The 110,343-nt window shown below is 42.0% G+C and overlaps 5 protein-coding genes across 8 annotated transcripts; 3 read left to right on the top strand and 2 right to left on the bottom strand.

The window, feature by feature from the left end:
• The first annotated feature begins 2,046 nt into the window (after positions 1-2,046).
• Positions 2,047-8,358, top strand: LOC132579310 (A-kinase anchor protein 14-like). Its single transcript, XM_060249594.1, has 5 exons — positions 2,047-2,185; positions 2,266-2,363; positions 4,937-5,116; positions 5,597-5,649; positions 8,210-8,358. The coding sequence occupies exons 1-5, from the start codon at positions 2,059-2,061 to the stop codon at positions 8,292-8,294; spliced, it is 543 nt and encodes a 180-aa protein (XP_060105577.1). The 5' UTR covers positions 2,047-2,058; the 3' UTR covers positions 8,295-8,358.
• Positions 8,359-8,878: 520 nt separating this feature from the next.
• On the bottom strand, positions 8,879-19,845 carry LOC132579750 (NF-kappa-B-activating protein-like). Its single transcript, XM_060250385.1, has 9 exons — positions 19,017-19,845; positions 16,756-16,836; positions 16,382-16,458; positions 15,309-15,353; positions 12,621-12,669; positions 11,725-11,840; positions 11,203-11,278; positions 10,112-10,261; positions 8,879-9,916 (listed from the first exon to the last, which is right to left on the bottom strand). Exons 1-9 carry the CDS (start codon positions 19,346-19,348, stop codon positions 9,742-9,744), a joined length of 1,101 nt encoding a protein of 366 aa, XP_060106368.1. The 5' UTR covers positions 19,349-19,845; the 3' UTR covers positions 8,879-9,741.
• LOC132579749 (transcriptional regulator Kaiso-like) lies at positions 19,799-31,412 on the top strand. 2 transcript variants are annotated; one of them, XM_060250383.1, is made up of 2 exons: positions 19,799-19,938; positions 29,019-31,412. In XM_060250383.1, exons 1-2 carry the CDS (start codon positions 19,896-19,898, stop codon positions 31,046-31,048), a joined length of 2,073 nt encoding a protein of 690 aa, XP_060106366.1. In that variant the 5' UTR covers positions 19,799-19,895; the 3' UTR covers positions 31,049-31,412. The 2 variants fall into 2 exon arrangements, with proteins under 2 accessions (XP_060106366.1, XP_060106367.1); XM_060250384.1 differs by having other exon boundaries at positions 19,854-19,990.
• An 8,610-nt stretch (positions 31,413-40,022) lies between these two features.
• On the bottom strand, positions 40,023-72,284 carry LOC132579690 (transmembrane protein 255A-like). Of its 3 annotated transcripts, none has more exons than XM_060250227.1 (9): positions 72,211-72,284; positions 66,583-66,725; positions 60,643-60,705; positions 57,375-57,464; positions 52,876-52,938; positions 51,563-51,651; positions 50,558-50,720; positions 42,500-42,643; positions 40,023-40,348 (listed from the first exon to the last, which is right to left on the bottom strand). In XM_060250227.1, exons 1-9 carry the CDS (start codon positions 72,269-72,271, stop codon positions 40,190-40,192), a joined length of 975 nt encoding a protein of 324 aa, XP_060106210.1. In that variant the 5' UTR covers positions 72,272-72,284; the 3' UTR covers positions 40,023-40,189. The 3 variants fall into 3 exon arrangements, with proteins under 3 accessions (XP_060106210.1, XP_060106211.1, XP_060106212.1); XM_060250228.1 differs by having other exon boundaries at positions 50,558-50,717; XM_060250229.1 differs by lacking the exon at positions 66,583-66,725 and having other exon boundaries at positions 72,211-72,218.
• A 21,921-nt stretch (positions 72,285-94,205) lies between these two features.
• LOC132578974 (protein ATP1B4-like) lies at positions 94,206-108,395 on the top strand. The gene is made up of 7 exons (XM_060249128.1): positions 94,206-94,281; positions 98,488-98,616; positions 99,584-99,691; positions 102,224-102,420; positions 104,669-104,725; positions 106,701-106,793; positions 108,237-108,395. The coding sequence occupies exons 1-7, from the start codon at positions 94,206-94,208 to the stop codon at positions 108,393-108,395; spliced, it is 819 nt and encodes a 272-aa protein (XP_060105111.1).
• Positions 108,396-110,343: the final 1,948 nt, after the last annotated feature.

The raw sequence follows: 110,343 nt of genomic DNA, 5'->3' as shown, positions 1-110,343 counted from the left end.
AATTCCAGAATCTCTTCATGGAAACAAAAGTCTAAAAAAAAGTTTAAAAGTTCACGAGAGGCACTCGCTGCATTTCTCCTTCGTTTCCCACTTGAGAGTTCTGGCACCCTTTTCCCCAGAATAAATGCCCTGTTTCTATGACACCTACCTTCTTGTGTCAGGGGCTGTACGTTTTCATCACGAGCAGTTGTGGTGGAGCGTAAAGGTTGCCAGCTCTGGGGGGCTTGGGGGGGGGGGCGGATTTGAGCCTTGTGCGGGCTGCATGTTTGACACCCCTGCTCTAGCAGAAACAGCAAAGAATGCAGAACTAAGCAGAGCTGTATGTAGATGGGATTAACTTGCATAACACAGGTCATATCCAGCCAGCCTTTTTACTTCATCTCTTCTAATTACTCTCCTTACTATATCCCCCATCTCTTTCACCCAGTCAGGGCCCATAATCTCCAGTTTAGCCTGTCCCACCCTGGGTCTCTCTGTGTTCTTATATATGTATTATGTGCTTGCTTGCATGTAAAGTATGTTTCTCTTCCTATGCTACCAGTGCCTTGGGGAATCCTGGTAAAGACAGTCTCTGAACAAGTACAAAGGACAGAGCCTTCCAATTACTTGTCCCCCTTTGTGCATATGCGTATGAGCATAACAAATGATCTAAGATGTTGTGGGGAGGAGCTGAAACCCAGTCTGCTTTATTAAACAGGAAAATGCATGTAGTGCTGTAGTCACCTTTAGACTAGACAGACTACTGTAACTCTCTCTACACTGGCCTGCCTTTGAGAGTTTGACCTGGAATGCACTGCTTGCTGCATTTATCTTCATACCCAGATCGTGTTTAATGGTTATCATACCCAGATCGTGTTTAATGGTTATCATACCCAGATCATGTTTAAAAACAGCTATCCATCCAGTCTGTCTGGCAGATGAGCAAATGGCAAGTGGGAATCTGTGAGGTAGCCTTGAAATGGCTTTCCTCATTTCGACTTGGTCAGGGACAGACAGTGGGGGAGAGGGTGTCAGCTAGGTATCCCTTAATATGTGGGGTTCCTCAGGGAGCAATCATCTCCCTAATATTATTTAACATCTATAAACACCCTCTTGCCAAGCTGGTGCGTCATCAGTACGCTGATGACACCCAGCTATAACTGTTAATGGACAGCTGCCCAGATACCATCTCACATAATTTGGCGATGGGTTTGGAGTCTGTGGTGGGATGGTTAAAAAAGAGCTGACTGAATCCAACAAAGATGGAGGTTGTGTGGCTTCAGGGTTGGGGCACAGACTTCCCACTCTTGACGGGGCATCATTGACACCGGCACAAACCATCAGGAGTTTGGCCCTGGATAATTCCTTTTCCATGGAGGCCCAGGTCACAAATGTTGCCAGGCTGGTATTCTTCCATCTACACTAAGCCCAGCAATTAGTCCCTTTCTTGTTGTGCCCTGACCTAGCCACAGTAATTCATACAGCAGTCGCCGCCAGGCTAGACTGTTGTAACTTGCTGTATGCTGGCCTTCCTTTGAGAGTCTGATCCAGAATGTGGTGGTTTAAATCCTGATGGGAATATTACGGATGGCACATATTCATTCTGTGATGTACCAATTACACTGGCTTCCAGTGGAGTACTGAGTCAGGTTCAAGGTGCTGGCATTGACTTTTAAGGCTGTGAGTGGTCAGGGACCCATGTGCCTTCAGGACCGCATCCTCTGATATGTCCCCTGAAGAGCGTTATGCTCTGCTGAGAACGATGTGCTGGTGATCTCTGGCCCCAAAGACAGCCAGCTGTTCTTGACTAAATACATCCTTTTGGGGTGGATCCATCCTTTTTGGAGATCACAGGAGTCCCCCTCCTCCTTTTTGCACCAGTGAAAAACCTGGTTGGATCCAACCTCATGTATCAGGTAAAATTATTTAACTTTTCCTTGTGCAAAATCCTGTTGTTTATTACTGCAGGGTATGCAAGAACCTTGCCTATCACAAAGCACTTTCTTTCCCTGCTGCAGAACACCCTCATGATCCCATGCAATCTAATTAGTTTTATCTCTTTTTGGAAGGTTGTGAACAATGGCCTGGAAAAACACAGAAATTCCCTTTGACTCTCTCCCCGAGCTTGCATACATAGTTGTTGACGATGCAATCAGAAGCGCTGTGGAGGTTATTGCAGGACCAGAAGAACAACCAAAGGAGGCAGGTATTACTGGTTCTATCTTTGAAATTTCCAAAAGGGTGGGAAATCCATCTGTGCTGGGCACTAAGCTGTGCCTTCTTCAGTTGCAGGAGCCAAATACGAGGTGAGAAACATCAAGTGGCTGATGTGCAAGGACTTCACAACAGCAAAAGGGCTGCTGCAGATTGAGGCATACTTGAAAGTAAGGAGAAAGGCTGGTATTTATGAACTTCATTACCTTCAGACCCAGCCTTGCCGGATGTGTGAATCGAGGGTTGGAAGTTGGCTAGATGCAGGCCTGTAGCTAGTCGAGGTACCTACAAGTAGTTCCAAAAGACAAATTTAACTTCTGAAATGCTATCAAAGAATTTATATTGGCTTTATTAAGGTACATTTCTACTTACGTAAAAGTTACTTATTTACTGATGCTTTATGCTGATGACAGTAAGATTAAATACTTTTATTTTAGTCAAGAAACAAAACCCAGAAACATAACCTTGGCCAGGGTTGCCAGGTCCCCCTCAGCTACCGGCAGGGGATGGGGAGGGGATACAGTTGCGAGATCCAGGTTGGGAAACTCCTGGAGATTTGCAGATGCAGGCGGGGTAGGCCAGGGTCCTCAGTGGGATACAGTGCTGCAGAGTCCACCCTCCAAAGCTGCCATTTTCCCTAAGAGAAGTATCTTCCGTAGTCTGGAGATGAGCTGTAATTCCAAGGGATCCTCAGGTCACACCTGGGGGCTGGTAGCCCTAATTTATTGACCTAGAGTTATCTCCTGGTTGGGAAATTCCTGGAGATTTGGGGGTGGATCCTAGGAAGGGGAGGGACTTCAGCAGGATATAAATGCCATAGGGTCCATCCTCCAGAGCAACTGTTTTTCTCAAGGGAACCAACCTCTGTAGTCTGGAGATCAATTGAATTGAATTTATTTATAATGGTCATAGATCAGCAAACAATAAAAGTCCAATTGGAGATCAATTGTAATTCCAGGTGATCTCTAGCCCCATCTGGAGGCTGGTAGCTTCCAGTTGATAAATGTTTGGCTCCTTAGTCTAATCAAAGGTGTCATTGTTAACTGAGTAGAACAGCAGTATACAACTGATCGAAAATGATGTTATCTTGTAACAATGAAGGTAATTGTAACACAAGACTAAAAAAGAGAATCAGTGAAGGGGAAAGCAGGGTGGGTGAATGGGGCCACTGGCACCTTTCCTTCACAAGGAACCTTACTCCAAGGAATGAAGGCTCAGTCTCTTGCATTGGAGGAAGGCTTCTTACACTGGAAGGCTCTGCAGAACAGTATAACATAACCCATTGTGTTAAAAATCAGCAATAAATACATGGTTTATTATTTGAGAAACATGTGGTCTTTGGGTGTTCAGCAACACAACCTGCATTAGATGGCTGTTCGCAGGGCTTTTTATGAGCAGGAACACATAGGAACACAGTTCTATCTGGCTTGGCATCAGCAGGTGTGGCCTAATATACAAATGAATTCCTGCTGGGTGTCAAGCATGTGGGTTCAGTGACGAGTCGAAGTTGATACAAAGACTAGGTTATTGATAGACCGATACTTTGGTAACAGGTTATTGAGAGTAATGCCAAATACACATTGATACAATAATTTTAAACCCTACTTCAAAGGGATTCCAAGGGATGGGGTTGGGGGGTAGCATTCACACATAAACTATCATAAATGTCTACATTCCCATAGTGTTATCAGGACTGTGTCCTTGCTTTCTCCAGATGTCTCTCACTCCCTTACTGGAATGTATGGGAAGGTGCTGATTACTTGGTTTCAGTTCTCACTACTTCTAATTAATAGCCATAAAGCAAGAAGGGGAAAGGGAAAGAATAACAAGCTAAGAAAGTTGGATCCTCCATGATGTTTCACAGACCAGGTTAGGCAGGACCCTTACACCATCAATTATCAATGGGATTTCACCATGCTTGACACTGGGCTTTTTCTACAAAAAAAAAAAAAAGCCTTGGTTGTTTGTAATATCAAATTAACCTGTCATAACATTTTTGATTACTGTAGGTTAAGGGTCCAAACATTTATCATCTCGATGCATTTGGCTGCAACTCTTTGGTCAGAATACTAAAAAGTGAGAGCTGCCTGATTTCTTATTGAACTGTGTATAAACAAAAATGTGAGACTTCGTCCTGATTCTCACTTGGATTGCAAATCGGTGTCCGGGCTGTTCCACTTCAGACTTAGCATTCACTTGACTGACTACAATATCTTACTAATGGATAGAGAACTAACATGCCTATATGCAGGATTTCATTTTTTTAATGGAGAAGCATTAAATCACATGAGCTTCCCACTTGCATTCTGAATAGGTACAGCCCGGACATTGGTTTGGCACTTCAGGGACAATGAAATCTTAGCTCACAGTCAATGATCTCAAGAATATCTGTGTGGAAATTCCATGTAGACTTCCCTCTTCTTCTCCCTTGTCCCTTTTCCAGCCTGCAGCTAGGTGTGCTTTGTTGCACCAGATGCACAGAGTAATATCCTTGACCCAATGGTAGCCCCTGCCATACCTCATCTAAAAGAAAAGAATGGGACTGACACCCAAGGAACTGTCTAAGCATCACAGTTCCACTGCAAGGCCTGCTGATTTCAATGAGCCTTCGGCATGCCTGATCTCCTCTGGATTGTACCCTTGGTATTACAAATGGAGCTGTGCTATTGTATAATAAGAATTAGACTGTGAAGGTAAGGAACATGTACAAAGAACTTCAGAATGACTTGAAATTATTCTGCAGACATGGGAGCTTCATGAGAGCTGGCTACATTGGACAAACTATCTAGAAGATGAAGAACTGCAGTACAGTACTAGATATCATTATCGGGTACGCTGGAGCATCCCAACCCGTAGGAAGCCCATCCCCCGAGCAACTGCAAATGTTTATTTCATCATAGAAGTTTCCAAAATCAAACCAGATGTAAGAATTCTTATACTTCCAGCCTCTTATTTTCTGAATATACTCAGTACAAGCCTTCTTAGAGTGTCTTAGTGAAGATCTGTTTTGATCCTTAAACCGTTATTTGCAGTGATCTGATAACATCCATTTTCTTCTATAAATTTGTAAGCAACCAAGGCTTTTAACCATTGCATCTGTAATAGTAGCAACCCAAAAAGGTCTGAATTTGGGGGGATAAACTTGATACAAACTGAAGAAGGGGAGGTAAGGGCTGATTGCAAATATGGCTTGAATTCTCTACAACTCCTCTTTGTATATCAGAGCGTATTATGTACCAGGTCCTCTTATCTGAGAGCATGTGGTCATCACTTGCTTGAATGTGATTATCGATTGTCAGTTTCCATGAGGACTGGAAAACCTTGGATACCTGGGACTTCTTTCAGTAAAATGAAATCCTTAAGACCTCATTGTGTTAACCATCTACTTTTATACCTGTTGCAGACATTACCTGTTGAAGTATTCTTTGTAGTAGAGACCAACAGGTTCATACACAGGTAGATATTTTCCTGTAATTACTTAAGTACCAGATAATTTATACTTATGCTGTTCTCATGTATCTATCCATACTGGAAACTGCTTAATGTTTTGCTATTGATAAAGCCAGCTTATGTCAATAGATCCAACAGGTGCACAATTCCAACTAAGTAAATCCCATGGATTTGTAATCATACTTATCAGTGGGAGTTGAGATGGGTGGAAACCTCCCCCCCACCCCCAAAGTTCTAAACAGTTTCTGTTGGATCCATCCAAGCCTTTTCCTTCTATTCCTTTCCTTACTGCCATCCTAGTCCTTCATACTGTTTGTCAATGCAGGTTCTAAAATCTCCATCTAGCCTTTTGTGGGGCTAATCTTTTTCACCGGTGGAAAAGCTGGTTGGATCCAACTCTTTGATTTGCTGGAACCATATGTGTTTTATTTCAAAGAAATAACCATCTTTGCCTTTTAATGTTTACAGATGAACTTGCTGCTGCTAAGAGATACAACAACAGCAATCAGTCAAGACCTTAGCAATCCTTATTTGCAACTTTCATTTACTGATATAGTCTTCACCATTAAGTTCACAAATGAAAGCAGAATATTTTGTTTAGGCTTCATGAGTTTAAATAATTACAGAGGGTAACCCTATTACAGGGCATCCTAAGCAACTTTATATCCTTTGAAGTCCACTGCCTTCAAAGGACTTTGAAGGGTGTGTGGGGGAAATTATGTCTTTATTGCCTTTAATTTTATAGACACTTCTTGAAGTTTACCCAATCACAAGACTTACCAATTCTCACGTTTTTGTTCTCAGCAGCTAAATTCATGAGACTCAGACCCAGCTCACGGTATTCCTTAAACATATGATAGCTTGTATTCCTCTATGTACCCAAAATACAGTGGAGGGAAAAACAATTTCCAGTTCTCAGTTTATACAATTTATAAGCTATACCTTATTCTTATAAACTATACTTATACATTATACCTGCTAAATTCTAAGTCCTTTAAGCATTGCAGATTCTAAGTGCCCCAAAGCTTTTAGATTATCTTGAAAGAATTTCTAACAGAGATCTCTAAAGGAGAATTGGCTGGCACCCCAGAGAACAGTTCAGTTCTCTGACGTGGCAGCAAGAAATAGTGAAAAATTCAACCTTTATATACTATCTGGATGTGTGAACCCCTTACCATCAAAGACTTTTTTTAATATAAACATCTTGCTTATAAAATCATTATTCTGACATATCACTCAACAACTAGAGAACAGAAGCACTTAAGTGTAGGATAATTTCCATACCCTTTTGATGCCAATCTGGACTTCTGATGATGTCCAGAGAGAAAATCTTGATAAACCTTATTTCCCAGCTCTGGTAAACCTAAACAATTTTCATGCCAATGGTGCTCATTCCTGGCCCTCCCATCTCAATTACCTTAATCTACCTATAGTGTCCTAACTTCCACTTTCAAGAGAGCTGTTTCCTGCAAAGCATCCTGGGGCTTGTAGTCAGTGAATGTTTTGAGTGTTCCATATAGTAAACTGAGTGTTTCATAAAGGGCCAACTTAGAATTTTTCCGCCACAGGGTGTAACTATTTTACCTCCTTTCAAGTTAATTGACTTCAAACCACCATAAATATTTGTGAGTCAGAGCTCACTTCATCCAATGCATCACAGATCCATAGCAGCTATATTTATGCTAAGGTATTACAGATGGCTACTACCAATGTTCCCTCTAAGCTGCAGAATCTTGTGAGCAAAAATTCTACTTTGTGAGCTACTGGTATTAAAGTTGTGAGACAGTGGCATTAAAGTTGTGAGCTATTGCATAAATTATTGTACTCTGGGGCCATTTTTCCTAAGCTAAGACAAAAATGTGTGAGCTGGAGGCTAAAAATCTATGAGCTAGCTCATGATAACTCAGCTTAGAGGGAACACTGGTTACTACATGCATTTGACTGAGTGATCTCTGACACACTAATCTTGTGCTAGAATAAACTCTTAGCTTTTAAACTGCCACTGGATTCCTGAGTTTAAATGGCTCCCTCCAGAATTTGACCCAATGCCAACAAAATATGGCAATTGTCCCAACTTCTCAAACCAATAATTAAATACAACATTTAGGAAAACTTTGAAACTTTGAAATAGTCTGTACGTGTTGAGACCCACATGCTGCTTAATTCTGTGGAGAAATTGCCCCAAACTGAAACCTACACAAGTTACAGATAATTGCTGGGATATATGCAAGGAAAACATGGGCATGGAAAACTTACGTTTGTCAGATGCTGGTACTCACAAATGTTGCACATTGTTGGTTGTTAGCTGCTCAGCAGCTTTTGATGCCTTTCTGCAGCTTAAAAAGTGTAGCTTTAGTTCTTCTACCAGAGGAAAAACCTCTTGTAGGAAAGCTTCAAATACTGCAGAGCAGACTGATAAGATACAAGTGGCTGCTTCCTGACCTTCTATATCTGATTATATTTAGCACAGAAATTTTAAGAAATAGCAACCATTGTTTTCAATTGAATTAAGTTTTGTAATACAGTACTACTGTGCTCTTAAATTTCCCCATTTTGTCTTTTGTAGGCCAGGAGAGTGCAGATTTAAAGAAAAGTGGCTCAAAGATGTAATTGAAAGCAAAGTCACCCTGATGGAAACGGTCAACTTTTAGTTCTGTTACCCACTAAGAATTCTATTTTTCTCTGTGTTTTGACCAATAAAAGTTGTTTTTGTAATCAGCTTTCCATTTTTGACCTCTCCACATTCCTCTAAGTAGCTAATTCAGCTATCACATGGACACCAAAGCAGAGAGACACAAACAGTGTTGGTTCCTCAGAGGAAACATACATTCATCCACAATCCAACACCAAGATGCTTACCTTGCAGATTGTTCTAGGAAGGATGAATGCTCATGGTAACCTGTTTAATTCACAATTTGAGCCTACACAGGCAGAAGTAATCAAGCCCAGAATAAGAAGGAACCAGACTGAGTGTGTACATTACCAATGATAAAATCTTCTCTATGTGAAGCCACCTTGACATTCACTCCTCATTTAAAAACTGCTCACTATCCCCCATTCCAAAGTAAAAAACGAATTTTCCAATGACAACTAATACTTTCAATGTTCTTGAAAGGAGACAGTGACATTGTTTTTCTTCTGCTGGCAACATGCTAAAAAAAATTCAGACAGTCAGGGCTTCAATATGACATACCACATATTAAACAATATCACAACACAAAAATAACCAAGTGCATCCAAGTAAATGCTTTATTTAAAAATATACATATTTTGGGAAATAAACACTCAGTTTTGCAGAGAGGGAGCTATTTGGATCCCACCAGTCAAAGCCGCCCCCCTAATGTTACCAGATTGCAGTTCCTCCCTTTGGGTTGGAGAAACTCCTGAAGTTCCTCTGAATTTCAGAAACAGCTTAGTAAGCCGTATGGGAAACTTTCAGAATCAGTAGGGGCCCTACCCAAAAGTCCTGCCACATGGTATTCACCCGCACTGACCATGATTCAGATGACTATGAATCAAGAAACTGAATATCTAAAATAAAAACATTAGGTTTACCCTACCATGACCTACAGATTGCCACCCCTCCACCCAGCAAAACATTATTTACATGACAACATCAGGCGGTAAAATGTCTTCCTTCAAGCAGTTCTCATTTTGTAAAACTATACATCAGGATCTCAGTTTTATATATTATATATATAATAAGTCCAAAGTGAGGAAACCAAATCTACAGGAATCTATAAAATTAAGCCACTCTGCTTTATTAAAATTCAAGCACAACAAAAACCACTGGCATTTAAGAGAGGGCGCTCCTGTTAAGGGCACTGCTGTTTTATTGGGCTTACAGGATTGAAGACAATTTATTTGGATCATCTTTATTTGAGTCTCTGGTCCAATAAAAGATATCACCTCGATTTTCATTCTGTCACACACTAGGTCCAGTATTCTTTTAAGCAAGAATGTAAAAGACAGTACACAGGAATTGTTTCCCAAGATTTGAGGCAGCTTTACTGGACAACCTGTTTGCAAACCACCATAGCAGGTGAGTTTCACCAATGTCAGTTCAAGTCTGTTCTCTATCAGGAGGAAGCAAACAGTTTATTTGTCATCTTTGCCCTTTGTTTTTCTGTATACCATCTCCCGAAAGCTTGCTAAGATCTTGTTCTCTCTCTTCCGCCTCTCCTCCTGGTTGAAAGATGCTAGGGCTCTCTTCTCATCTGCGCTGTAGATCTGGTTCTCTTTACGGAGACGCACTGCTTCCATTCGCCGATGTCTTAGGATAAAAACAATACTCATCAAAATCCAACCAACATTCAACCTCACCTGCTATCCAACTAGCTATAGAGGACTTTCTTCTCTACAAGGCCACTTTTTATTTAAAAAGTATCCTGAGTTCCACCACCCCAATATGTTATAGCCAAGCATAGACTATTTTCTACAGTAAGACAGTCCTCATCGGAACACACACCTGCTGCCACTCATTACGTAGCCAGACTTTTCAAATGACGCAATTTCTTCACTGGTTAGTCCAATTTCACCTCTCCGAGGGATGCGCTTCCCAGCTTTTACATATTCTGCCATGGCAGCACCTTCACCAGGGAGCAAGGCATGTCCATAGCTTTAAAAGACAAAGAGAGAAAATGCCATCACAAATGTGGATACAGCTCCTTCCAAAAAACACTAAAGCAACCTACTGAATCTACATAGGGTCTATTTCCAACCAGGCAATCCAGCCCAGAACTATTTATACAAGGCAGGTATAAGCAAAGGTCACAAGGAACATGTATGGTTTTAAGGAAAAGGTTCCAGCACACACAGAAAGTGCTGTACAAAGAACCCCAAATCAGTGAGAGATATCTAAACTGGATCTCTTCTTTGATCTTCTGCTGCAACATTGGACTTTCCCCCATATCCCTGCCTTCTTAAGTGGACAGAGCAAAAGGCAACAGGCTTTCACCCGCCACTATCCAAATCTTTTGGCTCCTTTCTCCTACCCTACTTTCTCCATTTTGTATGCATCAAGGTAGGCAACACTAGCCATTGTATATTCCCTGCATCTGTGCTGTGGATTCTCTCTTGTACTCAAGACCCCTCTCATGTTTCTACAAGAGGTGAAAGCCTTCCAGTCCCAGCATAGGCCTTCTCAGTATAAACACTGGCCACAATATTACAGTGCAGAGCAGCTTTTAAAAGGCTGCACCACAGTGTTCTTTCCATTGCTAGTGGGTGGATCATGCTCTGATTGGCCAGTTGACTGTAACTTCAATTCATGTTGTCAACCCATGAAATGAACCATTCATGGATGACCCAGTGGCTATGAGAGCAAGCTGGGAAGTCCCCAGATCAAATTGCAGTTCAGTCAAACAAACTAACTAGCTGGCCCTATGGGAGCTGTAATTCTTTCCATCTCAGCTTTCATTTCTAATATGGGCGATTACATCAAATTAAGTTTGCCAAAATGATGTTATACTCAAGAGTACTACGTATTTGATGTATCACAGCTGGATTCATACTTTGAAATCTCAGATTTCGGCCATCCATGCAGGGGACAGCACTTACTTCAAAGGTCGGTCATCTTGAGAAGCATGACTAATGGGAGCTTCAGGTCCAATGAAATCCACACCATCTGTATTTTCTGCAGCACAGAGAAAAAAAAAAAAGAAGTGATCACAAAGCCTTCTGCATTCCATAAATCATTTATTTAAAGAAAACCTCTTTAAACAAAAAAGTACACTTTACTTCACAATATTTGCCACCTTGCAAACAGATCACTTCAAAGCTCATGTCTGTTTACAACCCTTCAGTTTAGTGGAGAAAACCAGGGCTTTTTTTTTAGCAGGAATGCACAGTTCTGGCTGGCTTGGCATCGGGGGTATGGCCTAATATGCAAATAAGTTCCTGCTGGACTTTTTCTACAAAAAGCCCTTTGTGGAACAATGGTGATGTCAGGGGGTGTGACCTAATATGCAAATGAGTTTCTGCTGGGTCTTTTCTATTAAAAAAAGCCCTGAAGAAAACTATCCCAAAGAAGAATGCCCACTGGAACAGGCTTTTCCCCAGGTATGAACAGCAACAACCTACTTGATCTCTCAATCCAGAGTTCATCTCCTTTCAGAGCTTCATCATCAGAATCTTCACTGCTTGAGTCACTGGAGTCTTTTCTGTTTTTCTTAGACTTCTTTTTTTTAGACTTTTTTCTGTTGAAAAGTGAGATGAGGTAGGTTTGCAATTCAAAAAAGGGATGAAAAAGTTACTAAGAACAAGACAAATGGTTTGGCCTGTCATCTCTGCAAAGCGATTAGCACAGCCAATCAGCAGGCTATAGGTAATAATCAAATCAGGAAGATTTTTATTGGAAGTCAACCGCTCCTAAGATTTGATGTTCTGTTATTCATGCACACAGAACACAGCATGTAGCAAAAGGAGAACCTGGACCATCCATCCTGAAACCTGCATAATACACTTTGCACTCCAACCTTTCTAAGTGCCTTAATTATAGTTCCCTTCCATACTCTTGTGCCATTCATTATAACAACTTGGACCAGAATATTGATGTAACTGGCAACAGTACGTATTGTACAATAGAAAAGGAGGAAAGAAACCAGGGCTTTTTTTGGAGCAGAAACTCCTTTGTATATTAGCATCTCCTCCTCCAAATCGATGTAGCCAATCCTCCTGGAGCTTACAGTAGGCCCTGTACTAAGAGCCCTGTAAGCTCTTAGAGGGCTGGCTACATCAGGGGTGTGTGACCTAATATGCAAAGTTCCTGCTACGAAAAAAGCCCTGAAAGAAACAACACAAAAAGGGATAGATGAGAGCAGAGTTTGGAAACAGATCTCCTGGTGACACAGAGATTTTTGCTTTTCTGACAAGCCAGTGAAGAAACAGCCACTGCTGATCCTGCTGCAACAGAGCAAGATGCAGACCCAAAAGAACAGAGATTGTAATACAAGATTTAAAAAAATGGTTGTACTTACTTTCTGTGCTTCTTTTTCTTCTTCTTGGCTTTCTTTTTTTCTTCCTCATCTGAAATGTCAATCACAAAAGAAGAATAAAGCAAAGGAAAAGGTATAAAATATTTCAGAGCAAGCAAGATGGAGAATTTCACCAACAGATGTCAATTATACACATGCTGGTCTGCTGATCAGTGAATTTCATCCTTAGAATCTCACAAACATGTCTACACGTGCAAAAAAAGCTCACTTAGATCATGTGCCCGGAATAAAATGAACAGTTTTCTAAGAGCATGCCTACGCTTAAAAAGCATACACTGAAACTGGTTTTTAAATGTCAAAGCTTCCATCCCCGTAATTCTGTAAGTTAGGAATCTCTGCCAGAGAATCTGCATGGGTCTCAAGAAACTGCTGTCCCCAGAGTCTCTTGAAAGCCACAGCCAAACATTTTCAGTGTAGATCAACGTTTACAGATCACTTGATCCTATCCATGTTTGCTCTAACATAAAAGTCCAAGTTTAATGAAACTAGGGTTTCAAACAGATGAGATGTTGGGAGACCTGTGAATGCTGCTAGCATGCATGCCTTTATAAAAAAAACAGGAGCAGGGGCTCCCAATTTGGACAGTGACCACTGCATGAAGAAAGGGAGCAGTTTATTTACAACAATTATAGCCCAACTTTTGGCCCAATAAGGGCTGCCACCAAGGTGGCAATTAAAAGCAGAGTATTATAAAACACATCATAAATCAATCAAAATCAAAAATTGCTGTTAGCCGCCCTGAGCCTGCCAAGGTGGGGGAGGGCGGGATATAAATGAAATTAATAAATAATAAATAAATAATAATAAATAAATAAAATGCAACAACATAGATGCAACAATTAAGAACTAGGTCAGGGGAAGGGCAGGGTCACTGAAGGAACAACAAACAACCAAAAAAGACTAAGCTTCCTCCCTAAATTTTCCCTACCTGAAACAGTCCTTGGGAGCTCCAGCACCATGTATCTTTGACTGACTCCCAAGTGTGTATGCTACTGCAGTACTACGCTATAGTATTTATGAGATCAAGACAATGGCTACAAAAATAATAAGATATTAACCAATATAGTACACCTCCAGCAGATCTTAGGGTCCACTGGAGCAATACTGGTATATTGTACAGTTAGAATACGATTTTCAGTTATACAAATCTCTTGACAGTGAAAAGGAGTGACTCTTCAAAACTCAAAAGCTTTTAAAACAAACTGTAGTTTTAGGGTTGGTTGTTATCAATATGAGGATGGTAGTCAGCTCTACCTATTCTTATCCAAATGTCTTACTGATGCAGAAGAGGTCCTGAAGCCTAGATGCTGTGATTAAGAGGCTGAGTGAATTAAATTGAAACTAAACCCTGAAAAGACAGATAATGTTCACTGAGAAGGCAGAGATCTCAAAGGACATTGCGTTCCCCACTTCTGATGGAGTTCAGGTGACAACTGCTAATTCAGTTAAGAACCTTGGAGTTATTTATACTGAATCCAACATTATTGTTGGGGAAGCGAGTTAATGCAACTGCAAAAAATGCTTTCTTCCAACTCAGCCTAGCTCATAAGATGGCTCCTTACCTTGATACAGTTGATATGGCCACCAGGACCCATTCCATAGTGAGACTAGACTACAGTAATGCACTGTACATTGGTCTGCCCTGAAAACCAACTTGGAAACTCCAGTTGGTGCGGAATAACATCGCTTGACTGTTATCAAGAGCTTGAGGAAGCATGCATATCACTTCCATTTAACAGTCATTCCATTGGCTGCCCATCAGGTATCAGCCTCAATTTAAATTATTCACTATCAACATACAAAGCACTTCAAGGGTTGGTCTCTCATATCTGTGGGACTGCATCTCCCCCATGCTCCACCATGACAGCTTTATAGACCTGTGCAGGGTCTTCTGCAGGTGCCAAAATGAACAATGGGTAAAATCAACAACTGCCCAAACATGTTTTCTCAATTGTGGCTCCCACCTTATAGAAGGGAGGCTCCCACTTTCCTGGCTTTCCACAAAACCATGCAAAACTCAATCATTCAAGAGGATTTTTTCTATGCAGGTAATAGGGCTACACTATACAAATTGTGGACAGATCCAGGTGGGCAGCTGTGTTGGTCTGAAGCAATAGAACAAAGCAGGAGTCCAGTAGCACCTTTAAGACCAACAAAGTTTGTTGTCTCAAAGGTGCTACTGTACAAAATGGTTCACAAAGATACTTGGATAAATGATTAGGAACTGTTGTCTATACCATTATGCATAACTTGCTCTAAGCAGAACCCCACTATCTGAATTTGCATCATTTAATGAGTCATGTTAATACTTCTGCTTTACTTCAGTTCATTTTTAGGTGGTTCCAGATTTCTACAATTCTAATCCTATTGCCTTGTTTACTGAGTGCCCCATCCTGTTGATTGTATCAACTGTGTAGTCCACTTGAGGCCCAGTGAGAAATGCAGATTATAAGTAACATAATAAAAGAAAAAGAAAAAGCTCTGATAAAAAGATTATAGGACCAGTTATTGCTCATGTAAATTGTGGATAAAGGGGAAAATATTATCCCATTCATGCATGCTTTTCAAAACAAAAACTCTTATCAAAGAGCAAATTATGAAAGATCCCCATATACAAGAGGCAAACCTCATACTAGAGGCAGACATTCCATATTATTAGTACACACATACGTGAAACAGCTTTTCTTTTCTTCTTTTTCTTTTTCCTCTTCTCCTCTGAAAGACATTTGAAAATAATATTTTACAATCAAGCCAAACAGTTCATTCTAATAATTCTACTCTTTGGGGTTGCCAGTTTGTGACTGAAAAACCAATTCTCTTGGATACAAGACATTGGTACTTTTCTGCTGATGCGAAAAGAGGGATCCCTCACTGATTCCTCTCAAAACGCTACGTAGCACATCATGGGGTCTGCATAGACAAAAGGAACAAGGGACGGGGAGTGTAGTAAGGAGGATATTCAAGATAAGACTGAGTGAAAAAGTTGGCTGGATCTGAGTGATTATTACTGCAGTGGATGCAGAAACTCACTCATACAGGATGAAAGTGGATTCTTCTTTTCTACAGATGGCAGTAGAGAACAGGTGATTTTTTTTTTACTTCATTTACATCTCACCTTTGTCCAAGATGGAGACCCAAAAGCAGTTTACATCATTCTCTTCCCCTCCAGTTTATCCTCTCAACAACCCTAGGAAGTAAGTTAACCTAAGAAGGTGTGACTGGTCTAAAGGTTACCCAGACACTTCCATGGCAGTGCAGGGATTTGAACCTGGGTCTCTCAGGCCCTAGTACAACACTCTAACTGCTACAACACCTTGGCAATGTTCCCTCTAAGCTGCAGAGTCTTGTGAGCAAAAATTCTACTTTGTGAGCTACTGGCATTAAAGTTGTGAGCTACTGCATCAATTAGTGTGCTGTGGGGTCATCCTTCCTGAGCTAAGACAAAAATGTGTGAGCTGGAGGCTAAAAATCTGTGAGCTAGCTCATGCTAACTCAGCTTAGAGGGAACACTGCACCCTGGCTGTCCTCTGAATGAACTTCTGGAGTACAAGGTTGGGAGATGCCATTCCTAAATAAAGTATCCAAAACTGTTAAGGCAACAGGAACTATCCTGGGTCAAGAACTGATGAACTTGTTTTAATAATTCTATTTGTAAAATCACAATGCTAAGAAGGTAAGGTTACTCAGTGCCTCACAAATATTACTGATGTCTTTTATAAAAATCTTTAATAAATTAAGAATACCTTCTGAACTGGAATCCGAAGAGCTGCTTTTTTTAGATACTCCATCTTCATCTTCTACTGGGGTATGTTCATCAGAACTAAGTTCAAAAACAGAACACAATCAGTTATTTGATTTGCACAGATAAAACGCAAGAGACACACAATCACTGCAAAAGCCATATAACGAAAATCAAACAAGTGCTTGAGAGTATTCTGATAAATAGATGAGTATGGTGGGTTCAAAACTGTAAGCATGTTTTTGATCAGGACTAGTATGAGAATTACATGTAAAAATGTAAGAGAACAAAAGCAGAATGTAAAATTATTTCACATTACTGTTATGGCAAAAGACTTCAAGAGAAAAGAAAACCAAGATTAAAATAAGCAGTATTTACTCTGGGTCTGGAACCTTTGGTGACAGTCCCCAAACTTCAGGTGCTCCAAGTTCACCTATTCTCTCTCTCTCATTTAACCTCCTGTAAAAGACACATCCATGTTAAAATCCAGAACACTGTATTAAGCATATAAGAACACAACATCAGCTTACAAATCACAGGCATGCAAAAATGATCTAAACATTTATTCTATAAAGCAAAACATAAGATGCATGTTTCCCACAGGAGTTCTATTTCTATTTATTGATAAAGAATGTTTTCATTTTAATTTTCATATATTCTTCTCAGTTGTCCTACAATCTGAACCCAAGCAACCATCAGTTAAGCCTCTGACATCACATTTAGGGCAGCTTGGTCCCAATACAGTCACCATTAATCCAATCCTGTGTGTGTCTACTGAGACACAAGTCCCACTGAATACAATAGAACTTACTTACAAATAAATGCACATAAAGCAGCAGCTAAAGATCAAAGCCAGTGTAAGCATGAGCTCAAAAGGTCAGCTTGTACAACACAGCCTAGACCTGCAACTCTTAGAACCCATGAAATAACTTTTTGCCTTTGAAGACAGTGCAAGGATAAGGAATTGGAGAGAGATTAGAATATTTATGACTTTGGCATAATGGGGAGAGGAGGCCAGTGTCAGCTTGAGTGCTTTTATATCTTTAAAGGTTTGCCAGGGGTACAGGTTGCCACTTCATTGTTACTTCATTTTCAAACTAAGTAAACACCACATAGAGATATAAGAAGATACTGCAGAAAACCTCTTATACTGGTCACAGAAAATAATACTATCTGATGTTCACAAACATAAAGCATAAAGTCTTGTATGATAAAATGGTATCACAAAATAACTGTATCCAGCAGCTGGTTTTGGGGGCTCCCTCCACTCAAATGAATTCAGTTTAAAATGAAGGACATTTAGTTTTATAAAGAAAGAACTTTTAAAGATCATTTTTGTGCTTTAAGAGAAGCCTGACCCAAAGAAAAAAACAGGGGAAGCATTTCCTAGCACTGGTTGATCATAGAGTAGTAGTTAGGCTAAACTTAAGTTTAAACCTCAGCCATGAAGCTCACTGGGTGAACTTGGGCCAGTTATTGTCTCAGTCAATACCCTCTCAGGAGTGATAAACTGATAAAATGCAGGAGGGAAGAACCAGTGGAAGATTGCAGGAGGTCATCAGCCCAGTCACTCTCAGTCAACACTAGTGTTCCCTCTAAGCTGAATTAGCATGAGCTAGCTCACATATTTTAAGCCTCCAGCTCACACATTTTTGTTTTAGCTCAGGAAGAATGACTCCAGAGCACACTAATTTATGCAGTAGTTCACAACTTCAATGCCAGTAGCTCACAAAGTAGAATTTTTGCTCACAAGACTCTGCAGCTTAGAGGGAACATTGGTCAACACCAACCCGCTTCACAAAGTTGTTGCCAGGATTTGGGGTGTATGACATGCACATACAGAGCCCACTGAAGGGATAGAATAAAAGTGGGAGGCAGGCCTTTAAGCAATGGATCTTTTCAGTGCCTAATAGCTCTGAAACAGAATATTTTAGGACTTAATTTATTTAGGGCTCACAGTCCAGCAACACTGGATCCTTCTTTACATGCTGTGTATTCTAGAAACTAAAATATTTGTTTGGAGTAATAAGTATAGTGAATTTTTCAAAGATTTCAGGTTTTCATGGCTGGTAACATCATTAGGGTTTGTAGAATCTTTTGGGCTCAAGTGCCGTGTTCTACTGGAGAAAGTTTTCCTTCCAGATGTTTCGTTCTCAGCTGCGGAGAACATCCTCAGTGGCGTTACAGCCGGAGCAGCAAGAAGGTCAGAGCGCCTGCTCCGGCTGCAATGCCACTGAGGATGTTCTCGGCAGCTGAGAACGAAACGTCTGGAAGGAAAACTTTCTCCAGTAGAACACGGCACTTGAGCCCAAAAGTTTCTACAAACCCTAATCATAGTGAATTTTTGTTTGAAAATTGTCTGTTTACATGCAATATACTTGTTAATGTATGTAACTTATTTTTCAACTTTTGATTTTCATCCTGTTTGACAAACTGTGCATGCACACAAAAACTCACATCCTGAATAAAACTCTGTTGGTCTTAAACGTGCTATTGGACTCTTAACTTTGTCACATTATTTTTGAACTGTTAGTTTGAATCTTGACCTCTGACCCTTCCCTCTTTCTAGGCTTGACCTCCCCGCCCCCCAGAACAACCTGTCCCTGGGAGCATCGGGAAAACGGGACTTCTCAACTCGCCTCTGTCGCAGCGATTCCTCCTGCTCCTTGCCATAATGCTCCGGACCGTGTCGGTGGCTAAAGTGGTGCGGAGGACCAAGACGCTGCCTGAAGCCGTTGCGCTCGCGGGACCGAGACCTCGAGCGGGACCTCCTGCTGCTCCGACTAGACCTCGGAGGGGAAGGGCTGACAGAGGCAGCAGCGCGCCCCCGCCGAGAGGACGGAGACGCCGCTGGGCTCCTCGAACGCGACACCGGAGCCATCGTTCGGCAATCCTCCTCCCGCTCTTGGAAGTCGTCAGACGCGCTACAACCAACTAGGCCACAGTTACTTCCGGATACGTACAGAATCATAACACCGTATGTTCTTGGGGCTTACGTCACTTCCGGTATATACTCCGTTATCACAGCTCCACTCCCGCCTCTTTAAAAAAACCCACTCTGTTGCCTTAGTGACAGAGGGACGGGTTAGAGCGGTTCGCATTGGAACGTTGCTTAAATGAGATTTAGAGATAAGTTTTTTTTTATTGTTCTATGAAAACGGACTAGGGAAAAGCCCTATTATCTATGGCGCCCTCCATGTGTGCACTGTCCTCATCTTTGCCCAGCAAATTAAATCAGGAATTGCTCCTATGGCTACGTCGACTATCTGACGGTTCTGCACGGAATGGAAACGCAAAGGAACGTGTATAGGAATTCTTTTCCCGCTCTCTCACTTCCTGTCTTCTTCCCAAATTCTTCCGGCCGTATGGATGCTCGGTTATATCATTGAGTTCCCCTTTAGTCCGTTTCTGCACTCGGGTGTATCACGTTATACTGCTCGTGTTGCAACAAAGCTACTCTGAATGGGGACCTAGATGCGGTTCCTTTGTGCTTGGATGAGCTGCAGCCCCTGGAGACGATGGAGCCTGGCGCCATGACCGAGGCGGGAGGCAAGACTCCAGGTAAGGGCATCCCACCCTTCCGCCCACTCAACTGGCACCGTTGCAAGGAGATGTATGTAACTAAGGAGCCCCACCAGTTGCTGAAAGCGGAAAGGAGGGAAGAGGTTTTTTCTCGCGGCTTCTTTGATTCGGTACCTTTGGATCAATGGGAAAGTCGGAAGGGCCTTGGCACGAGCTACTTGCCCTTGTCTCTTTTATAGAGCAAGGCTCCTGTGACTCCTGTTATCTTCTGTAGCGCTTGGAACGTTCTCTCTGCAGGGCTTCCTCGGATGTTGTGAGTGAGATATTTTGGAATAAAAACAGTTCTTTCAGTGCAAGGAGCATCTCTGCTAATGTTTTAACGCGTACAGCAAATAGCCGAAAATGCATCACGCGTTTACAAAGGAAGTTTTCTCACTAAATTACAAACAAAATTGCATCATTTCAGAGCTGAAAGCTTAATTTTTTTGGTGTGTCTGAGCCACACAAACACTTCAAGTGACAGTTCGTGATCTTTGGAGAGTTGAGCTTAAAGGTACCTGCGCTGTTTTGTAACCGTATGGAGATGTGGTGCTTGATTACTTGCGCTGTAATTGCTCAGCATTTATATAGTGTGTTACACAGTTCTGAGTGGTTCAGAAGTACATTTGCTTTTTGTAATCTTTGCAGCAGGCTTGTAAAGGGAGACTAGTGTTATTAGTGGCACAATGAAGATGAGAGTTTTAGGCTGAAAGTGAGAGAGAGAAGCTTGGCTATGGCCACCTATTAAATCACGACCAAGATAAGATTTGAACCGGGACCTCTTAGCTACCAGGTTGCTTGAACTCAGTTGATTTTATACCTAAGTTGTAAGCAATTTTTAAGAAGTATTTTACATTGGAAACCCTTCATTTCTATATAAAGAATGACCATGTGAGACATTTTGGCAAGTGTTAATTGCTCTGTCCTCAGTTTTGCACGAGATGAAGAATCATCACACAAGGGAACTGAGCACTACTTCATTTGAAACCAGTTTTGCAGGGCTAGTATTAGGCATGATGTAAGTACTGCCCTGTTTTCGGAACAACTAGTAGAGCTACTTGTTGTGGAGTCAGTAGATTGTGAAACAGTCTAACAAGCTGTACCACTACTTTTTCTCCCTTCAAAGCACCAGTGGAAAGGGTTACGGATAGAGAGGAATATTGGAAATGCTTGTCCAGACTAAGGAAGAGATCAGGCAAGCCCTTGCTCCCTCTCCATCCTAAAACTGGCAGTTCTTGTCTGTTACTACCTTTGCAATAGTTTACATAAGCAGCCTTAACCTCAAGGTCTCTAAGGGTGTAGAGCCAAGAATGAAAAACACCTTGGAGTACCTGGATGGTAATATGAAAGAGACTTGTGCTTGGAGACAAGAATTTTTTGACAAAGAGTAATAAAGTGAAAGGATGACAACACAGCTTCCATAAATAATGGAATTTTTCCTTACATAGCAAGAAGACATGGTACATTGCACCTACATGCTCAGAATTCTTGTATTGTTTGCTTAGGAATGGATCCACAAACTTCAGTAGTAGTCCTTGAGATGAGTTCCGCTGCATTGGTTCTAATTATAGCAAAACAAGGGACAGTAGAGACATCAAGTGAGTGGCACAAAATGGGTTTAGGTTGTATTAGATGTAATAAAGGGTCATTACCTCAGGTGGCATTTGGAGATTAGACATATTTTGGGATCTGTAAACAATAGTTATTAGGTGTTTGAATTTAAGATGTGTGATCTTTGTGACAATTTTTCTCATGAGCTGCTTTGGAGACTTGAACCAGTGTGCTATACAGACTGGAACGCTGGACTGGGGAGACCCCTGCTTGCCATAACTTACGGAGTGATCTTGGGCTATTCATTGTCAGCATAACCCACCTTACAGGGCTGTTGTGAAAACAAAATAGGCAGGTTACCTTACCAAAGTATGCAAAAGCTCTTGGGAACAAGAATCAGATAAAAATACATTCAATAATAAAATTCTGTTCAAGCAGCATTTAAATTATTAGGTACATGAATAGATCAATGATGAATCCCTTATGTTCAGAAGCAATGCGTCTGAACACCAGCTCAACTAATGAAAGGAAAAAGCAAGAGGCTTTTGCTTCCTTCTCCATTACGCATTTCTTGGTGGCATCTGGTTCTTCTTCTTGTGTTCCCAAACCTGAACACGCTAGAGAGTGAGTCCCATTAACCTTGGTTTCTGAGTAAGTGGGCTTGGCAATTCAATTTTTTTGGTTAACTGGTCAGTTGCTTGAAAGCCCATACTTGCTATGCCAGCATTTCAGTGATTGGTCTTTGATTCCATTTCTCCAGAGAACAGCACAAAGCACTTTCAGAATTCAGTAAAGAACTCAACGACTATGAATTCTCCAGGGCTGCTAGCAGAAAAGCTACATTTGCAAGCCAAGCAGTGAGTCATTTCAGATGAACAGGTCTTCTGAATAGGTGTTATCAAGCTGCTAAAGCCTAAATGTCAATAGGAGATTAAGCTGAATAGAGACTTCTGCTTCCTGAGTCATTATAGAGATGTGTTTTCAGTCAATCAACATCTTTTTGATGTGCTAAGGATGTGTTGATTGTAAGACCCTAATTTTGTTTATTTAAAGCTTTAATTAGGCACCTTTATCCCTTGTGGAACACAAGGCAGTTTACAATATAAATAAAACATTACTAAAGAACATACAACAAAAATAATTATTATAAGAACCCATAAAAAGTAAACAATTCTAAAAACTCCAATTAGGAGTAAAAAGTAAATCAGTAAAATGCCATAAAAAACAACAGCCTGCCTCCTAAGATCAGTAAAGAGGAGGCCAGGTCTTTTGTCTAAACTGGCCTATTTAAATCTAGTCTGCTGCACGGAAATTTCTTTTAGTGGCTTTCTGGGACAAGCATATTTGAGCAAGTTGCTTCACATCCCACCTACTTCAGAGTAGTCCTCTTAAAGGCTATTATAGCATTTTTACTCTGGTGTATGTTGCCAGCATAAATTTGCAAAGAGGTAAAGCGATTGTTTGTATTTACAAGTCGAAGGACCCTTTCCTGAGAATAAGCCCCTCAGAATAAAATAGGACTTGCTTAGATTTGGGGAGGCAACCCTTATTTAGAAAGTGCGGAACGTCGATTTATATAGCAAATAAAATGGAAGATTTTAAAATGTATTTTGGGAAATCTATATCCCGCCTTCCTATACTTCTTGAAACGAGCAGTGATTTAAAATTGTTGTCACGCAATCCTTTGGCGGTCGTTACAGATGCAATAAAGGCAAATGCATGCTTCTTGTCAAGAAAGCGTATATAAGCACGGCCGTATTACTTTATTTTTTTGGGGGGGGGGGGGGGGAAGAGAAAAACTAAAATAAAGCAGCACTAGACGTGAGCCGTGGACACACATGGCGCAAGGGCTTGCCTTGCTTTCCCAGGCGGGAGGCTCACCGGAAGCCCCGCTCGCTCGGATATTTCCGCGCATCTCCGGCTCTCCCGGCGTCTGGCGTTCTAGCATGGCGGAAGTTTCCGAAGCGCTCTTCGTGCGCTCGGGTTCGTTCTCGGAAAGCGCCGAGCAGCGGCGTCTTCTTACCTTCCCGCCGAGCGATTCCGAAGAGAGCCGAGCGCCGCCTGAGTCACTGCTGCCGAGCGCGGCGGCATCCGTCAACAGCGCTCTCTGGCGGCGGGTGGGTCGGCCGGCGGGCGAGGGGGGCGTTCGGCGAGAGCGAGGAGGTGAGCGGCCGGCCTCGTTGCGCGGCGGAAGGAGCGTGGCTGGCAGCTGGAGGTAACAGGCCCGTTTTGTCTTCCCGGTGTCATTCCACGCGGGGCCGCGGGACGGCATGGCTCATCTCGCCGGCAGGAAGCGTCGGCGCTAGGAGCCCGCCTCCTTTGTGCGGCCGGTGCCTATCCCCCCCCCCCCGCGCCTTCTTCAGAGGGGGGCTCGGCGGGCGTCGCGGAGTCCGCCCCACCCACCTCCCCGCCGTCAGCGGCTCTCGGGGGAGGCGGGGGAAGGGAGCGGCGCTCTTTGCCCGTTCTCCTCCCCCCCCCCCCCCCGCTCCGGAAAGATGCTCCCCCTTCTCCTTCCTGGCCCGGCCCAGCCACTTGCTGCAGGCAGACGGGGCTTGTCCCTACGCGCAGGTTGCCACCTTCCAGCTCTCCTGACACCCACCCCCGCCGCCGGGCCATCCCACGCACTTGTCACTGCTTCCAGCCCCACGTTTTCGTGGCGCTACGCTTTTCTCTCAAGTCCCTTCCCATGTGGCTGTCACTGCTTTGCTTCCCCAGTTTGGTGTAGTGGTTAAGCCAATACTGGTGTAGAGCCAGTTTGGTGTAGTGGTTAAGTGCGCAGACTCTTATCTGGGAGAACCGGGTTTGATTCCCCACTCCTCCACTTGCACCTGCTGGAATGGCCTTGGGTCAGCCATAGCTCTGGCAGAAGTTGTCCTTGAAAGGGCAGCTGCTGTGAGAGCCCTCTCCAGCCCCACCCACCTCACAGGGTGTCTGTTGTGGGGGAGGAAGGTAAAGGAGATTGTGAGCCGCTCTGAGACTCTTCGGAGTGGAGGGCGGGATATAAATCCAATATCATCATCATCATCTTCTCCTCCTCCTCCTCCTTCTTCTCCTCCTCCTCCTCTCCCCCCCCCCCCATCATTGCCAGTGTGGGTCTGGGAGACCCAGGCTGGGATCGCTATGCTGTCATGGAAGACTTAGAAGAAGAAGACTGCAGATTTATACCCCGCCCTTCTCTCTGAATCAGAGACTCAGAGCTGCTTACAACCTCCTATATCTTCTCCCCCCACAACAGACACCCTGTGAGGTGGGTGGGTCTGAGAGGGCTCTCACAGCAGCTGCCCTTTCATGGACAACTCCTGCGATAGCCATTCCAGCAGCTGCGTTCCAACTCCTGCAATAGCCATTCCAGCAGCTGCAAGTGGAGGAGTGGGGACTCAAACCCAGTTCTTCCAGGTAAGAGTCTGCACACGTAATCACTACACCAAACTTTGCTGGATGACCTTGAACCAGTCCCACACTCTTGGCCTAACTTACTTCACGGAGTTGTTGTGAGGATAGAAATTGAGAACATTGTTAGTCCCATTGGGGAGAGAGGCAGGGTATAAGTGAAGTACATAAATACATTGCTTCTCTCTCATTGAAGATCCATACGTATTGCTTCCCCCCACCACCAAACCCATTCTACTGTGGTCTATTACTTTTCTCTGTTTTAAGTGCTTTCTTGTCATGACCCTTCTTCTGTTCTTTCACTTGAGTAGGCAGCACTGCTTCTGAATGATGAAACTGAAGCACAGTCTGCCCTAAAAAGGCATGCAGTAGTGGTCAGTCAAGGGCTGGACCAACCTCTCCTTTGTTGCCTGTGTGGGACTGCACAAAACAGTAAGGTAGGGGGTTGTCAAGCACACACATGGTAGGTTGTAGGATACGGCTGGTGGGTAGAGCTGGGCTTGAGGGTTATGGAGTGCCTCCTAGGGACAACAAAGATTCCACCAGCTTAAGTCCTGCTTCATGGAGGCATCTCACTGCTGTTGGAAACAGGGTGTTGGCCTAGATGAAGCAGTTGTCTGATCCACTTTGTGCAAGTCCACCTGTTTGTTAATGACAGAAAAGCAGGGTCCATAGTGGTAACGGCAGTACTGTTCTTGTAAATGTCTGTTTTTAAAATAAAGTGACATTTCCCGAGCTGTAAGGTTATCTATCTCATAGTAATATTCATTCATTTGTGGAAATCTCATTTCCCACACTTCTCATTTTGTATATGCACTTGTACAGTTTAAAGCGATTTTCTTGCAGTTCCTGACCCATGTCACCAACATCTACTTACAATGCTTTCTGAATTAAAAGTTTTGTTTATTGTTCCTTGTGACAGTTCCTTTCACTTTTTATGTGTTTAAGAAACAAAATCAGATGCAGAATTGAATCTCTATCTGTGCCTCTTCTGGACATAGTGGGAGGAAGGTAGTCTGTAAAGTCAGTACTATAGTGGTACTTGTCAAAGGAATCATAACGTTTCCCACAGTTTTCTGCTTTTCTGTTCTCTTTTCGTGCAAAACCTGTTGTTCCAGTCAGAGAAAGAAATTACCTTGCATGGCAGTTCTCTGTGCTTAATTTCTAGGATTGCCAGCCAACTTGTTCTCTAGCTCAGCTGCCTTTAACAGCAGTCTGTTTTACAGAAATTCAGCAGGTAAAGTTTTTTTTCCTGATAAGTGGTAAAAACTTATTTTCCTAATTTTTTGTAAATCAGACTGCTGTTAAAGGTACTGGAGTGGGATAAAAAAGCAACCCGCTTCTCATGCTTCTCCATGTTCTTTTGAAAAAAGTATAAAACTACAGTTTTTATTTCTTTGGCCTAAAATACCAAGGTTCAACTTGAAACCAGCTCTACTCTGCAAGGTCTGATCTAATAAAGACTGTAAGGTATCCTGCACAAGTTGAAGATGAGAGGCTTTAACATCATAGCTGAAAGTTATTCTCTCTTTCTCTCAGACTTTAAAAAATTCTACATGATTAAGAAGATAACTGAAAAGGCTGTAAAAGCTTTTTGACAGTTTCGTCCAACTAAAATAAGAACATAACATAAGAGAAGTCATGTTGGATCAGGCCAATGGCCCATCCAGTCCAACACTCTGACAGTGGCCAATATGTGTGTGTGTGTGTGTATATATATATATACACACACACACATATACATACACACACACACACACATATATATATAAAATGCACTGCACAACTTTTGCATACGTTGTATTTTCCTTAAAAACGACTCTGGAAAAGGGAATCCACTGAGACCTTCTCTTTTTTAATCTTTTAAGACTTTCTGTTACCTGACCTTCTGTAGCCTGCTCTGATTTCTAGCAAAGGATGCCAATCTAAATGAAGATAGATGAGAATGAGAAATTTTGCAAAGAAATCTGTACATTTTCCTTTGAGACTTCATAATCTCTCTCCTTTTCCCTCTTTTACTCAGGCCATACCTAGCTAGAGTCCCCTCCTTTTTTGCCTGAAAAGTAAGTCCATACCTAACTCAGTAAAGAAAACCAGAGTCTTTGGTTTGCAATACCTGACCAAGGCGGTTAATGGCAGGGTTTTTTTGGAGGTCATTCATTCATTGGGTTGCCATAAGTTGTAGGCAGCTTGTGACCCATCACACACCCACCCACCCAACACAAACACAAGCAAACTGATCCAAAAACAAGCATTTGGTGGTTCCTTTAGCAGAATTGCATCCAGGAATGTGTCAAATCACACCTACACTGATTGATCAAGCAATCTTTTAAATCTGCAAAATCTACCAACTAAGCTTTTCCATTTTATTACAAGTATTTTTTTATTTCACATGATGCTTTAGTATTGCAATAAGAAATCACTCTTCTGTGGCTTTAAGAGTTGCATGGGTGCTAGAATTTCAATATGTTCAGTTTTTCCCCTTGCTGTGAGACAATTATGGGAAGCAGTACATTTGTGAAGGTCTGTCTTTGTATACTTTTAAAGGCACAGAACTTTGGTCCTTTCTTCAGATGGCAATCTTACTTATTATCACAAATGTGTGGGGTTTTTTTAGTTGAGTATCCCTGCATAAATGGCTCCTGTTGTATATCATTGGCAGCGTGTTCTTCCACATGTGCATATTAGAGAAGGCACTAAAATTGTGATGGATTTTACATCTCCCTTCTGTAAAGTCTTCCTCCAATGGAGAATGGCTTTTTCTGGTGGAATTAGTTTTCTTCCAGCAGCAGAAAAATTTCTCTGTTGGAGGAACTTTTTTTGTTTGTTTTTTGTTTAAAATGTTCATTTCTATTAGGATTCTCAACTTGTATAAACTGGGAAACTATCTTATTCTGAACCATCAAGTCCCAGACTTTTATCATACCACTGTGCCAAAGTTGGTATATTCTTAGTATTACATTATTGTGCCAATATTATTTTACCAGCTAGTAGGAGAAGGGTTAATAAATCCTTCCTGGACTGTGGGATGTTGAAAGTCGGCTGCAATCGGAACTATTGATAGAAGGGAGTTGAAGGGATCTGTTTTATCAGAAAGGAGTCCTAGAATCCAACCCATGGTAATTAAAAAAAAAATGGGTGAGGAGAGTAAGTATAAATGTATCATCAGGAGACTGGTAGAATATCTGCTTAATTAATGGCATTTGCACAGACTTGTATGCTCAGGCTCAAAAAATTATAACACGAAAGCTTACATTCTGAATAAAACTTTGTTGGTCTTAAAGGTGCTACTTTACTCCTGCATTGTTCTACTGCTTCAGACCAACACGGCTATCCACCTGGGTCTATCAACATTTTTGCAAGTTAGCTCTGGAGGAAGTTAAGTTTCATGGACAGTGTTTGGCTTCATATTCCCCCCCCCCCGCTCCTTCAAGTGTTCCCCCTCTCCTGCTACCTGTGTTTTTGTTAAGAAAAGGAGCTATTGAGATTAGATTGGTGTGATCAGAGATAGTCATTATTCACAGAGTTTAAGAGAGCAATCCTAAGCAGGTCTACTTTGAATTCTACTGCAGTGTATTCAGTGGGGCTTGCTCCCAGGAATGTGTCATTAGGATTGCAGTGTAAAACCCAGACTTTTTACCTCAGATATTAATGGGAGCATCCCTCCCTTCTGTAATGCTTCACTTGTTGGTTTGTTGTAAACTGTAAGTGCTGCTTTGTTATTCTAACAATGTGATTAAGATATTTTTCTCATTAAGGTGTATGTTGTTTGGGCTTATGAACCTTTTTTTGCAATATGGACACACTCATTTTAATTGAATTTATTTTCAAGTGTTAGGTAGGACTGCAGCCCTAAGCAGAAATAAATACCATTAAGATCTCTTTCAGTACTGAGGTGTTATAGATTTCTAAGCAAAATTAACCACATAATGAATTGGTATTGGTATTCCAATTTAGAATATTCCAATATTGGTTTAAGCCCAATAAGGAGCCATGTTGACTAGGTCTTTGTACATGTTGTGGCCTGCCTGGACTGTGCATGAGGATATTTTAAAATAAGGCACACTTATTCTGAATGTTCACGGACTGTTCTGTTGCAGAGAGATCTGACGCCTCTTCTCTTTATATTCTTGCTGTAGGAATGGAGACCAGAAAGCTAATTACCGCAACAGACAACCAGTACTCTGGTATGCTGTTAAAGGCTTTGGATGAGCAACGTAGCCTTGGAGTTTTTTGTGATGTTACAGTTATTGTGGAAGATCGGAAATTTCGAGCTCACAGAAATGTCCTTTCAGCATCAAGCGCTTATTTTCACCAGCTCTTCTCAGTTGCAGGACAAGTGGTGGAGTTGAACTTCATAAGAGCAGAGATTTTTGCAGAAATTCTCAACTACATCTACAGTTCCAGAATAGTCAGAGTAAGATCAGACTTGCTTGATGAATTAATCAAATCCGGGCAGTTGCTTGGAGTTAAATTTCTTGCTGAACTGGGTGCTCCTCTGCAGCAGGTGAGAAACATGGCAGGGGGTGTCATGCCTAACGCTTTGGAACAGCCCATTTTGGATGCAAATAGCCTTGAAGCCCAAAAGCCTCTGGGGCAGTTTGGGAGTCAAAACCTGATTGCTGGCCAACCTGTTATAACTGAATCATTTTCTTTGTATGGGGAGGACTGTGATACCACAAAGATTACTATTAGTGATTCTGATGATGATGATGTCATCTTCTGCGCAGAGCTTGTGCCTCCAAAGGATCGGTCTCAGGAGACCAAATCTGTCACACAGAACCAGCCTTCTCCCAACCCTACTGGGGGCTCCGACCAAACAAACTGTAACAGCGCTGGTTCTCCTCCTCCGCCATCTGTAGGGTCAGCTCCAAGACCCGACTTACCTACTGCTCAGCCAAATCTGATTGAAAACCACGTGTCTGCGGAACCGCATATCCCTTCCGCTCCAAAACCTGTGACTTCTAATGTCCTTATGTTAAACCAGTCACAGATCAGTACTTCACCAGATGTTGGTTCGTCACATGAAATCGAGGTCTCTCCTATACCTGAGGAGAATCAGCAGCCGTCTAACAACGATTCCTTAACTGACATGGAAACAAATGCCATTGACGAGGAGGAAGAGGATGATGAGGATGTGGAAGACGATGATGACATCCTTGGTTCATCCAGCCCAGGGTCTGCAAGCAGCAGCTCTTTGGTTCAGCAGCCCACTACCCCCAAACCTGCTGCAACGGAGACTACAGGAGTACAGAAGAAGCAAGTAAGTAATTTTCCACAAGAACCACCTGCCCCTGCCACAGAATTCAAAATGAAAATCTCAGATGTTCTTTCTGGAAGCAACAAAGATTCTGCAGCAAGCGTTGCCCCAAAACACATAGTGGAAGGCCAGAAGACCATAACTTTAGATACAGCTGCTGAAATAGAAGGCTTGTCTACTGGTTGCAAGGTTTATGCAAATATTGGTGAAGATACCTATGACATAGTCATTCCGGTGAAAGATGAGGCTGATGGAGAAGTCAGGCTTGACGATGTGCCCAGAACATCAGGGGATGATCCTGCAAATAGAAAGCGTCTAAAAGTGAAACACGACGACCACTATGAGCTCATAATGGATGGAAAGGTTTATTATATCTGCATCGTGTGTCGAAGATCCTACGTTTGTCTAACAAGTTTGCGTAGACATTTTAATGTTCATTCCTGGGAAAAGAAATATCCATGTCGCTATTGTGATAAGGTTTTCGCTCTTGCGGAATACCGCACCAAGCATGAAATACATCACACTGGAGAGCGAAGGTACCAGTGCTTGGCATGTGGCCAGTGTTTTATCAACTATCAGGTCATGGCTACACATCTAAGATCAGTCCATAGCCAGGACCCTTCTGGAGAGTCCAAGCTGTATCGTTTGCATCCTTGTAGGTCCTTGCAGATCAGAAATTACGCTTATATTTCAGGTGGTGCCAACAAAATACCAATGGTAAATGACAATAATCTTGCATATCCAGTTGTCCCCATAAAAGATGCCTCCCAAGAACCAACACCCACCCCTCCGGCAAAGCCAATGACCTGGGATGATATCTTTGTTCCGCAAGGAAACGAATCACTTTTTAAACAAAACCCATCTGATGGTAGTACTGAATTTGAGTTTGTAATACCAGAATCTTATTGAAATTATGTCTTGACAGAAACATTTCATAGGGAGGAGGGTAAAATTCATTTTGAACAGGCTGCTGTTTTAGAACATCTCATAGCAAATCAGTTTATTGTACCTAGTCAGCAAAAGATAGTATTTTAAAGCTAGAATACGTGTAAGCTTCAGGTAATGTTGCTGCAAAAAATGGTCAGAAAAAGAAAACTTACTTGAAGACAGTAAAAGGCATTTCCAGGGAAGTTAACTGTTAATATGCTTAGCTCATTATCATGGATAAAAATTTGCAAAGACATAGTTTGAAAAGTATCGATCCTTTACAAAAATGGGATCCTTCCCTAAGTACTTGCATAACAATGGGGATGTTTCTTGCCGCTTGAACCACTTATTATGTAATCCTTTCATATTAGCACTTTAATGCTGAAAATTGTTTCACTGTTAACACTTGAGACTACACATAGTCTCAATATAGATTTGGAAGTTTAGAATACTTTTTTCTTTGAATAGAAACAAATGCACTCTTTAGTGGTTGGTGCAGTGCTGTGAGGGTCCAGTAACCTTGCCCATAAATCACTTACCTTTTTTTTAAAGTGGCATTTTTGTTCTTCAGTTCCAAAACTACCATTTTATCTTCATGAAAATGCTCATGATGTAAGCTTGCACACTTGGAGATTGAAAATTCTCAGTGTATGGTAAACTCATCAAGTAATACTTGGACTTTATATATATCCCAGTGGCTGGACCATTGTATTGTCTCCTATAGTACTGAAGGGGCCCTGTCAATCAAAATGTCAAATGACACTGAAGAAAAGCAGTTTGCCATCTTTCCCCCCAAATGCTGAGGAATTATGTTGGCCTGCCTTTTTACTGCAAGTATGTTAATGGTTTAATTATGTTGCTGTTTTCCTGTTTTGGGAAAAGTCTTTGACAAATATAGTTTTATAGCTGATGGCTGCAGAAACTGAATCCCAAAGTTAAGCACTGCAAATGATGTTTCAGATCCTTATAGAATTTATTTTACAGTTTTGGTTAGTTTGAGGTGAGTTAAAGCTTTCACACTTAGGTGGGAGGGTTTTTTAAAAGAATTATCGCATCAGTTGGACTCCTTTGAAAAATCAAGGTATATGCTAACAGGTTCACATAGGACATAAGCATCCTCACCAATTGATCTTCCCCTTTTAGGTGCATTGGTAATAGCAAAAAAAAAAAAAAAAGGTCAACATGAGCAAGAAATGGTAGCACTGAGTGTCAATTGCTTACCAGTTAATTAGTCAACATTTTCCATTGAGCAGCAACTTGAATTTTTGTATATTTTATAATGTGAAAAAGCCCTTATAGAGGACTGAAAAGGTTGTGGTGGTGAATAGAATTAGGTTAGCAATCCGTGGGTTGCTGTTCAGTTTCTTCTTTCCTTCACGTAGGATTTCCTCCCTCCTTTTCACATTTTGAAAATAAACATTTTTTCATGTTCCAAGTAATCATTCCTTGACTTTCTTTTTCTTTCTTTCTAAAACTGCTTTTTTCTGGCCAAAAATGAAAATTTTGTTGTAAGTCACAAATGAGTCACAAGTAACAAGTATGATGAAAGGATGTCAGAAATCAGTGTTTGTAGTAATGAAAGAAAAGTAAATTTGTTTGTGTAAGGTGTAAAAATGCAGCTCCTCTGTTCTCTTGACAGATTGCACTTGTGTATGGGTGGCATTTTTTTATTTTTAAAGAAAAATCATTTTGAAAATTATGCTTTAAAATTGGCATTTTATGTTTAAATCATTGATCTGTGAAATTTTCTAAATTTGGTTAACAAGTTGAAGTGACGTCGTGTATGCTCCCAGATAAATGGAGCATATGAAAGTTTCTGTTTTGAAGCATCAACTGACGTTTATGACGTAAGACCTGTCTTAGGGAGACCAATATTACTTGCCCACAACAAATGAAAGTTCCCTACCACTCATTAGAAAAGGAGGTTGATGTATTATTTCGTGCATGTCAAATCTGAAGCTAGGCATGCTCTATTTCTAGAAAATACTGGTTATTGATAATACATACTGAGACTTCTTAAAAACCAGTGTCTGTTGAAGGTGTCCTTTCTATTAAAGGAAAACTGGAAAAATAGGGTTCAAAGCTGTGTGCTTTTGCTAGAAGATTCAACCTTGCATGCATCTCAGGTGCCGAAGCCTTTCCTAGGAAGCAGGTTTCAGTATGCAGAGTTAAGGATTCTTACCAAGTGTTTCTATATTTTTAATAATCTGTTGCTTCCAGTATTTATGGGGTTGAATTATGCTGGACCTTTTCCATACCTTACCTTTTAAGTGACACCATGTTGGTTTATACATTAACTGTCTGTCTTCTGTTTTTGTAGAATTGTTTTTTTAAGCTTTTGCTTCTTGTCTCATTGTTCACCCGTCTGTAAATATTAAGACAAATGGCTCTGGGAAGAAAACGTTTTACATAAACTGTAAAGCTAAAAATGCATATATACACAACTAATAAATACTCACTTGCAGCATTCAACAGAAATCCTATAGCAAATATAAGCCCAGGTTGATAATCGTTGTTGTATCTTGACATGCCAATTCCAAATGCGCTCTGCTTAGAAGTACACATTTGTTATTTCATTTGTTTCCAAATATGTTCTACTGCACTCTGAGTCATCTAGACTTTTGACTGTATCCACAATTTTGAATGGTGATCTACTTAAACAAAATTCCTGTGCATAGGGTAAAAAGGTTTAGCACAGCTTTGCTGTATGCTGGTTTACTGCGTGCAGGTTGGTCTGGAAGGAAGAGGCATTCAAAACTATGTTTTGCCTCTCCTGCAAATGAAGTAGTACAATTCAGAATTTCAGCACTTCAGTCTGCCTAAAGAGTTGAACACCTCTTAGCTCCAGGTAAATAATGCTCATGGGGGCAAAATACAAGTTTTTCTTTATGAGTTCTGCTAAAATAAGAATTTTATCACAGCATTCCAGTTCTGGAGGAAAATCAACAATGCTTATTTATTTCCTATCAAAGTATACATTTATTTAAAAAGATGCAAGAGAGGGCAGTGGGTTATTCCATAATGGTTTCTACTGAGCTATGCTGAAGCATTACTTTTTTAAAGAAACAAAACCAATACAGTACTGTAATGTATATAACTTGTACAGTCTTTTCCTTTACATGCCTTCTAGGAATTGTGTTTTGCTTTTTCATTAACTGATACTTGACCTTAGTTCTTAGAACTTTGTATGGTAAAAATAAAAGCTTTTAATTCTACCAAGGTGCAAAAAGTTTCTTCTTGAGCACAAGACATCTGTCGTTTGGGACTGCCTTTGAGTAGCTGGTGACTTTTCTGAAGGTTTTCTGTGAGAAGGCAGACTTGGGTTCTTGCAAGTGTACAAACCTTGTAGTTCTAAATTGAAAGGCAGAGTATTCGTTTATAGGTGGTGTTCCCTCTAAGTTGTGTATGTGAGTAGCCATTCATTAACAAAAGAAGCCCTGCTCAAGCAGCTTTCTGGAGCTACACAGGATTTTGCTCTGGCCATTGCCCATTTTAAGATTACAGTAGTTAAATTCTGGTCAGGATGTGAATTGTTCTGCTCAGTAGAAAAAAGATAATACTAGAGGAAACAAAGGCTTGTGGTCCAACAATAAAACCTTTCAAACTCATCTTTGTGTAGGGTGTTAATGTCTCATTCAGTTTGCCCTTGTATCTACACAGTGGCCCAACCATAGTGGGCAACTTGCTGCATGTAACAAGTGGTGAGCCCAGATTAGTAGTGCCTATCAAAAGACAGTCTCATCTTGTTCTGGGGGATTCAGATACTCACCTGCAACTGCTGCATGTGCAGTGGAGTTGCTGGTTAGAGACATGTTGATCCAGCTCAGTATACTTCTCTTCATTTTACTTGTTTACAAAGGTTTCTGAAGTTTCCTCTTTAGGGAGACTTTTCCATGGAGCTTTCCTGAGGAACTTCTGTAGCACAGGATCTTGTCTATGTAGTTCCCGTGGGCTACTGCCTGGGCCTGCTGAACTCCAGTTGTCCCATGTGAACTGAGAATGCACCATAGGGACACACTGAGACCCCCAGTATCCAACACCAAACTAGGAGCCCTTAAACTAACTGCACACCATATAGGAAATTAGGAAGGAAAACAAAGAATTGGCTGTACATGCATGACATGAAATTAATTAGATTTTCCTGATAATAGAATAGTCTTTGCTTCCTGATTCCCATATCCGTCCTTATCAGATCTGGAAAACCAGCAGCTAAATTTAATTCAACCCAAGACACTATGAACTAGGTAAATTTTTCCAGCACACAAGATACAGAGCATGGTGCTAACTTTTCTGTTGCTCTGCTTGTGGATGGGACTGAGGAGCCCTGTGGCATTTGAATGGCCAAGTCCTCTGGTGGCTTCCTTTTTCACCCAGTAGATAAGAACTTAAGAACCAGCAAACTGTTAAATCATTAAACTTATAAACAAAACTCTTACCACTTTTATTTTCATTTTATAAATTATCCCAAGGGTACATGACTCATGTTCTCATTACATTGTCACACAAAATGGATTTAAAGATGGAAACAGACAGAGCTCCTGTATTTACATTTGAATGCATACATTTTTGCAGAAAGCTGACAAAAGAAAATGCTAGTTTGAGCCCCCTTCCCTGTCCCTTTAAAAGCAACAAAGATGCTATTATTGCATCTGCAAACTACCATTAAAATGACCTTTTGCAAGTATGCTGTATACCTCAGTAATGCATTGCTATCCTTCCAACATTTCTACAAATTGCTTTTGTGATGACTCCTAAACACACAAGATGTTAACACTTTAATCAATTTTAGGAAGATGGGGAGGGGATAAAAGCCCAGGAAGGGCTATGGCTCAGCAGTTGAGCAAGTGTTTTGCATGCAGAAGGTTCCAGGTTCAATCCCTGGCCTATCCAGTCAAAGGGTCTTGGGTGACAAGGCAGCGAGGACTCTTCTCTACCTGAAACCTTGGAGACCTGTACCGCAAGTCAAAAATGATACTGAGTCAAATGGATTCTCTGTAAGGCAGCTTCCTATGATTATTTTCTGAAGCGGTGATACTCGTGGGGAAAGATGAAAGTGGTCCAGGCAGTCATTAAAATGTTTCCATAAAGCTCCATTGATGTGAATAACACAAAATTGAGTTGGAGGGAGTGTTGTGGTAAATTATACCCATTAAATAAATTTCTGAACAAAGGCTTTTTAAAATGCTTTTGCTGCACACAACAGTTTGGGGTCGTTTTCAGGGTAGCAATGCATGTGGCACAACTTTGGAGAGAAAAATCCAGGCTTGCGTGATGCCTTGGTGCACCTTGTCTCAACAGTCCATTCAGTTCTTTGCAGCTTCACAAGAAGGTTCACCTGCAATTTATGGCAAACTGACTTTTGCTCCCATGGAGGAGCACTTCTCTTTTTTTGGGGTGTGTGTGTGTTTGTGTGTGTGTGTGTACACATGTTTCAAAGTAAGTCATGGTGACTTCTGGTGACTGACCTCTAATGCGGGTATGGAGGATATTCAGAGAGGTGGCTGAATAAAGCCTGCCCTTGCCTCCTGACTTCTGGTACTCCCATCCAAGTACTTGCCAGGGTTGGCCCTGCTTAGCTTCCCAGATCTGATGAGAGATCAGGCTTGCCTGGGCCATCCAGGTCATGGCAAGGAGCATTTCTGCCTTGTTGGATGCAAACATGTTTACCTGTGCTGGATCGTACCCAGAAGCTGCAATGCTCATGCCAAAGACTGCACAAGTGAGGCTTCCTCTTCATTAGGGTTGGGGGATCCATAGTTTGCTCACACAGCAATCCATGAGTTCCAGAAACAAAGACTGGGCCCTCAAGTAGTTTGGTAAACATCTATGCACAACTCATTCACTCCCTTTCTTTTGCATCAACAGCACCAGAGGTCTCTAGCTGCAACCCAATCGCAAATTAAGTACCCTTAAGCTAACTAATGTGAATGAGTTTAGGGATGCTTAACTCTGGATTGTGCCACCCCCCCTCTCTTGAGAGTACAAGAGTCACTGGCTGGATGCATGATATAAACGTGACATTGGCAAAGGCAAGACATCTGCACAGAATTAACATTTCATTTTAAACTATTAAAATGCACAAGCAGTTGTGTATGCTTAGAAGGCATGCCAGCATAATAGCCACAAGGGCTACGGTTATCTGGCATGCCCATAGCTGCTTTGTACAGGTTGCGGCACACTTGGATGAGACTCTCAGAGCCCATGCTAAATCACATAGGAAAGCTGTTTGCCTCGCTAGTGTGGAATTTAAATCAAACCTCAGTTATTACTCAATACAAAACCTGCTTGTTAAGCCATGTATAAGGGGGTGGTGGGAAGAGACTGGTGTGAAAACAGTTTTAGTCACCATTCTGACAGCAAACCTAAGCTTCCTTATGGATACACATTTTGCAGACAAATGGGATTAAATACAGCAGTTCAAAGTGTCATGCTACTGTATGGATAAAGTTTCCCATGGGTTCTTTTATTCGTCCTCCCACCTCATTTCAAGCACTCAGGGAAAGATACATTTATGTTCCTTGTACCTCCCCCAAATCTTTGAAGTAGGTTAGTCTACAAGGTTTGTCCACAGGCAGCCAGCTCTGTGGGGATTTGGACCTAGGCCCATTTCCCTCCCCCTGCCCATCCAGCCCAATGGCAGTGTCTGATTTTGAAAGGGAAAGTCTCTTATTTTATACAAGGCTCGATCTAGGACATCAGCAAAGCCTTGTATCAAACCATTCCTGATTTTATGACCATGGAACTAAAAGCTGTCTGTGCATGAGCAGCAAAAAGATTTTTTTAAAACAAATTTTACAAACATCAATGAATCAGGAGCCAGCATCCTGTTAGTTAGATCATTAGTTCCTAAGTTGCCCTTAAAATCCAACTGGCTCTTGAAAGCCACCCCAGACACACACGGGGGCCAATGCTCCCTCTAAGCTGTGGAGTCTTGTGAGCAAAAATTCTATTTGTGAGTAGGGTGGCCAATCCCCAGGTGGGGGCAGGGGATCCCCTGGTTTGGAGGCCCTCCCCCCGCTTCAGGATCGTCAGAAAGAGGGGGGAGGGGAGGGAAATGTCTGCTGGGAACTCTATTATTCCCTATGGAGATTTGTTCCCATAGAAAATCATGGAGAATTGATCCGCGGGTATCTGGGGGGGGCTGTTTTTTGAGGTAGAGGCACCAAATTTTCAGTATAGCATCTAGTACTTCTCTCCAAAATACCCCCCAAGTTTCAAAAAGATTGGATCAGGGGATCCAATTCTATGAGCTCCAAAAGTAGGTGCCCCTATCCTTCATTATTTCCTATGGAAGGAAGGCATTGAAAAAGTGTGCCGTCCCTTTAAATATGATGGCCAGAACTCCCTTTGGAGCAATTATGCTTGTCACAGCCTTGATCTTGGCTCCACCCCTAATGTCTCCTGGCTCCCCAGATATTTCTTAAATTGGACTTGGCAACCCTATTTGTGAGCTATTGGCATTAAAGCTGTGAGCTACTGCTTAAAGTAGTTTGCTCTGGGGCCATTTTTCCTGAGCTAAGACAAAAATGGGTGAGCTGGAGGCTAAAAAACTGTGAGCTAGCTCACATTAACTCAGTTTAGAGGGAACACTGATGGGGGCTGCTTGCCGCTTCTCATAAGACGGTAGCCAAGTTTGCCATTTGTCCAGGTCTGCTTTTCTAGTGGTCTATTTCGATGTAATGAAGAAGAATCATGGGCTTCAATCCTAAACCTTCTTGGGAGGAACCCCCCATAGAATTAAATGGAACTTCTCAGTGAACTTGTTTAGAATTGATCCTATAGTGGACATCTGCCTAGGAACCAGAACTGACCATGGCTCTTCAGCATGTGTCCCTTCAAATATTTAGTAGAGGTGCGAATTGAAAGACATCAACTGCCAGAGAGCTATACTAACAGAGGACTCAATGGCATACAGTATAAAGCTGATCACATTCTGAAGAATGCACGCATGCGTTAAGGTTAGGTCAAGCTGCACGCTTCTGAAGACAATGGCACTCTGTTTTTGGAACCCTACTTCCTGAGAGACTCACAATAGGAAGGTGGCATTCATTTCAGACAAACAGTGGACAACTTCTGCATGCAGATCGAGGAACGATTTAATGCACATCATGTGCCACCTTCCACTGTGGTGCCTGGTATTTCTGATACTGTTGAAGGGGACATAATGTTTTTAGTGTAACACCTGTTAACCCTTTGACATACTGAAAAACCTACACAGGAAAATAAAGGTTACATAACATGCAGCATAAATACAATTTTATGCGCAAAGCAGCCTTTGTTTTCTCACTATGCTGTAATACTTGTCAGATTGCAGCCACACATGGTTGAATGTGGCAGGAGAACAATCACTTGTGACTGGATTGCCTTCTCCACCCAGAAAAATTCGACTGTGAGGGACGGCTATAGTGCAATGATGGTGCAATAGCCAATGGCATATGGATGCATCCTAGATGTCAGTATACAGCACTGTAGTGGCACGATAACAAAATTACACATTTGATTGCAGAAAATCAGGGAGATGCCTCTTACAGGCAGCCCCACCCTTCAGCAGCTCCCTTTCTAGGGCCCATTTTCAGTGCATACAACTAAGGCCACGTATATTGCAGAACATTCTTCTCTCACAGCAGTTCAGAGCACTTGTTTTACACAATGCTAGATTCTTTGGCTCTCCCTTTAACTGATGTGGCCTATTAACTTCTATTGTAAACTGGCAGGTGTTCTGCTTGCAGGCTTTGTACACCTTTTGGCAAAGAGGACAAAGGAAATCAAGAACACACTTCAGAAGCTCCTTTCCAAAATGCCAAGTACCTAAGGCAACTGTAGGTCCTTCTCTTCATTTTTTTCAAACCAAGTCCCCCAGACAGCATCTTCCTAAAGAGTCAAGAGCAGCCATTATCCACATTGTTAAAATAAAGGAATAAAAGCAGATGCCTGATTCAGGAGCTGTACTTTTTCAGTGCCATTAAATCGCATCCGTGTCTTTCCCAGGCACAGCCTACCAAGAGGAAGTGCCATCATGTCCCCGTTTTGTATTTCTATGTATGCAATGTAATGGTCTGTGCTCTCCCCTCCCCTGGTACAAAAAATTCACCACGAGTTCCAGTGGCAGAGCTCCTATTCCTTTCATGGTGTGTATGGAGGCGGCTTTTCGAAGGGTGGGAAATATGGCGGGGAATACCGAGGAGGCGCTGTGGGAGACCACACGTAGCTTGGAGATGGCGATAATGATGGTGGGTCATCTGAGAGGCCAGATGGTGTGGAGGCTGGGAATACACTGGAATGCTGCAAAGGATGAGAGAGAAAAGAAGGCTTGGCACAGAAGTAACAACCACCTTAGTTTGTTGTTCTGTTATACAATGTATACTGCAGATTAGGAAAAGTATGAATAGGTATTTTAAAAGGCTTGCAAAATTAACAGCAAGTTATAGAAGCAATAAAAGGTAAGAAGGATTTGTTTAAGTTGTGGATAGCTGGTTTGAGTGAGGTAAATAAAAGGGAGCACAGAATTTGGCAAATAACACGCAAGTTGATTATCAGACAGGAAAAAAGGTACTATGAGGAACATAATGCAAAAAACATAAAGAGTGACTATAAATACTTATTCATATCCTCTTGTAGATTTAAGACTGGTTGATTAACAGAAAACAGAGAGAGTATAAATGGGCAGTTTTTACAGTAGAAGGCGGTAGGCAATGAGGTACCACAGGGTATGCTGGGGATTATTATGCTGGGGATTATTAGGAAGGGATTTAAAACAAATCAGCCAGTATCATAATGTCCCTATATAAATTTATGGTGCAACTTCATTTGGAACACTGTGTTCTGGTCTCGTCATTATACCTCAAAAAAGAGATTACAGCATTGGAAAAGGTGTAGAAAAGGGAAAAGGTGCAGAAATAATCAAGGGTATGGAACGCCATCCCTATGAAGAAAGGTTAAAGAAGTTAGGGCTCTTCAGATTGGAGAAATGATGATTGAGGAGTGACATGGCAGAGATTTACAAAATTATGCATGGGTTGGAGGAGGTAGAGAAAGAAATACTTTTCTCCCTTTCTCACAAGGGTGACTCTCTCAGCACCACAGTCCCGATCTGAATCTGGCCCCTGTGGCACTTGGGAAATCACTTCCCAGGAGCTGCTGTCTAACTGACAATAATGAGAGTCAGTTTGGTGAAACCCAGGCCTGACTCATGGGAAAATGTCACACCTTGCTTGGCCCTGAGCTAAAAAACTGAAGTTCAGAATCCAGAATACCAGTTCCGCAACTGTTATTAATGTATACAAGTTTGAAAAGGCTCTGATTTTTTAAAAAAATATCTTGAGCAACATGAAGCTTCTTTATATCAGATCATTCTGGTCCCACCCCCCTTAATTTCTGTACCACACTGCAAGCCATGGCCTAGAGCCAACAGCAAGGTGATAGTTACAATGCCCAATTAAATCCTTCGGAACTGACTGATCTCAACAGTGTATCTCTGCTTAGGACTGGCCTCCCATGGCCTGTCATGACACCACCTCAATGGCCGGAGATCAAGTCCCACTGCAACTGGTTCTGCGTAGGCACCCTTGCTCTTGTCCCCGGATCTGGCAAGAGTGAGAGGGGAGCACAGCAACACACTAGGGGTCAGGTTTGGCCTTGAGGCAGCGAGTTGTTGACCTTCATGAAAACGTTCTGATAGTTTTGTGCAGCATGCCTTTTCCCTGGCAAAATATCAAAAGCACTCTACACATTACAGTATGCACACTGAGAGGGAACAGGCATAAATTCTCTGGTTGACACATGAGCACTGGCTCCCAAACATGGAGTTTATGCTTGTAGGCTCCCTTCCATGTGATCGGGAACATTTTTTCAGATGCACTCATGGGTTCTGTACTTAGAAACAGGCACTGACATATGGCAGGGGGTGGTGGGCAGCCATGCTGCATGTTGATTTAAATGCAGGCAGTGCTGTGTGAAGAGGGCTAAAGCCTACACAATAAGAGACGGCCTCTTCTCCACTAATTGCAGGCTGAAACTGGCATATATATATATATAAATGGGAGGGGAAAAACAAGAAAAAAGTCTTAAAATCCAGCAACCAAATAAGATTTTTAAAAAGAAAGAAAGGGGGGAGGAGATATATTTAAAGACGAAAGAACAACAGCAGAGGTGGCAAATCTACACGTAAGTTTTTATGAACAGTTTCCAAATATCTCAAAGTCAGTCCATGCACAACTGCAGTCTATACACATTCAAATATCGACAGATTGAAATCGAATAGGGATGTGGTTCAAGAAGAAGCACCAGCAAGGCAAAAGATGAAATTGTTTTTATTTCAGAATGGATGGATGACATAAACAACAAAAGCAAAGAAGTTATAACTGGGTGATATCTTCTTCCCATTTACTGGCATAAAAAAGAGAACCTTTTTTTGCACTGTTTGGTGTACTGTACCTGGAAGTCGTACGCTGAGTATGGTGGCAGATGTGGAGTGCTGTGATAATATGTATTATACGAAGTCACCTGGGGTCTTGAGTAATAGGATACTGTGGGCCGAGCATTTTCAACTGTACAGTTAAGAGCAGGAAGCGAGGGAGTCTGTGGAAAGAATGGATAATGGAAAATCCATTACCACATAGGTCCAGAGATATCCAAAGGCAAGAGGAAGCTGGGATATTACAAGAGATTGGAAAAAGAACAGAAAAGCTAATCCAATTTGCTTTGGACTTTATGGAATTCATTTATGGTTTTCAAAACAGGTCGAGTGTATTAACAACCAAATGGATGTTCTGTTCTTTGTTTTCTATTTGCTTCAGTCCCAAAGCATCCACCTGCCAAAGAACCCACAAATTATAAAAGGACTGATATATTAGACATACACTGGGCCCAATCCACTCTTGTGCAAGCTCCAAGAAAATGAATGGGAACCATTAACATAGCTTTCATTCATTTCAGTGAGACTTGTACAAGAGAACTCCCTGAAAGATTGGCATCAAACATTATGAGCCTTATGAGTAATGTTTATAGCTGTTTCGCCACATAAAACATATTAACTGATTCATGGTCTACCATTAAACTATCTGTCTGAGATTTTTTTTTTTAACTATTCATACCCAAATGCCAATATATCATTTTCTGAAATACTGAAGGGAGATGCTTACAACTGAATGCCCAAAAGGCTGTTACAAGGTGAAGGCTCCCATTAGTGTTTCCTTTGCATTATTTATTACAGCAACATGCCCAAACAGTCTCAAGAACAGACCACACAGTGATCAAGCAGACAAGGCATTGGAAATCCACAATCAGATCTCCTGTCTCTAAAAAAAATTCTATTGCAATTAGCTATGAGCATCCCAGGGCACAGGGCAAGGAGAAGGTAATGTTTTTTTCCTGAGGAAACCCAGCAGCTGCTATTTGCTATAAAAGTGAAATAATTACAGGCATGTGTTAAGTTTTCCCTAGAATGGCAACTGTAGCTCCAGGGAAGGGGGCATTTATGGTAAAAAAATGATGAAAGCAAAAAAGGTAAAAAAAACAAGCAAACCCTCCCCAGGTGCTGTGGTCCTGAACCAAATCTGGGTTAGCCATGGCTTGCTATGCACACAAATTTAAAGGGGTGGAACATTTGATCATGGCATTTAGCTTAGCTCTAAATGGGCCATGGCAGAAGCTCCAAGGCAACTCTCCCCACTTTTAAAGGATCTCAGCAGGTGTGAGGTAAAGCACCCTTGATTTCTCCCAAAGGGTTAATGAGAATACTAACACGCTCATTCTGTCTTGCAAGTGTTAGCAATTGGGCCTATCTACCTACATGGCTCTTATCATCTTCAAGGCCAGAGTTAGGAATGTGATAAATTGGATCTTAAGAACCTGTGGCCCGCTGGATGGGAGGGAGGAAGCAGGAGTGATGATGTAGTCTTTAGAGGATCCTAGTGAGAATGTATCCTGATTGGATTGTTACCATCACCTGACACCAGTTGGATCAAGCTTATAACTGAACAAAGAGTCTGACTGAAGGAGGGCTAACTTTGGGGATTTTTGGTGACTTGATGCCTGGACTATGATGGGCTTGCATAGCAGTGCATGGCTACATAGAGAATGCTTAAGGCCGCTGCCTCAACCTTTTGGGACTTTTAAAATTGTGCTATCTAATGCAAGGTATTTGATAGTAAAAGTTATCTTTTCTTGTTTTCTTTTGCTGCAAGATTTTAGAGTGCTGTGTTGCCTAGAAACAAAAAATGTTTCAGAAAATATTTAATAAACTTGGGGACTTCCGGGGTTGGAAAATGCTGAGCTGAATTGCTTCTCAGAAGGGGAGCAGGCTGGGGCTTCTGTTTGGGGTAGTGGAGGGCAATTTAATGTCTACTGCCTATTTTTCTCAGTCAGAGATCAGTCCAAGATATGCACAGGAAACTCTGAGGAGATTTACCTTGGCTAAAAGGGAGTCCCAAGGGGGGGGGGCTTCTTTGAGGCTTTGAGGGGTCTCTGGAGACGAGTTGCATATTCATCATCTGCAGAAGTTTCCAGAGTCATTTATTTGACATAAGCTCGACAGGATCCTAACCTTCTTTAAGACTGCTAAACATCTAAAGCTATACAAGACCGGTGTTGGATCTGGATAACTGCAGAAAAAGGTACTGATGACTATCTTCATTCTGGGACTATTTAAAGTTAAACAAAATGAAATCAGAAGGTGTGAAATAGAGATTCAGAAAGCTTGGAAGAACAAGGGGAGAAGGGGCGAAATTTGAATTTTGTAAATTTAAAGGACAGTGCTAAAAAGTGGAAAGGAATTTATTGTTTTGTCATCACGGATTTGCAGCTCTCATAGTCATCACAGGAAATACGTCAAACATCGTGAGATCTTTTTACTAGTGAAAACGGGACTTGGTGGTAAGAAAAGCAGGAAGTGTCGGATGAAAAAGGGAAATCATTGAAGCAGCTAGCCTACTTTAGGACTATAAAATCATAGAAAAACATCAGCGGCCATTGCTAGGAGGTCAAAATTTAAACAAAGTTTTAAAGCGTTCGGGACATTAAAAATTGATGAAGCTGGCAGTGGTGACAATTATAAGGTAAAGACTATTGGACATCATTGCTGATAATTATTTTAGAAGCCTATTGAAGGAAAATTTTTTTAAAGGAAAGCAGAAAGTCGCGACCGCCATTTTGGAAGAAATAAAAACTTCAAAAATTAATATCTGAGCCCAGGAGGCTCTGAGGACGGCGAAATTAGGCTTATTGAAAAGGGCAAGCCTTACTCTATCAAACCTGATAGTTTAAATTTAATTTGGAGAGGTCAACATTTTCTGTGGGTTTTTTTAAATGTCAGAGCATAAGTTAACCTGTGCAAGGACTGCCTCAATGGAGAAAATGCAAGAGCAATTAGAAGCAATGGAAGCCAGGATGATGAAAGGGGTGAGAGACATGATAACTGCTTCTAAAAAAGAAATTAGAAAAGACATTGAAGAGCTAAGGAAAGATATAGAAGATCTCAGAAATGAGACTGTGGTAACATCAAAGAAAGTGCAAGAGGTGGAAGAGAGAGTGAAAGTACATGATTCCACCTTGCTAAAAATGCAAGAAAAGGTGGCAATTCATGACTGCAAATTGATGGAAACCCAGATACGTCTGAGAGGAGTACCTGAGAATGAAGAGACTGATTTGAAAGGATATATAATAAGAATAATTGCAGAATTTTTGGAGGAAGAGCCTGAAGGAACTAGAAGCATGTATGACTATATGTATAGAGTGAACTCACTATATGCCAAGAAAAATAATCTACCAAGAGATGTGGTTATAATATATATGACAAAAGAAATGGTGGGAAAAATCTTGAATAAACATTTTGAAAAGACATTGATAGTGGGAGGCAGCAGAGTAAGAATTATGAAACAATTGCCAAGACAAGTGATAAATGACAGAAAAGCATACAAAAAATTGACAGAAAAACTATGTGACAATGAAATGAGGTATAGATGGATAATACCTGAAGGTCTGAGCTTTGAGCTGCAAGGAAAAAGGATTACAATTACAAGCACACAGGAACTGCGTAGTTTTTATGAAGAACATAAAGAATTTGCACCATGATGGATTACAAATTATTATCTTGGAATGTAAATGGACTAAATTCACCACAAAAAAGAAAGGCAACGTTTCATTGGATTAAAAAGCAAAATTGTAATATAGTTTGTTTACAAGAAGTGCATATCAAACAAAAGGATTACAAATTTTTATGGAATAAACAACTGGGACTAGAATTTTATTCATTGGCTGAACAGAAGAAAAGGGGAGTGATTTTCTATATTAAACAAGAATTGGAGCTGAAATTAGTGTTTAAAGATAAAGATGGAAGATTTGTAGCGGTAGAAATAATATTAAATGCAAAAAATCCGTTGTTATTGGGACTGTATGCACCAAATGGTGCAAAGGATGCTTTTTAAAAAGACATTATACAACAATTTGATGAACTGACTTATGACCAAGTTTTGATAATGGGGGACTTTAATGGAACAATTAAGAACACACTGGATAGATCTGGGGGTAAAAAAAAAAATAAGGAAGGAAAATTGCCAAAGTCTTTTTTTTAATTGGTCAAACAAGAAAATTTGGAGGATATATGGAGGAAATTTAATCCTGAAGTGCGGGACTATACCTTTTTTTCAGCAAGATATAAAACTTTTTCCAGAACTGACATGTTGTGGGGCACTAAAGACTTAGGCCTTATAACAAAGAAAATAGAGATTTTACCTAAAATTGGGGCTGACCATAACCCAATAATGTGAATTACAAAATTGTCTAAGAAGTTGAGAAGATGGAGATTGAATGAAGATTTACTACAGAAGAAATAGTGACATCTCTAGAAAATGAAACGAAAGCTTTCTTCCAAATAAACGATAAAGAGGATATAGAATTTCAGACGGTCTGGGATGCTTATAAAGCAGTAATGAGAGGAATATTGATTACACTGAATAACAAAGAAAAGAGGGCAAAAGAAAAACAGATGTTGGACATGCAAAATGAAATAAAGGAAAAAGAAGGGGAACTGAGAAAAAGGCCAAGGAAAAAGAAAATTATAAGGAAGATTACAATATTACAAATGCAAATGAGACATTTGTTAAATAAAGAACTGGAATGGAATCTGAAAAGATTGCAGCAGAAATCTTTCGAGGGAGCAAACAAACCCGGAAAATATTTGGCCTTGCAACTGAAGAAAAAGAGAGAAAGTAAAATTATTAATAAAATTGTGGTGGATGTAAGAGAGGTGGTAGATCAAGAAGGAATAAAAAGAGAATTCTTTAAGTATTATGCTAAGTTATTTAAAGGTGTTAAAATAAGGAAAGAAAAGATGGATGAGTACTTACAAAAGATAATAAAAGCACCTTAGCAGAAAATATGCGAAAAGTTTTGAACGATCGAATTGAAAAAATAGAAATTGAAGCAGCAATTAATGCAATGAAAAATGGAAAAGCACCTGGGCCAGATGGATATACAGCTAAAATTTTTAAAACCCTCAAAGAGGAGTTAATCCCAAAATTTCAGAAATTGATGAATATGATAAGAACAAAAGGGAAAATACCAAATACGTGGAAGGAAGTTGTTATTTCATTGATTCCAAAGGAAGATAGAGATGTTACGAACGTAAAAAATTATAGACCAATTTCATTATTAAATAATGACTATAAAATATATACAAGAATCTTGGCAGAACGGTTTAAACAATATTTGATAAATTTTATAAAGGAAGATCAAGCAGGGTTTCTTCCCAAAAGACAAATAAGAGACAATATCAGAACCGTAAATATTGTAGAATATTATGAAAGACATCCAGAAAAGGAAGTAGCATTATTCTTTGCGGACGCAGAGAAAGCATTTGACAATTTAAATTGGGATTTTATGTTTGCAGTAATGGAGAAAATGGAGCTGGGATAAAGCTTTATAAGAATGATAAAAGCAATATATACTGAACAACGTGCAAGGCTATGTATAAATGCTGATCTTACAGAAGACATGATAATTAGTAAAGGTACAAGACACGGTTGTCCACTTTCCCCACTGTTGTTTATAATGACTCTTGGAATATTACTGATGTAAATTCAAGAAGACAAAGAAATAGAAGTATTAAAAGTAAAAGGATTTACTTACAAATACAGAGCATTTGCAGATGATATAATGTTTATAAATGAAAACCCCATACAAGTCACACCTTTGTTGTTAGCCAAAATACAAGAATATGGGGAGTTGGCGGGACTTTGTATTAATAAAGAAAAATCAAAACTTCTATGTAAAAATATGCAAATAAATAAGCAACAAGAATTGCGGAGACTAACGGGCTGTGAAGTTACCTCCAAGGTAAAATATTTGGGTGTGGAGATAACAATGAAGAATATTGATTTGTTCAAAAATAATTATGAGAAGCTATGGCGTAAAATGGATGAAGATATGTTGAAGTGGAATAAACTTAATTTGTCACTGTTGGGTAGAATAGCCGCAATTAAAATGAATATTCTACCAAGAATAATGTATTTGTTACAAACTATTCCGATTGTGAAAGACAGTAAACAATTTAATAGATGGCAAAGAAAAATTTCAGAGTTTGTGTGGGTGGGGAAGAAACCAAGAATTAAAATGAAAATTTTAACAGATGCAAAAGAGAGAGGCGGATTTCAATTACCAGACTTAAAATTATATCATGAAGCAGTTTGCTTAGTATGGATAAAAGAATGGATAATGTTGTTAAACAAAAAACTCTTAGCGTTGGAAGGTCATGGAAATAAATTTGGCTGGCACACTTATATGTATTATGGGGAAAAAAAGATAGACGGCTTTTTCTCTCACCATTATATAAGAAACAGTTTGCTAAATACATGGATAAAATATAAGAAATTTGGAGATGAGAGAAAACCGTTATGGATAGTACCAGCCGAAGTGATAAAAATAACAGCTGAGACGGGTGAAGAAAAGTGGTTGTCATATAACCGTTAAGACAGAAAACCGTTATGGATAGTGCCAGCCGAAGTGATAAAAATAACAGCTGAGATGGGTGAAGAAAAGAAAATACAAAGTGGCAAAATAGAATTGAAAACTGCTGAAGAGCTGAATAATAAATATGATTGGTTTCAAATGCAACAAATAAAGAGCTTGGTGGAGAATGACATTAAAACTGAAGGAATAAGAAAAGAGCAAACAGAAATGGAAAAAGTTCTGCTTGGAGACAACGAAAAATTAATTTCAAAATTATATAAATTACTTTTAAAATGGTCTACGGAAGATGAAGTAGTGAAATCTCAAATGATTAAGTGGGCAATTAATGTAAATAAAGAAATACAGATGGAAACTTGGGAATATTTGTGGAAGAACTCTATGAAGCTTTCGACGTGTCATAGTATTAAAGAGAACTGTTTTAAAATGACGTATAGATAGTATATGACTCCTAAGAAATTGGCAAAGATGAATAATAAGATGTCAGACAGATGTTGGAAATGTAAAAAAACATGAAGGTTCTTTCTACCATATGTGGTGGACTTGTGAAAGAGCAAAAACGTATTGGCAGATGATTCAACAAGAAATTTCTAGGATCTTGGGATATGAATTTAAGAAAGTTGCAGAGACTTTTCTGTTGGGATTACAAATGGAAAAATTTCCAAAAGAAGATAGAACTATAATTTGGTACTTGCTTTCAGCTGCTAGGACATTATATGCGCAGTTGTGGAAGCAAGAAAAAATACCAGAGAAATGGGATTGGATTGTAAAAGTTATGACATGGAGTGAAATGGACAAATTAACAAGAATTTTAAGAGACTATGATTTAGAAGTTTTTAAGATGGAGTGGAAAAAGTTCAGAAGATACGTAGAAAAAGAGTGGAAAATAAAAAGACATTGGACAATTTTTGATTATGATTAAATCTTAGAAAAAAGAAGAATATTAATTTTTGTTTTTATTAGTTAAGGGTATCTTTAAACATTAGTACTTTAAGTAAATAACACCGGCGGGGGTCAAGTAACGGGGGGAGGGGTGGGTAGAAAGTAATATATGGGATAGATAAAAGAAATTATTAATGATGCAAGAAATATAATTTGTTACCATATGTTACCAAATAAAATTGTTTTAACCAGAAAATATTTAATAAACTTCATATATTTTTACAAAGGACTGGCCTCTTGTGTACATTGTCCTGGGAACTCTCAGGGTTCAGGCTTAGACTCCTTGGCAGCATGTGACAGGAAAGACCTTTCTCTGTCCAAGACCTTAAGGAGCTGCTGCTAGTCAGCATAGACAGTACTCGGCTAGATGGACCAATGGCTTGACTTGGTATAAGACATCATCATATGAGTTCATAACTGTCAGCACCACCAACTAATGGACAAATCTACAAATCAAAGCTCTAGCAATTTTACAGTGCAATTGATTTCAATCAGCTTAGACTGAAGGTACTGTGTATGGGACTGGAGTGTTCAAGAGGTTCCTCCCATTAGTTCCCCAGCTACCTTGATGCGCTTTCACTTCCTCACCATATCTTTAAAGCCAGCAAGGATTGCAGCTGTGATGATCCCTAAAAATAAGCCAACGATGTTCAATATGGTTGCTGACCACAGCAAATGGTAAAGATGGATGATGTCTTGACAGCTGCTGACATCGATGTATTCATAGTAGCCACCAGAAATCTCCACTCTGCTGTATGGAGAAATAGTATGTTTAAGAACCCCACACTTGCAGAATGCTTGAATAACAAAAAAGAAAATGTAACACAATGCATGTATAGGATAGCAGTCCCTTCACTTAAAATTAATACATGGTGGGGATGCTTTTCCTTGTATTCAGAAGCATCTTTGAGGACTCCTAGCTGATTAAACGGTGCCAAAATAAGGCATTTTTAAAGCCTAGATTAGGCAACGAATGTTTCATGGGATGGATTGCCACCAAAACTCACAGCCAGACAAGGCTACAAAATCATCCTGGGGAGAATTTTTTTTTTTCAAATGAGATGACCTTCCAATTGTTTGCTGCTTCTTCCCAGAATGCAGGTGCTTCTAATCTAACACCTACACCAATTAAACAAATGTCTGTGAACCTGTCAGCATCTAACACTAATGGCTGGCAAAAGAAAGTCTTGAGATCTTGACCTGGAAAATCTGTTTTCTTTCATTTTTAGGTTTCGTCACATTTAGCCTGATGAAGAGCTCTGATGAGTTCAAATATGGGTACAATGTTATGTGTCATTCTGGATGTCTCTAATAAAAGGTACTGCCTGAATTTTGCTTCTTGTTCTGGATTTTGAATGGGCAAATATGATGATTTACAACCTTTTTCTCAATAAGCCATGCCTCAGGCCCAAATTCTGATTTCTTTTCCCATTTTGATGCGAATGGCAGGTAAACAGGTTCACAGCCAGGATGAGTAGAGAAAATGTTCTATACAACAGGAAGATCTGAACAGTGTGACTGTATCCTGTTAGCTCCATGTCACTAAATTCTCTTCCATTCCAGGATCTTAAATTCAATTTACATGTTACTCACCTTCCACAATTATACAAGTCACAGCAGAAACAGGTGTTGGTTCTGATCTTAGGTGTGCAGGGGCCACGCTGCTGGAGAGGGCAGACTGTCTGTGTGAGCACAGAATGGAAGAATTCAGAGGGGAAACCACATTCTAAAAGGGATGGCAAGATATTCTTTAACACAATTCCAGCCTGCTCTGGCCTAGTTCTCACCGGTCTGATATGTGTATGTGTGGGGGGTAATCATACAGGTGAATATTTTTCCACACACAAATTATGTCCATCCACATAGAAAATTAGCATGTTGGGCTGGAAGTCCTTCCCCTTACATGCTAGTTTTCTGCATGTAAGGAAAAGCATCCAGCCATTCTTTATTTCAGAAGATATATGTGCCACTCTTGTTAACCACCAGGCTACAAGTGTGGCAAACAGCAATAAAAACTAAATAATCATAAATTGCCCAATAAAACACACCAGTCTCCCAGCCAACAGCTACAAAGCTAGTAAAACAGATAAAAATATAAAGAAAAGAGCTCATCTCCACTCTTTTGGTAGCAGCAAAATTAACTATTGCCTTAACTTGGAAAAATCCTATACACCAACTCTCACATTATGGCATTGTAAGATTTGGGAGCAATATGTGATGGCGAACATTACTGACCAAAAAAACAAATGAGAGTCTAATCCCTCACGCTCCAGCTTCGATGAGAAATGGTTTATTACTTGTCTGAACATGATGTAGTTCTGAAAGAAATGTAACCTCTAAATCTGTTATGATGACATCCAGGGCTTTTTTTTTTTTTTTAGCAAGAACGCAGTTTCAGCTGGCTTGGTGTCAGAAGGTGTGGCCTAATATGCAAATGAGCTCATGCTGGGCTTTTTTCTACAAAAAAGCCATGTGTGAAACAATGGTGACATCAAGGTGTGTGGCCTAATATGCAATGAGTTCCTGCTGGGCTTTTTCTACAAAAAAGGCCCTGATGGCATCTATGTTCATATAGCGTTCTGCTTGATAGTTTTTTAATTGTATTAACCTTTTTTTTACTACTATTGCTTTAGGATTCTTGTAATGGTTTTGATGACAATATATTATTGTTTTAGATATCAACCTTAGTTGCTTCATTTCTTTTTATCATTTGTTTGCTGTATTGTTGGAAGTTGAATTGAAATATTTATAATAATTTTTTTAAAAAAGAGAATGGAAAAGGTGCATAGACTAGAAAGGCTGGTTCCTGCAGTCCAGACAAGCAGCACTTTTGCCAGTCTGTTCAACCTGAGCTTTCTGCTTGTTTGTGAGGCAGCAAATGATGGGACACCACTGCAATCACTCACCTCTGGCGGGGCTGTGCTTTTCGAAAAGTAGTGGCATCGTCCAGCATACAGTGGCCTAAGGTCCTGTAAAAAGAAACAGAAAATAATACTGGGTTGGTTTTACCTCCAAAATGGTGAGGAAAAAGCAGTTCCAGCCTGTAATACGTATATTACTCCATTGGACAGTTGCTTGAAAGACTATATTTTCACACTTCTTTCCCCATGCTGTAAGGAAGCACAAAAAGAAAGCCTCACTGGAACTGCCAATCATCAATAGAGAGCCAGTTTGGCATAGCACAGACTCTTACCTGGGAGAACCAGGTTTGATTCCCCACCCCTCCACACACACCTGCTGATATGATCTTGAGTCAGTCAGAAGCTCTCACAGAGCTGTTCTGCTTAAAAGCAGTTCTGGAAGAGCTCTCGCAAGTCCACCTACCTCACAGGGTGTCTGTTGTGCGGAAAGGAAGGGAAGGGAGATTGTAAGCTGCTCTGAGACTCCTTTGAGTAGTAAAGGGCAGGGTGTAAATCTAGTCTCTTCTCTTCTTCTTTTTCTAATGTCCAGCCATGCACTCATGACCATCACCAGCATATAAATGTCCATCAGGACTTATAAGATATATGCAGTGACAAATATTTTGACTTTACTGCAGAGGAAAGGTTTTTATTTTCGTGCATTACATTTGTATCTCTTCTGCTAAGCCAGGGGTCCTCAAACTATGGCCGGCGGGCCAGATGCGGCCCGCTGAGGACGTTTATGCAGCCCGCCGGGTTATGGCAAAATCAGACCGGAAGTGACGTTCGACCTAAACTCACGTTAGCAACGCACACTTCCGGCACTGGGCTGAGGCGGCGGAGACAGAGTGTGAGGTGATACCGAGGTGAGGTGAGTTCCCAGGCTGGGGTGTGTGGTGTGGGGAAGGGAGAGAGATGCAGAAGATGGAGAACTGACGGCCCGCGGCCTTGTACAGTAATGGCAGTCCGGCCCTCCAACAGTCTGAGGGACAGTGGACTGACCCCTATTTAAAAAGTTTGAGGACCCCTGTGCTAAGCAGTGCAGAGTAGTGCTGTTAGCCCCTTTCATCCTCACAACAACTCCACAAGGTAGACTAGGTTGAGTCTGAGATTGAATACCAATCTCAAAGCAAGTTATGTGGCAAAACGAGAAATTAGAATGCAATACTGTTATGTATGTGGACTCAAGTGAAGACTTTGGGTGTGCTTGCCGGGCTCATTGGAGCCATACGGACTGAGCTTGGGAACTTGGGAACAAAGGGCTGTAGGATCTAAATCTCTGCAGTCCTAGACCAATCACAAGCCCCCACCGGTTTGAATGACCCAATGATGTGCTAGTGCAGGAATCCAGAGATGTATATAAGTTGGGCCAGTAGGCCCCATTCCCAGTCTTGTAATGTAGCCCTATCCTATAGCATGTCTATTAAAGAGCTTATGATCACGCAACTGGCGACTCCTCCATGCATAGAACCCACTATATTATAAATACGTTATGTCCAATATGCCCCAAGGAGAACTCTGTCTGCAGAAGGCTACAAGGGGAGATTGGGAGAGGATGTTAAAACAAAATAAAAATGATGGAAGATCCGAGCTTTGATCTGAAGCAACGAGAGAGAGGTACCCTCAGGTAGGAACACCAGACATCAGGGGCATCAAGGAGACTGGATACAGTTGTGTATGAGATCAGGAGATCTTTAGCCGAGGGTAACCTGGCTTGGTAGGATGCAATAAGGAAATAAGGGCAGAAAGCCCTCAACTGTCCTATCCCTTTCTTTGTTCTCTCTCTACTGTCCATTTAGTATATATGCTCCTTGGAAAGAGGCCTGTTTACAACTTGCATATTTGGCTTATGGTATTCTATAAAGCAGGGGTGGCCAACGGTAACTCTCCAGATGTGTTTTGCCTACAACTCCCATCAGCCCCAGCCATTGGCCATGCTGGCTGGGGCTGATGGGAGTTGTAGACAAAAAAACATCTGGAGAGCTACCATTGGCCACCCCTGCATAAAGCAACATGTAATATGAAAAATACCCACTTATCTACCTAAAACTTAGGATATAAGTCTTGCTACTGAGCATTTTCACATGAAGAGAAAAGACAACTAAGGGGGGATACATTTACCAAACTATGTGGGAGGGAGGGGAGAAAATGGATAAAGACAACTTTTTCTCACTATGCCATAGTTCTTTTGTAGTGAATAGTATTCGAATTGGCAGGGAGCACCCAATGCAGTTAATGGGCAGTAGCTTCAGGATAGACAAAAAGGAATTTTTGTTTTACTGACAGGCTGAAAATGTTTCTATTCTGCTTCTCTTTCAAAAGATCTGAGATAGCTTCCAAGAAAAACAACCATAAAGACATCAAATTTAAAATGTACAAAGAATTAAAAACAAATTAAGAACAATACAGATGCTGCTCTGGAGACCCGAACTGGTTCTAACATTTTAAAAGTCCGTTCAAACAAAAATACAAACAATTTTTTAAGCTAAAGGAAGTATTTCCTCATTCAACAAGTAATTACATTGTGGAATTCTATGCCAGTGGATGTAGTGATGCTGGCCACAAGAATAGAAGGGGATTACACAGATTCATGTAGGATAGGTCCATTAGTGGCTACTGGCTGTAGTAACTGATGCCAATCTCTGAACTTCTGGTGCTAGGATACAACATAAAGGAGAGGTGATGGCCTCTGTGTCCAGTTTGTTGGTCCTCCTGGGCAACTGGTAGGCCACAGTGCTGGACCAGATGGGCTACTGGTCTAATCTCATGCTATTATGTATAATCCACTGCTGAAGGACCACCTTTCTGATTCCTAAAATACTCTCGTCTCTCTCCTCTGGTGAACCACAGTAACAGCCTCACTGCCCACGCTTATGTAGTTTTGCATTAAACAAAATGGCTACAATATACTTTGGCAGGGCTTTTTTTTGTAGAAAAAGCCCAGCAGGGATTCATTTGCATATTAGGCCACACCCCTGACATCACCATTGTTTCACACAGGGCTTTTCTGTAGGAAAAAAAAGCAGGAACTTATTTGTATATTAGGCCACACCCCTGATACCAAGCCAGCTAGAACTGCATTCCTGTGCATTCCTGCTCAAAAAAAGCCCTGTACTTTGACATTTTCAGTATCAAGAGCACTCTTTCAGGGCTCAACTACATGGTACGGATTACAGGCCTGACCCATGTCTGCCTTGGGACTGGTCAAACCAAAGACATGCTGAGAGTTGAGACCTTAGAGCCCCCAATAATTTTTGAAAAGTAACTCTCAGGTGCATGGGGGCCTGATCAGAATTGGGCCAGCAGCATTCCCCACGGGGCAGTCTTCACCCTTTTTCCTGCACCACTTTCATGACCTAATATGACCCCAAGGAGCTATCTGTCTCTTTGGGGAGACTTGTGTGACCCATCAGTACATGTTGACTTCCCCAACGAGGCAAACAGTAGCTTCCTTGGGATTTGTCTTGGGTCAGGAAAATAGTGTGTTGGTGGTGAGCCTCCCAGTCTTCTCCCTATAAACCACAATCCCAGTTTGAATGAGAGTCCCACATGACTGGGAAGAAAATTACAAGCATGGGACTTCCAGCATGTCTGCTCAACAGGGCAGACCCATAAACAGTGTAATGTCCAGTTAGACCCTCAGTGTGGGACCTGGCCTGAAAGGGCTTGAAATGCTGCTTCTTTTTAGGGTTGCCAAGTCAAATTCAAGAAAAATCTGGGAATATCCTGGAGCCAGGAGACTTTGGGGGTGGAGCCAGGAGACATTGGGGGTTGAGCCAGGAGCAAGGTTGTGACAAGCATAATTGAACTCCAAAGGGAGTTCTGGTCATCACATTTAAAGGGACCGCACACCTTTTAAATGCCTTCCCGCCATTGGAAATAATGAAGGATAGGGGCACCTACTTTTGGGGCTCATAGAATTGGACCCCCTTGTCCAATCCTTTTGAAACTTGGAGGGTACTCGAGGGAGAGGTACTGAATGCTATGCTCAAAATTTGGTGCCTCTACCTCAAACAACAGCCGCCCCAGAGCCCCAGATACCTGCAGATCAATTTTCTATTATACCCTATGAGAATTGGTCTCCATAGGGAATAATGGCGTGCCCAGCAGACATTTCCCTCCCATCCCTGCTTTCTGGTGACCCTGAAGTGGGGGGAAGGGCCTCCAAACCAAGGTATCCCCTGCCCCCCACCTGGGGATTGGCACTCCTAGCTGCTTGCATAGATCAGGCCTTATTCTGCTTCCTGTCCAACATCTGGGGTTTCACCAGGCACTGCCAACATGAAAGCAAGCACGTTTTCAGAACCATGTGAATGAGAAACTTGATTCTTCTTTCCTTTACAAGAACAACCAAGACGCTCCAGAAACTGGACTGTACGCTTAATAACACTACCTGCATCTTTTCTGCACTCTTGTGGGATCATGGTGCACACGCTCACATTGCTGTCGACAGGTTAAGAGGGAACAAGGGGACTGGCATGCAGAGCTATGTGGACAATACTTACAATGTGTCTGGCAGCAAAGACACCATCAACAATGGCGCAGCAGAAAGCAGCCAGGACTCCAAAGCTGATGAACACTATGGATGCCACCAGCTGTGGAAAAGATAAAGCTACATATATGTAATCATCTGCTTCAATACAAAACTGTGAGCTGAAACACTCACCCACAGAAGGAGCAGGTTTATTAAAACAACATCTGCTATTCAGTAGCTTTTATAAAGCATCTGCTTCTTCAAAGCTGCCCCAAGTTATGTTTATGCACAAAAACCTCACAAAAATATACAGTTGCCCGATACAGAACCAGACCATTGATCCATCCAGTCCAAAATGATTTATTACTGTGACTGGCAACAGTTCTCCAAGGTTTTTCTGAGGCTTGTTACATGGGGGGTGGGTGGGAAGGAACCCAAGAGTTTCTGCACTTGACACATGGGCTCCACTGCAATGGGAATGTACACTCCATCTGAAGCAGGCACTTAGCTGCATCCAGTTCCATCCATGTTCCGACTATGATCATATTCATTCCATTCATTTTGCTTATTATTGGTTCACATTTGCAACTGAAGAAAGCAGAGCTCTGAATATGTGCTGTGTCACAGAACTATGTTGCTTTTTCCCTTTCTCCTCCTCATTCTTCTAGTGCTGCTAATTCATATTAGGTTTCCTACTGGACCTTAAGTGAAAACTTGTGCACAGGAAGGGTGAGAAGAAGGTATAAATTTATGAAGGAAAGGGATTAGGGACTGAGAACAGTAAAAATGACCAGTGGAAATCATACCCAGAATCTTGTCTGACTGTAGGAATTACTTAGCCTGGACTGGGGGAGGGGGGGGAACAAAAGCATCTCCACAATCATAAGGACTAGTGATGTAGCTTTTAAAACTATGAGAGAATGGAAATATGAATGCATGAGCTCAAGATTCCTTTTTAAAAGCCAATTTCTATTTAACTGCAGTTGCATTTCATAGCAAGCTGTTGCTCCTGCCCTTTGATATTCCTGAGGTTAAAAAAAAGCTTATCAAAGAAAAAAAAATGTAAATATATTCTGTGTACAGATTAATGATAAGGAATCTGACACTCTGAATCCTGCTGTGTCCCACCAATATTTAAATACAAAGTTGAACAAAGCTTCAGGGCCTTCAGATATAAATAATATTTTAAAAATAATTTCTGGCTTTGTTTGTCATATCTTCAGGAAATCACTTCTGCCATCAAAATTCTGTCCTTTCCCTGTCAGAGCATAGCAAAACCATCTCCCTATGAAAGGCATGACTGTAAGTGGCGATTTTGGAATGGACTGATGGTTAAGCTAGTCCAGGGAAGTATCAACCATGCCAACCACAAGTGTTTGTCTCCTGAAAAGTAAGAAGACCCCAGATTGGCAATCAGGCTATTCAGATTTGCAAAGCATGGAAGAGACTATCATCTTTACAATATTGATCCCTACATGGGGGAGCTACAATTATTCAGGCACACAGGGTCTTGAACCATTAGCCCTGAGGATCCGGGACCAGTTCCTTACAGCATTGGAGCTACAAGACAGAGGATGCAACTGAAGGCAGTTCATGGAGAGTGCTCTCACATGACCACATGAAGCTGCCTTATACTGAATCAGACCAGGTTAGTATGTCTGCTCAGACTGGCAGTGTCTCAGGCAAAGGTCTTTCATGTTACCTGCTACTTGATTCTTAGCTGGAAGTGCTGGGGATTGAACCTGGAACCTTCTGCATGCCAAGCAGATGCTCTACCACTGTGGACTCTCAGTTCAATTTAGGATGCTGTCACTGCAGCTCAGAATCCTCTTTGTCTGGAGAATCAGTTGATACCAGAAAGACTATCCCATGCTGCTAAGTGATATACAGCTCTCAGATCTGTGGCATTCTCTCAGGCAGGGAAATAAATCACTGCCAAAGCCACTGGGTTATCCTTCCGCATTGCTAGACTACCAGTTGTCTTTTTGACTACTACCTGCCCAATTACTGCCCAGCTATCTTCAGAGCTGCTAAGAAGGGGGTGACTGGTTTCTGGGAACTCTGGTTACCCTGAGGGCTCATGGAACTGGGTAGGCAATATGATAGACTTTCCTATGACATCTGAGCTAGATCTGGATGAAATGAGAGGAGCCCAGTGGGAATCTCTGTCTGAAGGCCTGAAGCGTTGCTCAGTACACTTGGCTGTGTGTTCCAAGGTATTTGCTGGTCCTCAGCTGACAAAAAATGGTAATGGACATATTAGAATAAATCTCATTCTAATTCACTGGAAATTTTCCTATAACACAGGCAGCTGTTTCTGAATGGGTGCTCCCTGCAGACACAAAAGTGATGCCTCCTAGGTTATTTGAAGCACCTTCTGCTCCTATGAAGTAAAGGAAAACCAGACCTGGCTTTTTGCTTTGGGGAAAGAAGCAAACAAACAGGCACCAGGACAAGCTGGCACACTAGGGAATCACTGGCATAACTAAGCTTTCTGTTGAGGCTGGTAACAGGCCTTCTTTTCCCATCACAAATTTTCCTGCTCAGCCACCTTAAGACACATTCCCAAAGAACCACTGTGTTCCCATAACACAGTTTGCAACCCACAGGTCTACTGTATTCTGAATTGTTCTTTGCTTAACTAGAACTTTAAAAACATGCACACGGGTCAACCTGAAGTCATGCCGTCACTTTAGAAGGGGCATGAGTGGAATTTTGGATGGCCGTAATACGATCCTAGTACTAATGCAGCATGCCCTTGCTCTAACTTATCATAAACCAGCTTCTAGGCTGCCACGGGAATATTTTCAAGAGATGAGTCTGGGCTGATTCTTAGGGTGTTCTAGGAATGTTTGAAATAGGGAACCACCTGGGAGCGATATTATCCGGCTGCATTCCATGCTGCAAAGAAGTGGTAGAGCAGATATAGGAGGTAATCATGGCTGAATACAGACACCCATTTTCTAAACAGCAAATTAACAACTGTGTGTAGAAAGCCTACTTGGTAAGCCAGTTGCCTATTCCGTCCTGCCAAAAGAGGATAATTTTGCCATACTTCTGTACATGATCAGAAATCCTAGGAAACAGTAAAGTCTCCCTTATTGTTTTCTATGTGGCTGCAGAAGATAAGCACACCAAAAAGGTTTCATGCCTTCCACTCAGAGGCTCAAGGTCACTGGGGAAAAAAACATGGAAGAGACATAGGGGTTTCTGTGACTGTATAAAGGAGCTCACCGCAACTCCTTAGCTGCTTGCTGGTAAATTAACAAAACAAATACCTTTGCAACCATTCAACTTACCATTTGCCTTTTATTTTCTATCAAATTCGATCCAATAATTCCAAGAAACGAGCCCAAGCCAAGCTGAAAGGCAACAATTTGCAATGTTCAGTGTTACAACTGACCCCATCTTAGTTGTTTAGCACAGAGAAAAGATTACAAGCAAGACTTTTTTTTTTAAAAAAATACACAGTGCTATTCCAACACTTCAACTTAGAAACCTTTAAAATTCCAAGTAAAGAATATTTCTAAAATTAATAACTGGATCACCAAGGGATTGTAATAGCATTTCAGTTTTTTATAGGTGGACATTACTGCCAGCATGTTATGACAGCATCATTTACAAATTAGGCAGTGAATGAATGTGTTGTTATTACAGGCTGACAGCTTCAGCACTAATCTGAGTAGCTCAAGCCACCTGAAAGCAAAGCTGCCAACTGAGCCAAAGGCAAATTAGAGAATTTTAACTTTGACCTGGGCGTTCATCTCCAGAATCCCACTGTTAATACATATAAATGTACTTGGCATCTTTCATGACAGCCGTGGGACTAACAGTTGATTCCTGCTCGATACAGCACAGCATAGGACTGTACTCTGATGGAAACTCAGTTCTAGTGTTGGAAGTATGCCCTATCACCTGCACCTAAAGCAGCAAAGAAAGCCCTTATGTTATCTAGGAGCACCAATGCACATTGCTTCAACAAACAAACAAAAAACACCAAGGAAGGCAAAAATCAGCTGGCACATGCAGCTATGCCAACACAGGCTTGAGCCAGCTAAGAGTTTCCACAACAGGTTCAGCTTCGCTTTATACTTTTGGAGGAAAGCAGGGTAGAGTTAGATGTTTGCCTGGCACAATATGGCACTGTACATATTGTGATGCTCTGCTCTAGCAATGACAAGTTGCAAGAGAGGACAGGGTCAGGCTGCAAATGAAGTTGCTTCCACACTTCTCTTTTGGTCTGAAACAGTCATAGTTTGTTGCATTTGGTTTTTACAGAGAATCTAGATAGTCCTGCTCCCAAATGGATTAATTTCAGTGCTATCCTTACTGTCCTCCCACCTTTCTTCAAACTTGGTTTAGGGTAATTTTTTGCAACTACAAAACAATATTGAATATTCTTATGGCTACTGACCTTTAAACTTTGCTGATTTATTTCAGACCTGGTTTCCTTATCTATTCAGTTATTTCCTGCTTACTTTTGGTGGACCCAGAATTCCTGAATTAATTATCAGTTCTCAGCACTTCTTTCAACAGGATTAAAAATAACATTAAGTAGGCCTCTTCATAATCTCTTGTTCAAGCTGAAGCCCTGCAAAACATGGAAAATTTCTGCGGTCTGAACATTAAAGCCAAACTAACAGTGACTCAGAGAGAGAGAGAGAGAGATAAGCGTAGATGGGAGTCCGTTCACAGGTGCAAGTACGATCAGACCGAAGAAGTATGATCAGACCGAAATATTTCAAGGCCATTCTGCCTGCAGGTTCTATCACTTAACACAAAGATTTATGGCAGTTTGTTAATTAGATTTCATGTAACCATAAAACGCCAGATACCAATTGGCAATCTCACCTGATTGGTTATTTCACCTGGTTGGCAACACCAATGGTCAACTGGGTTACATCATTGGGCTTTCTTTTGATTTGCTCAGGGCTTTTTTTCTGGAAAAAGAGGTGCTGGAACTTTCTAGAGGGAAATAAAGGAGGAAAACATGGGTGCCCCTCATGAACTTTTAAACTTATTTTTTGAGAAATTTCTTTCCACAAAGAGATTCCAAGCTGTGTTCCCCCAGGAAAAAAAGCCCTGGATTTGCTAGCCTGAATCATGCTGTCGGAGGCTGTGATGCATAAAGCAAGATGCTTCATTCTAGTTTGAGTACACTTAGCTGTAATTTGGAGATTTTACCATAGCTTGAGTGCTAGCTTAACTCTTGTTTTTTGACCTAAGGCCTTGCTTGTGGATACTTTGAATGGGGTGGTCTAGGAACAAGAGTTAAGCTAGCACTCAAGCTATGGTAAAATCTTCATGTTGGTTTTGGACTTTGAAATCTCCTGTTGGTTTTGGACTTTGAAACTACCTTGGACTCTGCCTTGTTAAGTAATTTCTGGATTAGAGAAACATTCTTTTGTTAGTTTCTAGAACTAACTATTTAGCATTGTCACTGTGCTTGCATTTGTACATTCCTACACATTATTTTAATAAGGTGTATTAATAATATTCTGATGTGTTCTTGCACTCCAGAGTCTGAATCTAGTACGTTGGCCTGACCAGGCCAGCTACAGCTACCAAAGTAGCTTATTTTGAAGACACACCCTGAGTGTGCAACCTTACAGGGTGAGTGGGTTTTGTTTGCTGCCCAGTCCTTTTGACATTATGAATCCACAAAAAAATAAATGAGTAATTGTTAAAGAAAAGCAGTAATTAAAACATCCACCCTCTCCAAAGACCAAAAACTAATAGTTAAGGATCAATGTGGGAATCCTACAGCCAGGAGGAGTTATCAAGAAGTTACTAATTAAACAGAGAAACAGAATTGCTGTAAAAAAAGGGACAATTTAAACGAACAGTTGCAGAGAGAATTGGAGTCTTTGTTGAATGGAATCTATTTCCCAGTATATGTAGCGTAGAATTTTGCCTGTGTGATAGACATTTCTGGAATTTTATGTGGAATGTAATGCTATATTAATTCTGCATGCAGCTGACTGTAAAAGAGGAACAGCTAAGCAGTGTAAAAGAATCCTAGCATGGAAGCAACCTCAGAGAAGGTTTCTACAGAATTTTTTGCACATTCAAAGTGGTATAATAATAATACTGATGATGATCCTAACTCATGTTTCCTAACCTTTCTTAACATGCTGATCAAAGCAATTACTTGCACATGCAAATGAGTCTTCAAAAATGAATCACCACAGAATAGAACTTGCATAGCAGCCAACATTTACTCAAATGCAATACTTTTCAAGGGGGGCAGTGAAATTCACACATACAGCTGCCAGTCACAAAGTGCAATCAGGAGACATACATGCACATCTTAGATGTCGATCATTCTCCTGTATCCATCATCTACCAGAACCATGTGCCAATTAGGTTAAAACGCATAGGACCTCAGAGCAGTCAAGGTCCCTAGAGGCTACCTGTCCATCAGATGTGTGCAGGGTGACTGACAGCAAGCCACTTGCTTCCTCCAGCAGCATCCTTGCCCTTTTAAGCAGACTACCAAGGACGCCTGGGATGCTATGCAGAGGAAGGCAGTGGCAAATAATCTCTGCTCATCTCTTACAATGAAAACCCCATGAGTTGGTTGTGACTTGATAGAAATAATTATTATAACATCATCTCTCTACATAGCCTCTCTGTGGCTAATGTACTCTGTTGAATTTGCCGCCACCTGACAATAATTCTGGTTCATTTCCTCTCTTTTATGTGGACTGAATTTATGGCCTTTTATGTTGCATTTTGTTTTAAGCCTTGTTCTTCACTTTGAGAATCATTTGCTACTAAAAATGAATTATCTAAATGATTCTCAAGAAGAGAAATAATCATGACAAACAGCAGAATTCCCCGGACACATGCAGACACCGTGTGGTGCAATAGTTAGAATGGAGGACTAGGACAGCTCTGGTTCAAATCCCTACTTGGCTGTGAAGTTCACCAGGTGACTAGTCACTCAGACTGATTCCGCATTAGCCTTTGTCCTGGTCTCGTTCTCAGCTCTCAAGTTTGTGTAGGGCAGGGAGAAAACAGGGAACACACAGCCCTGCTCCAGGGATGCTAATGAAGAATCCAGGAAAAAGAGCCGCCAACAGAAGAGAGGCAAGTTCTAAGTGTGGAATTTATTTGTCTAACTTACCTCCTAGGATCACAATGAAGAAAAGCAGAAAACCATATGACACCCCAGGTCTCCTACTCAGTTGAGAATGACTGCTTCCAAGCCTGGTTCATAATGCCTGTTCACATCTTAGAAAACTATTCCACTGATAGAATAGGCCACTGTCTGAAGACTGAGCTTTTCTTGGCACTTAAACACAACACTCCTCAACGGAGACAGTTCATAACAGAGAACTGACCCTTAAGCTAGTCAAAACATGCTAAAATAAGGAACATACTCTACCAAAGATATCTTTCTGTCACTCAGAATGTACTGTCCAGAATCTCACATCTTGTTAAGAAATTGTAATGGATCAAATGAATCTAAAATTATTTGAGCTACCAAGTGCTGCCCTATATGCTACCTGTTGCAGCCTGGGATCAGGACTGCACACACTGATATTTGAGGAGCAAATGTTGGGCTCGCCCTTCCTTTTTACTGAGAATTGAACAGAGATGTTTTGGGGAGTTTCCTCTGTGGCCCTGAAGAATGGCAGCAAAATCATTTTGACCTGATAATACCAGAATGGAAATATTTGCTGCAAAGCATATCTCTATTGCAAGGAGAGTACAGCGCATCTATGAGGGATATAGAGAATCCACAAGATGTGAAAACCCAGCTAGTCCAAGTATACGCAAGACAGCCCAGCAATGGATTGGTATCTTCTCACATGCACAAAGCTTTCTCAAGTCACTGTGTGTTTTTGGTCACTTCACTTAAACAAAAGGAGCTGGCATGAAGACCCAGTGATCGTACTACAAGTTTAGCAGCTAAGCAGCATATACATGCTGGGACATCACCTGATGCTTGCCACATCATGGGTAGATAGCTGCAGAAATCATAGATATGACAGATACGGACAGAACATTTCTATGGTCTCATGTCACCTCAACCACAATGCTCTTCATGGATTCAGTGCAAATGTTGCCATCCAGTATGCTGTAAGCGGGGCAGAGGAATCAAGTGCAGTAGATGCACACAGGAACCAAGTCAAGTGTCTGTTATTGTAATACAATTTAGGGCGGCTTTTCATATTCTGTGCTACTCATTGTGTCAGCATAGGTCTGACTGACGCATATACATTCACTGCTCATCAGCTGTAGAATTCAGTGATGATGGGTTGCATGTATGAATAGGCCATCACAGGTTAATTAATGTAGATGCAATTTTTTACTTTGCCCCCTGTGGACTCAGACAGGTCACACAGAAAATGATCAAACACTGGGTAAACTGAGTGATCTACATGCAGGTGTGAATGACTGCTGACTCAAAAGAGATATCCCTGTCATGACATTTTGTTGCACTGCTGGTTCAGCGGCAAGTTTCCAAGCCAGGACATTTTAGGAGGATCCCATTGATTTCCAGCTAGAGTAGATTTCCTTTAGTTGGGTTAGAACATCCTGGGATGGTAAAGGACTGGGGCTTAAATCTGCCAGGATCAGTCCTGTAAGAGGAAAATCCCACCCTCCTTCTGCATTCTGATGAATCCACTTCTCTAGCATATGGTGATGAAAACAACAACAAGGCAAGTGGAGCATGGGAGAAATACAGTTGGTAGGTCAGTTCATACATGAAAGTTCATAACTGGATGATGGCCTCATTCAGTGGTCACTTGAGTGTGTAAATGAACCATCACAGATTTAACACCACACAAAGAATGTCCACTTCAGCTTAAGCGTACCAGTGGAGTCCATTCAGACACCCCTCATCATCCTGGGTACACTCCCCAAGTGTGGAAAACTCAGAAATGTCCATATTCCTGTGAACCAGCCCCACACAAACTGCAAGTGAACTGACTCCACTGAAAGGCATGGCTTTTGAGGTGATCCAAGGAGATACTGATGTTCCAGCCAAGATGTTACATAGGTGACAGTCCCTTCACTTCACGTATCTAAGTCATTGTACTGGAGACAGTAAGCAATGAACACAGAAGTGTGAATGGGTGTGTGTCTAAGAAAACAGAACATTCAACACAAGCAGATGCAAATGAACAGACATAGACAATTAAAAGACATGCTCATCCTTTTGGAAAGTTTGCTGTGACTTCACAGGCAACAAAGCTTCTAGACCTACCTAGGTGTTCTATACTTACAATAACCCCCGAGTAATAACCTCCAACAGTCACATTTTGGGTTCTTGTAGTAGCAGCAAGACCAACCGTAAGAATTAATACAGACACAATGAGAAGAGTCACCGTTACGTAGAGGGAATTTCTTTTTCTTCTATTGAAAGACCCTAGAAACACACATACAAGAATTGGCTAATTCCATCAGCATGGAGATGCACAGCTTACCCACTCCCATGCTTTCTTGGCTTGTCTGGTTTCTCTGTTCAGGTCATACAAGATGGCTCACTTTAACACTTAAATTCTAATACAAAGGCAAGAGCTGTGCTTTGCCATTGCACTGCTGATTTTCACGGACTGTGGATTTGCTGCCTAATGATGCAATGCCTCAGGACGTTCGCTTGCACAAACCCTACTGAAACAAAGAGTAGCCACATAAGAACATGGCTATGCTCTCATGCAGTGTCCATTCAGCCTCAACAGACAAGCTATGGAACCTAAGAAGCATCCCTAAAAATTTCACAATAATAAAAAAATCCTCCTAGAATAGGTCTGCAGAATTTGTGACCTAAACAAGCTAATCAGAGCCTGCAGACCTTATGATTGTGGCCTGCTGAGTGTATGCCTGACAATGTCAGTTGCATGCAAGGCGGAAAACTGGAGAGTTTTCCAACGCACTAACTGTGGGCAGGCTGCTGCAATGGCTAAACTTCTCATGCTTCCTGCTGATAAATCTACTCCCCCCGCTTTTACTTGAGTGTAACATCAGTCAGCACTGCATCAGTTTGCTGGGCAGAACCACCATCAAGGGGGCACGGGCAACTCCCACCCTTAGCAGAAAGCATTGGAAGGCAGCTGTTGATGCCTCAGTCACTAGCAGTGAGTAAAGCATTCTGTTGCCAACCAGTTGGTCACCCTCAGTAGAAGTCATGCTGCAGATACCAGTAAGGGCAACTGGCCAATCAGCCACTGTTCATTAGCACCGATTGAGACATCTTTCTCTCCCCCACTCCACTTCTTTGCACTTGCACTATAGCTGCAGCCATCAGTTTTGGCTTATGAACTTTTTTGCCAGATAATGCTGTGTGCGTGTAGAGGGAAAGCAAAAGGAGACAATAGTGTCCTGTGAAGATCCTTCAATTATATCTAGCTAATTAATGCACAGGTGGTGGGAAGATCAAGCCTTCTGAATCAGATTGAGTCAAATCTGGCCTTGTGGTCCAGCCTTCTGCAACCAAGGAAATTCCAAGAGTTTAACAGAGCACCCAAAGTAGCCGAATCAAAATATTCAGTCCAGTTATTTGAACCAGCTCTTTAAAATAGGCTGGTTTAAAATGAAATCCATATTTAACACAGACACATTTTAAGAGATTGTATGTGCAGACTCTTTAACACTGTGATCCCCACCATAAAGGAGCCTCAGGAGGTGGGGGTCTCTCCTTCACTGGATTTTTTTAAACAAAGGCTTGATGGCCATCTGACAGCAATGCTGATTCTGTGGACTCAGGCAGATCATGAGGAGGGCAGGAAGGGTTGCATCAGTGCTTAGTTCTCATGGCCTTTTTTTACACACCCAGGAAAATGCTGTTCCCCACTTTGAGATCAGTCAGCAATTTTTCTCCAGGCCAGTTTGGCCAGGGATGATGATGATATTGGATTTATATCCTGCTATACTCTGAATCTCAGAGCGGTCACAATCTCCTTTACCTCCCCCCACCAACAAACAACCTGTGAGGTAGGTGGGGCTGAGAGAGCTCTTACAGCAGCTGCCCTTTCAAGGACAACTCCTACAAGAGCTATGGTTGACCCAAGGCCATTCCAGCAGCTGCAAGTGGAGGAGTGGGGAATCAAACCCGGTTTCCCAGACAAGAGTCCTCGCACTTAACCACTATATCATACTGGATCCTGGAGTCCCCTCCCCCAATTTTCTGGGTATGAAGCAGGTGTCACTGTGTGTGGTGGGGGGAGAGGTATTTATGAATATCCTCCACTGTGCAGGGGGTTGGACTAGGTGACCCTAGAGGTCCCTTCCAGCTCTATGATTCTATTATGTTATGCTGCCCACCAAAGCATTTCCTGGCAGTCATATAAAGAACTAATCCTGGCTTTCCTCTACCATACCTCATTGGAACAAGAGGTGCTTCAGCCCAGGAGGCAACACTATTATGTCTGTTTGGGTCACCCATTTGAGAAAGTGCCTCCATCATAGGATAATGCTTTGCCTGGAATATTGTGTGGAACATTTTGTTTAACAGTTCGCAGTTTCCCTCACACGCAGCCATTCTGTTGTGGTGCCATCTACCTGGTCTCTAGATTCCAAAAGTGCCCCCTGGTTCAGTGAGGTGGGAGACTTTTGTCTTGGTCCTCCAAAGAACACACTGAGAAAAAGTAAGCTTTGACAGTGTAATACAATAAACCAGAAGCAGTATCATCTGACATTAAATTTATATTTATTGTATTTATATTCCTCCTTTCTTCCCCACTTTTCTTTCATGGAGTGAAAGGAACTTACACAGAATTCCTGGAAGCTCTCTCATCCAAGGACTGACCAGACCCAGATCTGTTGATCTGCAAGGCTATAGTACATCTTATTCCCTGTATCCATACCTTGGGACTTCTGAAGTCAAGCATCATAAATATGACACAACAGGCCATGTATGAATACTTAAACCATCATCCAAAGAACATGGGCATGAAGAAATGCAATTTTGCCCAGCAGTTACTTGCCTTTGTTTCTGGAAAGTTTAGGGAATTCAGTCTGAAAGAAACTTATCTAGCTTAATAATAATAATAATAATAATAATAATAATAATAATAATAATAATAATAAATTTATTTTTGTATCCCGCCCTCCCCCACCAAAGGCAGGCTCAGGGCGGCTCACAGACATGGAACAACCATGATTTCAGTAAAATACAAGCAATACAATAAGACAAATTAAAATACAATTAATTTACAGTTGTAAATTAGGTTAAAATTAGATAAAACAGCTGTTATGTATTAATAATTAAGGTGCTACAATTCACAGTCATATATAAGATGGCTAAAAGTCAATTTAGCCGGGTTCTATCTTGAAAGCGAGCTGAAAGAGGGTGGTTTTGCAAGCCCTGCGGAACTGATTCAGGTCCCGCAGGGCTCGCACAACCTCTGGAAGTTGATTCCACCATCGGGGGGCCATTGTTGAGAAGGCTTGCTCCCTCGTTGTTTTCAGTCTAGCCTCTCTTGGTCCAGGGATTTTAAAAAGGTTTTGGGAACTGGATCTCAGTGCTCTCTGGGGAACATATGGGGAGAGGCGGTCCCTAAGGTAGGCAGGTCCTCGGCCATATAGGGCTTTAAAGGTAATAACCAGCACCTTATAGCGAACACGATACACAACCGGCAGCCAGTGCAGATTCCGCAGCCCAGGCTGCACGTGTCCTTAGTGCATGAACAGAGAAAGTATCCTTATGCATGAACAGAGAAAGCCAAAAGGAAATCGTTCCTTTCATACTTGCTGCCATATATAGCAGTGCTGTCCTATGTAAAATTACACTCTCCTAAATCCATTAGAGACTACGTGTTTAGAAGGGTGTAATTCACTGTGAATTCTGTAGGGCAAGAGACATTCAAGCAGCAGCACCTGAAGCGGAACATCACCCACCTCCTCCCTGCTTTGGCACTTGGGACATTATAGCCATGAAATCCTAAGGAACATTTTCTAACTGGGAAGGGAGCCCCATTGAAAGCAATGCAGTCTATCTGAGTGGCAACTTAAACCACAGTTTAAACCAGTGCTTTAAACCAATATGTCCTGCCTGTAAGTGTCTCTGTGCTGTCTAAGTAGAGCAACCAAAACAGGATTGTCTACAAGGTCATGATCCAACCATCTTCCAAGTAGCCTCACCCCAGCTTAACTGGTTGTTCTTCCAGCATGGCTCTTTCTCCTTCAATTGGAGGAAAGCTTCAGTCAAAAGGAAAGGTGGGGTATAAATATTTTAATAAAGAAATAAACTTTGCTCAGAGGAGGGGTAGGATCCATCCTGAGGACCCCAAGCATGGCTAGTGGGTGCCATTTATCTTGGTAGGTCACAAGTTTTGCAGCGCTGTACTAGTGTCACAAAGACTTTTAAACTGCCTCTCCTCAGCTACATCCTTTCCAATCAAGAACACGAGCAAGCAGTTCAGCACTCTCTCTTACTGGAAAGCACAGTGAATGCACAAGTCTTCTGCCCAGCTTTGTCTCTTGAAAACTGAACTATATTAAAGCAAACCTGCAAATAAGTCAGAGATGCTTCAGAAGGCTTATCCAAAAGCATCTAAGTTGCGCATAGCTGCAATAAGGATGGCACATCCCAAGTTTCAAAATTTACCCCCAAAAGAACTTGTATTTCATTTGAATATAAAAACATTCTTGCTGGATGAGGCCATATGGCTCAGTACCTTGTTTAGTAATTTATCACCCACCTCAATGGACAGAACACATGAGGGGTACTTCACTGCTGAAGTTACTGAGGGAATTCGTAACTGTTCTCTGAGAAAGTGAATGGATGCACACACCTAAGCACTTCATCACAAGCTCCCATGATAGAAGGAAACCAGAGGCAAGTAGAAGTTCATTCAACTCTTCTTTTTTTGGGAGGGGGGAAGAGGAGGCAGAACATGGTCAAATCTGAGTCCTTTTCATTAAAGAAAAGAAAAGAAAGAAACCTGCTATAACACAGCCAGCAGGAAACACTAAGAACTGACCAACTTTTGGAATCGATGACACAGCCTATTTGATGCACTAGTATGTGTGAGAAAAGTGTTTGTGTTTTCAGTTTTCTTTTGCAACATCTTCAGCCCGTCTTGGATAATCCATCTCTGCCCAATTCTTTTAAACTCTAGAGACATGCAGGCTAGGCCAATATTTCTACAGCCTACTGTATCCATCATGACAAAATTCCTTAAGGCTGCCATCTTAAGCATGCATCCTTAGAAGCAAATCCCTTTCAAAGTGAAAAGACCTTCTCCACCCAATTAAACAGGGTTAAGATTAGGTTGCATTTTTTTTTTTAAGTTAAGACTGGAGGGACTTCGGATTAATCAAAGCAGCAGCATCCCATACGGACAATAGCACTGTTTAATAGCAGCAGTTCTAAATGTGCTTCTTAGTGAAGAGAGCCCATCTCCTGGGGTTTACTCCCGAGGAGGCCCAGCGGAGGCGAATGGCAGGGAGATGTGAAGAGGCTTGAAATGAAAACCGAGGCCCTCTCCAGCCGCCTCTTTCGGTTCTAGGAGTCCCCCAGCTCAGCTACGCAGAAGGCACTCGGGCGCTCCCACCCTTTCAACCGGCTGCCCTCTTGCTGCAAGCGGCCACTCTGCAGAAAGGAGGCCGGGCTGGCAGCAAGGGTCCAGGGCAAGGGGCAGCGGCAGCCTGTCTACCAGCGCGAGCAAAAGCCCGAGCGAGCGAGCTGGGTCAAGGGCGATCCCTGCAACGGAATCCGAAGGGGATTCTTCTTGCCTTCCTCGCCAAGCGAAGCCAAAAGCCATCCAAGGAGTCTCCGCGGCGCACCTGCCGTTCTCCCCCGCGCCCAAGCGCCCCCGGAGCCCGTCGCTCTGCCCGCGCCCAGCCCGCCTCCAGTTCTCCCCCTCGCTCGCCAGGCAAGAGCCGAGAGGACGCCGCCGCCACTCACTCACCCATGGAGTCGGAGGAGAGGGGGATGGCGCTGGGACGCGGCTGAGTCAAGGCCTGACGCATGGTGGCTGGCTGGCGGGCGGCTCCTCCCGGGTGCCGGCGGGCCTGTGAAGGGAAGGGGGCTTCGCGGCGCCTACCGACCGGGGCACATCCGCCCGCTCTGCCCCAGGCGCGGGCTCCGGGCGGGCAGCAACTAGAGGCGGCCGTCGACGCTTGCGCAAGCCGGAGAGGGCGCAGCTCCCTCCAAAACACTGGCGGGGAGGGAGAGGGGCTTCCTGCCTTCCCACGCTTTTGCGCAGCCAGCAGGGCGCACTTGGCCAAACACCCGCTCCGGTGGGTTACTGCCTGCATATACTTATTCCTGCTGGCGCCGATCCCTTGGAAAGGGAATTCCCGAGTAGCATTAGGCAAGCATGAGAAGCCGTGAGCTCTGGATTCGGAGTTGCCAACCTACTCAATTATTATTTAAATAATGTTTAAAGTTCTTACTGTTAAATCTAATGTTTTTATTTATTATTGTATATGTACGAAATGTTGTTAGCCGCCCTGAGCCTGCCTAGGCGGGGTACAAATAAAATTTATTATTATTATTATTATAGAGCCCCCATGTTGACTGACTCGAAAATTAGTCCCCAAACACAGGCAACGTGGATTGATGTGTAGTCGGTCTTGTTTGATCACCAGCCTTTCCCACCCATCAATCGATTAATGAATGATGGATTCACTAAACTTCTCTAGAGGTCCAGTCACAGGTATAGGTTCCTTTTTGGATAAATTCTTGAAGGATTCAAAGTTGATGTGCAATTTAATGAAGACACTACTACTGTCTGTTGGAAAATAAAGCAAGAGTGCACTGACATCGTTGAGGTGAACAAAATTTATTCCAGCATAAACTTCCATGTAGCATATAGTGTCCAGCTCTAATAACTAGCATGAATTTATGACTCTAGCTGCTATGCTTGATGCAACCTGCATCTGATGAGGTGACCTCTGACCAACAAAAACTAATTTTGGAACAGGACTGTCAAGTGCCAGTGAACTCCTGTTTGAATTTGCTGCTGTGGACTAACAAAGCCCTTCCTGCGGAGTTTTCTCTGCAAAAAGAAGGGGCCACTTTTAATTGGTCTTTGATATTTAATATTGCATTTAATGCACCTGAACCAAAATATCCTCAACATCATAGAGGAACGCTTTTACATTTCAGATCTACTTAAACTGCACCCCCCCCCCCCAAATTAATCAAGCTTTATAAATGTGCCAATCAAGTCAACAAATATTTGCTCCCTTAGATTTGTTTCTTTGGTTATTTATATTCCCCCTTTCTGTTTGTTCAAGGCACTGAGCCTGTCAATCAATATAACAATAAAATATTAAAATTAAGTTGCCACGTTAAGCAAAAGGAGCAAAGCAAACTGCAGCATAAAATGACATTGCCGAATGCCCAGCTGAAACCCGATGCCAGCAATGAATCAGAGTCCTTCAATGAAGAAGGGATGCATCAATATTAAGTATTTAAAAGTTTCATAAGCAACATCACAAAACTGGCTATACATTACTAAGTTCATTCTGTATGTTCTGCAGCTGAGGGTATCACCAGCAGCATCCTAAGCAGAGCCACACCCTCACACAGTTCAGTGTTCTTAGAAGGATGTAACTCTGTCTAGGATGGCACAGCAAGCTTCATTCACTTTGGGTCTCCACTGGGGAGAAAGACCGAGTATAAATCAGTTTTAAAGGGTTTTATTAGTTTTCTAGAAATGGGGGATAAGGGGTAAAGGAGGATAAGAAATTTAAGTTACACATCAATCTTAGTCTGCATATAAAGCACTTTCATGAAATACAAATCTGCATCTACTATACTTTCTTAAAATACATAAATTGTCACATATTATTATTATTATTATTATTATTATTATTATTATTATTATTATTATTATTATTATTATTATTATTATTATTATTATTATTATTATTATTATTATTATCTTTTAGCTTTACATCATCAACATTTTGGTATTTTGTATTGTAAATCTTGTTAAGATATCTGTTTAATTTGACATTTTCAACAAAAGCAACCTTATAGCACAAAGTACAGGAGAAAGGAGATATAAGTTCACATCAGAGAATCTTAAGAGTCTTGAGTATCTAACTAAGTATAGAATTTCAACAAATGTTTTCTTGTTTCTTCCTTAGATTTCCCAGCCAACAGCTGGGATAAGTAGTCCAACTCGGCTGTTTCAAGAATTTTTCCCACCAAGTCCATTCTTGTGGGAATTTCCTGAAGTTTCCATCTCTGTGCCAAAAGAATCCTGGCCTGAGTATAAAGCAAAGCAATAATACAATTGTAAATTTCCAGTCCTGCTGTATATAGGATCATTGGCTGCTCTAAGTCTGTGAACTGTAAATACTCTAGGAGCTGAAATAAATTGGTTTCCTTCCCCCCCCCCTTCTACATTTTTTCAATTAACATAAAATTCAGCCTTAATATTACAAAAACGGTCCTTAGTTTGGGCTTTGGAGCTCTTAAGTCATACAGGCAAAACTGACTAACACAGAAATTAACAACACATCTGAAACACTGTTCGTCTGTGATTAATTTCTAAAAGGAGAGATGCTCCTCAACTCAAGCCCATTCTTTCTCATCCTAGCTGTGCAAAGGTGGGCTGTGTTCATGAAGAAAATGTACTGGGCTCATGATCAGAGATAACATAAGAACATAAGAGAAGCCATGTTGGATCAGGCCAACGGCCCATCAAGTCCAACACTCTGTGTCACACAGTGGCAAAAAATTTTATATATACACATACACTGTGGCTAATAGCCACTGATGGACCTGTGCTCCATATTTTTATCTAAACCCCTCTTGAAGGTGGCTATACTTGTGGCTGCCACCACCTCCTGTGGCAGTGAATTCCACATGTTATTCCCTTTGGGTGAAGAAGTACTTCCTTTTATCCGTTTTAACCTTTCTGCTCAGCAATTTCATCGAATGCCCACGAGTTCTTGTATTGTGAGAAAGGGAGAAAAGTACTTCTTTCTCTATTTTCTCCATCCCATGCATTATCTTGTAAACCTCTATCATGTCACCCCGCAGTCGACGTTTCTCCAAGCTAAAGAGTCCCAAGCGTTTCAACCTTTCTTCATAGGGAAAGTGCTCCAGCCCTTTAATCATTCTAGTTGCCCTTCTCTGGACTTTCTCCAATGCTATAATATCCTTTTTGAGGTGCGGCGATCAGAACTGCACACAGTACTCCAAATGAGACCGCACCATCGATTTATACAGTGGCATTATGATACTGGCTGATTTGTTTTCAGTTCCCTTCCTAATAATTCCCAGCATGGCGTTGGCCTTTTTTATTGCAGACGCACACTGTCTTGACATTTTCAGTGAGTTATCTACCACGACCCCAAGATCTCTCTCTTGGTCAGTCTCTGCCAGTTCACACCCCATCAACTTGTATTTGTAGCTGGGATTCTTGGCCCCAATGTGCATTACTTTGCACTTGGCCACATTGAACTGCATCTGCCACGTTGACGCCCACTCACCCAGCCTCAACAGATCCCTTTGGAGTTCCTCACAATCCTCTCTGGTTCTCACCACCCTGAACAATTTAGTGTCATCCGCAAACTTGGCCACTTCACTGCTCACTCCCAACTCTAAATCATTTATGAACAAGTTAAAGAGCATGGGACCCAGTACCGAGCCCTGCGGCACCCCACTGCTTACCGTCCTCCACTGCGAAGACTGCCCATTTATACTGACTCTCTGCTTCCTATTACTAAGCCAGTTTTTGATCCACAAGAGGACCTGTCCTTTTACTCCATGACTCTCAAGTTTTCTAAGGAGCCTTTGATGAGGAACTTTATCAAAAGCTTTCTGGAAGTCAAGGTAAACAACATCTATCGGGTCGCCTTTGTCCACATGTTTGTTCACCCCCTCAAAGAAATGTAACAGGTTAGTGAGGCAAGATCTTCCCTTGCAGAACCCATGCTGAGTCTTCCTCAATAACCCGTGTTCATCAATGTGCCTACTCATTCTGTCCTTGATAATGGTTTCTACCAACTTTCCCGGTATTGAAGTCAGACTGACTGGCCTGTAATTTCCCGGATCTCCTCTGGAACCCTTTTTAAAGATGGGGGTGACATTTGCTACCTTCCAGTCCTCAGGAACGGAGGCAGATTTCAATGAAAGATTACAGATTTTTGTTAGAAGATCCACAAGTTCAACTTTGAGTTCTTTCAGAACTCTCGGATGTATGCCATCCGGACCCGGTGACTTATTAGTTTTTAATTTGTCTATCAGTTGTAGGACCTCCTCTTTTGTCACCTCAATCTGACTCAGGTCTTTCAACACCCCTTCCAAAATTAGTGGTTCTGGGGCGGGCAAAAAGTTCTCGTCTTCCACAGTGAAGATGGAGGCAAAAAATTCATTTAGCTTCTCAGCCATTTCCCTATCCTCCTTCAGTAATCCTTTTACCCCATGGTCATCCAAGGGCCCCACTGCCTTCCTGGCTGGTTTCCTACTTCTAATATATTTGAAGAAATTTTTATTGTTGGTCTTTATGTTTTTTGCAATATGCTCCTCATAGTCCCTTTTTGCCTGCCTGATCACAGTCTTGCATTTGATTTGCCACAGCCTGTGTTCCCTTTTACTAATCTCACTTGGAGTGGTTTTCCACCGCTTAAAGGAGTCCTTCTTACCTTTTACAGCTTCCATTACTTTGTTTGTTAACCACGCAGGCCTTTTCTTATGCCTGTTTGTGCCTTTCCTAACTTGTGGTATGTATTTTATCTGAGCTTCTAGGATTATAGTTTTAAATAGCGTCCAAGCTTCCCCAAGGGTTTTGACCATATGTACCTTTCCTTTCAGTTTCCTCCTCACATGCCTCCTCATCTCAGTGTATTTACCCCTTTTAAAGTTAAACGTGGTTGTGGCGGTCTTTTTGGACAACTCCCTATTTATACAAACGGTGAAATCAATAACATTATGGTCACTGCTCCCAAGCGGCGCAATCACTTTTACATCTCTCACCAAGTCTTGGGCATTACTTAGGACCAAATCCAGGATCACCCCACCCCTGGTAGGTTCTGAGACCATCTGCTCCATAGCACAGTCATTGAGAGCATCAAGAAACTCAATCTCTTTCTCTCGACCAGAACACATATTGACCCAATCAATCTGCGGGTAGTTAAAATCACCTATTACGACACAGTTTTTACGTTTAGCCGCTATCTTTAAGCCTTCCATCATATTATAATCGTCCTCTCTCTTTTGATTTGGTGGGCGATAACAAATTCCCATAGTTAAATTTCCTTTTGGGCCCTCTATTTCAACCCAAAGCATTTCTAAAAGTGAATCTAATTCTCTGACCTCAGTCTTACTGGACCGTATATCCTCTCTGACATACAGAGCCACCCCACCTCCAACCCTTCCCTCCCTATCCTTCCGATATAGCTTATATCCAGGAATCACCGTGTCCCACTGATTCTCCTCATTCCACCAAGTTTCTGAAATTCCCACAATGTCTATGTTTTCTCCCAACACTAAACATTCCAATTCACCAATTTTACTTTGAACACTTCTAGCATTTGCATACAAACATCTATAATTTCCCAGGCGAGCTAGGCCCGCCACCTTCCTCCTGCCACCTCGAGACTCTGGCAGACAGTCCGTATTGTTTGTCGCCTTCACAGTGGACAACTCTGGTCCGTTACCCGGTAGAAAAATAGCAGCTAACCCTTCATCTCTTTGAGACGAGTCCTCCCGAACCAGAGACATTTCATCTCCTGTCGGCTTTCCCCCAAGATTTAGTTTAAAAACTGCTCTGCCACCTTTTTGATTTTAAGCGCCAGCAGCCTGGTTCCATCCGGGGACAAGTGGAGACCATCTCTTTTGTACAGCTCCCGCTTGTTCCAGAAAGCATCCCAGTGCCTAACAAACTTAAACCCTTCCTCCTTACACCATCGTCTCATCCACACATTGAGACTTCTAATTTGTACCTGTCTCTCCTGCCCTGCACGTGGAACAGGTAGCACTTCCGAGAAGGCTACCTTGGAGGTCCTGGCCTTAAGTCTCCCGCCTAGCAGCCTAAATTTTTCCTCCAGGACCTCATGACTGCATTTCCCCACATCGTTGGTGCCAACATGCACCACGACCACAGGCTCCTCCCCAGCACTGTCTATCAGTCTATCTACTACACGCGTAATGTCCGCTACCTTCGCACCAGGCAGGCAAGTCACCATACGGTCAGTACGCGGTTTTGCCACCCAGCTGTCTACTTGCCTTAGGATCGAATCACCAACTACCAACCCCCCCCCTCTCCCCCTGCTCAGGGATGGTTCCTTGGCGCGAAAGGATTCCCGCTCACCAACCGAAGAAGAGGTCCCTTCTGAGGGCGCATTCCCCTTGTCCTCAGCACGGTGCCCTGTTCCCTCTCGACCCTCTCGCTCCCTGGCAGCAACGGGGCTGCTATATTCAGAGTGGGGCTCAACTAATACGCCCCTAAGAGTCTTCCCCAAGTGCCTAACTGACCGTCTCTGCTTCTCCAGGGCAGTCACCTCGGCCTCAAGGGTACGAACTCGTTCCCTGAGGACCAGGAGCTCCTTGCATCGAGCACACACCCAAGACTTCTGTCCTTTGGGCAGATAGTCATACATGTGACACTCAGTGCAAAACACTGGAAAGCCCCCAACCCCCTGCTGGCATTCTATCTTCATGATATATATATATTAAAATATACAGTCCTCTTTAAATGCTGTTTGTTTAAGTGGCTCCCCTTCTGGAGGGTCAACTTACCTTACCTCAACTTACCTTATTGGGAACTTACCTTATTTGGAGAACAAGGAAATCAGGGATCTGGGTTCCTGGCCCTTAGAGAGCCCCTAGGCGAAGAGCCACAGGCCAAGAGCCCTTTAGCTCTCGCTCTTTGGCAAGGCGCAGCTTAAAATGCAAAGAGGGTGGAGTAGAGGCACTCCTCAGCAATCAGCAGCAATCACTCTTAATCTCTTTCACCCTTAGGCCAGTCAACCAAACAAAGAGCAGTCAACCAAACAAAGAGCAGTTCCCCAGCTATCACACCTTAGAATTTTAGGCAGCCCCACAAACCTTAGAATGAAGTCCTTCAAAACTCAGAAATTCTCAGCAATTTCTCCAGCTGTCTCAGCTATCAGAGCTGCTCTGCTCCTCTCAGACCTCTGTGAGATGTGCTCAGCCTTTGGCAAGGCGCAGCTTAAAATGCAAAGAGGGTGGAGTAGAGGCACTCCTCAGCAATCAGCAGCAATCACTCTTAATCTCTTTCACCCTTAGGCCAGTCAACCAAACAAAGAGCAGTCAACCAAACAAAGAGCAGTTCCCCAGCTATCACACCTTAGAATTTTAGGCAGCCCCACAAACCTTAGAATGAAGTCCTTCAAAACTCAGAAATTCTCAGCAATTTCTCCAGCTGTCTCAGCTATCAGAGCTGCTCTGCTCCTCTCAGACCTCTGTGAGATGTGCTCAGCCTTTGGCTGAGATAGTCTTGTTATTATTAGTACTGGATAGCCCAAGCTAGCCTGATCTCATCAGAGCTTGGATGCTAAGTAGGGTTGGCCCTGGTTAGTATTTGGATGGGAGACCACCAAGGAATACTAGGGTCTCTGTGCAGAGGCAGGCAATGGCAAACTACCTCTGAATGTCTCTTGTCTTGAAAACCCTACAGGGTCACCATAAACTGCATATTGAAAGCAAAAAAAATACATGAAGATCCAAAAAGGGACTTGAGGGTTCACTCCTGCCTTAAAACAATCTAGCGTGTAAGTAACATAGTGATAGACACATTTATTGTTGCATGAAAAACTGTCTCATATTTACTGTTGATATTAGTGGTATTTAGCCAGAACTATGAAAATCTTCCACTGAGTTGATTCCTATGATCAAGGAGTACTGGGGCATTTTTGTAATTGGCTGGATTCCAGGAACATAGCTTGCAATAGCTGAGGTACTTTTTATTTTATTGCTGAATAAAAATTGGAAGCACGTTAATGTAACTGAGATGAATGTTTCTCTCCACTAAAATATGTTAAGCACTTTGATGGAAGAGCATGTCCTTGAGGTTGCAATCCTGTGCACATTTAGTGGAAACTAAGCCCTCCTCAACAAAGTGAGTCTTTCTTCTCAAGCAGGGATCCCAAGAGCTATCAGTGGCCCTCAGACAAAGATTCTCTCTCATATCACCCAGACCAACATGACATGAAAACAACGTGAATTTAATTTTGTCTCCTCTGGGAGCGAGCATAGTGTAATATTTAGGCTATCAGAGAGATCCAGCTCCAAACCCCTATTCTGCCAAGCAAGCTGGCAGCTGGGCAACCCTGAAAAGAGCTCCATCTCAACCTGTCCTACTTCACAGAGTTGTTGTTGTAACAATAGGGGGGAATGGGAAAATGATGTTGTAAGCCACTCTGAGTTCTACTGGGGAAGAAAAGTAGGGTATGAATTAATATAGGATTGGAGTGTACATCTTTTCCACAGAAATCAGTGAGCTGTGAAATGAATTCCTACTTTTCTTTCCTCCATGTTCTGTTCTTATAATCTCTTAATTTTTTTACAGAAGTGTTACCTTGCAATTATTTGATTTGAACTGTGTTCATTTATGTGGATGTCCCGTAATGATTTGAATTTATATATATGTGTTCTTTTAATTGTTGGTAAGTTGCTATAGTGAAAGAGGGTGGGGGGCGAAAGAGGGGGAATGAGCGAGTGAGGTGATTGGTTGGTGACTGAGAGTATGGGCAGAGCTAAGAAATATGTACAGAAAGAGAGAGAGTGGTTAACTCTCACCAGTTAACTCTCAGCAGTGTGGAAGCAGTTAGCAGTTAGTTGTGGTCAGTCAGCGGTCTACAGAGTCTGAGAAGCAGACTTCTGATTAGAATCTCATGCTAGTACTGTGAAAGGCATTAAGATTCTAGGGAAGAAAAGTAGAATACTTCAGAAGGCATATTAGGGGTTAGATAATATGCCTAATATTGTCAGAGTATTATAGGAGTGTGAGAGACAGAATCTGTCAGAAAGTTGAGTTTAGAAGAGAAAGGAGGCTTTGAGAGTGAGGAGTGCGTAAAGTGAAAGAATGACACCTCAGTCAGAAGCTATTATTCACGGAAGAATTAAACTATAAGCATCTTGAAACCAATTAGCTTATTGTACAAATAAAGTTTTATTCTGTTCTATATTATCCTGGAGTCCTATGATATTAAATTATGAGAGTCTCATCCTCAAGGCCACATAGTCCAATGAAGAAGCTTTAGAGCTTGGGCACAAATTCAGTTGGGAATGTTAAATAAAGTGTTTGGAATTAAATTCCTGGTGGCAGCATTACACACAAATTAAAACAGAAGTTGTGACAATGCCCATCATTCAAACACATTACAATCATTATAAAGAATCTAGTTGGAAGAGCAATCATTCCCAGAAGGGGGCAGACTAAAGAAGAAATTGAAGTGAAATCTGGACCACCAAGCAGTCTAACATGAAGCCACTTACAGGAACAACAGACCTGGAACCAACATAAGAAAAAAAGAATTTAGAAATTACTGCTATCCTGCAGCAAAGACAGCATGTCACTTCTGATCCCAGTGTGGCAAGCATAATTTATGGGCATCATACTTCATTCAAAGCTTTAATATGGGGCATAATATTAGTGTGTTGCTGGGAAGGGTTTTCTAATTGTGGTATTTCAGGAACGAAGCAGAATGTAGCAGGGTATTTGGGCCAGTAGTTAGTTAAATTGTCTGGAGTATTTGGCAGATATACAGGAAGATCTACTGAGGATTTGATTGGTTCTGCAAGAAGTTCTCAATACAGCCAGGATAAAGTTTCTTAACTTCCCTCCTCTCAGAATGGCTTTTCCCACAGCTGTTTTCTTCCTTTATCTGCAGTAGGGATCTAAGCTTACATCATTCTTCTGTCTTCCATTTTATCAACTCTGTGAGGTAGGTTAGGCTAATAGATGAAGACATTTTTTAAATTTTTGCTGAACAAAAATTGGAAGCTCTTTTCACTCTTAATGCAAACTCAGAGCACTAATTCATGCATATAGAAAGTGGGCAGCCACTGACAGTAGGTAATTCTGCTGTGTCTTTGCATCAGTAGTAATTGAATTATTCACCTGTATTTGATATTGAGATGGGGGGCTAGTTAAGAAGGATGAAGGAGGTGAGGCCAGAGCAGTAAGTCACACTGAAACAGCCTTCTCCAAGCTTGGGTTCATATGAGCCATGCATGATTTCTTTCTTCTTCTTTTTTTCACATGCTGCGCTTCTGTGCCATAAAAAACAGTGTGGACATAACTGTTTTAGAACAACTGATGTTTTTCTTCTGTTTCAGAAATTTTGGAGAGTCTCCCAAGCTTTTCAGTATGCACAGCTAAAGCATTTTGGTTTTTCCCATGCCTCTGGAACCAATGATGGTGGGAGGTTTAAGGGCAGGCACCATACCATGAGAGAGCCAGTTTGGTGTAGTGGTTAAGTGCACAGATTCTTATCTGGGAGAACTGTGTTTGATTCCTCACTCCTCCACTTGCACCTGCTGGAATGGCCTTGGGTCAGCCATAGCTTTCACAGAGCTGTCTTTGAAAGGACAGCTTCTGGGAGAGTTCTCTCAGCCCCACTCACCTCACAGGGTGTCTGTTGTGAGGGAGCCGCTCTGAGACTCTTGAGATTCAAAGTGAAGGGTGGAGTATAAATCTAGTATCTTCTTCTGATGATGATGATGTGAAACAGCAAAATAAAAGTAACTATGATGATGTCCCATTAAGGGTTTGTTAATCAGGTCAGTGCTGCTCTGACTGAACTCTGGAAGTCAAAGACAGATTTAATACTTCCAGAACAATAGGTTAGGACAGGGATCCTCAGCTTTATTGAACCTGTGGACATTTTTTGGAGTTTTGAAATCAGGTACTGGGTGCCACAACAATATAACTTGCCATTTGGTTCAATCACAAGATGTTGGGAGGTCCCTCCTATGACAGAGGCAGCTGTACCCCCTGCAGACAAAAAACCGATGCCTTTGGGACACTTCTGAAAAGCACCATTGAACTGGAGGAAAGCCAGGATTGGCTCTTTGCTTTGAAGACGAAGCAAGTGGGAATCAGGGAATACATTGGCAGGCACTCACAGGCATCATGCAGGGCATCAGTGAGCAACAATTCTGCTTGAAGTATTTCCTTTCTAAAGAAAAGGACTACCGGCTGGCTATTTTATTTGAAATGCAACCCATCTGAGAGGATGCTGGATTAGCATTTATCTAAGTCACTGACACTCAAACTTTCTGAAGTGGGACCATCTTTTAAACTTACTGTACTTTTTGATATCCACTTCTAGTTCTCAGGACCCTCTTGCAAAGTAACCCTGGACTACTTTCTTCCCTTCCTACCATAAACTGCAATAATCTCCCATCATGTAACACTGAACCCATTTATATTTTTCATGTTTAATATTTATAAACATATAGCATTACTCTGACACAGGACTATTATTTCTTAGCTATCTCACACATGTGTATGCAAGGTCAGATTTGCCACCCAGTCTCCTCACCCAGCTCATTCTCTTCCTCCTCCTCTCTTCTAGCCTCAGGACACACCCATATGTCCCACGTTTGGGTCCCAACTCACAGTCTGCGAATCACAGCTGCAGGCCAATGAAACGCCTGGGATTTGAAGACAGAGAGAATTCCAAGTCAGTTGAGGGGGAGAAGAAAAGTGATTGCTGGATAACAAAGAATACAGGGGGAGGAAAAGATCCCTAGCAGCTGATACCAAAAGGAAAAGGAGAAGTGGTAAGAGTTCTTGTAACAATAGTAAAGGTAGAGGTAGTCCCTGTGCAAGCACCGAGTTGTTACCAACCCATGGGGTGACGTCACATCATGACGTTTTCTTGGCAGACTTTGTACATCCCATTGCCTTCCCCAGTCATCTACACAAATGTGTAAGAGTAATGATACTACCCGGGAGTTTAAAAATGACATTGGGAAATTCAGGGATGGGGCTTGACTCCTGTGCCTTAATATCAACCTGTCATGCGGAAATTAGATATTGCAGTTTTGCCTCATCATGATATGTGAGGAACAGTATTGGCTGCAAAATGTCTTGCAGGTCAGTCTACTGCTAAAAGCACATGAACTGGGACAGTAAAAAAATATAAGGCAATGCAAGTTGCATCCTCAGCAGATGTCTCATTCCCCCCTTGCCCCCACACCACACCATGTCATCAGGGACAAAATGTGTGAATGAGTGGATGTTATGTGTGCATCACATATCTGTGTCATGGAACATCCATTAGATAGCAGCTCAACAGCGCCATGGGGCATTCAATGTGAGCTGTCCTGCTTGGCTATTGTCCAGTGAACTTCAGAGAGCTCATGCAATTATAGATGGCTGGGAAACTGACACTGCAGAATCCCACCACTGGCCTGTCAGAACTCAAAAGTGATAAATATAGCAACCCCCAACTGCTAAAAAGATTTTGCAAGCATTTGTACAAGGTACCCCCCTGACTGACAGGGACATATTGGCACATATATTCTGTCTCTCTTTGCTTAGGTCTCGCTATTTTGTAATACAGTATGAACTGATCCCCAGCCCCCACAGGTAGAGATAACAGTGATTCTCTTCCAAGAGAGACTCTTGTTTTTCTGACATTTCTCTTAAAGTAGACTGCATTGTTCAAGTCTACGATTCTCCTTTTCAAGAGGGCCTTCATTCCTATCCGGACTCCTATTGCATGATCTCATCTGCCTAATGAAAGCAATTCACTTACCGACTTCCTGCTTACAGCTTACCTCTTCCTTGCAACGTCGAAAAAGGAACACTTTTCACCTGCTGCTGGAGGTGAAGTCTAAGAAAGAGGTCTCTTCTTGGTCATTTGTGTTTGATTTCGCTTCTCACTCTGCTTCCCATAAATATGTGATTGATGGGAGTTATGGGATTATTCCAAAAAGAGGGTTCAGTTCAAGAATTCTCCAGGGTTGGCGGATGTGGCGGAAAGATTTGTGTGCACCGTTAGCCTGAGATGTGGCTTCATCTATACTAATTATTCCATTCTTTCCCTGCATTTTGTACAAAGCCATGGAAATGAATGCCACCTCTGGAAGTGCTGAGGACCACCATGGGAACTATAAGCCAAGGCTGGTAAGTAAGTGCTCCCCGATAGCAACAAGGAAAGACAGTCAAAGGTAGCTAATTGCCTTTCATGCCCAACTGTACTAGATATGGTGGATTCATATGCAGAATTGAAATATCTTTGCTAATGGTTTGTCCTTGCCACCCTTCTGCCAAGAGTTGGAAGAAATTGAGAAAATATAGTCAGGAAAGTACAATAATGCAGAATGCAGAGCTAGATTTCCTGGCTGTAGATAAGAAAATGCTGGCTGGAAATTTGTTGCTGGTTACAAACAAAAAGTTAATGCTGAAAGCATTAATTGGTTCATTGATGCCAGTAATTAATCCATCCATCCCAGTCTTTTAGTCTGATTTTAATCAAGCAATCCCTATAAAAAAGTGTTCCATCCAGACAGTTGTGTTGCAAATGTTTTTATGCCTGTATAATATCTATGGGAACTTAGCACGGTTTAGCTAACGTCCCCCATCCAGGTCCATGGACAGTTTGAATGCAGCCTAACAGCGTGTCAGCTAATTGCACAAACCCTATTATTGGTTATGTTATTGCTTCCAGAGATGTATCTATGCAAATTTGCATAAGCAACATGAAACTGGGACAATGCAAAGCCCATTTTTACTGTGATCCATTCCCATTGTGGAAGGCAACCAAGAAAATGCTTTCTCACAGGACTCACATAGGGGTGGTAATGTCTAAATGGCCCTGCAGTTATCAAAATAAATGATGGTGGGAGAAACTTCATGCTAGTTAGCATTCCATCTCTGGTCATGGTAATCATAGGATTCTATTGTTCTAAGGAAGGGGGAGGGATTCTGAGGTCACATAAAGGAATGAAGAAGAATTACTTCTGACACCAAAGGGCAACAACTGGGATGCAGTGGTTGGGCTTTGATGATGACCATATATCTGGAGGAATGCATCCTCGCTCAGGTCATATCAGCTAGTGACTATAGGAGATCTGGATCTCTGAAAGGGTCAGCTCTTCTTGTTGTTCACCATGATTGATCACTTGATGACTCACTGCTAAATGTGTGAGCTGACTCCAGTGAGAAGCAGTCACTGGAGGAAATACAAGGTGAAATGATCTTCCCATGAGAGCTGGCTCATTCACCTATGCAAATAAAGGATGAATATGCACTGGTGAACCAGGCCTATGAATCAGATACTTTCTTTTCTTTGTGAAATAAGAAGCCCTCATGCTCAGATTTAATGGAGGGCGTAAAAAATGCTTCATCTGAACTACATACGTATTTGTGCATACTATCCAAATGATGTGGCGGATTCTGACTTCTTATGCAAGAGGTCTGCAACACTGGCTCTAGAGTCAGGTGAGGTCTCAGCATGGGAACCAAGTATGACTCTTTAAGAAAGAAAGTTAAATCTTCAAGTTATACTGGAGCATCCAAGTGTGAACCTGGCACAGATTTATATCAGTGCACTAAAAAATAAGCACATAATATAGATCCAAATAGGCAGCCGCGTTAGTCTGAAGTAGTAGAACAAAATAGGAGTCGATTGCACCTTTAAGACCAACTTAGTTTTATTCAGAACGTAAACTTTCGTGTGCGTGCACACTTCTTCAGATGAGAAATGAGGTACACTAAGCAGAGCCACTTATAGCTGGTGGGGTTCGGAATGCAAAGTGGTAACAAAGTTAAAATCCAATAGCAGAATAGTAAAATTAACAAATTCAGAAAACCTTTGATCACTCTGTGCCACACGGTGGCCAATAAACCCAAGTGCCATCAATAGGTCCACCAGTGGAGCTAGAAGCCCTTACGCTGTGCCGCGCCCCCCAAGTGCAAGAATACAGAGCATCACTGCCCCAGGCAGAGAGTTCCAACAGTAAGCTGTGCACAGGGCAACTTATTGTGAGACCTTGGTGTGATGCTTCCTAATCATGGATTTGCAAGAACCAGTGTTTGGACTACAGGAACTTTATGGCTTATTCGTCAATGTGCCAATTATCAGTAATTTTAAATTATATCTTTTCAGTCATGCAGATAGGGTCTCTTATATTGATTCTTTGTTAACCTTTTGCTCTGGGTTTTTTTTTTTTCATAAATTGTAAAAGATTTAATTGTAAAACATTGTAGACACTTCTATAGATCCCCTAGCACAGAGGGAGTGCTACAGAAGCAAATGACCAACTTTGTGTCCATCTTAGTGATATCAGATTCCATGCAAACAGAAGGGAAGTTCAATCTGTTCCTGTCGTAAATGTCACTAGGAACTGACATGATAAATCACAGCCCCCCTGAAACATAATGCTGCAACATGCCTACTAGCCTAGGGTTGCCAGCTCTGGGTTGGGAAGTGTTGTGGTGGCATCTAGGGAAGGTGGGGTTTGGGGAGGGTATTATCTCTGCCTTTAAAATCAACAGGACTGGTTTACTCCTAGTTTAATTTTCGGTTTCTCTTATCTAACGTGACTCAGACGCTCATGATTCGCTGATGGACAGAATGTCCTATGTGAAGCTGTTATGTAAGTGACAGGAATCCTTTCTCAAGCCAGTTCTGTCTGGCTGGACCAAGAAATGCTGGTATTAATCCCACCACTGAGTCTGCCATAGTGGTGGGAGAAGGCTGATTTAAGTTCAATGTACAGGAGTAGCCTTGCATAGCCTAGGTGGATTTTTTTGGAATAGCAGCCCCTCCCATGCATGCACAACAGGGTTTAATACAATCCAAGGCTTACTCTGTAATTTATTCCCAGGGCTTCTCGGCCCTTGTCTCCTACAAAAAATGAGGGGAGCTATTGCAGTGAATTCCATAACCAACAAACTCCAGGACAGATAAAGACTGATTCATGTTTCCAGCTTCTCATGTGAGTGGGAAGTTTGGGACACAACTTCCTTTTATGAGTTTCTTTGCAAGAAGAAAGAATTTTGTAGATTTAGGATACCTTTCATAAGGAACAGATTTTTAAGAAAGTAGTAATAGTAATAATTCTCACCATTTATTGTGTTCAGCAAACTTTAAAGTAGTTTAATTATATGATCATAAGAACATAAGAGAAGCCATGTTGGATCAGGCCAATGGCCCATCCAGTCCAACACTCTGTATCACACAGTGGCAAAAAACCCCCCAAAACGGTGCCAGATCTCTGACAGTCTGAACTCTGCTCTCAAGACACTCCTCATCTCAGGACACAGAAAGAGTAGCTGAAGGATGGAAGAAACATCAGAGTAGCCCTGACAACACTTTAAGTAGGGCTGCCAAGTTCCCACCAGGATCCCCTGCCTGGGAGGGCCCCCAACCCACCAGTACGAACCAGGCAGCCGGGAGATCCCCACCCCCGAAGAGCCCTAGTGCGATGATGTCACCCAGAAGTGATATCATCACGCCGGGAACTCTTTAGGGCTCATACTAAAAACTCTATGGTACTATAGAGTTTTACCGCGAATCCTGGAGCGTTTCTGGTGTGAGTTCTAGAACATCCTAGTGTGACATCCCCAGCACGATGATGTCACTTCTGGTGGAGGGACTTGGCAACCCTAACTTTAAGTTAGGCCAGTGGTATTATGCCCACAACATAACAAGGGACTTTCCACTTTGCAACTGGATTTTAATGTGTGAAATGGCAAAATCCACTTGCAAATCGTCACTGAAGTGGAATGAAACTGAATTATTTAGCATTAGGGTTGCCAGGTCTATGTTGGAAAATAACTGAAGACGTTGGGGGTGGATCCAGGAGAGGGTGGGGCTTGGGAGGGGAGGGGTCTCAGAATGATACAATGCCATAGAGTCCACCTCTGAGAGCAGCCATTATCTCCAGGGGAGCTAATCTCTGCCAGCTGGAGATCAGCTGTAAAAGTGGGAGATCTTCAGGTCTCACCTGGAGGCTGGCAACCCTCTTTAGCACATGATGCAGATCAATGTAGGCTGTGCTAACTCCCTGGCAAATGTTTAATATAGCATTTCCAAGTATATATTTGTTTTATTTGTGCAGTGCATTTTTAAAAATTTAAAACATTTAAAAATCATTGTTTTTATGTTTACACGTAAAAGATTTTATGATTAAAAACACATGGATTGTGCATCACTTATGAAAAAATTGTGAATGGCTTTGAGCAAGTCACTACTTTGCATCTTAAATTACTTCAAAGTTGTTCGGATAATGGAGGCAAATACTTGGGGCGCACTTGGGAATATTATAGTAATCAAGATCCCCCCACAAGAATAATGGGAATTGTAGTTCATAGATAATATTCTGTGTTAAAAGATCCCAGCCCCTTCCTCAGATAAATATAATTCCTGAGATTTACTGATAAAACTGCAGTTTACTAGGGTTGCTAGGAAATATCTGGGGACTTTGAGGGTGGAGCCAGGTGACTTTGGGGGTGGAGTTAGGAGCAAGGTTGTGACAGGCACAATTGAACTCTGAAGGGAGTTCTGGCCATCACATTTAAAGGGACTGTGCTCCTTTTAAATGTCTTCCCTTCACTGGAAATAATGGAGGATAAGGGCACCTTCTTTGGAGGCTATTAGAATTGGACCCCCTGGTCCAATATTTTGTGTTTTTTAAATGTTTTTAAGGGCACCAGATGCTATGCTGAAAATTTGGTGCCTTTACCTCAAAAAACAGCCCCTTCCTCAAATTCCCAGATACCCACCAATTGATTCTCCATTATACCCTATGGCATACCCTATGATAACTCTAAGTGGAGGGAGGGTCTCCAAATCAGGGGTTCCCCTGCCCGCAACTGGGGATTGGCAGCTCTGATTTCTGGCTTGCCATTCTAGCACTGAAAATTAGCACAGGAGGAAGAAAGGAGAAATAAATTTTATTTGTTTAGATCATCTTTCTCCTACCTTTCCTTAAGGAGCTCAGAGTGTTGCACATGGTTTCCCCTTCCTCCATTGTATCTTCACAATGATCTGGTGAGGCAGGTTAAACTGAGAGGCAGTGATTAGTCCAGGGTCCCTCAGTGAGCTTCCATGGCAGGGTGGAGGTCCAGTGGCTTGCAAAACAGTCCACACCTGGCTGGCAGAGTAAAGCTACAAGAGCAAAACATTTGGGCTGGTTCTTATTACAAATAAGCCTTGACAGACTGCAGGCAGCTATGAGTGTTCATGTGTAGTCCACAATTAATTAATGCAGGAGGTCAGGAATTGTGAATTCCAAGTGGAGACATGAGGGCAACTTTCAAAGAGAGTCTTTGTTTTTAAGATAATGAGGGCCTGCCTCTTCCCTCATTTCCTGTGAGGCATCTGTTGCCATAACAACAGGCCCCCTTCTCCAGCAGGCTCCTGTCATCAGATACCAGTCTCCAGTTGGGACCTGGAGATCCCCCAGAATTACAGCTCATTTCCAGACTACGGAGATTAGTTCCCCTGGAGAAAATGGATGCTTTGGAGGTAGGGTTGCCAGCCCTCCAATGTGGGGGGGGGGTTTCCCCTGCTTTTGTGGGCTCCTTGCCACCAGACTGCTGGCTGGTGGGGGCAAATCCCCCAAGCAAATGTCTGGAAATGTGGAAGTGATGTCATTGTGCTGGAAATGATGTCATTGTTCTACCAATGTTCTAGTTTTAGGACAAAACTCTATGGTAAATTTGGGCTCAAAGCATACAATTCTGCCAATAAACTAGAGTATCGCTGTGAGATGTCAACAGCATGATGTCTTCACTTCTGGGTGACATCACTGCACTGTGTGCAGGCAGCAGAAGCTCCCAAGAAGGCCCAAAGATCCCCCCACCAGGAAGAAGGCAGGACTTGGCAACCCTATTTGGAGGGTGGACTGTATACCCCATGGAGGTTCCTGTCCTCTTCAGGCTCCACCACAAATCTCCAGGAGTTTCCCAACCTGAATCTGGCAACCCTCCCTTTCCCATCCTCTGCTGATGGCCAAGGGGGACCTGGCAATGCTACCTCAGTTATTCCAGGACACAATGTGAATACCAGTGCACAGGTGCTGTGCTGTCCACATAAGGTAAAGTGCAATGATGGTGTTTGTTGCTGTCCTGCAGGCTGTATTCTGCTCTGCCCTAGATTTTTCTCAGCACCGGGACTGGATTCAGACAGGCAGCCTCTCAGCTTAAAAAAAAACTGGCACAGTTTGAGGTGCCCTGCCATAAGTAGACAGCGCATGCCCAGTTACTGAGAGACGCATGGGCTGCGGGTGACCAGAGGCATGGTCACACCGCTTGTGCCCTTGGAAAGCACTTGAATGTCACACCTGGGCCAGTCAGATGGCCCGGAAATGCTCCATGCAAGCGCTTTCAGCAGTTTTCCAATGGGAAGTACTCAGTGACTTTTTAAGGCAGAGTTGAGGTGGTGGGAGTGCACTTCCTGCTCAGGGCGGGAAGGTGAGTGCACTTCCCACTCAGGGTCCAGATGTGCACATGAAAACACATATTTTAAATCCAGGGATGGGGAGTGGCTATGTCAGGCCAAATTGTCCATCTGAATGCAGCCCTGGAGAGGCTTTTCTTCCATTCTCAAGTAGCCCACCACCATCACCTGACCTTTGTAGGAATTCTCCACTGGGAGGGTCAGAGCTCCCAGCTTCCCTTCCAAGATATAACGCCTGCTGGTCACCACTGGGCCAGTCTACTGCCTTGCACACCCCTGGAGAAATAGCCACTTGCCAACTGCCTGACTTCCCCCTGGCACTCCTTTTAAAATAATGTGTCCAAGATGGTGGCAGTCTATGTGATACAGAGAACCAGGACCGGCATCTTAAGTTATAAAATATTTAATAAAAAGAAAATGTTCACAACATACTTTTAGCATAGCACCAGACTGACCAAAGGAACCAAATAAATGAGTAAAAACACAAGCCCTCTGCCCCTCTCTCTATACATGCTCCATCAGATGTTAAAATAGGACTGGCTCTTTAGCTTAGAAGTTCTTGATCTCTACAGACTTTCCTACAGTTTGGTGTAGTGGTTAAGTGAGTGGACTCTTATCTGGGAGACCTGGGTTTGATTCCCCACTCCTCCACTTGCACCTGCTAGCATGGCCTTGGGTCAGCCATAGCTCTGGCAGAGGTTGTCCTTGAAAAGGCAGCTGCTGTGAGAGCTCTCTCAGCCCCACCAACCTCACAGGGTGTCTGTTGTGGGGGAGGAAGGAAAAGGAGATTGTGAGCCGCTCTGAGACTCTTCGGAGTGGAGGGCGGGATACAAATCCAATATCTTCATCTTCTTCTTCTTCTTCTTTACCATGAAGCTTGCTCCAGTTCTTTAGGCAAGCACATGGTCAATACCTGCCTTCCCAGTGGTGAAGTCTGTGTGCGCTCATCATCTCTGCACCCAAGAAAAAGAGCCCCTTCCTGCTGCAATGAGTTTTTGTCATACCTGTTTCTCTGTCCTCTGACCAGGTCGCACCAGGTCATAGAGGCCTTTCCTGGAGATCTCTTGAGAGATTTCCACCCTGGAGTCTTTCTAGCACTTCATTCCTCGAAATCTCTGTTCCCTGCTAGGAGGAAGGGGGAAATCTTGACCCACTCATTATCTCTCCTACCAGATTTATTAGCATTTGTATGAAGGTGGGCCAGCCCAGGATATGTCTGGAAAGCAGCTGCATGGATGTCTCCTTTTCCTGCTTGTTCTCTTTCCAAGGGGGGGGGGGACCTTTAAAAACACAAAGTGGAGGTTTTGCTCCTTTCAACTCTCCCAGGAAAAAATGCATTTCTTTACAATGTAGATCCTTCGAAACATACAATGCTATTATTTACCCTGGCTGAATTCCTGTGCTTCACATTGTGTAGTAAACTTTTAGAAAGCCACAAAGAAGAAGCTAAATAGCCAGAAGAGGTGCAACCTAAAACTGAGACTTCCTGATGGGATGAGGATAGGGTAGCCAACTCCAGCTTGGACTGAGTGGCCGGGGACTGCCTCCCATGCGCTTATGTGATCTGACTGCTCCTCCAGAACTCGTGCAGCTTGTCCTTCTTCCGGCAGCGGGTGCTTGCTATCTGACCACCCCAGGATGCCTTGGGCGGTGCTGGCTTTTTTTTCTCAGTTGGAAGCTGCTGCCCCAAACTGACCAGCTGAAGTCAGGTCAGGGCCTTCCCCACAACCCTAGGAAGCTGATTCCACAGCACAGGTGCAGCCGCAGGGAAGTGGGGGAATAACCCACAGTTTCTCATCTGATGACTGGAGGTGCCTTGTGAACACATAGACTTGTACTTTAAAACCCCCCAAAACCTAGCAACTCACTCTCCAAATGTGCTAACAAGACACACCCAAAATAGAGACAGCTACCAAAACAGGAACTGACTCTGGTAAACAGAGATAGCTGGAGCATATGGAAGAAGGATGCCATTAGTATTTGCCTCAAAACATCTTGGGACCGCTGTATTAGGTGCTAGTATGATTTAGCTAGCTGTAAGATTTACTGTATCTCTTGGAGGAGAGCAAGGCTTGCAGAAAACATATCAGGATTGCACTGGCTACCTGCAATGTATGGCCCCGTCACTTCTGTTTTTCCTTCCTCCATTTGTAGTGAAGTTTTCCATGAAATTTTCTTCGTCTCTTCTGGCCCTTTTCAAGAGAACTGGAAATGAAATGGTGGCACAAGTGAAGGGAATGTCAGGGTGAAAATATAATGTGGGGAGCTACAGCGATGAATAAAAGCATAAATAATTGGGTGGGGGAAGAGAGATAGATTCTGTAAGAAAGTGAACAATGATGAGAAAATGGAAAATTGGATCACTTCCAGACTGTAAGCTTGTTGACATTTATTTTGGGGCTTATGGAATATTTATACTGAAGGGGAAAAACAACTGTGCATGGTCGGGGGTGTTGCTTTGTCGTCATTTCAGGAAAATAGGGATGAAGAGATAGCTCATCAGCATGCAGAAGAAGATGGATCACCAGTGAAGGCCAAGAAAAAACAGAAGGACATGATCAAAGAGCTGAAAATCTTCCTGTGGAATCCAGAGACAAGAGAATTTATGGGCAGGACAGCTCATAGTTGGGGTAGGTGAAATATTTCTTTCTAGGATATGGGAGGTATCCATCTTGCTGTCTGTATTCTATGATGGATGCATTGTATCCTTCATGCCTCTTAAAGAAAAACCTAGACAAGTTCTGGGTGTATGAGAGCTACTTCAAATGTGAGCCTGTGGTATTTCCCAAGCCCAAGCAAGTTATATAAGGGGGGCACTTTGGAGTGGCTTGCAAAATTGTCCTAGTGGCACTACTATGGCAAATAGGGCTCACCAATGGCTAAAAGAGATGTAGCCAGAATAAAGGAATACTCTAGGTAGAGGTGTTGAGCTGCTGAATCAGGGGTAAAAATTTAGTCAAAAAGTGGAACCCTTAAGGAGTTAGGCAAAAAGTAGAACTCCTTATATAGGCAAAAAGTGGAACTCTTAAGGAGTTATAGCATCTTTACAGATACTGGTGGGTCAAAATGTTCTCAGAGACAATGTAACAGCTGCAGAGAAAAAGCTAAGGCAGCTGTGGATGTCTGAAATCTGTGTGACTGCAACAAGAACTTACAATCAGATGAATTCCCTACAGGAATGTCACTGCGGTGGTCATGTGTCAGATATAACATGCAGTATGACACCTAGGTGGTTTTAATAATAGCCTTCTATAACCATCAGATATGGTTGCCTAATGCAGAAAAAGAAGAAGATGTGGTAGAAGAATGCTGTAAAGATAAAAGGATGGTTCAATGCAGTGATTATTCTTGACAATCAGGAGTATTTGTGTGGTACTGAATGTTCTTGTGGTAAATTATTACATACATATATTGATTCCTGTATTGAAGGAAGAGAGGAGTTGGAAGCTAGGTAGGTAGATAACAAGTGGGTGTTGGGGTTTCTGAAATCCATCACATTTGTTGCCTTCTTCTCCTAAGGGACACAGGGTGATTGATAACTTTTCCTTCCTATTTTGTTAATGCAACAACACTGTGAAGCAGGTAAGATTGGAAGAGAGAGACAGAGTGATGGGCTACCTAGTGAGCATACTGGATTAATAGGGGTTTGAACAGGGTTTACCTAGGCCGTTTTCGCACTCACGTTTTACTGGCGCCACGACCATCCTGACGCCGGCGAATCTGCATGGCTTTCGCACCAGAAGCTCCGGCGCTCCCAGAAGCGCCGGCTACTTCTGTCGCTAAGCCAGCGCAAACGGAAATCGCAAAGATGCAGGAAAACGTTTGCGCTGGCTTAGCGACGGAAAGCGCCGGCGCTTCTGGGAGCGCCGGCGCTTCTGTTGCGAAATCCATGCAGATTCGCCGGCGTCAGGAGGGTCGTGGCGCCAGTAAAACGTGAGTGCGAAAACACCCCTAGTTTTATTACAAAACTCTGTCCACTACACGACATGATCCCTCAGAACCAATTCATGAGCGTGATGAAAAGAAGTTCCAGATCAGAGACTCTCAGTACTAGCATCAATTAGGTCTTCCATGATTATCAATTAACAATTTTCCTTCCTAATTGCCTTGATGTTTTCCTCTGTTCAAACAGAGGCTCTATACAATTTGGCCCTGAGACAAACACACATGTAGTGTAATCCTAAACCAGAGTTATACTCTAATTCTATCAATGTAAATTGGTTGAAAAGGGTGTAACTGTTCTGGATTGCATTGTTACAGATTCATTTGCTTCCCCAGTTTGTTCTCAGGACTAAAAATTCCTCTAAACACCTCAAGAATGCAGAGGGCAAAAATGCACATCTGTGCTCTCAAAGCTTGTTCTGAACCTGGAGTCAGGCTCATTCGGGGGGGGGGGGGGAGTTGACAAGTTATGTTGACGATATTTTTATTGCTTCGGGCATTGGATTTTAATCCCCTGAGATTGGGCAGCCGTTTTGTACTGCTGTGCTTTCCCTTAGCCGTTGTGACATCATGGAAAGGTGTCATTTTATGTCCCTGTTGTCCCCCTGGATGAGTGATGGAAACAATGTGCTTTGAATACCACCTGGCCCAAATTTTTTAAAAAATCATCCAGTGGCCCTCGCAGGGCAGGGATGCTGGGGTTCTGGGAATAGTATGTGTAATTCCCCAATGCAAACCATCTCACACTCATATGGGTTCAAGGGCCAGATTTTCTGGCCAGTAGCTGATTACCCGAGAGGGAAGGCAGCATGGTATTGACATATATCATCAGATCTCAAACTAAGCAGCGTCATGGGAAGCCACCAAGGAAGACTCTGCAGAAGAAGGCAATGGCATTCCACACTTGCCTTAAAAGATACTGCTGGGGTTGCCATATGTTGGTTGCAACTTGACAGCACTTATGTACATTGCTGGTTACCCTGGGATCATGGCCGTGTTTCTTGACTAAGATAAATTCCATGTGGATTTGACAGCAAATTGTTAACTATACTAAAATTGGGGAGAAATATAGGCACTGTTACTGCAGTCCTGGCAGCTTTCCCTTCTTTGTAGAGTGAATAACTAAAGTTATTATGCATGAACACATTCCCCTTGCTATGTCCCAGATATCCCAAGAGAAAGTATTTTTCCTCTCAAAAAGCCAAACCAAAGCAAGGTATCTAAACCTACCAGTGGCTGTTACCAATGGCAGATAGAAGCAGGTCCTGGTGAATTAATTTGCTTTGACTCCAAAGTGCATTGGTTTCATAGCCCACAATGTAGTCTCTGCCAATGGTGAGCCACACTGTTGTTTTGCTGTAAGGAAGACTGTGTACATTCGAAAGTATATTTATGTAACAAAGACACCTTGAAACATGAGAGTAAACCAAGTGATTTGTAGAGGACAGTACAGACAGGCAATGCAGCTTGAGGTCAAGATCACATGTGGACAGACCCACCTCACTGACTGGATCCCTAGAGACCTACTAGGCAGACCAAAAGATGCTCAAGCTGACCCAGCAGCTATATTACACATTCGGTAATCGAAAGAATGTGCTCACAATAGAGCATAAAGGTGAGATGACAACTTGCATTCATGGAGGGATGACTGAAGACAAGCTGGATTAAAGTATTTTAAACATTTGTACCTTGCATAAACTCTCAGTAACAAGACTCCTGAATAATAATAATAATAATAATAATAATAATAATAATAATAATAATAATAATAATAATAATAATAATAATAATAATAATAATAATAATAATAAAGCAGTTGTGGCTAGCAAGGGAAAAAGCAATTGAAATATTTGGCTCAAGGCATCTTACACTAATAAAATATCATCAGCCACTAGAAATCAGCAAACAGTAGAATCCAACAACATAAAACCCCCCAATTTTAAAAATCACTGACCCCCCCCCTCCCCCAGTAGATCACCTATTAGATCAATATTGCTTGTATATTTCACTGTGCCTAGATCTTCATTGCTCTGTGTGCCTTCTGTGTGTAGAAACCTGCCAGGAATTGTGTAAGCAGAGGTGCTGAACCCATTTTTAATGAGGGACGGATCTGACATAAGTGACACCTTGTCGGGCCAGGCCATGTAATGGCAGGTGGGTTGAGGGAGGGGAAGGGGTCTTCTTCCTGCTGAGAAATGGGGGAGGGGGAGATCTTCCTTGTGTGTCTGTAGCCTGGCTGCAGACCAAGGCTGGAAAATTTGCAGTGGAAACGCAAGAGGAAGCCCAGACACCCCATGCCTCTCAGCCAGTATGGGAGGCGTGGGGATTGAAATCTTCCTTAAAGCTCAGCTGGCTTGTGCCTCTTTGACTGTTGGAGAAGCACAGGGCAGGGTGGGGTGGAGTTCTTGCTTCAGCTGGAGGAAAGCCCAGCTGGCCCATGCTTCCAATAGTCTGAGAGGTATGGGGTGGGGGTGGGGTGTCAGTTGCTTTCAGGCCATAGCAGAGCCCTGCACGGGCTGGATACGGCCCGCAGACCACCTGTTTGACAGATGGGTTGCAGATTGGCAGAGCAGCTGTTCAGATTTGTCACTTCATGAGTGAACAGTTGCACAAGTTGAAATAAGTACAGTGGTGAATGCAGAGCAGATTGTTAGCTTGCCTTCCCTGACTGGCTATTCCTGTAATAACATAAAAGCAAAGGTGCATATTCATACCAAAGGATTGTAGATAATATCAGGCATGCCCATCTTTTTTTGTGTGTGTTCATTTCTGAATCGAGACTAGCTGTGTTTGCTCTGTGTTTTGAAAGGACCAATGTCGTTGCAATGCCATGGCAACTCATTGTTGCATTTCATATTATATATCAACAATGTTTTTTTTTCCCTGTCTTGCAGGCCTAATACTTCTCTTTTATCTAGTTTTTTACCTTTTCTTGGCTGGAATGTTTGCATTTTGTTTGTATGTAATGCTGATTACTCTGAGTCCATACACACCTAGGCACAGGGACAGAGTTTCTCCACCAGGTGAGTGCTTGAGCTCAACAGATTTGCTTTTCTATAGTGTCTTTCTTAGGCCATTTATAAACAGCTTTGCACTCTAAAAAGGCACAAACAGGTGTATAGTGAAAAATCAAGCTTAAAAATAAATAAAATAATATATGGAAAAACAACAACACAGAAACAACCACAAGAGCAGAGAAAACCAGGAGAGGAGAAAATGAAGTACGTACATATCAAAGCAGAAACACAAATCAATCCACAAAGAATCTATCTGGGGAGATTATTGCCTAATGGGGCATCACCCCTGAAAAAGCCCTCTCTCTGGTTGTCATCTGCTTGATCTCCGGGGGTGAAGGGACTCAGAGAAGGGTGTCCAGTGCAGGTTTCAAAGGCTGGGTATATGGTCTGTATGGAGAAGGAAGCCCTTAAGGTACCATCATCTCAAGGCATGTAGGGCTTAAAAGGTCAAAGCCAGCCCTTGAATTGTGGCCAACAGTACATGACATTTATTGCTAGGGAAACACTTTTAAATTGGTCCATTCAAGGTTGTAGTCAGACTGCTGTATTTTGAAGTCTCTATGCAGTGTAAATTTCTATGGAGTTAAGTGCATGGTTTGTTGTTACACCAAAAAAATATTTAAAAGCTTCCTCCCTTCCCTGAATGTAATGTTGATATGCTAAATCCAGTCTTGTAAGGAACCCTTCTAGAATTATTTGCTCACAAGCAGCTTTATTAAAATTAGTCATTTGTGGACTAATGTGAAAGAAAAAAGTTGCAACACCTGCTAGCCTTGAAGGTGTTTCTGACTCACCATCCCTGTCTGGGACAGTGGTTGTTTCCAAATGTAATTAAACCTCTTGCTACACATTTGGAATATGAATCCTTCTAAACCCTACTCTATGTTGCTTCCATTGAGACTACACTATAATCCAGAATTGATGAGCTCCTCGACACTGGATTCATAACTCAGCTTTCTCTTTTCTATTGCAGGAGTTATGATTAGACCACACGTTGAACATGGATTCATCATTACTTACAACTTATCAGAACCCAAATCGTGGCAACCTTATGTGAAAAACTTAGAGCAGTTCTTAGGAGGTGACTGTCTCCTTCAGATTATACCCTTTGTTAAAGCCCACTTGATCCTTAAACTGGATTAAAAAAAAATAAACCGACCTTACAGCTCTACCCCAGCTATATGTCGGCTGGTAATAATTTTTTTTTTTGAGTAACAATTTTATTTCATTTGAAGTCTTTCCATTAGAAACATATAACTAAACAAAACAAACAATGCCAATCAAACAGCTTAACATAAGTAACATTCAAGCATTTAGATTGCTAGCATTAGTCTTATTTGGCATTTGAAAACACAATATTCTTCTTCTAAGTGCGTGAACCAAAACGGCTTCATATCACTAAGGATTTATTTAAAGATTTATTTATTATTTTATTTAGTCGATTTGTATTCTGCCCTTTCCCAAGAATGGGCTCAGGGCAGATGACATCATTTTAAAATAACAATTTAAATTATACAGTTAAAAACAAATAAAATAACAGTATATAAAGTAATACACAAGTTCAGAGTAACCAACTGGTTTTCAAGAAATAAAAACATTGATGTATTTGGAAGGTTTGTAGTCTTCAAGGATAGCGTCCAAGGAATGTTGGAAACCAACATTCAAAGTAAGTAGAGTGATTTGACAGAGATTCATTATTAATAATATGGTCCAATACTTTATCTTTTATTAGATGGTTCCAAATTATAGAAAACCGGTATGTCGCTGTTGTTTGATGGGTCTTTGACCATATTAAACATTGATAAACATTAAACATAAACAAACAACATAGAAAACCAGTCTCTGAGGGTGGGAGTATCCTGAGTTTTCTGGTAAGATGCAATCAATGTTTTTGCTGTTGATAAAAGTACAGTTATTTGTGGGCTTGCGACATCACTCCATTGCTTTAGTAGTACAATTTCTGGCTTAAGAGGGATTTCATGTCCTGTTATATTCTGAATTTCAGTCAGAACTTGGTGCCAGAAATTCCTTATGTTGTTGCACTCCCATCAGCAATGAACGTATGACACTACGGGCGTTTTCGCACTGACCTTAATCGGCAGTGACGTCCCTCTTCACCGCACAGGATCTGCGCGGATTTCGCACCAATTGCTACGGAGCACCCGGAAGAGCCGCAAAGTCCCGCGGCTTTTGCGGCGCAAATGGAAACTGCCAAAAACCAGTTTCCACGCCCCTTCCAGTTAGCTAGTAATCATGACAGGGGAATGGGGTGCAAGATACCAGTTAGAATAGATACTATCACAGGAGTGGAGAAACTGTCTGAGCAGAGGATTTTGAAAGGGCTTGTAGATAGATGCTGAACATATTTATGAAGCAATGTCCCACTTTGTTCAATGGGAATTAATTTCAGTTGAGTGTGCATAGATTCATAGATTCTTGCAGTTTGTATAGTTGAAAATGCCTCCTAGTATACTTTGCAGGAAATAATTTTCAGAGAAAGTTCCCAGCTGTTGTTGGCCTCTTTTGACTTTTCCCTGTGATTGTTTATTTGTATAATCACAGTGTTTTGTTGCAGTACAAAACTGAAGAAATTATCTCTATGTACTATAGACTGAATGACTGGCAATCTGTGTGTGGGTATTGGGGGGAAGAACTATACCAACACCTAATGATAGATTTCAAGTATTATAGCACTCCAGTGCGATGATAGAGTTCAAGCATGTCCACTCCAGTCCAATTAAAGGCCACATACTTGCACGTGTGCATTCCTAAATGAGATCATCCTTTCAATCAACCTGCCAGGACTTAATGCACAAAGCCCTGTTAAAAATGAGTGGTACTAACCTCTTAGCTGTTCAGAAAGGGTGGTGGGGATGTAGATTTGCATCCTACTCCCCTATCCCTGCTGAATACCTGAAAGGTACAATTTGGATTGCCAAATCCAGTTTGGGAAATTCCTGGAGACTTGGGGGTGGTGCCTGGTCAGGGAGCTCAGTGGGGATGTGATGCCATAGGGTCTGATTTCCAAAGTTGCCATTACTTCTGGGAAACTGATCTCTGTATTCTGGAGATCAGTTGTAATTCCTGGAGAACTTCAGTCCCCATGTGGAGGCTGGTAACTTTTGGTACAACCAGGGCTTTTTTTGGTAGAAAAAGCCCAGCAGGGACTCATTTGCATATTAAGCCACACCCCCTGACACCAAGCCAGCTGGAACTGCGTTCCTGTGCATTCCTGCTTAAGAGAGAAAAAAAGCCCTGTGTACAACTGCTGCTTTTCTAACAGGGCTCCACATGAACAATTCTGGCTGCTGGGCAAGGAAAAGCTGGATCAGAAGTAGCATATTTAAGACACCAAAATGGGGGAGGGCCTATGCATTGCCAGAACAGATGCCTGGGTGGACAGAGGTTTGCTTCTTAATCTTGGTACCCAATCTCACAAAGACAACAACCTATGTTGATTGTGTAAACCTACCTTTCACTGTCTGGTTTTCAGATTTGTTGTGTATTAACAATATAAGAGAGGGAGAAGATGACTTGATGCCATTGAATATTTAATCCTTGCTTAACACTGTCTTGACATAATAACTATATTAACTGTCTCTATTAACTTTAGCTTATAATGACAGTGTTCAAGAAAGCAGGAATGCTGTGTGCACACCGGGCAATTATTTCATTCAAGACACTGGAGAAAGCACCATGAAACGTGCTTGCCAATTCAAGCGATCTGTGTTAATGAATTGCTCAGGGCTGGAAGATAAGACTTTTGGCTACTCCAAGGGACAGCCATGCATCTTGCTAAAGATGAACCGAGTATGGAAAAAACTAATTTACTTTTATTCTTTTGTTATGTGTCATGGAATGCTGCAAATGCATTACTATCCTGGGACTGAGGGTGCTGGATCTGTCCAGGATTAAGTCTGCTCCTATAACCAAGCTGATCCTGTGAAGATGACAGCCATCTCCTGGTGTTTATCCCCATCTTTTATTAGCCAGAAGATATTGGCTGTAACTATGCAGGTTCCTTTCAGCTCTTAAGGTTAAAAATCTACTGCACTGGCAGCCTTCCCCCCCCTCCCAAAGTCCAAAAGGACTGCCCTATAAAGTCTGTTTGCTTATTTTTTGTTGTAGCTCAAGTCTGTTCTGCACATGCAGCAGCTTGGGAAATGCTACCACTTTAGACTGCAGTGTTTTTAGTGTTCTGTATAGCAACCTTGGACTTTCTTGGTGATCTCTACTCCAAGTTTTTAGTGTTCTTTTCTATTTCAAAAAAATCAACAACTTCCATGCAAATAAAAAACAAACACTGTAGGGAGAAGACTGGGTTGAGGTCTTTCCCGTTGACATGTAAAGTAGCTGCTTGCACAGAGTTTTTTTTTTAATGGGGCTAGAGGTATTTAAAAGTATTACTCTTCTGCAGTCTGATGTAGTACTGTCCACATTAGTATCTCAGCATTCTACTGTCTCATGCCTCAGCATGTGTGAATCAAGAGCACAGAAAAAGGGGTTTGGGGCTGCAGTGTATTATATACAAGAAAACAAGGCCCGTTAGTGGGAAGGAATGTGTTTATTTGTGTAAAATATTGCTGTCCTGATTTTGGGCCTAACTAGTATATACGAAGTGGGATAATACAAATTAAAATTGCAGCATAGTAAACACACACACATAAAAATAAACCAATAACATACACTATAGCAGCACAGAACAAGACAGTGAAAAAAGGGGGTGGAACCTCAGCAATGGCCCTTGATCATTGGACTTTTATCCTGCATGCACTTTGGAATAGCACATTTGTCATTTGCTTCCTACCAGACAATAGTGCTGATATATAAATTCACTAGCTGACAGAGAATGCCTTGTAACAACGGTGCTGCCACTAAGAAAGTCTCGCCAACTTATCCCACTTCTGATGCTGAGGGCACAAAGAACAGGGTTTCTAAAGATGACCTAGACATTTGGGTTCTTTCATATGGGAGGGGTTCTGGTTAGCACTTGGAGTGGAGACCACCAAGAAAGTCTAAAGTTGCTATATAACCTTCTATATAACTTTTTTGGCCTTGAAAATCCTGTGGGGTTGCTATAAGTTGTTTTCAACTTGACAACATTTTCCTGTATGGGAGAGGGCCCTTTATGTAGTCTGGCTGTAATAGCCAGTATTCTAGACCATCTGACAGTTCCTAATTCTCTTTAGAATCCAACAGACCAACATAAAGTGTACAATGATTAAAACATGTCCATTCTGGGGGCAGTGGCATCAGGGGATGTATAACTGCTGTTACATCCTTTCTGTTCAAAAGAAGTTGCTGCTGGAGAATATGTCTTAGTAATGGTAATATATTGGAGTTTTTTTGCTGTGAAGTCACAATCTTATGGCAACTCCAAAAGGTTTTCAAGGCAAGAGGCATTCAGAGGTGGTTTGTCATTTCCTGCCTCCATGTCATGACCCTGGTATTCCTTGGTGGTCTCCCATCCAAATATTGACCAGGGCTAACCCTGCTTACCTTCTAAGATCTGACTAGCCTAGCCTAGCTAGTAAAATGCACGCCACTAAAACTGATAAAAGAAACATGGATAGTTGGCTTGCTGAAACTTCTGTTTTATATTGGTAACCAAGTGTGTTTTTTTTATAATTAATATACATTGGCGTGATCTTAAAACACAGTCCTAAGTATACTTGCTCTGCGGGCTCCAGCAGAATTCACTGGATTCTTTCCCATATAAATGTGTTCCAGAGAAGGGCACAGGATTGTTGTCAATAGCTGGATATTGGTCTACTTAGTTTTAAAGAATCAAAAAGAGATGCTCAAGCTAAACCAATTGCTCAGCATTGGAGCAATTTATGTAGAGCCACTGGACTCTTGCTGTACCAGCCGTAGGAATGATGCCTTTTAACCCTGGCAAGTATTCAGCACTTTCTTTCCTATGTACAATGATTAAAACATGAGGCTGAGCTTCTACATTTGCTGACCCTATACAGCTGGCTTACCCTATTTTGTGGGATTCTTTGTGTTCTTGTGTTTTGTTTTTGAAAAAGCAATTTAAAAGCTCTTGTTTTCATAGATTATTGGCTACCGGCCTGGTTATGGGACTCCAGTGACAGTGGAATGCAAAGTGCAGGTAACGACTGTCTCCTAATAATGTTATATATGGCAGAGTTTTCCAAAATAGGTCACCTAATTTTTAAAAGCAAATGCCTGGAAACTGTTACGCTATAAGAAGGGGCGGGAGCTATCTTTTCTAAAGCAAAAGGCTTGTGTGTTTGTTAGGAGCAGGGATGACAGATTGTATATTATTTTTTGACTGCACTCCTTTGAGGAATAAGATTTAGCTCATTTTCAAGGTTTAAATCCCTTCATGAACATTGTCTTGTAATGCCTGTCAAAGCAGAGAACAAAAAATGGAGCAGTAGGAAAAAAATATTTTTGTTCCATTCTTTCACTGCAATAAGATGGAAGCATTCTGAGGTCGATCCCCTGATGTAGCAGCTTGGGAAATACATAGGGATTTTTGAGTGAAACATAATTTTTAAAAACCCTTTCCCCCTATTGCACCATCACTGTTTTTGCTTCTTGCTTTGACTTTGTATTGATCTGCCTCCCTACCTTGCAATTGTGATCCTTGCCTAAGGCCTGTAAGGGAAGCTAGACTTTCTCTGATCCTGACCAGACAGGTGATGGAAAACTGAAGATGAAAGGGCAGCAGATAGCCTATGATCACTCCAAGTTAGAGGTGAGAGCTGAACTGGGAGATTCCTAGCTCATACCATTGTGTGTCCAATGACACCTTTAAGACCAACAAAGTTCTGGGTATAAGCACAAGAAAACTTTATTTTATACCTACAATTAAACCCTGTTGGGCTTAAAGGTGCCACTGGACTCAAACTTTGTTTTGTTTTGTCAGACCAACACAGCTACTTACCTGAAGCTACCGCTGTGTGTGTAAAGTGCCATCAATTCAAAGCCCACTTATAGTGGCCCCAGCAAGGAACTTTCAAGGCAAATGAGAGGCAGAGGTGGCTTGCCATTGCCTTCCTCTGCAGAGGCTTCCTTGGTGGTCTCACTTCCAAGCGACCTTGCTTAGCTTCTGAGATCAGGCTATCCCACGCTGCCTTCCCTCCCAATTGCTCACAAGATTAGCTTCTGCCTTTGACTCTCTTTAGGAAGGGAAGAGCTGTGGTTCAGCAGTATAGCACCTGCTTTACATGCAAACAGTTCCATTTCAATCCTCAGCATCTCCTGTTAAAGGTTCCTCAACAGCGGGTGCTGGGGAAGGCCCTTATTGATTAATAAAAGTTCATGCAGGAATAAGCACTATTAGCCTTTAAGGTCCCGCCAGACTTATTTTTGCTACAACAGACTAGCATGGCTGGGATTGAACAGTACTGAGGCAGATGGTGTAAGGCAATTTCATATAAGATAGTCACAGTGCTGTGTTCTATGCTAAACCTCCTTGAGCTGGAGCATGTGTAGAAAGAGAAAGGTAGAGACTTCATTACCCATGATGCTCTTGCTGTTTGTTCAGGTACCCCAGATTTTAGTCTATTTGTAGCAGTTTGCAGTGGAATTGCATATCTAATGGCTTGATGTTTAGGATAGGGATGCCCAAGTTCAAAGCCCTACCCATCTGTAATGATGCTCTTTTGTAAACTGCAAGCACCTGTCAGATCTTCACAGGATGAGTCCAAGAGTCATCACTGTTGTTGTGAAAGATCCACTCCTGCAGCAGTGCTGGGTGAGGCATACCACTTTGCTTCCCCCATTTCACCTGCATTTATTCATTTGGGATCAAAGGAAGATGTTCCTGTGCAATGTACTGAAGCCTTATGTGCATTAATGGATTGTTGATGTTGCCTCAGGCCTGTATCATTAGCTCTGGGCATCTAGTCCAATGATATAAGGCTGTGAAGCATTTTGATGCCTCAATTAAAACAGAGCAATAGTTGGTGAACATGAAGGAATTTGGTATGACCTTGTAGCTGAGTGGTTGAGTCCTTTCGAGATGTTCTTTCAAAGTTAACATTTCAGCAAATGGGACACTGCAGGAAGACTTTGTACACTTTACACATCCTCCTACTCATGCTTTTAAATTTCAGAAAAGTAATCACAGTGATATCCAAGCAGTGGAGTTCTATCCAAGCGCCACATTTGATCCCATGTACTTTCCTTACTATGGCAAACTAACACACGTAAGTAAAAGTACAGCTGTTGAATTAATACATCATTTGTTTCCCTGGCTGTGAATAAGAGCTGTTTTAAACGTAAAGGCAGGGGAGTCATTCTAGACAGATGCAGCAATAGATGTTGTGGTAGTGTTATGTATGGGGCAGAAGCTCCGCAGGATTTTGCTCAGCTCACCAATTGAGGTGAGCTCACCTCAGCTGACCTTGAGAAGCTCTGTGGCAGTCTCTTCTGATGTAAGGTACCACTGCTCAGCCACCCAAAAGTAATGAGTCCTACATAGGCCTCTCTCATCTCTGGCAACAGCTGGAAGACTCAGTTTTCCTTTTTCCCTCACAGAACTCTGACATCAACTGATGTCATCCAGTATCAGGTTTTCAGATTCCTTTTAGTTCCTGGACCCAAGAGAAAGCTAGTGATCTTTCAGTTGGTTTTGGCCAACTTCAGCATGGGCGGTGTCACAGTTACATTTATTTCACAACATTTATACCCTGCCTTTCTGCTCCTTATCAGGGTCACCTGAATCCAGATACTTCCAAACACCATCAATAAACATCCAGCATGTGTAGGTGATATTTTCCTTCACTGAGCACAATCAGTTGATGATGCCAATGAAGAATCAACAAACATGCATGTGTGAACCAACCTGTGAGCTGCGTCCTTTCCTAGGGAAGGGCAGACTCAGCCACAATTATAAGCACATTAGCAACATGCTGGTCTTGCAGCTGCAGTTTCAAGTACAACTGGTGTAGAACTATGGCAGGGAAATGCATCATGGGCCTACTGGAAGGGGGGTGGGAATCACTCCAGCAAAGAACCTAATGCATTCCCAGTCAGGCCTGATTTAGAGACCTGGTGGTAGCTTATAAATCCCCAAGCAGCTTTGGGCCAGGATCTCTGAAAGTCTCCTTCACCCTCATTAATTTGTCGAGGGCTCAGTTCTTCAGCTGGAGCTATGGCCCATGCATCCTCACTGACAAAAGGGATCTGAGTGTGTGGGACAGAGTTTTTTTGGATGCTGTACCCAGGTTTCAGAAGTTCCTTCCCAGAAAGTGCCTTTGATCCTTATCTTCTTAGTCTCATGGCCTGGCCTTTTAATTTATTTTATTTTTATTTCCCCCCTAATTCACCAGTGCTATCATCTGGGGGTTCTTTTCTGCTCACTGGTTTCTCTGTGACGGTTCTACTGCTAAATTTTGTGATGTTTTTAGGTTTACTTTATATCCTGTTAGCTGTTTCAAGGGCAGTATAGCATAAAATCATAGAGTTGGAAGGGACCTTTTTTTTTTTTTTTTAAAGAAAAGCAGGATATGGTGATTCCAAGGAAACAAGCAAAATAAGGAGCCCAAGGAGACTTCATCCTTGTTCAGATTCTAGTCCATTAAATGTACCTGAAGCTATTCTGAATGGGACATTCCGGTTTCACCTGCCTGCATCTTCTCTTTTTCTAGGAAAACTACACATCACCGCTGGTGGCCATCCAGTTTACCGTCACAAAAAACACCTCTATATCCATACAATGTCAGCTGAATGGAGTAGGCATCATCAATAATATGCATCATGACCGTTATTTGGGGAGAATTATTTTTTTCCTTAATGTCAATTATTAGACCTGAGAAGTACCTGGTACTGGGCATTTATTTTCCTTATTTTTATGATCATCAGATATCTTAATGGAAAATGTCCATAAGCAAATGACTGGAAAGTTCAGGCTTTGTTTTAGGGTAATATTTACATTTTCTGCCCCCAAATAATTACATTTCATAAGTTATAGATTGTAGTACTAAAATAACTTACCCTGCCTACAGACACACAAGTCAGGAGAGAGGGTTATTCTTTGTTTTTTAAACACACACAATATAATTCAAGTAGATTCCCACGGTTGCATAAAAAGGAGCGTTCAATATCCAACTGTCATTTTTTTAGCCACTACATCAAAGTTCCAATGGAACCATATGTATTAATTCACTAATCTTTTCTTTTTTTTTACTTAAGAGGCCTGAATTTGTTTCCCAGACAGAAGTGAACCAACTGATCACCCATTCTCCACCCAACATGGTGTGCTGCTGTAGGCACTCCTTTAGACTTGAGCAGGAGAGTCTTGAGTCTCTATAACTGTTTGAAACCTTCCTTCTGAATTTTTAAAAATAAAACGTGTGGCTGTCCCCAGAAACTGTGCCTCTAAGTACAGCTCATTTCTCCCCAATTCAAGGCTGTTTATATAAACATCAGTTCTGAAGTTATAAAGCCTTGCAAGAACAGTTAGCTAGTCATAAAAGGGTGGAGGTGTTAATACAGCCTGACCTCTCCCATTCTAAAACTCTTCATGCAGAAGCTTCAGCCCAGAAGGACACAAGTACCACCCTTGTTTTTTGAGGCTCTGTTCAAATGCTGGTGATGATCTGCAAAGATCCAGGCCGAGCCCCGCAGGCAGCGTATCTAAGAGATTGCCTCCACTCCCACATTCTCCCAGAGAGAATGGCCTCTTTAACTATAACTCCTGTACATCATGTCAGGACTGCTGTGCTGCACACCGAAAGGCAGCCTGAGAGTGGATCCTCACTTCCCCCTGAAGACTACCCATAGCCAAAGTTAGGGGGTTCCTGGAAGTTTTGCAGTATCTTTTCTTGTTCTTACTGGCCTTTTGTAGCCAGGGAGAGGGCAAGATGGAGTTCCGTCAATGCAATTGGAAGGTTTGTCAGTTAACGTTTTTACTTGCTATATACACTTTGGATGGGGTAACCTATCAATAAAAATCTCTGTTAATGTGCCCATGTTTCTTGGTGTGGCAACTTACAATAGGAGATTGACAAAGGCTTGTGATTAACTAGTAATAGTAGGAAAAGGGGAAGAGGAAAGAGATCGCAGTACGCCAGAAGATAACTCAGTATTGCAGCACACCTGCTGCTTCCTTGTGTATGGGTAAATGTAAATAAGCTTTTTGGAATATTGTTATGGGCTTGCGACTGGTGCATGCTCCAGCTAGCACAAGGGTGCTGTATAAGATTTGCTGGTAGCTTAGAATTAGCAAGGAGGGTATGGAGAGGAAGACAGTTCTGTTGAGACCCTCAGGAATCTATTCTAAATGTGGGATATCAAGGATAACAGCAGCAGCCTTTGCAGTCTGTAAGGGACCCAACAGTGACTCAGCACTCCTCAGCTGCATGCATTACTGAACCATCACCTGGGCTAGCAAACCAGAGCCCTCGGCACAGCAAATGGCTCCAATTCACCCTGGGTGGCTGCTGCATGTCCTTGCAATGTTTTGGAGCTGTCTGGGGTGAACATAAGAGAAGCCATGTTGGATCAGGCCAATAGCCCATCCAGTCCAACACTCTGTGTCACACAGTGGCCAATATATATATTGTGTGTGTGTGTGTGTGTATATATATATATATATATATATATATATATATATATATATATATATATACACACACACACACACACTGTGGATAATAGCCACTGATGGACCTCTGCTCCATATTTTTATCTAACCCCCTCTTGAAGCTGTTTGTGCTTGTAGCCGCCACCACCTCCTGTGGCAGTGAATTCCAC

This window comes from Heteronotia binoei, chromosome 11 (genome assembly GCF_032191835.1).
Source record: "Heteronotia binoei isolate CCM8104 ecotype False Entrance Well chromosome 11, APGP_CSIRO_Hbin_v1, whole genome shotgun sequence".
In the NCBI taxonomy this organism is placed as follows: domain Eukaryota; kingdom Metazoa; phylum Chordata; class Lepidosauria; order Squamata; family Gekkonidae; genus Heteronotia; species Heteronotia binoei.
This window is presented reverse-complemented; position numbering and strand designations above follow the sequence as displayed.

Bases quoted from the DNA above. Each gene is read 5' to 3' on its own strand.
- LOC132579310 (XM_060249594.1), top strand. From the start codon at position 2,059: ATGGCCTGGAAAAACACAGAAATTCCCTTTGACTCTCTCCCCGAGCTT. The intron at 2,186-2,265 runs GTATTACTGGTT...TGCCTTCTTCAG, and splicing joins AGAACAACCAAAGGAGGCAG to TTGCAGGAGCCAAATACGAG. The intron at 5,117-5,596 runs GTAAGAATTCTT...TACCTGTTGCAG, and splicing joins TTTCCAAAATCAAACCAGAT to ACATTACCTGTTGAAGTATT.
- LOC132578974 (XM_060249128.1), top strand. From the start codon at position 94,206: ATGATCAAAGAGCTGAAAATCTTCCTGTGGAATCCAGAGACAAGAGAA. The intron at 94,282-98,487 runs GTAGGTGAAATA...CCTGTCTTGCAG, and splicing joins CAGGACAGCTCATAGTTGGG to GCCTAATACTTCTCTTTTAT. The intron at 104,726-106,700 runs GTAACGACTGTC...TTTAAATTTCAG, and splicing joins CAGTGGAATGCAAAGTGCAG to AAAAGTAATCACAGTGATAT.
- LOC132579750 (XM_060250385.1), bottom strand. From the start codon at position 19,348: ATGATTCTGTACGTATCCGGAAGTAACTGTGGCCTAGTTGGTTGTAGC. The intron at 11,841-12,620 runs GTAAGTACAACC...ACTTTTCAACAG, and splicing joins AAGAAAAAGAAGCACAGAAA to AAAAAAGTCTAAAAAAAAGA. The intron at 10,262-11,202 runs GTAAGTGCTGTC...TGTCTTTTAAAG, and splicing joins CAAGATGACCGACCTTTGAA to CTATGGACATGCCTTGCTCC.
- LOC132579690 (XM_060250227.1), bottom strand. From the start codon at position 72,271: ATGCGTCAGGCCTTGACTCAGCCGCGTCCCAGCGCCATCCCCCTCTCC. The intron at 57,465-60,642 runs GTAAGTTGAATG...TCTTTTCCACAG, and splicing joins TAGAAAATAAAAGGCAAATG to CTGGTGGCATCCATAGTGTT. The intron at 51,652-52,875 runs GTGAGTGATTGC...GTGCTCACACAG, and splicing joins AAAGCACAGCCCCGCCAGAG to ACAGTCTGCCCTCTCCAGCA.
- LOC132579749 (XM_060250383.1), top strand. From the start codon at position 19,896: ATGGAGCCTGGCGCCATGACCGAGGCGGGAGGCAAGACTCCAG. The intron at 19,939-29,018 runs GTAAGGGCATCC...TTCTTGCTGTAG, and splicing joins GGCGGGAGGCAAGACTCCAG to GAATGGAGACCAGAAAGCTA.